This window comes from Glossina fuscipes, unplaced genomic scaffold (assembly GCF_014805625.2).
Source record: "Glossina fuscipes isolate IAEA_lab_2018 unplaced genomic scaffold, Yale_Gfus_2 26, whole genome shotgun sequence".
NCBI lineage: Eukaryota > Metazoa > Arthropoda > Insecta > Diptera > Glossinidae > Glossina > Glossina fuscipes.
The window spans coordinates 7179658-7320369 of NW_023998421.1; the positions used below are offsets into that span (position 1 = coordinate 7179658).

The 140712-nt window shown below is 34.6% G+C and overlaps 18 protein-coding genes across 35 annotated transcripts in view; 9 read left to right on the plus strand and 9 right to left on the minus strand.

Moving 5' to 3' along the window:
* The first annotated feature begins 7232 nt into the window (after window positions 1-7232).
* LOC119635484 (peroxisomal biogenesis factor 19) lies at window positions 7233-8870 on the plus strand. Its single transcript, XM_038030301.1, has 4 exons — window positions 7233-7449; window positions 7592-7712; window positions 7787-8084; window positions 8147-8870. Exons 1-4 carry the CDS (start codon window positions 7398-7400, stop codon window positions 8546-8548), a joined length of 873 nt encoding a protein of 290 aa, XP_037886229.1. The 5' UTR covers window positions 7233-7397; the 3' UTR covers window positions 8549-8870.
* Window positions 8871-9714: 844 nt separating this feature from the next.
* Window positions 9715-11007, minus strand: LOC119635483 (probable ribosome production factor 1). Its single transcript, XM_038030299.1, has one exon. It carries the CDS (start codon window positions 10927-10929, stop codon window positions 9772-9774), a length of 1158 nt encoding a protein of 385 aa, XP_037886227.1. The 5' UTR covers window positions 10930-11007; the 3' UTR covers window positions 9715-9771.
* A 3641-nt stretch (window positions 11008-14648) lies between these two features.
* On the minus strand, window positions 14649-23816 carry LOC119635271 (multiple epidermal growth factor-like domains protein 8). The gene is made up of 6 exons (XM_038029985.1): window positions 23450-23816; window positions 23144-23377; window positions 22900-23082; window positions 22263-22840; window positions 15972-22207; window positions 14649-15906 (listed from the first exon to the last, which is right to left on the minus strand). The coding sequence occupies exons 1-6, from the start codon at window positions 23744-23746 to the stop codon at window positions 14804-14806; spliced, it is 8631 nt and encodes a 2876-aa protein (XP_037885913.1). The 5' UTR covers window positions 23747-23816; the 3' UTR covers window positions 14649-14803.
* A 1198-nt stretch (window positions 23817-25014) lies between these two features.
* Window positions 25015-26629, plus strand: LOC119635367 (phosphoglycerate kinase-like). The gene is made up of 2 exons (XM_038030162.1): window positions 25015-25243; window positions 25307-26629. Exons 1-2 carry the CDS (start codon window positions 25182-25184, stop codon window positions 26484-26486), a joined length of 1242 nt encoding a protein of 413 aa, XP_037886090.1. The 5' UTR covers window positions 25015-25181; the 3' UTR covers window positions 26487-26629.
* Window positions 26630-26636: 7 nt separating this feature from the next.
* On the minus strand, window positions 26637-28248 carry LOC119635366 (pre-mRNA-splicing factor CWC25 homolog). Its single transcript, XM_038030161.1, has 3 exons — window positions 28144-28248; window positions 27867-28083; window positions 26637-27806 (listed from the first exon to the last, which is right to left on the minus strand). Exons 1-3 carry the CDS (start codon window positions 28159-28161, stop codon window positions 26650-26652), a joined length of 1392 nt encoding a protein of 463 aa, XP_037886089.1. The 5' UTR covers window positions 28162-28248; the 3' UTR covers window positions 26637-26649.
* An 835-nt stretch (window positions 28249-29083) lies between these two features.
* On the plus strand, window positions 29084-30761 carry LOC119635454 (phosphoglycerate kinase-like). Its single transcript, XM_038030266.1, has 5 exons — window positions 29084-29120; window positions 29293-29377; window positions 29434-29542; window positions 29632-30467; window positions 30521-30761. The coding sequence occupies exons 1-5, from the start codon at window positions 29084-29086 to the stop codon at window positions 30759-30761; spliced, it is 1308 nt and encodes a 435-aa protein (XP_037886194.1).
* Window positions 30762-30927: 166 nt separating this feature from the next.
* LOC119635291 (aspartate aminotransferase, mitochondrial) lies at window positions 30928-38996 on the plus strand. Its single transcript, XM_038030035.1, has 4 exons — window positions 30928-31154; window positions 35817-35973; window positions 37799-38149; window positions 38220-38996. The coding sequence occupies exons 1-4, from the start codon at window positions 31069-31071 to the stop codon at window positions 38913-38915; spliced, it is 1290 nt and encodes a 429-aa protein (XP_037885963.1). The 5' UTR covers window positions 30928-31068; the 3' UTR covers window positions 38916-38996.
* A 43-nt stretch (window positions 38997-39039) lies between these two features.
* LOC119635290 (uncharacterized protein KIAA2013 homolog) lies at window positions 39040-41359 on the minus strand. Its single transcript, XM_038030034.1, has 5 exons — window positions 41070-41359; window positions 40720-41011; window positions 39566-40660; window positions 39379-39503; window positions 39040-39321 (listed from the first exon to the last, which is right to left on the minus strand). The coding sequence occupies exons 1-5, from the start codon at window positions 41230-41232 to the stop codon at window positions 39134-39136; spliced, it is 1863 nt and encodes a 620-aa protein (XP_037885962.1). The 5' UTR covers window positions 41233-41359; the 3' UTR covers window positions 39040-39133.
* A 2896-nt stretch (window positions 41360-44255) lies between these two features.
* On the minus strand, window positions 44256-105300 carry LOC119635536 (rap1 GTPase-activating protein 1). 4 transcript variants are annotated; one of them, XM_038030374.1, is made up of 5 exons: window positions 105216-105300; window positions 64250-64382; window positions 45818-47512; window positions 44722-45225; window positions 44256-44653 (listed from the first exon to the last, which is right to left on the minus strand). In XM_038030374.1, the coding sequence occupies exons 2-5, from the start codon at window positions 64364-64366 to the stop codon at window positions 44498-44500; spliced, it is 2472 nt and encodes an 823-aa protein (XP_037886302.1). In that variant the 5' UTR covers window positions 64367-64382; window positions 105216-105300; the 3' UTR covers window positions 44256-44497. The 4 variants fall into 4 exon arrangements, with proteins under 4 accessions (XP_037886302.1, XP_037886299.1, XP_037886300.1 ...); XM_038030371.1 differs by lacking the exon at window positions 105216-105300 and adding an exon at window positions 78041-78342; XM_038030372.1 differs by lacking the exon at window positions 105216-105300 and adding an exon at window positions 68975-69235.
* Window positions 90013-103108, plus strand: LOC119635537. Of its 7 annotated transcripts, none has more exons than XM_038030375.1 (6): window positions 90013-90245; window positions 96243-97458; window positions 97532-97892; window positions 97952-98554; window positions 102387-102640; window positions 102743-103108. In XM_038030375.1, the coding sequence occupies exons 2-6, from the start codon at window positions 96586-96588 to the stop codon at window positions 102983-102985; spliced, it is 2334 nt and encodes a 777-aa protein (XP_037886303.1). In that variant the 5' UTR covers window positions 90013-90245; window positions 96243-96585; the 3' UTR covers window positions 102986-103108. The 7 variants fall into 7 exon arrangements, with proteins under 7 accessions (XP_037886303.1, XP_037886307.1, XP_037886305.1 ...); XM_038030379.1 differs by having other exon boundaries at window positions 96374-97458; XM_038030377.1 differs by having other exon boundaries at window positions 90013-90212.
* Window positions 105301-106723: 1423 nt separating the features above from the next.
* LOC119635540 lies at window positions 106724-110611 on the minus strand. Its single transcript, XM_038030384.1, has 2 exons — window positions 110358-110611; window positions 106724-107757 (listed from the first exon to the last, which is right to left on the minus strand). Exon 2 carries the CDS (start codon window positions 107716-107718, stop codon window positions 107548-107550), a length of 171 nt encoding a protein of 56 aa, XP_037886312.1. The 5' UTR covers window positions 107719-107757; window positions 110358-110611; the 3' UTR covers window positions 106724-107547.
* A 121-nt stretch (window positions 110612-110732) lies between these two features.
* Window positions 110733-111650, plus strand: LOC119635539 (cytochrome c-like). The gene is made up of 2 exons (XM_038030382.1): window positions 110733-110807; window positions 111237-111650. Exon 2 carries the CDS (start codon window positions 111250-111252, stop codon window positions 111559-111561), a length of 312 nt encoding a protein of 103 aa, XP_037886310.1. The 5' UTR covers window positions 110733-110807; window positions 111237-111249; the 3' UTR covers window positions 111562-111650.
* Window positions 111651-115559: 3909 nt separating this feature from the next.
* On the plus strand, window positions 115560-117520 carry LOC119635488 (cytochrome c). 4 transcript variants are annotated; one of them, XM_038030305.1, is made up of 2 exons: window positions 115560-115666; window positions 116918-117426. In XM_038030305.1, exon 2 carries the CDS (start codon window positions 116946-116948, stop codon window positions 117270-117272), a length of 327 nt encoding a protein of 108 aa, XP_037886233.1. In that variant the 5' UTR covers window positions 115560-115666; window positions 116918-116945; the 3' UTR covers window positions 117273-117426. The 4 variants fall into 4 exon arrangements, with proteins under 4 accessions (XP_037886233.1, XP_037886236.1, XP_037886237.1 ...); XM_038030308.1 differs by lacking the exon at window positions 115560-115666 and adding an exon at window positions 115762-115849 and having other exon boundaries at window positions 116918-117520; XM_038030309.1 differs by lacking the exon at window positions 115560-115666 and adding an exon at window positions 116545-116567 and having other exon boundaries at window positions 116918-117520.
* Window positions 117521-119748: 2228 nt separating this feature from the next.
* LOC119635382 (V-type proton ATPase subunit H) lies at window positions 119749-124428 on the minus strand. 3 transcript variants are annotated; one of them, XM_038030181.1, is made up of 8 exons: window positions 124225-124428; window positions 123673-124151; window positions 121562-121789; window positions 120993-121127; window positions 120785-120910; window positions 120284-120720; window positions 120113-120226; window positions 119749-119941 (listed from the first exon to the last, which is right to left on the minus strand). In XM_038030181.1, exons 1-8 carry the CDS (start codon window positions 124268-124270, stop codon window positions 119863-119865), a joined length of 1644 nt encoding a protein of 547 aa, XP_037886109.1. In that variant the 5' UTR covers window positions 124271-124428; the 3' UTR covers window positions 119749-119862. The 3 variants fall into 3 exon arrangements, with proteins under 3 accessions (XP_037886109.1, XP_037886111.1, XP_037886110.1); XM_038030182.1 differs by lacking the exon at window positions 119749-119941 and adding an exon at window positions 119950-120043; XM_038030183.1 differs by lacking the exon at window positions 121562-121789 and having other exon boundaries at window positions 124225-124423.
* A 424-nt stretch (window positions 124429-124852) lies between these two features.
* On the plus strand, window positions 124853-126104 carry LOC119635311 (tRNA-splicing endonuclease subunit Sen2). Of its 3 annotated transcripts, none has more exons than XM_038030080.1 (3): window positions 124853-125069; window positions 125131-125640; window positions 125691-126104. In XM_038030080.1, exons 2-3 carry the CDS (start codon window positions 125178-125180, stop codon window positions 125963-125965), a joined length of 738 nt encoding a protein of 245 aa, XP_037886008.1. In that variant the 5' UTR covers window positions 124853-125069; window positions 125131-125177; the 3' UTR covers window positions 125966-126104. The 3 variants fall into 3 exon arrangements, with proteins under 3 accessions (XP_037886008.1, XP_037886009.1, XP_037886010.1); XM_038030081.1 differs by having other exon boundaries at window positions 125154-125640; XM_038030082.1 differs by lacking the exon at window positions 124853-125069 and having other exon boundaries at window positions 125549-125640; window positions 125701-126104.
* On the minus strand, window positions 125986-126688 carry LOC119635312 (COX assembly mitochondrial protein homolog). Its single transcript, XM_038030084.1, has 2 exons — window positions 126374-126688; window positions 125986-126315 (listed from the first exon to the last, which is right to left on the minus strand). The coding sequence occupies exons 1-2, from the start codon at window positions 126450-126452 to the stop codon at window positions 126011-126013; spliced, it is 384 nt and encodes a 127-aa protein (XP_037886012.1). The 5' UTR covers window positions 126453-126688; the 3' UTR covers window positions 125986-126010.
* A 3147-nt stretch (window positions 126689-129835) lies between these two features.
* Window positions 129836-132689, plus strand: LOC119635359 (neuronal acetylcholine receptor subunit alpha-2). The gene is made up of 4 exons (XM_038030153.1): window positions 129836-130011; window positions 130207-130412; window positions 130467-131094; window positions 132217-132689. Exons 1-4 carry the CDS (start codon window positions 129927-129929, stop codon window positions 132627-132629), a joined length of 1332 nt encoding a protein of 443 aa, XP_037886081.1. The 5' UTR covers window positions 129836-129926; the 3' UTR covers window positions 132630-132689.
* A 261-nt stretch (window positions 132690-132950) lies between these two features.
* LOC119635529 (DNA-binding protein D-ETS-6) overlaps window positions 132951-140712 on the minus strand; it is a 13271-nt gene continuing 5509 nt past the window's right edge. For both annotated transcript variants that reach the window (XM_038030358.1, XM_038030359.1), the window contains exons 3-4: window positions 136640-136877; window positions 132951-135129 (exon numbers count right to left, since the gene is read on the minus strand). In XM_038030358.1, the coding sequence (XP_037886286.1) occupies window positions 134655-135129; window positions 136640-136877 (713 nt within the window). In that variant the 3' untranslated portion in view covers window positions 132951-134654. The remainder of the gene's footprint in view (window positions 135130-136639; window positions 136878-140712) is intronic.

Consider the following 140712-nt stretch of genomic DNA (forward strand, 5'->3'; position numbering starts at 1 on the left):
ATAATGTTTCAACTAAAATTGGTCTAAGCAACTTTTTTGTTTTTTTTTTAAATGTTGAACAGAAATTTTTGCACTTAAATATGATAGTGGTGCGCTGTTGTTTTACAGCACCTTCGTCATTACATCGTTAAAAGATATATGTATGTGTATACATAATATTTGCATGCATGTATATTATACGTGACTATATGTAATATACGTATATGAATAATCTGAGAATTTAGAGCTCATTTGCGTGTCATTTGGGCATAAAATGCAAACACTTTGATGCATTACATATCCGACTGCCTTGCATACATATATAAAACGATCAATATAAAGTTTGCGTTGTCGTCGCCATCATCGTCCACAATTCAATCATTATAAAAACTTGAGCAGGCTTTGTACGCTAAAGAGTTTCGAAAAGTATTTTTTGCCTCATTTAGAAAACTGATATGTCGCGGTTTTATTCAAAAATGAAAATGAAAATGCACAACCGGCAAAAAAAGAGAAGAAAAGAAAATTTTGCGACAATTTTTCCTGGAAAACTCTTAAATGGTTTAATTGTAATTAGTTAGGCTTTTAAATATAAAACAAAAACGTAAGCAAACGTTCTTATCAAGACAAAAATAGAAATAAATAAATATGTCTGTGGCAGTGGCAGTCTTATAGTAGTGCAAAACTAAATAATATCGAGCCTAGCAACAGGCTGTTAATGTTTGTGAATATATATGTTAAATTTTTACATCGCTACAAGCAAGAAAACACTCATACAAGAAAATAATATTTGGGCGCTTAATACTCATCATCGATACTACGTAGAATTTGTGTGATGTCTGAAGCATACCTGTGTTTAGATAAAAGAATGAAATTTTAATATTCCATAATCTTGAGTAGTCATGGCCATCTTTTTTTTTGTACGGGTCCTATATACGATATAAACGCTTATTTTCATCATTACGTCTGCTGTGGTTCATAGGTAACAAACAAAAACCGAAATTTTTTTTTATTTTCGGAAACAAAGGCAGCCCCACGTTACGTTGTACTATGGCCAAGTCCTTTGATCGATTTGGCTCAATCTAATTACCGCTCTTTGTGGAAAAACTTCCAATCTTTGTACCGAATTTCAAGCTGATTACCAACTTTTTGCAACCAGTAGAACAGACATTACGCAGACAGGCAGACGGAAATGCTTAAATCGGCTTAGAATTTGAGGTGATGATCAGAAATATATGTATATACTTTTTGAGGTTCTGAGGCTTACTTTGGTGACGGGTATGAAAAGCGCAAAAGTTTCTAAATATTTCTATCATTAATTTCCGAAAAGGTGGAAATGGCTCTTCCAGCTTAATTAGTTTAAGCAAACGCCTCACATGAAATTTGATAGACCGACAGTACCAAGGACCAACACTATTCAAAATGTTTTGGATCGAGTCACTTTTCCTACCACTTCCCGTATAAAATCTTATTGTGAGAAGTCCTCATATGGATAACTTTAGATGGGTGTAAGATATTTAACGTTGGTATGTGGCCCACTACAGTATGTTTACTTGTTATAACTTTAAAAAACTGAACCTACTTTTAGTGCATAGAATTTTTCTTTTTATTAACCCGTAAATTCTTATATAAAAATCTTTAAATAGTAATTATATCAAAAACTTTCAATAAAATGCATATGACATTTTAACGTTCGAGACACCACCTATAGTTCTAACACTCTTTCCTGCGACAATGCATATCTTTAAAGTTATATTGTAGACGCAAGAGTCTGAAAATATGTTAAAAAAGTAACGGTGCAGTGCGCATCTATTTTGGTTTTATTAACCAAAAAATTACACGATAATGATTTTATTTGTGGACAATAATTGCGCGCACGTCCCGCTTATGTACTCGCTTTAATACCTAGACTTTACTACTAGCGAGTGAAACAAAAGAGTACCAATAAACCTTTAATATGAACATCAGCCCAATTCGCTGTCCATCTATAATAGTTATGAAGGCAGCATAAATCCTTTGTAGTTGTAAATTTTCCATGCAAATGATTAATTTTTATAAATTTTTCGCGTGTTCTTGCCTTTTCCAGGTAAGAACGCGATTCTCTTCTAAGTGATAGCAACCCCGCGGTTATACCTCGTAAATATTTTGCGAACAAAACAAGCAAAGGTAAATGTTTGAAAAATTTATGAAAAGCAATTCGTAGAATTTTGTATAGTTTTTCAGCGTCTTTTAAAGGAAAGAAATTTACTTCATGAAGCTCTCAGCGGGATAGGTGAATAAAGATTGCTCAGACTTTTAAAGGTCATAATGGAAAATGACAAGAAATCAACACTAATGTCTTACTTATGAGTTTACATTTAAAAAATTACCATTGCACATTTTTCTTAAGCTCTTTGACTGATTTATATAAGATATTTAAGGATAAGACATGCAAAGGCTAATCAAGAGCTTGCGTTCGTTTTTTCCATTTTATATGATGAAAGTCAAAAGTGGAATAAGTAGTAAAGCATTTTTAATGAAATTTATCTAAGTATATATATATTTATATAATTTTTAATTTTTGAAAATGATCACTAAAGAACAATAGTGATCCAGGATCCACCATTAAATACTCTACATCAAGCTGCAGGTATTTATATAACGACTTTCAAAAATGAGACGTGGTATGGGAAGTGATCGAAAAAATGGACCGAAGCGAATCAGTTTCAGTAACGTTTGTTCTTGGGCAAAAACGCGTCGGTGGATCAAATTTCAACAAAATATTTCAGAAATTGCGATTTGTAAGTTGAACCCAAGAAAACAAGACGGACAGGCAAGCTTAAACGGTATAATCGAAAGTGGGACTATGTCAAGTCCTTCAGAGTGTTGTATGCCCTTAAATATCCCAAAAATTACAACTTGCACAACCTAAATGGTATAATAGAAAGTAGATCTATTTCCACATAAACTCAATATACCCTCGTAACATAGGCTTGATTTAAATATTTCCTCAAATTCGATGAATAGATGCCCGCATAAGAAATCACACCTTGAATTTGAATTTAAGGCGTAGATAGAAATCCTTTTTTGAAAAACCATAAGATTTAAACGTTTTCAAATATTTAAAAATATTCAAGTTAAACTTTGCTAATGTAAAATGATTACAACTATTACACAGGCTAATCGCATTAGCCACTGACTCTTTATTGATCAACATTTGTAAACGAGCGAAGGCTCTAAGTAGAAATTTATACCTGTTTATCTGCTTTTGTGACAGGTTTAAATCCTTATTCAAAGAAAGTCTCAATACAAAAAAAAAAGGTTTATTTTCTAACAAAAAGAAAACACGGAATAAACAAACACATGCTTACAACCATAAAACCTATATTTAGTTGGAATAAGCAATTGCTCCCGTATTGAATGAAGTCAAGAATTATAGAGTTAACGAAATCAAGAGACGAAAATTTTTATGATACCATATTACCTTCGGACAAATCAAAGAATATTATTAACGACTTGACGAAGACTTTCGCCTGCAGAGTCTGCACCCGGAGCATAAGAAGAAAAGACTCAAAAGCTGCCTTTAAAATGGACCAAATTGTATAAGGAGTAGCTCATGTTGCAATGGACACTAATTTGCAGCGAGAATGACAGCAGCACATGCTAGATATGAAAGTCCAACCGTATATTCATATTCAATACCTCTTCCCCAATCTAGCAAGTATGACGTTAATGTTATTTAACATGTGTAATTAAAAATGTTTGTTGTTGTGTCTATGAGCGATTGCGCATACCTACAGTTTTCATCCATTTATAGTAATTAGGAAATCTGGAGATATGTTTTCGGTGCTGGCAAGCAATATACCGCCAAAAAAAAGATTAAAAATAGCGCAGGGCAGTTCTTCAAAACCATGGAATCGCCTTGTCAAGTGGAATACAAAACAGAGATATGCCCACTCACGCTTTCATCACAAGTTAATCTGCTTTGAAAGCCACACCTTTGGGATTTAAAAGGGGCGGCGGAATAAAATAGGACGCAGTCCGAACATTATATTGGATCGTGATCGAGTCTTTTATATCCATCGTCGTCATCCTAAAAAAGACAAAAAAAAGTAAAAGTACTTAATTTTCATGCTCTTCAATGCGAAGTGGACGCGACTGATTGTTACCATTTTCAAAATAAAAGTTTTTGTCGTACAGGCGGGTGGGCATTGCAGGCGTGCTATTGGAAAAGCCACTTTTAAATTCTTTTGCAAATTTGTATGCGATATCTTCATTTCGGGTAAGGGGTCAAAACATAATACACAGTTGCGCAGACAGACAGATGAGCAGACGAACATGCTTACGCGCATTCCAAATTTGAAGCTAACCGAGAATTTGTATACTTTATGAGGTTTTTAAAGCTTGTTTCTGCGCCATATAAAAGCATTGAAAAAAAATTAAATTTTAATACACTTTAACATTGGGCAGGCGTGGTCAATTCGTTCCATTTTTCTATAGGTGCTAGAGCATAGCCCATAGAATATGCGTTCAAATTTTTATAAATTTATTTGCTATAGTTTGAGTAATGAGCAAAAAAACAAATTTGTATTCCTTTTGGAAAACGCAAGTATTCTCCTGATGGGGGGCCTAATGTCCTTCGACCATGTTGGCCCATTTTCAATACCAATCTACGTGCGCGATCTTGCAATGGTTCTGCCAAATTTGAAGCAGGTTCATTTTTGCGGTGAGGAGAATGTTTACAACAGACATTATGCAGACGGATAGACGGACAGATGGACAGACACGCAGACGCACAGACAAGCATGCTTGAATCGATTTAGAATTTGACGCTAATAAAGAATATATACTTTTCGGGGCCTCTGAAGCTTGATAAAATGAATATACCCCTCATTCTTCAGTGATGGATATAATAATAATTTGAGCATTTGCGCAAAAATGCTGTTAGTATATTTTGGAAGTACTTGTAAATTTATTATAGGAAAGACTTGAATCATCTATCAGGCAACAAACTTAATAACTTAAATCTAACCATATGAAATTCGTTCCATATAGAAAGTGCAGTGTGGTTAGGTGGTTAGCTGCTGAGAGCATAGTGAATATGTCAAGGCCGTAAATGGACGATTACCGATACAATTATCACTCAACTTACTATAAAACATACTCTAAAATGTGCCTTTGCCAATGTTTACAAATGATAGATTTCCACGAAAATTGATAAAAACTGAAATGAAGCAAAAGTAAGATAGAAAATTAAAAATATGTAGGCGTTAAGCAAGGACAAGTAGCTTGCTGGGAGGACGCTTTAGTGGAAACGCAACCAAAACGACCACATAAGATCAACAATATTAAAGCGTAGAAAAGGGAGATAATTGCAAAAGATGGTCAGATCATGTACGGTCGATGCAAGGTAAAGTCCTGTAGAGATGTACGGCACTGCAGAGCGAAATCTATAAAGACATTTTAACCACTCTGACCACATTAACATTATTCACCAAGACCCCTCTCTGGTTTGTAACCTTTTGTTGATGAAAAATAACGAAATTTGTTATGACATGGCTGATCAAATTGTGCTTTTTTACGTCTATCTATTATTGCGGATGAGTAAACGTTAACTCACCCCCTATGGCACACTAGAAGATGTTGTAGAAGATGTTCTTTTTTAAACTGCGATGTATAAATTGTTGAATGAAAGACTCTGTATATCAGTGTAGCATATAGACACATTTGCTTTGATAGCTTACTTGTAATAACTAACGTAACTAACTATAAGAAATAACGAGATACCACAAAAGAAAGAACCAGTCTTCAAATAGTAGATTGACGCAAATTTCCCCAATTTATGCATTCTCGAGCTGAGCATAAAGATATGCTCATTTTGATACACAGTTTTAGACATACGTCAAATTGGTTCACACATACACGCACCCGGAGAGCAATTTCTAGATTCATCCTTGTCGGCTCTTTGACTTTTATGTGATTATTTTAGTGTTGACAAAACTTAACGAAAATTAAAGAATTATGATTATCGTGGTAATAACTTTTCCACAATAACTCTGACTCTGCTTTCGTTTAATTCTTTCAACAATCTATAAATAATAAGTCGGATCATCAAAGATACATTGGAAGAAAAGTTAAAAAGAAAATTTCAGAAGGAAATCTACAATACCTTCATCAGCGCTACTCTTTTATTAACCCTCAACTAACTCCGCCTTTATATCCAACAAATGTTAAGAAAATCAAGGTGCATACATTTTTCAGAATTCGCCTTGGTCATACAATTGCAACTCACCAATGGATCCTGAAAAAGTCCTCCTCCCCAATCTACAGTTGTGAACAAATTCTTACTATAAAGCACATTCTCTGTGACTGCCTTAACTTTTCCTTGGCTAGAAGTATTGCATTTCGAACGATTAACCCTTTGGACATTCTAAAATCAGCTTCAGAACAGAATATCAATTCAGTATATTACTTTATTAAAACTACTAGGCTCAATATCTAATGTACATTTTTATAAATTACAGCCGATAGTCTGTGTTGCCAGTGCTCAATGTCTTTTTTTACTTTATTTCATTAGTCTAAAATTATAATAATAATAACATTTAAATTTCTAAAGAAACACTGACTTACCTGTAAAATATTCAAAATTGTTATTAACGCAAGAGCCGCATGCTTACCTCTTTTTAGAAAATTCGGCCAGTGCTGCTTAATTCCCAATTTTTTTATTAAACAACCCTGTTCAAAAAACAGTAATTGTTGTGTAGCATTTTGTGTGTAGTTGGTGTTTTAAAGCTGGTGTCGCGTGTTGCAAAATATTGGTTTGAGCTTGTTGTTGCAAATTCTAATTTTTATTCACATTGGTCCTCCACGTGCTTTTGTTAACAGTAAATCAAATTTTACGCTCAGAATGCTCTCAGCATTTTTTGTCTCTCAATTTTGTGGGTGGTTGTTGTTGTACATTTGTTACCTTATATATTTTGTTAATGTAAAAGTAGTACCAAATGTATTTTGTTCCTACAAAAGTAGTACCATACGTGTTTTATTGGCGTAAAAGTAGTTCCGTGTGTTTCCGAATTTTTCAGAATGGCTGCTACTTCGTTTATTTAGTTTGTTTATCATAATTTTAAAAAAGCTGTTAATATCGAAAATATTATAAATTCGATTTTCTAACATAATTTAAATTATGTCATATTTATGTGATTCAACTGAGCTTGAATGTAAGCTAATGAAAGGACTTACTTTCATAATTTGTCTCACTCGCATTTTTAATCAACCCGGTAAATCATCTGTTGTTCATCTGCTGCACCGCAGAAAAAGCAGAAGAAGATATTAATTTCTAACAATTCATTGTAGTTATAAAAATATTCTTGTTATTTTTTTTATCAGTTATTAACTCAATAAGGTATCGAAAAAACTCGCGATCAAAAGAATATATTTACGCAATGTCTGAGCAGGAAAATCAAGACGAAAAAGAATTAAATCAATTGCTTGATGGTAAATAGTACTAAAAATAAATGACAAAGTTCAATGATCATCAAATTACACTACCCAGAGCGAGAGAGTGTTAAAAGGCCTAAACGAAATAAATCATTTCTTATGTAATATAATAAATTTTTATAACGATTTCCCTGAACAGATGCATTACAAGATTTTGGACGAAACGACAACAGATCCGGAGCTAATCAAACAAATAAAAATGCAGAGGAAACTCCTACAGCAGGTAAAACGGGAGCCGAAATTTCTGAGGATTTCTTTCTGTAAGTGTTATTTGCATCTCTGTAAATGAAAACAAGAGTTAACAGTAATTGCGTCATTGTTGAAATCTATTAAGAGAACAGGCGAAATTATTATCAGAACGCATGAGTACGTTGTTTGGTGGGCCGGAAACACCAAGCCCTGACAACGCGCAACAGAATCCAGAACAAATACTAGCGGGCTTCAAAAAAATGGCAGAAGCGGCTGCAATGACATTACAAGGCGAAAATAGTGCCAGCGACGAAGAAGTGGCTAAATATTCAGACAGTATAGCTCAGGCGCTTAAGGGTTTACAAGAAGGTTCCGAAAGTTTAGCTGCCCCCGTTTCTGAAAATGATGTGGCCAGCATGTTTAACGGATTAAATTTGGATAATGTAAATTGCTCTTTCAGAAATACGGGGAGTTTAGCATTTATAAAATTAACAATTATCTCTAGGTAGTTTCAGAGGATGGCAATATGTTTCTGCCATTTATGGAAGGCATGATGCAAAGTCTGTTATCAGCGGAAATTTTATTGCCTAGCATAAAAGAACTTTTAGAAAAGTATCCTAAATACTTAACAGATAATTCTGAAAAGCTAACTGTTGAAGAGAAAGAGCGTTATGGGAAGCAATTGGAGCTATACAAATTGATTGCTAGCCATTTAGAAAATGAAAATGCTAATGATACGCCCAAAGAAAAACGTGAGAAATTCAAAATAGTACTCGAGGATATGCGCAAACTGCAGGAATATGGACAACCACCTGCAGAAATTTTAGCAGAAACCGCGGGAGATTTACCCATGTTGGATCCAACAGGAGGAGCAGCGGGAGGAAATCCACAATGTCCAATGATGTAGCCTATTTGAACTTACTTTATATAAAAGTATACGCAATTTTAACTTGGTTTCTGTAATTAATATTAGCTACTAAGTGGTCCAATGGTTTAAAAATTTGTGTACTTTCAATGTTGCATCTTTGTTGACTAAATATAGAGACTTGTGAGCTTACTATTTATTAGCCTTGACTATGTCCGTTAAGAAAGCCACGAACAATTCCCGCTTGTGTGTATTCAATTATCTAAAACACAATTTCTGGTTTTAGCAAAACATAATGTTATACTAGATTAACGTTTTATAATTTCGTAACAATTGATAATAAACGTGTAACTTGGATCATAAACACAATAGTGTGCAATTTTTGCGTCTGGACATTCCTATCTAGTTCTTATAGAATTCGTGTAACAAAACTTTTGAAAATTGTGTTGAGAGGGATTAGAGTTTTTTTTTCTTCTCAAGCCCTCTCAGCTCAGCAATCTATGTTTTCCACAAAAGCTTTAATTTGAAGACATAAAACGCATATCTACATGTTAACTTATACGTCTTAGGTCAAAATACAAATCGCATTACATATGCAAACAAAAAATTGAATAAATGCAAATTCATTACTTGCAAAGCCGATGAATCTAATGCGACCTAACTCTACATAAATAAATGATGGAATGAGAAATGAAGAAGCAATAACTTTTTAAGATTTTTGATAGAGAACTAATATGTTATGAAGTGCATCCGCCAGACACACCGGGTAAGCAACGACCACTCTCGACTCGCAACCCACAATGGTTGTGGGTTGAAGGCTCAAGTGCGGAGGAGTTTTAAATAAAGCCGATAGCCTTTGGAGGCCTAGCGCTTTAAGAATTTAGTCTTCGAATTTATTCTCTGGATAAACTAATAATATTAATAAGATGAAGAGGAAGAACTAACTCCTGTGGGGGTAGGACATGCCTTTTCCATTCATGTCACATTTTCTTTAAATGTGAAGAAACTTTCTTAACCCTTCCCTGCACATTAAAAGCAAATCTTGATCAACGGAGCTCCTGCGATCGTCATACACACTTATACTAATAGTGAAAATGAAGATTACCATAAAAATTGAGGAAAATCTAACCTCATGATACTAATCATACTGTAAAAAATTGGAGTTATTTCACTCGTCCTAAAAAAACTGTAACTGCGATATTATCCAAAACACAATATGGCTTCAGTAAACATAACTTTAATAAAAGGCTATTTATGCGTTGGTGTTACAAGTGGAAACGGCGTCTTGAAGCCTCCATAGAGTGACGCTTATTGGTGATAATCCATACATAGTCACCAGTTTTGCTGTCAAATGTACCTTCCTGAAGCGAGCGCAATTTTAATGTAAAACGTGGGCCGAGTTCTCTTAGTTTGGCGCGTTTACCGTCTTTGCTAAATTCATATCGATGATGGCGAAAGAAAATATAATCCCGCTGATTATGGAAAGTCGCAACTCGCCTTCCCTTAAACTCGGGATCATGATGAAAAAGAGCACCCAACATACGACCTATTGTAAGGCCTAAGCGTGTCGTAAAATTGTTAAGTATTACTTCGGGCCTATGCTTAGTAATTTCCTTGTGATCCCTTTTAATATCCGTAGTTAATTTCACATTGGATAATTTGAAATGAGCAGTTGGGCCGTTAGGTAGATGAATGACTAGAAGACCGTTAGGTTTTCGTCTGTCTTCATTGATAATCACAACATCCGTATACTCTTCCCGAATAGCTGATTTACACATTTTCTTAACGGACGATCGATTACGTATTTTAACTAAAGCATTAGGAAAAATGCGGCCCAATTCCAAGCCAAATTTACGAGTCTTTGTGACGGGATTATCGGCAAATGTTATTAAAACTTTGGGTTCATAAATGCGTTCAAAGTATGCACTAAATTCATCGCATTCCAATTCCTGACGCAATTCTTCATTTTCGGAATCATTTAAATTTGTTACGATGGTTTGATCTGCTTCACGTAAACTTTCTATGGTATGACCCGGATTGGCGGGAATGCCAGCTTTACGCCTAGCACGACGTTCTTGCATTTTCTTTTTATGTTTCTCTTTCTTCATTTTTCGAAATAAGGCCATACGCTTTTCCTTGTTGCGTATTAAGTTTAAGGGATTCAAGACTGGCATACGAACCTCTTCCATGGTATCGTCTGCATCCGGATCGCCATTAGAAGAAGAGGTGTGACCATTTTTCGTTGCCTTCCGCAAAGCTCTACTCATGCAAGGCTGCGGTTCGTCCTCGTCCTCAGAACTACTGCATACTTCGGTGTTAACATCACCTTCAGTAATCTTCTTATTACTTTCTTCTTCCTCTCCGTCACTTAAACTAGAATCGCTACTGAACGATTCTGTGGAACATTTTTGTTTACTTTTCATTTCTGTTTAAATAAATGTTCACAATGTATATACAACAATTCTCCAGAATATCACACGTGTTAGTCAGTGTTGTCAATAGTTCTGTTTATTATTATTTTAAGCAGAGTTGCTATACGTCAAGTGTTAGGATAATATAGAGAAGATAAACAATAGGTTGGTGCATAATAATCAGGTGTTTCCTTGACGTGTTATAATTTAATAAAAATTTATAGTATTTTATAAATTTATGAATGAAAATATTCTTCTACTCTTAGGTTTTGAAAATGCATGCCGATGATCACACTCATATTCATAATATTAAGCTGTGTTGTGAGGGCACAATCAGGGGAAAATCAGGAAGAGGTCGACCATCGGATTTCAACAACGAGGCACTATTGGCAGCCTTGGAAAGGAGCGAAAGCTTGGCAACTCGCATGCTGAACGATAACTTCAATGTGGACCATTCAAGCATCGTTCGCCGTTTCATAGCGCTCAAAAAGTAGATGATGACTACGCCCCGGGTTAATCATTTGAAAATTTTACTGTTGAATTTTTATGTTTGCTTTTTGACTAGAAATAGTATTCAAGAACGTCAGATAATTATGCACCAGCCTATTAGGATCACATCAATTTTTTGGCTCATGCAATGTATTTCTGCTATGTTCTCTTAAGAGCTAAAGCTATATACCTATAAAATCTGGTCTTAATTATCGAGGTTTCGAATTTCCCTTCATCTGTTCTCTGTATTGTCTTCTTGTTTTTCTGTGTTTTTCTCTCTCTTTCTCTCTCTTGATTTTCTCCTCTTCTTTCTATAGACGTATACATTGTTGAATAGACGAAAGTGAAATAAAATATTCCATTGAAAGGTATAATTAATCAAAATATTTGATATTTTTCAATTTTAATAAAAAAATCTCTCCTTTTCAACTATATTCTTTATAATGATTAAACATTTATTTGTTTTAATTCAATAATTATTAATTGTACGTACATATACGATTATTTCTTTTTATAAGTATTCTAAGAACATATTAAAAAAAAAAGTAATAATAATTTTTATAAACAAAAATAAAAAAAAAGGAAAATGAAAACAAAGTAAAAATAACAATACACAACCGTTGACTTACAAATATTTATACAATTAAGTTTAATACGCAAAAAAAAAAAAATATTATAAATACAAAATACAGAAAACAATTCTTATATATTTAAAAATAATCGTAACTTTATAAAACTTTCCAAGTAAAAATAAATTATTATTTTTTAATCAATTGAAGTGAAGGATATGTTAATTCTTAATAAAATACAATTTCCGTAGCTTGAAAAAAAAAAAAACATTTAACAAACAGACTTATAAAAAGTTATTTTGAGCAAACTTATTATTATATAATCAGTTCTTAAAAACTATATACATTCTTAAAAAATTTAATTGTGTGTTATACTTTTTTAACATTTTTTTTTTTAATTTTTATTTTTCTTTTTTTTTTTCTTTTTTTTTTATTAACTTTATAAAATATTATTGTGTACAATTCATCTGCAAAGGTTTTATTTATTGTAATTGTTTTCCATCTATGCTTTTGACTAATTTTTTTTATTTTTTTTTATAAAAATTGTTAATTTAATCGAAAAGTTTTTATACCCTACAACACTTGTGGTACAGGGTATATATGTACATATATGTAACACGCAGAAGCGCTTCAGACTAATCGTTTGTTATATCAATTCTTTGGACCCATTTTCTGAATAGATCTAAGCTTGTCTGTCGGTGAATTTTTGTGTTCACGCTGCAGGTAGTGATTTTTGAGACATTGTGATGGACGAATGCTATTGCAAATCGTTTGGATCGGTCCACTTTTTCAACCATCCCCTCATATAATACCCTATTTTGAGAAGTCGTTACGTGGAAAAAATTGCAATTTCCAAAATATTTTTGACGAAAGCGACTAAGTAATAGTATTTTGACATTCTAAATTGGTATGAAAACTTTGAAACGGTTCCGGCAATTTTTTGAACCTCATCTCTTATAACGAAGACTGAACTTCATATGACAACAATGTAGAATTTTCAATGCTTTATGTTGAAAGTCAGATCGTAATAGTAATTTCATATAAAAAAAATAATTGTACCAAATTTTGACTATCGCAGCCGATTTTTTAGATTGCACCCTTTATAAGGAGTTTCAGGAAAATTCGCCATTTATATTAAATTAACCTATAGAAGCAATTTGATATAAAAATTAACTTTACAAAATTTGGACCACTTTTGTATCCTACCCTATATAAGAACTTTCGCGAAAACTTTTGTTTATTAGGGCAGAAGAATCTAAGTTTTATTATGTTATGATGAAAATTCATCCATAACAGTAATGTGAATTAACTGTTCCGAATTTTGAACATTTCCTTCAAGTTTTGAACCTCTTGGCAACAACCATTGTTCGGGAAAGTAAGACTTTATCTTCAAAGGGGTGTAATTTTTAATGTACAGTTCGAAAAAAGTGGTGTAGGGTATTTAATAGTCGGCCTAGCCCGACTATGTTTTCACTTGTTTATTTTAGAATTGACGCGTTTTGCTCAAACATGAACTTTACACACTTTACTAACTTTAAACTTATTAACAGTTCTCAAGGAAAATGATTAAAAATTTTTTAATCGGTTGAAGCCGATCTTTTCATATTCTATGCCTTTTTCAGGGGATTATCCCGATTGGTCGAAGTCATGGCGATTATTTGACAAAAATTTACAATTTAGCCAAACTGCATTCCTTGAATGATAGCTCATATAATAATAAAAAGTAAGAATTTTCGTCAATTTTGTAACTTAGTTTTCCTGCAATCGCTCAATCGCTTTCTCATAGGACCTTCCTACCAGTGTTTCCGATACACGTCATTCTTCCATGCCAACCGGCTTTGTTATAAAATTTAATTCATTTATGTATCAAGCTGTAATGTCAAAGAAATTAAGACAAATGTACATAATCATAAAAAACATTGTTGTCTTCCTTTTGTAACTAACCACACATCCTATATATGTAACATGGTAATGGTAAGAAAAAAAGTAAAGAGAGAAATATATGGAGTAGACGCCTCCATCCCTGCTATGTATTATGCCGATCGGGCACTTACTGTAACTGTGACCAAACACCAATCGTAATTAAAGTATGATAGTACAGTGACTTTACACTCCTACTAACTACTTGGTTCGAAATAATCTTGAAAGTGAAGCGCCTCTTACACACTTTGCAATGCGCTTATGCAATAGCATAGCGTTCAGAACAGAACGATACATATTGGACACATGTACGATATACAGACTTAAGGAGATTCGTGGCTCTTATATTTATTTTAAAGTTTGGCGTCTGAGCCAAATTTCTTTAGCGAAAAACGCGATTATTCGGCGATATGGGTTAGGGAATTGTTAACTTTGTTCGGTAGACTGCGTGGGTATAACAAAGGATCTAATGATGAAAGCGATGAAGCTTATTTTTTTGCTTTATAGGCAAAATTTTTTTTAATATTTGGATTTCAAAGGCATAGAGTTATATAATTGCACATTTCCTAATTACTTACGAGTAGTCATCAAGTAGTGATCGTTGACTTTACGCAATTCAATGATGAATACTGTTCACGCAAACTTCTTGTCTGTATAAATGACTAAATGTGTGTATACATCTATGTTTAATAAATTGTAAATAACTATAAAATAATAAGAATTAATAGAATAAATAAAAGTATTGTAAGAGCACGATGTATATACAAAATGTGTCACTTACTAGAAAATAATTTACTAAATTCGCTAAATGTCGTTTTTTGTTATTGTTCTAAAATAGAGCGTCACGGCTTTTGAGTTGTTTATAATGCATTGAATCGATTAAATGAGGAATTAGGCAGGCAATGGATTCATGCTATACCACCGCCTAACCCAATTGAGGGCACAGAGCTGCCACGATGGGATCGCATAAAATTTCGATTACTTACCGGATACGAACGTGGATAAGTGATCAGTGTTGAGCCTAGAGTCATGCTAAGAGGCGCCTTGTAGCGTCCCGGTAAGCTAATAAATACTGTACCTACTGCCGCTAGATTGTCAAACGTTGGCTCTATGGCTATTAGCATCAATTCAGCCAATTGGCTATGTGCAGGGGCGTTGTAGTGACGGGAACGCGCTCCAGTAGCGCTACGAACAACGCGATTGGACGTGGAAGTTGTTGGATTAGGACTATCTATGTCAAAAGAATTAGGAGCTAAGAAAACATGAGCAAAAGGACGTTTAGCTAAATGCAAAAGTTCAACAACATGCTGCCGTCTGGCTCTTCTTATGTCAGCGGCTTGCTTCACTTTCCAAACTACAACGCATACCGCCAGAAAGAGGAAAAAACAAGAGAAAAATACGGAAAAGAATACAAACAAATCAATGTGTAACTGGTCTTGACGAAATACAACTGAACCATAACTCGGCTCTGGTCCCGAACTAGCTCTCAAAGCTATAAAAAATCGCGTTGCGCTTAAATTATGAGCATGTTGCGGCAGTGTTAATACCAAGCGATTTTTTAAGCCAAACAACCGTAGTAGTGTATTACATTGATTTAGTGTGACATGCGTACTCAAATCTTTAGCGTGTTGGTCCTTTACGTAAAAACTATGGCCACCGTGGCTTTTACAATCCTGTATATGGGGCACATAATAACTGCTGCGTTTGTCGCTCATAATTAATTTTGAAAAACTTGTACTGTTGTCATGCTTGGGAAGAGCAACGTTTAGAGAATGACTACGTTTTGAAGTTGGCCCCCAATTGTAACGATTATCGAGATAAATTTCATGATAGCCAGTTGTTTCGTTGGTTTCTACTATAAAGGAATCATCCTGTGGCGACATGTACACATCCAGCTCACCTTGAGTGACATCGATAATCACTCGAATATCCACATTCATAAAACGCGGTTGTATTACAAAAAAGACGGTCTGCCCGGGCTTAAGAGCAGCAGGTTTTGCTTTGCATTCCTCTGAAAATAAAAAAGATAAGTAAAAAAGGACTTTTGGCTTGTTTTAAATGCTGCGAAGTACTAACCGATTGGTTTGGCATCAAAGCACATGCGTGATTCCACTGTAATTTGCTTATAACATTGATGGCCATCGATCGGATTGCCTGCATATGAATCCCGACATTTAGAACATTGGACGCTCCAGCAAAGGTGAGCCGAATTTTTACCACCACCCGCCGTACAAGTGGCGTCGCTTTCCGTATTATTACCACAATTGCACTTTTCTCCTGTTACCGGATCACATACGTTACCATGCCCATGGCACTGACAAGATCTGCACTCCTTGCGGTGATCTTCGCTGCCACGAAAATAGCCCACAATGCAGGTATCACATCGTTGGCCTGCTGTATTATTGCCACATCTTAAACACGTCGCGTTCGCCAAGGGACCTTCCGGTAGAGTCACGTTAAGTTCCGCTCGAGTCATGTTGAAGAAAGCCGGATCGGAGTCATTAGCTATGCAGGCATCTGTGTGTCCGTTACAGTACACATGACATGGTATACATTCTCGCCCTTCACGAGGATCACCCACATATAAAGGTTGACACTTTTCACATTGAGCACCCATTGTATTGTTGTGACATTGGACACATTCATCTAACAGATCAGGTCCTTTGCAATTAGAGTGGCCGTTGCAAAGGCATTGAATACTGCAATTTTCACCCACATAACCGAAATCACATTCACAAATATTCGGTCGTAAACAATTACCGCGGACACATCCTTGAGTACAAACCGGCATGCAAGTGCCATTATCATCACGATAACCTTCACCACATACACAACGATAGCCAGTGGGAGCATCAATGCAGCGCTCGGAAGTGGGATCGCAGTTATGGTGGCCATTGGTGCATTCATTTTCAGCAGGACATTTCACATAATTCCAAGACACTATATCAGTTGGATTAAGTCGAGAGTCGTTACGACGAGAAGTGTATATTAAATCGCACGTTGATGCTGAAGGATATTCCTGCTTATTTTCCGGAGAGCCTTCTGTGCAAATTCCATCGCCATTGTAACCATCGCGAGCACACCAACCGCAATGCGCATGTTCTAGGCAAGTAGAGCACTGAGAGTAAACGTAGCACGGTTCAGGACATTGGTCAGTTTCGTTCGCTTCTAAAACCAAACCGCAAACACCACCGGCACAGAATAAAGGCTGTGTTTGTGGCGATAGACAAGTATTTAACATAATAGACCATTTGCAGTCCCTAGGCTGATCCGCGTCATCATTGTTAAGACAAGAAGTACAATTAGTATAAGTGTAGCAAGAAGCCGGACACTGACCTATTATACGATATTGATTTTGTTCGACTAATTCCTTTGTTATGCATTCTATGGTGCCCAATTCATTTTGAGCCCATTCACAATTGTCGTTAAGAATACATGTTTCGCAGTGCAAGGTGTGACACTGCGGTTGGGGGCAAAGGTTTAAAAGTCCAACGCTTACTTCTTTACTACACCATGTGTTGCGCCTTTCACAATCCACTCCAGCTGGAACGCATCTTCCCTTTATACCACACTCATCACACCATTGACATATCGGCGTTGTTTCAACATGTGTAGGCCAGGAGGCTAAACAAGAGCTGCATGTGGTGAAACTGGAACAATTACGTCTTGCCATCCAAGCATCATCGCAAGCTGCTCCATTGTTGTATGTCAAGGTACCGTTTCCATTATCGCACACCCCACTGTTACCTTGAGAGAAACAATGCGAAGTGATACTGTAAGGACCAGGTACATTGCAAAAGCTACAACCCATGTAATGGCGACACAAATATTTCCCCGAACTCCATAGCTGACAAATATCTAAAGGTAATACTATCTTCGTCACTTGACTAGCGCTGGCGCTACCATCCCATCCACCGATCACATAAATGGCGTTGTTCTCATGATCAATTGATATGTCTTCAGCATAAGTGGATGACTGCAATTTACCAACTATATTGACATCTTCGGTTAAGCGTATCCACTGATTACAATTGTAAACGTAGGCTATTAAAACATCACTGGCATTGTAAGGGTGCGTTCGTCCCCCATAAATCACCATATAATGTTCGGTAGTAGCAGCTGAATGGAAATACCGAGCTCTTGGCAATAGCGACTCTGGTCGATTTAGATCTTGGAAAGGTGGTAATTCAGTCCACGTCATTTTTTGTAAATGCAACGCGTATAATTTATTTTGTGGCTCGATGGAATAGCCACCAAATACATACATAATATGCTTTTCGCTGTGGTAGACGGAACTGTGACCATACAACACGGGCATGCGTACACCCAAAGCGAGCAATTGCTCCCAGCGAAAGGTTTCCAAATTAAATTCCCACAATTCCAGTTGACGCGATCTATTCCTTGTAAGACCACCTATTAATAAAAGAGCTTCTCTCGTATAAGTTAGAGTATGGCCGACCAAAGCCGGCGGTCTCACGCGATGTCCGTGCAAATCGATTTCAGACCAGCGCTGATTTTGTATAGAAAATTGCCAGAAATCTTCTAATATTTGGGGGTTAGGAGAAGAGCTTCCAGTTGTAATACCCCCATAAATAAATATCGTTTGCTTTTTCAAATATATTTCAGCTGCATGGAAGTAACGTCCTAACGGCATTTTCTCTTCAGGTGTAGATTCAACAGTTACTTGCATCCAAGTGCCGTTTTTTGTGTCGAATTGACGAAAGTCGTTTAGTGGCCCATGGGAGGGCGAGTAACCGCCAAACATCCAAACAGATCCCCTCCTATCTGCGCAAACTGTGTGACCGAAACGAGGTATGGTTTTTCGCAAATGTTCAAACGATTCTGATAATAGCAAGGTGTTGAATAGTTCGGTTACAGTCAATTGATTTGGCTTAACCAACGTACCGCAATCCATACCGCCATACCCGAAATTGCATATACAGCGCCCGTAGTCGGTGTCACAATAGCCTTGCATTCGTTTGGCGTTGCAGTTCCGCGGGCATACTTCCACCTCACACCGCGGCCCCACATAACCAGCTGGGCAAATGCATCTGTGTTGCTCATCGCAGATGTGCGGATGCAGACAGGTGCGTGCTACGCAATTCTTTACAGTGTAAATTGCATTGAAACCGAAATGCTTAAACAAACCACCTCCTTGCTTATAATAAACAGTAACATGACTTGATCGGGCTTCTATTATATGTGAAGAGGTGTAGGGATTACAAACCACCGAAATTAGTTGGTTTTGATGCGTGGCACCTGTCAAATCTGGCAAGCTATCGTAGATATACACTGCATTGTCGTCACAATCCATGGCCAGGGTGGACCATTCAAATTCCACTTGCAGAAGGGATTTTTCAGCTTCTAAAGTTTTTGGAAATAAAATCCATAAACACTCGCGAACCTCCAAGCTGGTACCCCAGGGTGATTTGTAAGACTGATAGGAACCTATACCGCTGCGGCCGATATTCTGTAAGACACCTCGAGATTCACATTGATAATAACATTGACCGCCGTCCCTCGGATCACCGTAGTAACCTATGGCACACTGATCACATTTAATACCAACTGTATTATCTTTGCAGAAGCATTCTCCGTTACCAACATTGCAAATCCCTAAATCTTGATTGCCGTGACCGTTACACTCACATGGACTACAACCAGCAGCCGAGGTCGCATTGCCATAACTGCCTTGACGGCAACGTTCGCAACGTTCTCCCTCAGTCCAAGCTTGACAAGAATCACATTTACCTACGCGCTCTGTACACGTGGAGTGATTGTGACAACCACAATTTATTGAGCAATCGGCCCCTGTCCATCCCAATTCGCACTTGCATGTATAATCTGGCGCACCCGAACAATAACCGTTAACACAAAATTCGAAGCAAGTGCGCATACAAGTTAATCGACCGTCTCCCACGAAACCTCGACGACAATGGCAATTATATGAGCCGTGGGTGTTCGTGCATTTAGCCTCTTTATGACAATCATGCAAACCTAATCCACATTCATCTACGTCTGGACATTGCGCATAAGCCCATTCAGCATCATGAATGGAAGAACTGTTTAAAGCCAAAGAGCAATTACCGAAAGGGTGACTGAAATCACCTTGCATGCAGATACCTTCAATAGGATTGTCTCGATCAAAGCACCAGCCGCAACTTAGCGTGCGTAAACAAGTAGAACAATTATGATACTGAGTGCACGATTTGCATTGCTGCTTAGGTGTAACTGGCGTATGATGCACTGGCGATAGAGAGCCTATTATAGAGTTACGATTTCCATGTCCAATTGCGCTTGAGTCGTCAGTCAATTGGGGAGTTACCGACTGATCTAACCATTCCCGGCACATGCCAAACTGATATTCACTCGTATAAACCGCAAAACTAAAACAGGCAGCACGAGCTTCGCACCAAACACATCTACCTCTTTCGTTTAAGCAATCGTGACAGTTTCTACGCAGTCTACATTGAACTGGGCATTTGCTCAAAGAAGTCACGCTGTTTTCAGATTTTCCCAAACGGGCGCAACGAGCCTCCTCAGCCCACCATTCGCACAAGCCTGATTTGATACATTCTTCACAAGATACATAATTAGAGCAGTTTGCACAATGACCAGGTTGATTAATTAGGTATTCCCATAAAAAATGTGAACTATTTTTGCCCACTTGGGGCGTGCTACATGCCTCAGTTTCGTTTACTGTTTTTAGCATACATTGCGATTTTAAAGAGCACCACCCGCAAGCATTGTCTGTCAAACATTGCAAACAATTTCTGTAACCTGCACAATTTTCACCAGAATAGTACGGTTCCAAATATTCAAAAGTGAACGCATTCAAATTGCCGTGATAGATATGCTGCAGTTCCATTTTAGTTTTCTGGTAGGTATTATAGATTGCATTAAGCCCGATACGTCTGCGAGCTTGGAAGTCTATTAAAAATGGCAGTTCTGTGCTTGGTATCTCAACGTTGCTACAGTAAGATTGATTGGACGTTTGTTTTACCAATTCTTTAAGTGAAATAAGGTCTTTACCTAGTCCTGCTTTCAGTATGGCAGACGAATAACTGGTGCATACCTGAATTTCGGTAGGTTCTTCCTCCCATTGCTTTTGCGGCCTAACGAAACCAAGCAAACGCGCTAACATCTCGCCTTCCAGTTTTTGCTCATATTGAGTTGTTGGTGTGGGCGAGGCAAAATCGACCATGGTAGCGTTAACAATAGCCACATAATCGGGCATTGTCAGATTAATTGGATAATGATATTTGACGTAGGTTAAGCCCGGACGCCGATCATTCTGAGTGCATTGAGATGGTTGACGAATTTCTGTACCCTGCTCTCCCCACCATCCAGGACTATGAGAAGGCGTATCTTCACCACATATACCGTAATTATCATCTCGATGGTGACATTTGGCATTCTGTACACACCACGTACACTCGTTTAAACCTAGTTTACTAGCCACAGAAAAATAAACTTCTGATCCCTCTTGGCGTTTATTCCATTGTGTTCCATGGACCAAGCAAGAATGACAATCGCCTAGAGATGGACAAATTCCAGGACATCTGGTCGTTTGCAAGTTGCTTGTACAATTTGCTCCTATTGTTCGCCCATAGCAACTACTATCAGCCGAACACCAACCGCATTCTGGATTTGATAGACACGCCGTATGTGATGTATGTAGGCGGCAAGACATTTCGGGATTGTAGCCGTTCGAGCTTTGCATTCGCAAAACTTGCGGCAATTCGTAAGCAAATAAATCAGCATTGATATTGCCGTGATATCCCCCTACAATCAACAAAGTATTATTGCGCCTTAAAGCTGCAGCCTGGGCAAACACTCCTTGTTTTTTCGGATACAAACTGTCTTCAGCGGAGACCACCTGATTGATCCAGATGTGACAGCTCAAGTGATACCAGTACATTTGGTTATCATAACAAATCTCGTCCTTATTGTGACGATGTGTATATCCGCCAAAAACAATCATGTAATTACCACTAATGGTAGCCGTATGGAAAGCTCTCTCACGGGGTATGTTGGTATCGCGTAGAGCCGTTCGCGGATAGAGAATTTCTGTCCAATGTAATTTATCTAATTGAAAAGCAAAAATCCGATCGGACAATTTCGAAAAACGGGCCAGACTTGTCATTATACCACCAAACACTATTAATGAGTTGGTGGCCTTATAATATACCGTTGTATGAGCAGCTAAACGGACATCCAATTTTTTTCCTCCACGCGGATGTATCAATTCCCAATCAGCTTCGTCTTCACCAATTTCAACATAAGATACCGGCCAGCTTATGCGATAAATGCTGGATAATGGAACTGTTGTAAGTTTCTCCAATATTGTCTAAATAAAAAACTTACTTTGATGAAAATTCCCCCGTTTCCAAGCTGCCACCGAAGAGATATAAGTAGTCATTGGCTAATGTGATAGTATGCCTAGCCATAGGCGGAGGTCTTGATTTGGACTGCGTAGCCAATTGTTTCCATTTTCCACCGCTTTCGCTATTATTATAGAACCATAAGTCGTTGAAAAAGCTGCCATTAGCTTGCTTGCCGCCAAATATAACAAAACCTCCTGGCACCCGTGCTGCTGCGTGGCCGTAGCGACCATGTGGCTTGTAATCAGTCACCTCTCCCAAAATATCTTCCAAATATTCCGACAATTCTTCATCAGTTGAATTAATACTAACCGCGGTTAATAGTTGAGAACTGCGTGTTTGACGCTGATGTAAATTCGATTCCGCCAGCGTGTAAAGGATATTACGAAATATTGAAATATCACTTTTTAGACCCCATAGTTTAGCCTCATCTTCGTTTTTATGTTGTAATACAGCTTTAAGCAAAGAATGATCAATTTTTTGCTGATGGTAATAATGTCTACGATTTTGCAAAGCTATGCCCCATTGATCTTCCCATTGACTAGTAGCAAAACGATAAATCTAAAAAAAGATCAAAAATTTTGCAACAAGGGGACGTAATATCTTAATCATGAACTTACCTGTAAAGTGCTTATGACATTGTTAAGATCATAACCACCGAATACATAAAGAGCGTCTTCTTCATCTATATAAATAGCAGTATGAGCGGCACGTGGAGTCATGCCTTCAGCATCTGTCGCTAACCATCGCCAATTTCCACCAGGAGGTTGTTCATGCAAATCGCACAACCTACCACTGTAACCCTAAATTAAGGAAATAAGAGATCACATTGAGAGAAAACACAAACAACAAACGTTCTTCCACCTTTTCGCAATGGCATACTCCTTTAATACATTTCCCCTGACCCTGTAATTCCCCGCATTTATTAGGGCAGGCTTCATCTTCACAATCCGGTCCAACCCATTCTCCGTGGCAAACACACTGATGGCCAACACATTTACCATGATTGTGGCAGTTATTTAAGCAATTTGATATATAATAAGATGCTCGAAAACCGTCTAAAACATAATTTGTGTCGCTATACATGAATATAATCATCTAAAATAAATAAGCAAAAATTATATGAATTCTTTTTAGTTATTCCCTACCAGTTATTGAAAATTTACTTACACTCCCGCTACGTGCCACCAGACGCTGCGGTTGCGTACGACCGCTGAAACTCCCCAGCAGAGTAGAGTTGAACGAATCACCATCATACACATAAATATAGTCGTAAGAACATTCCGTACCCATGCTATGAAATGTTAGCGTTATAAACTGACTGTTATTGCGAGCTTTTATCAGCCATTCGCAGTGCGAGTCTTGAGTATAATTAAAGCCAGCAGGACCATCGCTTATTTCACCATATTCAGCCGTAAAGACTTTACGACTACGATCACAGGGAGAAGAGGAGGAGTGATAATGCATTTGCTGTGTATTGGTTAGTGAAGAAACGCGATCGGCTAATACCAATGGCAACTCTCCAACAATATGCAGGAGAGCTAACAATGCGCCAAATATCACAATTGAACGCATTGATGTTTTATTTATCTTAGTTCATTTACAATCACTTAATTCAATTTTATCGATATATAGTAAATATTTATCCAACGCATTTTTCATTGATTTCGTTAGCCGTTATTTTTTACTATCAATTATTCATAACACACAATTTCAGACTTCCACAATCCCATTTATGATTGTATTTATTTGCATTTTTCCGTGAGTTTTATAATTATTTGCAATAATTACTGAAGGAAACTGCATTTACTTATTTTCAGATACGTGAGATACGTGAAAATTTCTATCCATCCACTATCAGATGTTTTCTCATTTTGTTGATACGTTTTCGTCTATTGTGAATGAAATACTCTTGCTCATAAGCTGAAACTTGATAGCACTTTTTATCAGTTGTGCCAATTTTCAATGTAAACAAAATTCAGAAATTCAAATTTTTATACAGCAACAGGTGTCTAACAGTAAAGTGAAATATTATGTGAAATCTTTTAAATATACCTGAAATTCTTTCATACGATTATCTTTATTTGGATTTGAAGTTATGCAAAATGGAATATTAAAAATTATTACTTTGCCTTATATTCAATTATTTTTAAGTAAACGTCTGATACCCACATAATTGAAGAAAAATCGAAAGCTTTTATAGAATAGAATTAAGAACTTTTAAGAATTCTGAATTTTTGCTAACCCGATTTGGTTTCAATAATCATAGTACTCATTGCCCACTGTCCTAAAACATAAGACTTCTGCAAAAAATGTGCTAATAAACACTGTGTATCAAAAAACTTTCTCAAAATGGAAATTGAAAAATTTCAGTTTTATAAAATATAAGATCTTAACATCTCAATAAATGTTGACGTTAACAATTAAGGGAGAACTGTAATGAATATAAAGCATTGAAAATTTATTTTGATGAATTTTTCATTGATATGCCTATTTCCACTTATATTATTTTCCAATCGATCTTGATGATTTCTGTTTTTTTTTTCAGATGAAATTCGTAGTTTAAATTCACTTACTGCGTCTGAGTTCGATTTTACCCGTTAATAATGATTCAACGGCAAAGTTTATGCAATTTTAAGTTTATATGCCTTTATAATGAGAATGTAATTGCATAAAACGAGGCCCCCCTGTACACGGTTTGGCAAATTCTTAAAATGACCTTCATTTGACATTACATTGTGTTATAATAGAGTTCGCTTCAGTTTAGGAATTTGTGTCCTGCAAATAATCATCACATTCGCACGCATCTGGACATATAAGCCACATTTCTCATTGGCTCAGTCCATTCGAAATCAACATCTGGGAAAAGAAAAATAAAGGAAACAAAATTGCTTTAATTAAAATGGCGTTAAATAAATTAAGTATTGAAAGCTTGGATTTAGCTGGAAAAAGGGTATTGATGAGGTAAGAAACATTGTATAAACGTTTAGTTTCTTTCTTCTAACGTAACCTACTCTTTTTTTCTAGAGTCGACTTTAATGTCCCAATTAAAGATGGTAAAGTTGTGAGTAATCAACGTATTTTAGCCGCTTTAGACAGCGTGAAGTATGCTTTTTCGAAAAACGCCAAATCTGTTGTTTTAATGTCTCACTTGGGCCGCCCTGACGGTAATAAAAATCCTAAATATACATTAGCACCTGTGGCTGAAGAACTGAAAACTTTACTGGGAAAAGAAGTGGTTTTCTTGAACGACTGCGTTGGCTCAGAGGTAGAGGAGAAGTGTAAGGATCCAGTAGAAGGCAGTGTTATATTATTGGAAAATCTTCGCTTCCATGTGGAAGAAGAAGGCAAGGGTGTCGATAATAGTGGCGCGAAGGTTAAGGCTGATCCTGAGAAGGTAAGGGCTTTCCGTGAAAGCTTGTCCAAGTTAGGCGATGTTTACATAAACGACGCCTTTGGCACAGCCCACCGCGCTCATAGTTCCATGTTGGGCGAGGGTTTCGAAAAGCGTGCCGCAGGACTTCTGTTAAACAAGGAACTTAAGTACTTTTCACAAGCTTTGGATAGTCCACCCAAACCCTTTGTCGCAATTTTGGGCGGCGCCAAAGTTGCGGATAAAATTCAATTAATTGGTAATCTGTTGGACAAGGTAAATGAAATGATTATCGGCGGAGGCATGGCTTTTACCTTCCTAAAAGTATTAAGAAATATGAAAATCGGGTCTTCGTTATTCGATGAAGAAGGTTCAAAGATTGTTCAAGATTTGGCGGACAAAGCTCAAAAAAACAATGTTCAGCTCCATTTACCAGTGGATTTTGTATGCGGTGATAAATTTGCCGAAGATGCAGTTGTAAGTACAGTTGAAGATGGTATCCCTGATGGTTGCATGGGCTTGGATATAGGTCCTAAGACTAGAGCGGCTTTTGCTGCACCGATTGCTGCGGCTAAAATTATTGTCTGGAATGGCCCTCCTGGCGTATTTGAATTTGATAACTTTGCCCATGGCACTAAGAGTCTCCTGGATGCTGTCGTAGAAGCTACCAAACGAGGATGCATTACTATTATTGGCGGTGGCGATACAGCTTCTTGCTGCGCGAAGTGGAATACCGAAGCGCTGGTGTCTCACGTTTCAACAGGAGGAGGCGCCTCGCTAGAACTCTTGGAAGGAAAAACACTGCCTGGTGTAGCTGCTTTAAGCGACATATAACGATTACTTTAACTAATACTTTAAACACAGTCTAAAATCAAAAGGCGTGAGGCTGATGATGATATGGTTTTTTTTCTTTTTTCTTTTGTATACAATAAATCATAGAAAAATTATGATAGTTGTGCACTATTTTAATGCAATAATATTTCTAAACTATCAAAATCTATTTTCTGGCAAAATTTTTGTCCATAGCAGCTTGTGTTCTTTGTATATTATTTAAATTAGATTTTATGCGAGACTCCACTGAGGGATTATTCTGCATGGCTTTCTTTAATTGCTTGCTGAGAAATTCTTTATCAAAGTCTCGAGTTTGATGATTCCGTTCTTCGCGCTCGTAAGCTTCACGGTGTTTTTGAACTTTTTCGGAGCGTTCTTCCTCACGCCATGTAGCGTTTGACATCATTTCTTTTAATTTCGCTTCTCTTTCTTTTTCGCTTAATTTGGACTTTCGGTTATGCGAATTGATCCTTTGTGAAGGTTTTTCTTTCGATCTAGAACGGCTGCGCGTGGACCGTCTATTGGAACGCGATCTAGAATTGCGTTTTTCAGGTCGTTCTTTAATGCGATCGTTTCTTTGAGAGCTATATTTTTTAGAATCGTGGTCTCCACGTGTTGATTTAGATGAGCTGATTTTTCGGTTATTGTCGTTTCTATCACATGTAGATCGATTTCTGATTATTTCTCTTGATTCTGATCTTCGTTTTCTTGATGACGGACGACGCGATTCGCTTTCACGGGTATCACGTTTATGTTTCTTCTTTTTCATATGCAACTTTGATTTTTCTGCGGCTCTGTCTAACTCTTTCGAAATTGTTTCAAATTTGGAATCTAAAAGTTTCGCTAGGTCATTATCTTTTCCAAGCAAACCATTTCTTAATTTCTTTGCCAATTTATTATCCAAATCTGAATCGCTATCAACGTCTGCATGTTTGCTTCTTTTGCGCTTCGCCTTTTTTGATTTCTTACTTTTTTTGGAAACCTTTTGCAAATTGTTGTCGCCTTTTAACATTTTATGCAGTTCTTTAAGCTTTACCGGATTTTCTAATATCTTACGTCTGGACTCCAATTCACGCTGCTTGATTAGCATTAAAGGATCTTCCATAACTTTACGCTGCAAATCTACCTGTTCCGTTGATTCCAGATTTTTGTATGATCTTATCGAGAAAGGTACGACGTCGTGTTCGACGTGATTCAATGGCTGCTTTAATCCAACCATGTTCTGCGTCTGTTGCAGCTTTTCTTCAGCTAGCAACGTTTCAAATGATTTGTCTACCGCTCGGCCCAAAAGATATTCCTCCCTATTAATTAACTCATTATTATCTAAAAATAGAAAGGACAGCCTTTAGAAAAAATCCACATCAGTTACTCAAATAAATTTACTTTTATACATCCACTCCAACTTTTTATCTGAATCGTTAACCGTCGATAGCAAGCCATTTTCTCGACTTAAACGCGTTAATTCTTCTCGATTTCTCTCTTTTTGAATCTCCTTACGCAAATCATCGACTTTTTTCTCCTCTTCACATTTTGCTTGCTCGGCTTTCCATACCTTTTCCTGGTTCTTCAATGTGTGTGGATGCCATGATTTCTTTTGATTCTGAGCAATGAAGTATAAAATTGAAACCAAAAAATTAGAAGGCATATGCTATTAACTTACCAAGTCGCCGCCACCCATTGAGTTTGAATTGAATTTTCCCCCACAAATTTTTAAACAGTTTAAAGAATATTTTTATCAAATATTTTGCTTCTTGTTCTTCTTTCATCCGTTTACTGCCTTCATCAATTGATAACTTGCATGTTCTTCTTCTTTTTATTCAAATGAATATTCATTCAGCGAGTCGACAAAAAATGAATCGCCGCGTTATAAGTAAGAACAAAACTTGCGTATTAAATAGAAAATTAACGGAAATATAAATCCTTCATGCAAAAATGTCGTAAACGAGACATTTGTTGATTGCACACTGAGATGGAACCCCTTCATAACAATTTTTATAAAAGTAACCGGGCAAATGGGATAGTAAAAAGTTTTAAACCTTACTAAACTATACGCCCATTGCGACTCTGTGAACCAAATACTGCTATAGGACTCATAATTTGTGCCTGTTCAGGCCAGCGAACATTTTAATCATTTATTGGCTTTTTCAAATGTAGCCCTAAGCTCTAGTTCTCTGCATCTTTGTTACGCTGCCGTTATATGTTATGAATCATTTTGAAAATATTCATCTAATTTTGAAAATAATCTAAGTATACATGAAAATGCTGAGCAAACAACATTGTGAACTACAGGGACATCTTGACAGCAAGTGATGAAAACAATTGAAAATGACTTAAATTGATCCCAAACTGAATTGCCTTTACATTTGAAAAAAGGTCGTGGCAAAACGCCAAAGATCCTAGGCACAGTTTATTATATGTCCGAGGTCCAGCACTTTGAGCGGTGATCAAATTTTCCCGATATGATGGTCGTACAGATCGCTCATTTGTCGACTTTATTAAGGCTTCGCGTTTTCTATTACAATGTAGCGAGTCGCCTGTGGTCCGACTTGCCGAAGACCTAAAAAGAAGAAGAAGATATAGATCGCACATTGTATCACTAAATGGTTATTGCCAATATTACTGCCGATAATAACGGCAGTATTTCGAAATTGATTACGATTTTTTGACACAAATAATTTACCAGAAAACACATTTAAGCAAAAGTCGAGCTGAATTGTAACAACAATGAAAATTTTACAAAAACCATATAATTCAAAACTGTTTTTAAAATTTGTTCGTGTTAATCAACCGGCCTTCGCTTTGGCAACAGATTGCAAGAAAGATGGAAGAAATACAGTATTTAATAAATTAAGCATAGACAAAATGGATCTAAAAGATAAACGCGTTTTAATGAGGTGACCATTGCAATTTTTGCGATATAAATAAAACTTATTTTGAATTTCGATGGCAGAGTAGATTTCAACGTGCCTGTGAAAGATGGCAAAATCGGTAGTAATGAAAGAATTGTCGCTTCTATGGAAAGTATAAAATACGCTTTGGATAAGCAAGCGAAATCTGTGGTAAGTGATCGACATCATCAATAAAGTTCGGCACTCAGCTGCATGTAACCAATTATAATTGTCTAGCTAAAAATGTACTTTCTTAAAAGGTTCTTATGTCCCACTTGGGTAGACCAGACGGTAAAAAAGGTGAAAAATTCACTTTAAAACCTGTTGCTGAAGAACTGAAGAAATTATTAGAGAGGGATGTTACATTTTTACCCGATTGCGTAGGACCAGAAGTAGAGAGTAAATGCAAGGATCCTGCCAAAGGAAGCGTTATTTTACTGGAAAATTTAAGATTTCATATAGAAGAAGAAGGAAAAGGTAAAGATGATAAGGGTAACAAAATCATAGCTGACAAAGGAAAAGTTAAGGAATTTCGGAAAAATTTGGCTAAGTTAGGTGACGTATATGTTAATGATGCATTTGGTACAGCCCATCGAGCCCATAGTTCTATGATGGGTGAAGGCTTTGAAAAGCGTGCATCTGGCTTTCTTATGGCGAAAGAATTAAAATATTTCTCTAAAGCTTTACATAACCCACCAAAACCTTTCCTGACTATACTTGGCGGAGCTAAAATATCCGATAAAATACCCATGATCATGCATATGTTAGATAAAGTAAATGACATGATTATTGCAGGCGGTATGGCATTCACGTTCCTTAAAGTGTTAACCCAGATGGAAATTGCAGACTCTTTGTTCGACGAAAAAGGCTCTAAAATAGTGAACGATATTTGCAAAAAAGCTGTTGAAAAAAATATTGAAATTTATTTACCAGTCGATTTTGTATGCGGTACGAAAAAAGCTGAGGATGCCGAGGCTTGCATTGCTACCGTTGAATCAGGTATACCCAAGGGACATATGGGATTAGATATTGGTCCAAAGACGCAGCATTTGTTTCAAAAAAACATATGCGCAGCTAAATTGATTATGTGGAATGGGTAAGTCGGAGAATCACAACAGTGAAACTGTATATTATTAAATATCGCTTTAGACCTCCTGGCGTTTTTGAAATTGACCTTTTTGCTAAAGGGTCAGAAGCTGTAATGGATGCTATAGTGTCTGCAACCAAAAGTGGAGCGACTTCGATTATTTGTGGCGGCGATACAGCTTCATGCTGCAAAAAGTTTAAAACGACCGATAAGGTGTCACATGTCTCCACAGGGGGTGGGGCTTCTTTAGAATTACTAAAGGGTAAAACTTTACCGGGTGTTCAAGCACTAAGTGATGCCTAGAGTTTACGATTTCAAGTAATACGAAAATTAAATTTGAAAAGTTAATATAACGCATCAATTTTTTCGCCAACCATTCACAATAATATTTGTTTTTACTCTGCATGTTATTATAGCAGTTAAATGCGTTTTTATACAGAAGAAGAAGAAGAAGAAGAAAGTCATTGCTTAGTAGTCCACTAAATCAATTCTCTTTAGTATTGCTTTGGCCATTCAGTCGGCATTGAATTTTTAAAACTACTAAATATTTAAAACAAGAAAAGATAATACAAGCGCATTGAAACAGTCATAATACATATTCACGTTAAATATGGCTAATATTTGTGTGAAGACATTATTACCAGGAAATCGTTTTTTGGGAGCAACAAATAGCACGGTATATGGTAAACGTGGAAAGTAAGCGAAGCTATTCTATCTTTATCTGCAATAAAATTATCAAAAAACCACATGGCAGTTAATCACATTAAATTAAATAAATGATAAGCACTTTGTGTTACAAACATATACGCTTATACAGGCATATAAACAAATCGATTCATGAAAATCTTTTAATGAGATTTATGAATTACGAACTCGTTAACGCAAAACCAAGTATAGCTACCTGTTAGCAAGGTTCTGTAAAGCCAATCATTGTTTTTACTATTAGTAGCGCTAACATTAGTTAGGCTGCTTTGTGATAATTTTGTAAAATTTTTATTGCTTTCAAGTGTGTTGAAAGTAAATTCTCTCTCTTTTGAATAAAATACGAAGCATATTGAACAGTAAAAAGGGTTGTGCACCTCGTTAACAAATACATGGAAACTGAACTAAAATCTTATGCTTGCATTAGCTACACTTGACATGCTTTAATATTAGTCTTAATTATAAAGTATTTTTATCCGCACTACAGAAGAATTAGTGCATGCCAGATTTATCCCTCCGTTGAAAATTATGGTCATACATTCTTTGTCAATGTAAGACTGTTGATCTACGTCTTTCTATTTGATAAAGAAGAGCTGAAAGTAGAGAGGAAACTGAAATTTAGCATTTATATGGCATAAATCTATTCTTAGTTGACGCCACAGAAATGGCAAGATATATTTTTTTTTCGAAAAAAGCCGACGACAATTTATTTAAATCACCTATGACCATAATCCAGAACTGTTTGTTAATGAACAAAATTAGGCATCGAAAGGGAAAGAAAAATATTATGAATTTAATAATGAAGAAAGCAAAGCATATAGTATTTTACATATATTAAATTTGTATGGACAATTGCACCGATCGATTCAGAAGATAATTCTAAGCTTGTTTGTCCGTCTGATCTCTGGCCAATTTTGATGAAATTTGGTACCCTGACGTGTTGTGGCCCAAAGACGAACACCTTTGAAAATGATACGAAGTGCATCGTTTTTTTAGCCACATCCTACACCTTATTTTGCTAATTTGTTATACTAAAAAACATTGTAGTTTTTAGAATTTCGACACTAAAATCGCGTACTAATAGTATTCCGGCGTTTTAATTGTTCGGATCGGATGGAGCAAAATTTTAAACGCCTTGTCATATAATCTTTCCTACAAGAACGGATACTCGATATAATGAAAAGGCCTTATTCTCAATAGTTCTTGATGTCTCTCTATAATCATAATTTGATATAAAAATGAACCATACCGAATTCAGACAATCTAATTTTTTGGTCTCAAGCTTTTTAATGAAAAGATCAAGATCAAATTTTTAATATTTTGTGATGAAAGTTTTTCCTTAGTAAATGAACCAAAGAAAATTTGGATCTATTGTTTACACCGCGCTGTATATAGGCGACAAAGCCTAATTTGTGGTTTGTTATAACGGAAGCAACTGGAAAATAATAAAAGTTTAGACAAGCAATAGAACTTTCATGAAAATGAGGCGTTTACATAAGAGTAACGTATAAAATTTCGTGTATTACTAATTAGGCGAAGTGGCGTAGGGCATCTAATGGTCCCCCTTGTCCGACTTGGTTTTGTATGTATTTCTGCTATCTACGATGTACTGACATCGAGGCGTAGACTAGAGGGTTAGTCTCTAAATAGCGTTAAATCTACTTTAGAAAAGCCATAAAGAAGAATCGTAACGGTATTTTACACCGATAGCAAATATAGGTAAACCGATTGCCGACATATTCTACCATAGGGGATGTGTCGAATGTTTGAGTTGCACAGAAATTTGTATTAAGATCGTTATCAGCACAAATGAAGGAAGTGAATCAGTCAGTGTTAAAAAAATAACGAATTCACAGCTTTGATAGAAAGATCAAATGTGACATTAGGAAAAAACTGATACTTTCTTCTAATAGAGAGCACGAAACTTTTTCTGGTTACTGTCTTGAATTGATTGACACAAACGGACTAGTCATGTCAATTTTACCTCTCTCTCTCTCTCTCTCTCTCTCTCTCTCTCTCTCTCCGTTTATCGAAACCAAAAATTATGAGCTTAAGAATTTGACTACAAATTTTTCCCTCCAAGATCAGTCTTCTGATTCCCTTGCATTACTATATTCAACCCAATGTTCTCACTACCTAATGATGTTTATTAAATTTCGTCTGAAAAGTGCGTTTTTCCATTCGGCTTTATCTCTTCAATCGAGACAAGACGATGCCTTAGGAGAGGTTTTGCAACTTTCGCCAATAGGGAGCAATCAGGCGGAGATAATTAGTGTTTGCCAATGTACTAAAAATTGGCCATAAAAAAGAGAAAGATTTTTACAACAAAGTTGACGAAAAAATTTTGAAATTTATTTATCTATAGGCTTCGTATTTGGCACTAAATAAAGGCGAAGACGAGAGTTGCCTCACGAACAATATCGTGTTTTATACAATACCTTTTGAACAGTATTGTACCTATATATGCGCGATTGTTCATTACTAGAAAGAGCAAAAACATCATCGTTCGACTCGACCCAGCACAGGAGATGTGGGTTTACTAAAGGGGTGCTACATTCAGATTCCATATTTCTCGCGGGAGTCCACGATCGAATTTCTCTTCCCCGATTCAAAAAAATGTCTATTCATTCAATAAATAAATAACCTTTTTTACAATACAGTTCCATAAAGCAAATTACGCAACTATAGTATAAAACATCGCATATATAAAACATAAATTGAATCTTTATACTTGATAGCTCCGTTAAGTATTTGTATGAAGTTAAGCCAGATTCATTTCTAATTATTGAGAAATTCTTGTCCCCTTTTAATTTGAATTCTATCTAAAAATGTCAAAACTTTCTTTCTCCTTTCGAAAAGTACGACAATGGAATATTTATATACATTTATCAACAAAAATCAGCGAATCTTCAATTGCTCATTTAATGAAGAACAGAAGAAGAAGAAGACAATGAAAAAATAAATAGAAACACTATAGTGGGACATGATTCACTATTAAATACCCTACACGCCGTCGTTCAATACATAGTCGCTATTCATATAATGGCATTTTAAAATAAGAGTATATGGGGAGTGGTCGAAAAAATTGTCGAATTTAATCACTTTCGTCGTTCGTTCTCCCAAATTTCATCAAAATTTCTTAAAAGTTCTCATTAGTAGCTTGAACCCAACAAAAGAAGACAGACAGACGGACAGACAATCTTAGATCGATGCAAAAACAGATTCTGAACGGATATAATAAAAAGTGGATCTATCTCAGCTCCGTCCAAGTATTGCATATATCCGCACAAACTTAATATCACAAGCGGTGTAGGGTATGAAAAGAGATCGATTTCCCTCGCTTGCCCTACCGATGTATTGTTTTTGTTATGAAAAATATTTTGCAAGAAAAAAACATTGAAAATATTTACAAAGAAGTCAATATTTAGAAAGTAGAAAACAAAAAAATATTTTCTTTAAATAATTGTAAAAGTGCCTTCTCTTATTTATTTATTTGTTTTTTTTTTTTATGAATCTTTGTCAATATGTTGTTACAAAATTTGAAAAAACAAATTGTTTTATTAACAACAAACTTAACGCTTATCTTTCATAATTGTTCATTCGGCTTATTTTTATTGTTGTTAATTATTAAAAAAATATCAACTGGAAAAATCTAGTTAAGTATTATTGAAATGTAATGTTCGTACCCTACATCGCTTGTCGTACAGGATACATAAGGTTAGTGCGGAGATATGTAAAACGGATAAGGTTTTGAAATAGACCCAACCTTTCTGATAATCTGGTTTGATCCAAGCCTGTCTGTCCGTCTGTCCATCCGATGTCCGTCCACGTAAAATTTGTGTTCAAGCTACAGATCGCAATTTTTGACATATTTTGATGAAACTTGATACACTGATGTGCTTTGGCCCAAGGAGAAACGATATTGAACTTGTTTCGAATCAGTCCCTTTTTTCGATCACTCCCCATTTAACGCCCTATTCTGAAGAGTCTTTATATGAAAAAATTTCGAATTTTCAAAATTTCTCGGCAAAAGTGATTAAGTAGTAGTATTTCGGCATTTTAAATTAGTATAAAAACTTTGCACCGGCTTGGGCAATTTTTGAACCCCCCTAATTTTTAATGCCTTTTGATGAAAATAATATTGTAATGGTAATTTAACATAAAAAACTTAACAGTACCAAATCTGACCCATCCCGGCCTATGTTATTGATCCTACTCTGATAAGGATTTTCACGAAAATTGATCCCTTGTAGAGTAGAAAAGTTTACGTTTTAATATTCGGTGATGAAAATTGTTACATAGTAGTATTTACAAACTAAAAGGGATAAAATTTGGACCATCTACTCCTATTTTTGGGTCCTGTCCTATGTAAGGGTTAAACTTGTACTTCATTTAGATTGCATGTTGAGTCGCTGCTCCATAAACACGCCCTTGAGAAACCTGCGTTTATATATATAATAGATATAATTTTTGTGTTCTATAATAAAAATAAAAATTGTGTTAGATAATGTGATGTAGGGTATTTAATGCTCGGCTTTGCTCGACTATAATATTCTTACTTGTTTTTTGTAGTATTTTAAATTTAATGTATTCTAATATTTAATCTTAGTGAAGATTTTAATAATTTTTTTCCATCCATTATCTTGCAATTGGCAGAGCATGGTTTAATTCCGTAAAGATGGGTCCACCCGATGCCATTCTGGGTGTTACCGAAGCTTACAAACGTGATCCAAACCCTAACCGTATTAATTTAGGTGTCGGAGCCTATAGAGATGACAATGGTAGTCCATGGGTTTTACCCAGTGTGCGTTTGGTATGCATCAGTTTTATGAAATTTTTATGATTGATTGATTGATACTTTACACCATCAAAGGCATTACTTATGTTCAAAATTAGGAATCAGTAACTTCAGGTTTCATTATTTCAGTTCCGATTTTCGATATTTTTGAAGATCGTCTGAAATTTGATTTACGAATTTTTCTTTTGTGCGTTAAGGTGAATTCGAACAAATAATATTTTGAAGCGTTTTCTTTTAAGTCTTCTATTTTGAAAAATCTCTTTTTTGAAAGAACTATATAAACTAACTGATTTTATTTCTAATGGTTATACCATACACCATTTGTGGTGCAGGGTATATTAAGTTAGTGCGGACATATATAACACGCAGAAGAGCTTGAGCTAGACCCACCGTTTATATTCCACGTGCAGAATCATTTTCTGAATCGACGTAAGCCTGTCTATCCGTCTATCCGCCTGATGTAAAGTTGTGTTCAAGCTGCAGATCCCAATTTTTGAGATATGAAGTTTGGTACACTGACGTGCTTTGCTCTAAGTACGAACGCTATTGAAAATGGTTCGGGTCGGTCCACTTTTTCGACAACTTCCCATATAATAACCTATGCTGATATTTCGCTATATGAAAAGAAAAATGTAATTTTCAAAATTTCCCGACAATAGTGGCTAAGTAATAGCATTTCGGCATTCTAACTTGGTTGGAAAACTTTGAACCAGTTGGCGCAATTTTTTGAACTCGCTCTCATTTAACCGATCCTATGAAAACTGAATCGTTACATGGAGAAAAAAGTTTAATTTTTAATATTTAATGCGACTGTTGACGTGCATGGAAATACTTTTTCCTCATCAATCGAAATACAGTACAAGAAACTGTTCAAACAGTATTTCTCAGTAAGAAGTCAATTTCTTTCAAATCTTCATTTAAAAAGTAATTGCTGTAATTTCGCTAATACATTTACGTCATTCCTTTAAGGTTTTAATATAGATCTTTCTGTTAAACCCCTTTCTTACTTTTTCGGAGCTTTGAGAGCTCCTTCAGGGAAACCATGTTACAATCTTAGTACTTAAACTACGTGAATAAAGTTAAGTAAATAAGATTCGCGACCACCAAGTTAGTGTTCATGCGGGAAATCTGAAGTACAGTAAAGCTTTCTGCTGCTTTCTTGTGTCATAGTTATAGTGAGCGCTCAGACGGCAAAGGCATAACACTTACCGAGACACACTCACTAGGTTGCGGCTACTAATTTCTCCCTGTGCTACCCGAACAGGCGATGTCCAAAGAAATCTAACGCAGTTCGCACTCATTGTGTAGATTAAGTAAATTCAGACATTTTAAAAATACCCAATAAATAGGTGAGCGTATTTCAATGAATTATGAATAATGAATGGTAAGACGTCTGGGCTATAGTCTTACATGCTGTTGTTGGAATTGTGGCACAATAATCTCAAAAGTAGAACTGCGTAAAGTAAATTCGGTCTATTCCGAAGAGAGAAATTAGAAAACTAAATATTTGATACAGTTAGTGTGAGATTCGTTTCTCTAGAATGTGGACTTGATGGCTCGTTTGAAATGTAATATTAATCTCATATTGCTCCTTCGAATATATTTTTATGTGACACATTTCCCTGAATTTAAATATTTAAAAACACTTAAATGTTAATTGTATAAAAATTTATTAAAACTTGCCAATTTTTTTATGGTGGATAGGGAGGGGATTCATTAGAAAAGGTTATGGTCTTGTAGGTCACGTTATTAGTGTAAAGTATCAAATGATCATCTCTTCCTGATTTCTTTCCTTTCTCCGATTTTACTATTTTCATTCGCTTTTGCTATTGCTTTCAAGGCTGAAGAACGGGTAGTCTCCAAGAAATTGAATAAAGAATATGCAACCATTCTTGGTATTCCTGAATTCTATAATAAAGCAATTGAATTGGCTTTGGGGAAAAATTCTCAGGTATTGCAAGAAAAGCGTAACGCCACGGCTCAAGGTATTAGTGGTACGGGCAGTTTGCGTATTGGTTCAGCGTTTTTCAACAAATTTTGGGATGGAAATCGGGAAGTTTATGTACCCAATCCCACTTGGGGCAATCACATACCACTTTTCGAACACGCTGGCTTAACAATAAAAAAATATCGTTATTATGATCCCAGAACTTGTGGTCTCGATTTCAAAGGTTGTTTGGACGATATTAAAGTAAGATATAAATAAAATTTTAAATTTTTTTTTGAATTTATTTTTTACAAATCAATTTTTTTATTATTAGCAAATTCCAGAAAAATCGATAATAATCTTGCATGCTTGTGCTCACAATCCGACTGGCGTAGATCCTAATAAAGAGCAATGGTGTGAATTGTCCAAATTAATAAAAGAGAGAAATTTGTATCCATTTTTTGATATGGCCTATCAAGGATTCGCTTCTGGTGATATGGACCACGATGCTCAGGCTATCCGCATTTTTGAATCTGAAGGTCATACATACTGTTTAAGTCAAAGTTTCGCTAAAAACATGGGTCTATATGGAGAACGTGCTGGAGCTTTCACAGTAGCTTGTGCTGATAAGGATGAGGCCGATCGCGTAACATCGCAGCTTAAAATTCTTATACGTGCCTTATACTCAAATCCGCCCATTCATGGTGCTCGCATCGCTGGAGAAATTCTTAATGATCCCGAATTGTATGGCATTTGGTTGAAAGATGTGAAGCTTATGGCTGACCGGATCATAGGAGTGCGCAGTCAACTAAAGGAGAATTTAATAAAGAACGGCTCTACTCGCTCCTGGGAACACATTACAAATCAAATTGGTATGTTTTGTTACACTGGTATGAAGGCGGATCAAGTAGAGCGTCTTTCCAAAGAGTTTAGCATATATTTAACCAAAGATGGACGCATTTCAATGGCCGGTGTTACAAGTAAAAATGTGGAGTATCTAGCCAAAGCCATGCATGAAGTTACTAAATAAGCTTAGTTTAATAAAACTGGAACATTTAGAGTAATTTTAGCTAAAAGCGGTTAGGAAATAAAATATATTTACATAAACTAATTTTTTTACATTTATTATTTATACATAAATAAAAATTTTAGCAGAATTCGAAAGATAAGCCCATAAAAGCATATTTTAAATAAACGTAAGAAATACCTTTACAATTTTATGATTTATTGAAGGCATGAAACTTAAAATCATGGTTTGTTGTAGCGATATCTTAATTTATCGGTTGGTTCGCAATACTCCTTAATTATTAATTTACACAAGAATATATGGAATACTATAATTATTGCACACACCGACACCCAGAACAAAGTAGGCAAACCTCCCAACTGATGACCGTGTTTATGTAGCGCGATAACATGCTGTTCGTGGGCTGGAGCTGAAATACATTTTTGAATGAATAAAATATAAAAATTTATATGCTGCAGAGACAAACCTTCTCCCACCTCTTTTACATGCAGTGCTTTATGTAATTCAATAATATGTTGCTTGTCTTCCGTTATGTATAGTATAGCAGTCAATGGTTCAGTTAATTTTACGGGAAATTGACGACGACTTTGTCTGAAAATTAAAAAGAAATAATGAAAGAGAATATGATAAAATGTACAAGTTTATAAACTAACGTTAATAGCACTGGCTCATCCATGCAACCACCGTCGCAAGCAAAATAACTACGATCTGATCGATCTAAAGCTACATTTATAACAGCTTTGTTATCGTCAGTCACATTGATTGTGACATTAACATGTGTGTGATTGCCATAATTTAAGCGACGAAAATGAAAATCTCGATGCAAGTACTTCGGGTGTATATTGCATTCCAAATGTTGGTTGCTAAACCGAAAACTCCCGAAACTCAGAACCATAGCTTGTATAACGCCTGAAGAGCCGGCTCTTATCAAATTGTGGCAACCTTGCTTCTCCAACGTTAACATCCATGATGACACCAAGTTATTAAGTTCGGCCAGAGAGTCCATAGATAGCCACAGATTATCCGCTTGTAAGGTATGATAAGAATCATAACAACCCTCAGCATAGGTTAACGCTTTGTCTATATCCTGCTTGGACGGTGCCGCGACCGTAACGTATTCTTCAAATTCATAACTACGAGTTTGAGAGAGCACGGCATACATTGTAGCATTAATGCGATCGCCATTCAAAGTGTTTTCTGCTTTGGAGGTACTTATAGTGAATCCTGTAGCCCACAAATCAGACCACACGTTAATATGAGATTGTCGTAGCTTTTGTACTGCCGCACTAAATGAAACTTCTTTAGATTGCATCAGCTTTGCTATAGCTGTTATCGCTCTTTGCTCAGTTTCTTCCACGACAGCGCCAATTTGTTGTTTATCTTTGTTTATTGGTTTTGAGTAGTGCACGGCTATGGGTACATCTAACTTAACACTACCGCGCTTTTTCAATTGTATTGTTCGAGAAATTTTAGGTTTAATAACTGTCAGAACAATTACGTTCGATGTTTCTTCAGGCTTAGGTGCAATTGTACCAGTTTTGATTTCAAATTCATTAAAATTATTGTAATTTCCTATAGTTAAAGATCGCGATGATACACTTGCAAAATTAATACGAGGTAAAATCAATTCCACTTCTTCTATGTTATTACGAGTATTAGTGAACCTTAGCTCCTGCATAAGTATACTAGGCAATGTACGATGAGCGTAATAAGAATACGAAACGAAAATATTGGCGAAGCACTGAAAACTTTAAAAGAAAGCAAGTATTAACGAAATATGACATCAGAGATATTAGTATTCACTCACCGCCAAACAATGCCGGTAAGATATTCTACAACGGTTGCCTCCCGGCCTGTTTCTGTAGTTTGCAAAACTGATATTATTGGGAAAAATTGTGTAGGCAACTGCATGGCACGCCCGTACTTGATGTTCACGGAAGCGTCATGTACAATTTCTAAGCCTATATAACCATTTCCTATGTATGGTAGAATATTGCGTTCACCGGTTAAAACCGGCACATGTCGTATGTTGGCATCAAATTCAAAGTTTTGCAAAAAAAATGGAGTTAAACGATCATCCATGCATTGCATTAACGGATCTGATGTATAAATAATATGTTCCTTATTGAGAGTACTGGGACTAAAGATTTTGCATACCTTTCTTCTCCGTTGTTTTCATGAAAAGATACCGAAACACTGGCGGCAATAGATAGAAGAAAACACAAGTGCCTAACAGTAAAGCAAACAGCCTTCTGTAGGACACAAATAATTTGCGTATTACTTCTACAGTGTCGAATTTATTTTTTGCAAAACGTAACATATTACTAATGACCACTTTCTTGCTTTATTTAGTTTATACCGCTATTTTAAATGCCTTATCATAACTTCATCGTTCCGCACTTTTAGAAAATCAAAACATTTTTCATTCACGGATATTAGTTAAACACATGTTTCTGCGACGTTTACCGTGACTCGTTTTACAAAACATGTGTTAGCTAATGAACACAGATGATCAGCTGATTCACCTGATATAGTACAAAGTTTTCAGGGCTCGAATTTTTAAATTTATTTTTCGCGTTTATTAAGCATTTGAATATTTTTTGCGATCTATGCTTTTATTACAAACTCGTTTCTCGACTATCGTGCATACGGCCACTTTTGTTAGATGATCAAACTTCGTTTTACATATTTGTTTATTACGTGAAAAATGTTCCTTTCCAATTTCGGGATGGCATCAAACTAAGAAAAACTTTAGTTTGCACATACGAGAATTAAATAAGCACAAAGGTAGCTAGGCTGAGGCACTAAACAATTTTTTATCTCTTGCAGTTAGTGGAACAAGAATCCGTATCCAAAAATTCAGTGGTTCGTTTTTTTGTGGCTTGAAATATTAGTTTATAGGCAGTCGCTTTCTTGAAGTGTGCTTCAGTTCGACTTTCTTGCGTCTTCCCTATCGAAACTGGTTTGAAATTCAACATATGATAACAGCTACAGTGTTGTATATTCGCTTTTGTCAGAAATGTGCTCTACCCATAGAGAGAGAGACTTCTATGTAGTCCTCAATCTTTAAATGTAATGCTTCGTTGCATGATAAATGCGGCCAATGTTTCTACAATGTTATTTATACTCCCTTCCTATAGGCTATTACCAGTTGAAAAGGTCTTTTTACTAACTCAATAGATAATAACACATCATTAATTAAGTTTGAAGACGTAAGTGCTATGTTATCTAAAGACAACAAAACAAAATTCATAAAAACACAGAAAGATATCAAACAGTTGGAAACTTGTTTGCGAGATTGCGGGCAAAACATTTTAGTCTTGAAAAGGGTGAAATTCCCTAATCCAGGAAGTGATCTTTAACATGTTCTGGGAACACTTACCGTTTGCTGCGTGTTCTTCAAACCTGACATATTCAGATTAGCATTGGTTCAGATCGATGTAGTGGTATTTAGCATATCAACAGCTTTCAAATGCTGAAGGTGTGCGAAAATGTGTCGCTAACGAGTCACGAGTTTCCACCGTACAGGCATTCATAAGCGACCCGAAGTGAGGCAAAAGGCGACAAATAATGATGATGACCATTGCGATTATTAAGTTTAAATAAATGGGCAGAGTTCATTAGTACACTTAATATATTCTTACAATCATAGATTTCCAGATTTCCAGTTTGACTTCTTCCTATGACTTTATGATAAACCCATTAAGGAATATTTTTCGCGTTATTTTTGATTTCTCACTACTTAAATTGCATAATAGATCTTGTATCTGTCGATATTCAACTAACACGGAGAAGAACGTTATTTAAACATGCGTTGCCCGCACATAGACTCACCAAAGATGATCCATAAAAGTATATTGTTTCAATTAGTTCGCACTTTAGATATTTCTGTACGTTGCGCTTCTGCGCAACAGTCATAGCGACAGATTGCCGAGTAAATGATAAGACCTTCCCAATGTTGGAAACTTTTTAAAGATATCTAGAGAACTTAACGTCAGTGAAATATTTGACCTTATCAAAGCAACTAGACAAACCGCCCAGTCTACTTAAAAAAAAAAAAAAAACATAGTTGATAGTCTTGCTTGCTAGCGCTTATTCTACTCTTTAATCGTGGAATTTATTTCTTTAATCTAAATAATTTATAATAATAATAATAATAATGGTATTAATGTATTGAAAATGTATTTATTGAAAGAATAAAAAGTAAGCAACTGGCGGTTATCAGTACAATTTTCGGTCGAAGCTATCTTTTCTCTTGTTAAATAAAAAATTAGATAAACATCCGGGATTTGATAAACTTTCGTAGCTCTTTCTCAAGCAATTTCGATTTTACAGTGAAAAACTGCAGAGGTCGATTTTCGCAATTTACAAAATTTAGAAAATTTTAACAATGTTTAATAACAAATGTTATTTTAATCTTTTAAAACTAAAGAATTGTTCTTTTGATTCTCTCTTACTCCCTCTCTTTCTTATATATCATCATGTGTTTATATAGAAGACTGCATATTTAAGTAAAAAAAAAAAGGAAATAGAAAATTTATTTCAAACATTTTTATATAAATATATTATTGTATTTCTACTAAGTACTTGTAAGTATAAAATATATGTAAAAAATGGAAAATAAATGTTAAATACAAACACAACTTATGTACACTTCTAAATAAATGAATACATATTTTTTTATATATTTTAATATACACACGTGTGCATGTGTACATTATGTATATGAAAAAGGTAATGATTTCTGATATTGTGTATTATCAATGCTCAATGATCAATGATCAATGATCATCGAAAACATTAAACAAATTTACGAGTATTCTCTATGTTTACATTCGGATAAAATGCTTAAATCGCTTTTCTGCAGATTAATGTAAGAGTTGTGATGTGTAGATAGTTTGCAAATAAAACAAAAATTAGCATAAAAGCGAAATTTAAACAGTTTGTAGTTGGTTATGTTGCCCCACATTGTCTCGTAGGCGATAACTTTCTCCTTTTCGTTTAAGAAAACATTCACGTTTACTTTCGAAAAGAAGATGTTCATTTCTTAAAGTTCTGTGAATGTGCTTATTATGATTTCGTTGTTTGTTAAACTATGTTGAATATAGAATATCTTACTCTAAAGCTACTGGGAAGTTGGTTTTTATTATTATTATTATTATTATTATTTATTAATAATACCGCGAATTCATATATAATTAACCCATTACTTTCTATGTCATTGCTATTCATTCATTCTTTGTGGTTTTTTCTTCTTCTTCTTCTTCTTCTGTTTTTTTTTGATTCTATAATAAATTCCAAAAAATTTTCTATATTATTTAGTTTTAAATATTAAAAAAAAATCTTAATAATATATTTGGTGTAAATATTTGTGTTACGTTTATGTGTGTGTATGTGTGTAAAAGAAAAAAATGCTTCTCCGGGGTAGCAAAACTCAGTTAATTGCTATTACAGTTTAGTGTGATTATTTTTCATACGATCGTTTGTGTTACTGATTTTCATCTCGACAGTGTTATACACGGCACAAATGGTTTTTAAGATTTGCTTGGCAAATATTAGCAAAATAACGGCAGGGTGAAGCTCAATTAAATGGGTGAGATAGAGAGGGGTGCGGCAGTTAAATCCGGCAAATATTCTTTGAGAAGATCTCTTAAACGTAAAATTTCCTTTCCGGCTGCGGCCAAATCTCCTTGCAGCGAAAGTTCCCGTTCCCGTAAACGTTTAATGTCACGTTGACAGGTCTGCGAAAGAAAAGGTGGCCTTTAAGTTAAATATTTAAAAATATATATTGATTGTGTTCGTTACTGACCACATTTTGCCTTAATAAGTCTAGCTTATCGCACTTTAATCGGGTGACTTCCTGACGTAAGTTTTCAATTATTACCACTGTCTCGTTGCTGGGCGACGAACACATTGCTTGCGAGCCGTCCATACACATTGAGCAAGCTTTAATTGTAGCTTCAGCAGATGACATTGATTCTAGACCGGTATCACTATCAATATAAGTAGCACCGCTATCCAGATGAGCTATTATGGGATCCAAATCTATACTATTCAGGCTTGAATCGTCACTAGCCTCTGACATTCCTGCGGCCACACCCTGAGTCGATGACGACATAGCCCCGTTGCCTGAACTATTTCCATTTTGCAGATCTTTACATTGAGTTCCTTGGGAACTGCTATGGCTGCTACTGTTAACTGTATTGTTGCTGGTCAAAGGTTCGCGTGATGTAATATCTGGCGATGATGAAGTGGAATCATTTGATGATGTCTTCGATTTCGAAGAAGACTTTGAAACATTGCGACTGCAAGTCTATACGAAAATAAGAGGTTAATTAAAACTGATGGAAATTTTGTAGGATCAACAATTACTACAATAAATGGATTGAGATAAATCGGCCCAAATTCTTTAGTCGTCTAAGATATTTTCTGCAGGGTGTTAAAACGGTGCAAATTTGAAAGTTATGCTGTGTACACTTTCGGACAGGACTTTTACATGAATAAATATTTATAGCGGTTTTCGATCAATATATGTTATGTATATTTAAAGCATAGGCTGGCGACGAATTGTCATTACTGATGCTGTTCTGAGCGTATGACGCTTATTTGCGAACTTGATTGTAGTAGTCTACCAAGAAAATAAACTGGCAGTATTCCGTTTGAATTTTTTGCACCAACGCCACACATACGGACAGACGGACGTATATGGCTAAGTTCATCCAAATGTTAGATTGATTAAGAAAACTTATTCTTTATGAGTAGCATATATAAATGAAGAAACTCCGTCTCCATTCTCTCTCACTCTCTCTCCCTCTTCTGGGTAGTAGGTGAATGAACAAACTTGGAACACTTTCTCTTTTTTATATATATAAAAATAGTTAGAAAATTTGAACAGAGAAACTTACATTCGTATTAGGCGTCTCGCATAGGCTATTATCTTTCTTCGAAAACGTCGTTGCAGAGCTCACTTTTGTCGATACATTAAATTTCTCGACAGTACTTAAATTACTAGTGTCCACACTTTGGGAGCGAACGCGAGAAATTAAAGCCTTTTTTACCGTGTCTATAAAGCGCGTTCCGGCATTAGTGCTGTCCGACTTGGGAGTTTCGGGTGTAGGACTGGCAGGCGTATGTCCCGAGAGATCGGCCCCTAAGAATTCTCGTGTCTTTTCTTTCAATTCATCCACAAGATTTTGCAGCAAAGAAGTTCGAGTACGCTGCTCTAGCTTTGCAAATTTGTCCGCTTTATAGCAAGCATTCTCTGCGTTTATAAGCTTAGTGAGTATAAATTCCTTAAACTCTTGGCCTTTACGGAAAACAGCCGGATTAGGCAGAGTGGGCCCAAAGAATGGCACATCATCTCTAGCAGTTACGCTCACTTTGTAGCGTGTATTCGACGTGTTCGGTTCTAGCGGTTGAATTGCTATGAACGCATGTAAGAAATGGCTAGCGATCATGTCTGGCGAAAAAGGCGTATTCGATTCTTGAAATACGATCGCGACAATATCGTTGCCAATGTGCCGTTTACGTTGCAATTGTTGAGGATCCCCTTCAGTGTACGGCAGCAGAGTGGAAACATGGAACATAATCTCGCGTTCTTTGAATACTTCATAAATCGCCATATCACCGGTATGGCCATTCTGTATGTCTAAGCCACCACGATAACCCTTGTGATCCTTAAGTTTAATACGTCGACCCAACACGTCGAGAAACTCTTCAAAGGCTGGAGAGGAATTATTATTGCTAAATAGTTCTTCTTCGGTCGTCTGACCGAATCTTTGGTAAAGCACGCCAAATTTAAAATTGGAAACAAGCACATGTTCGTCGTAAACTCCGATCAGTGATGAGGCTCTTGGACAAACTACAGGCATGAAATGGTCTACGTTGATTTGATCATTTAACAAGCGTACGATTTTAGTGGGATTAGGACAGGCACCCAAACACGAGAAGGGAATAAGTTCATGCATTGTGCCTGTCTTTATGCGCAATAAAATACGTATGTGCTCCTGATTCGCTACATTTTCTGTCTTAATAGAGATCAGTACAGGACCCAATTGCTCATCGTGGCCTACCAAATTGGAGTGCTCTCGTGCAGCATAAAATCGTCGATAACATTTCGCTGTGTCGTCGGTTTCGAATTTAGCCATCCACGTTGTTTGCGGAAGCATAGGATTACCGCGAGCGTCGTAAGTGCATTCATGCTCAGTCCCATCGACCCAATAACCACCGTTACTCGGCAAAACGATCATGGGGAAAGGTGAATTTTTCGCCAAAACTTCTTCCAACAAACGTTGCGACGGAGGTATTGTGGACACATTTGATGAGTGCGATGATACTGATGTTTGCGACTGATAATGATGGCCATTCGAAAGCAGTTGTCCTCCCGATATAATACCACTTAATTGAGGAGAAGCGGGTGTACTGTTCGATGTTGTCGACATTGAATGCCTCAGCGTATTTCGGCAGTCTGAGTGCTGTAAACTATTATGATGGGTTGTTGTATGCGACGAAAGTGTTGCATTGTTAACGGCATCGTGCGACAAGTGCGGATGATGATGATTCGAAACCCATTCGCCGCCATTTGAATTACGTTGATGATGCTTTAAAGAAAGGAAAAAAGAAAAAGTTTTCATTTATTTTTTTTTCTAATTATAAAAAAGTATGTGCGCGCATATCGCACGTCGCGATGTCCATTAGAAAGAATGAATTGTATGTTTTCAGTTTAAATTTAGGATAGTTTTTCATATGTTAAATAATTTCTTTGCAATTTAACTCTATTATATAGTACATTGCTCTAATTATATACATATATATATACATATATATATATATATAGCAAGACAAAATACATCGTTAACTTCCTTCCTTTCTGTATGTATTTCATGCGAACATGAGAACTTCTTTTCTTCTTTTTTTTTTTTTTTTTTTCTTCACTGTAAGACAAAAACGGTTTTAACTATAATTAACTTTACCCTTCAACCAAAGAGAATGATTATATCTAAAAAAGAATAAATCATATGCCTGCGTTTGTGTTTGTGTGTTTATGTGTGTGTTTGTGCACATACATACAATCACAAACTGTCGTTTATGAATTACAACATACATCGACTATCTTAAAAATCATTTCCATTGTTAAAGTTTACAATTACGTGACGTCTATAAGTTCTTGTTGTTCATTTGCTATTTGAGCTTCTTGTGTTGTCATTTTATAACTTGAACGAACCACCTCTTTACGCTTGGCTAACTAGGGAGATCGCCCGAACAAGCAAAAGACACCAAAAATATTATTGCGATGAATGTATGACGTGTCTGGCGGATCACGGCCATGACTGCTTTTGATTTTATATCAACATATTACACTAACAATTGCGAGCTAGTTTCCTAATATCACTCACTTGCCCATCGTTAAACGTAATATCATTATATGTACCTATCTACCTGTGTAACTTGCAGCACTTGCTTGCTTAGCATAGTATGTTTGTGGATTTAAATAAAATTTATTCTTTTGTTATTCTAATATACATAAGTACACAACACAACGAGATACGTGTACGTGAGAGTGTAAAGTGATGAGAAGATTTAGTTTACATAAATTGAGTTTTTCCTTTTTGCTTTGCAACTCTACGAACTGTGACGACAAGTTTTATGAAATCCCGTCCCGTCGGCTACTCGGCATTTAGACAAGTCATATGACTATAGGATGCTATATGCTTGGTGCTTGCTTTACTTCTTCGAGTCTTCGAAACTCTTAATTCTTGATTGCGAATAGGAGAATCAAAAATTCCACGCAAAGTATCGGATAACATAAGGGCTCGGTCCCCGTCAGCGTGCATAATTTCTGCTTACCAAGACTGAATAGCTTGATTAAAACAATCATTTTCATTTATTTCTTTCTATTTTATAGATTATCGTTTATTTGCTTTTAATTATTCACTAGCAGCCATAAAAGCAATAATTCTTGAATTTGATGGCTATTGGTTAGCCGCAGACAGGTCACCAATAAATTTGAAATATCCTAAACGTTAACTTTGCGTAATTTGAACGTGAGTAAAAGCTAGGGATTCCTCCATCACTCATAGCTCAGGCGAAATTGGTTTTCTTAAAAGTTAATTATTTTATTCAAACTTAAATGATTAAATGACGCTATCGATAAAAATACAATACGATTGCTCACTACGTGCAAGTTGTATAAATATTAATACAACAACAAAGCGATAGAAGCGATGATTATTAATTTGTGGTCTCTTAGATTTCTACTTAGCTATTGTAAAAACTGCGACCTAGTTACCTCAGCCATTGCTTGAAATATAAAATATATGAGTAACGATCGATGCAAACCGCAAATTTAGTAGGTCTACCGCTCGCTTAGCATTCAATTAGTCAAGCGAAAATTTTGGGGCGTTTTTCTCAACATGTCGCTTCAGCGTTGCGTAACTTTCGTAACGCTAATTTTATCACATCACACTATACTGAATGTAAAAGTTGACAGTCCTCCGATAATTGAAGGCAACAAGCGATTGTGTTTTAAAGATGAGCCGAAATTTTGAAAAAAATTCACTTTGCCAGTTTGCGAAAATATTGATTGCGTTTATGGCGGCAATGCTTTATGAAAATCGATAGAAACACCAATCGATACTTCAATCTTAAAGAACGAAGGCGAAGAGATGCTCAACAGTCGTTGATGAATTCGTCGGGGAATTTCTTCATAAAATTGAGGAAGACCGGGACATGTCTTCATATGAAATTATTGGGGAACAAAATATTGACTAAAACACCGGTCTGCAACATTTGTCCGAACAATTCTGGATACAAGAAGCAACTCAATTTTTTAGTAGAATATTGAAATACGTAATGAACCAGATTCGTTGTCTGCGAGTCGCGCCTGATACGAAAAGGATTCAAGTAATTTTTTAAGGTGATTAAAATCGGCTATGACAAGCTGATTGCATACGAATATAGGATGCGAAAAAATCCTGTTCCCAGAAGGACGACAATGCTCAAATGGCGCCAACGCCCAATTTAAGGCCAGGCAAAACAATGGTTTGATGGGATTCGAATGGAATCGTACAACGAATTGTGCGAATATAAACATATGTATGCGCTTGGCGTTAATCATTACGCAAGTCTAGCTTCTTCGGCAGAAAACTATTTGGCCGCATACCATATAACTGCTGTTCCACAAACTGAATAAGTTAAGTAGATATTGCACGGTACTATCATTCTACAAATGTAAATGGATTACGTTAGAAATCTCTGGCTTGCCGACTAAATTCATCGGACCTCTAGTCAATTGACAATTATCTTGTTAAACATCTCGACTACTTCGTAGAAAGGAAAAACTTTAATAATCAAAAGATAAAAGCTTTGTAAATACATCCAAAAAGGATTTTTTGATTTCAGGATCTTTGAATTCTATATTAATGTATTTTAACATGTACATGATGTAAATCCAGATATCGCTACAAGTCGAGTACAACTTCTTTATGAGACTCCTATATAACCAAATCGCACTATCCAAAGCGTATTCTTCCACAGCTCGAATCTATGTATTGTGGCAACTTGGATTCGCATCTCTATTCAATTTAAATATTCTCCTATTGTTTTCTTTCTCTCTCTCTCTCGCTCCGTCTCTCTATCTCTCTCTTCTTCGTCTTCTTCTTCTTCTTCCTTTTCTATTCAGCAAACCAACAACCGAAAATTCGCTGAGATGTGCAAAAAAAAAAAAAGGCCCAATGTGAGCATAGAGTTCTTTGTTTGAGCCTTAGTAAGATTAGAGTTACTTTTGGTATATAAATATTCTTATTTATTTATTTTATTATTTCTTTGTATTTCGTAATTAAAACTATATTTGATTAATGTGTTTTTAATTTTGCGTGTGTTATACGTCCGCCACGTTATCTTTTCCAACAAAATGTTCTTGGTTTGATGTAAAAAAAAAACGAAAAAAAAGAAAAACTAAACAATTCATAGGTAGTATATAGGCATAGGAGGTCAGATTCGACAATGGTGTCCATCAAACAAACAGCAATAGATAAGGAATAGGTGTTAATCTATTCATTAGCATTATTTCGATTACGGAATTCTCTTTCTCCTTAATTCTGATATCGTTTCTTTGTTCTCAATTGTCCAATTATTTGATGAATTAATTGAATTTTCTTAATAAAATGCATTCTCGAGGCCAATGACCCGTTACGCATCTGCAAGGAGAAATTTCTTGACTAGTATGATTTTCAATATAAACATAAAATCGAAGAATCGCAATTACAAGTTATGAAAACGGTAACCATTAAATTCTATCAATAAAAAGAAAATAAATGTTACGTCACGAAGAAAAATATAATCGAACGGTAACTGCTTTGTGCGTGAATATTATTATAATAAGATGCATAGGCTGGCAGGCGGGCAGGCAGGCAGGCAGGCAGGCATGCATTGACACAAATACTCTCTGCACTCTGCGGAGAACAAGTTTATTGTTGCGATGAGCGGAGCTTAAGATATGCGGCAATACTTTCAAAAGTTACATTAGCATTTATTTTAATATAAACTTGATTAGTTATGACCATTGCCGTTTCAATTTTTAACAAATCAATTTGATTTAAAAATTTTTTGATAACTTACTTTGCATGTAATTAATGATAAATGATAAAATTACCAAAAAACCTTCATCTATACAAATGTTATGAGTCATTGCATTTCATAACTCTAGCTTTTTGAAGGAAAAAAAAAAAAAAAGACATTCCACCAATAAGACAAAAACAGAAATTACATATACTTAATACACGAATATGGTTTGCTAGTTGCATTACATATACATATACATGCATGCACTTTCTGTCAGTCATGATAATTTTACTTTCAAACTTTTCATACCAAAGTTGTTCGCATAAGCAAGAGCATACACAATTCGGCATATATAAAAAGCTGCGATTTCATATACAAACTACAAACAACAATACAGTGTCATTTATTTGCACTGCATGGCCAGTTAAAGCTATTATCGACACGATTCGTTTCATCAATTTTTTAACTGCTAATCACTTTTCGCATCTGTCTGGACGTCTTGAGAAATTCATTTCAAAGCAGCTGTTTCCTTGATTTCTTATTCGGTTTCAAAATTGTAATACACTTTTTTTCTTTTCTTTTTTTATGCTTTACTGCAAGTTATAGTTGACCGAAAAGCAGGTAATTATTCGCATTGAATTTCAAAAGGTTACGATAAATATGATTTTTATTCCATATGTTATATCGACATCCGCTATAGCTTATAAATTATTCAAAGTAATATTTATGAATTCTCATTACACCCTACGTCGCGACATATTAGAAAGAGTTGCGGGGGACGCGGGGAGAAGATGAGTATTTTTTGCAAGACTACTGGATTAGATGTAATATTGATCGATTCGGGATCACTTTCTGAACCGATCCAAGCTTGTCTGTCTGTCTGCTCATGTATTTTTATGTTCAACTTACAAGTCGTAATTTTAGAGGTATTTCAATGAAATTTGTCACGCCAACCGGTTCGGATTGCATCACTTTTTCGACTACTTCTCATACAATACTTTTTACTTATTAGGAAATGTCATTATGCGAATGTTTGCATTAAGCGAGGTGGTGTAGAGTATCGAATGGCGGATCGTGTCCCATTTTTACTTGTCTTTACTTGTTCTGGTCCCCTCTCCTTGTATCTGCTAAAGGAATGCTCGTCTGCGTATCACATCAAATTTTGAGCGTTAATTAGGACAGCAGGTCACAAGGTGGGGTGCCTTACGAAATATTGAGAATTTTACGCTGATCGTTCATTTATTCGATGGGCAAGAGAGTTATTTAGTTGAATTTTTTGTACAAATCTCGGTGCACTGTAGTCTAAAGGAACAAAGACTGAATTTTCTTTGGTGATAGTAATGTCGGGCACTACGAATGATTGCCGTCAAGACGAACTGTTAATAATATATGCTTTGCGCACATTATGGGTTGTTTGCGTGATATTACTTGCTTTCAATTTTTTTGCTTTCTTGCTTCTTGCTTCACAGTAACGCATCTTCTCACAATGCATTGCTTCCTCGAGACTTCTCCGGCATATATACAAGTCACATTGTTCCGCAGCCGCCCTATTCGCCTGATTTACATTTTGCCTGAGTTCCGGCCATTCTCGGATATTCATAAACCTATTTCGACTTGATTGTAAGGATAAAGTCCAATCGAAATTTTCACTCTTTAGATGAAGGCAACAAACAAGCGCATTTTATTAACTACACAAGATGATGATGTAAAGTTTGGCACACATATCGGTTCCAATCCTGAATCTAAGAGGAAACATACAAAAAAAAAAAGAAAAAAAACAAGAAAATTATATTCGGTTGTGACCGAATCTTTTATGCCCATCAACTTTATCATAAAAAAACGAAAAAGGTACGGTTTCCTACTCCATAACATTGGATGAGCATTCCATTTGTGTAAAATACATGTGAAAACGCATATGCCTCCCTTGTAGTTTATGCATAATAACCCAAAGATCCACAAAGTAGAGGCATTTTCAGCTTCTGTTGCATGGTAGGCGTGTCACATTTTTTTTTTCCTTTTTTTTTTTTTGTAAGCGAAGTATTATCGTATTGCATCACCTTGGGTCGTGCGACATCGCACGATGCAAATTTTAGCATAACTACGTCTCTATTCGCACATGCATTGATATGAGGATATAAACAATGAGGTAACAACAAACCGAACGAGTCGTCCAACAACGGGCGATGCAATGCCGCTTTCGTCATAACCACAGCCTAAGTTGACCAAATATTTCACGATTTTCTGGAGCATACCTATTACAGTAACTGAGAAATATTTCGGGCGCTATAAACAAAACAGCAAAAGAGGAAAAGAGAAACGCAGTAGGGTTTAAAGCGAATATTTAATACGTTAATGACCTATACTAACAAAATTTGTTGTTTTTTAAATAAACTATGATAATTATTACTACACATATACATGATATGTGTATGTAATATTTGATTGCGTCGTGGCCCTACAATTCATTAAGAGTCATCTGAGCTCGTAATATTTGCTTTACAACAAATATAGCCAAGAACTTTGACATCTTACTCCGTCAAGAAAATTAACTTTAAGTATAAACAATGGAAATTAATTCCGAGTCGATATATGTCAAAAACACCGACATCTGCACTAAATACAAACTGCTCTGTATTTCCGAATGTATTAGGATAAAAAAAAAAAAAAAAATTCAAAATGACAAAGCGATAACACACATTTATAAATTTCGAGAATAGGTGAGAGCAGTTGATGGAAAATGTTATAAACGTTAAAGGTGCAAATCATACAAGATCGTAGCATGAGCAAAACGCTATGTACGAGTATGCATGAAATAACTAAAATGTAAAACAGTGAGACATGAAGAAATAAAAAAGAAAAAGAAAAAAAAAAAAAAAAAAAAACTAAGACAAGAGGAAATTGTTGTTAACGAAAATATGTGTGTGTTTCTCTTACGTCTGTGCATGCAACACTTTTTACAAAACATTGACTGTCATGAAAAATTTCAAAAGAAAATAAAGCGAAATTGTCGAAAAAGAGAAACAACGAAAATGTGGATTTAAATTTTTTTTTTTTTTTTTTTTTTTTGCTTTCATCAATATTAACACAGCAGTTGGTTTTTTTTTTCAAACCGGAAGTTCTTCTTAAACTCGCAGCGAAGAAAAAGACAAAAACCGCAAGCAGGTGCATATGTTATAAGTCACTCGCAATATGTATTAAGAAGGGTAAATTTATTAAATATATTTGTTTGGGTTTTTTTTTTTTGCTAGGATTTAAGTAGAGTCGAAGTAATACGCGAAAGGCACATGAAGCGAGAAATAAAAGCTAATGCAAAATAATTTAACATTAGGAACAATAATTCTTTATTGTCTCTTTTATCACCGATGGCGTTAATGAGCATTCAGCCTCCAAGTAGGGTTATTAGACTTGTAAGATGAAATAACAAATACTTATGAAAATGCAAGACGAAAAACAAAAGAGAAAGTTTTTGCTTTTTGTTGATCGAAGCCATGCTGATATTTAGCAGATTGATACAGATATTCACGTACATATAAATGTGAATTAACAGCTGAAAGCTTTACTTGATCATACTGTGTAGGTTGATCGTTACGATATTTTTCATTTATGCTATGTATATTTTAACATTTTCCATGTAAAAGCAGACACTTTTTGATTACACGCACATATACATATACACATTTATATATATATATATATATATATATATATATGCACATGTGTAACACATATCTACATATATACACGTATTGTATTATCTATGGAATTGTTCCCACGCGTTTTGAGTACGGAAACACCCTAAAACCTGATAGCGCTCTTGGTGTCTATGAAGAAAATATGTCGCTATAAAATAATGTCAATTAATGGGTTCATTAAGACGAAACTCGCTTTGGATGCTCTTTTTTGCAAGTGAGATACAGTTTTATTACTGCAGTAAGAAAACTCGATCAAATCTTACTTGAGTCTACTACTACTACTACGCTACTACTAGTGAGTGAAAAAAATCAAAGTTTCTTTTGATTTGGCGTGAATCTTATATATCCGTTTGTAGGATTTAAAACATTTTCTTAGATAAATTTAAGTTATTACGTGAAGTAATAAACAAACGATTAAGTAATTTAAGTTTCACTGATGACATCTGCTAAGGTAATGTTGCGATTCAGGAGCTATGAGGGCTTGAAAGTTTTCGATCTATCTTTTAGACTGTCTTCACTTCTATCTTCGTTATCGTCAAAGATCATATATGCACGCTATAAAGGGCTTGAATAGATTAAACTTTTCTTACAACTAACTTCAGACAATGATTATAAGTAACGGAATGCTTCTGCAATTCATCCTACTAAATATTTTAATTATATTGCGGATTTTTTCATAATTATCGTGTTAGTAAATCAATTGAACCAAGCACGCTGGCAGGTTTTGACAAACAGTTCAAGCGCCGTTTCCGAAATATCTTTACGAGGTCGAAAGTTACAGAAGATGATATGAAAACATTGTCGTCGTCGTCGTCGTTTTTGGAAAATTGTCTCCGTTTTTTTTCAATTGTAGGCAGATCGCAATCTCAGTTGATCAAGCAATGCCTTGTGTGAAACTTCAACTTCTTATCCTCATTTCTGCGACTTTGGCAATTTTACAAAAAAAAAAAAAAATGATCAAAATTATGGCTTTTGATATGCAAAATGTCTCACCGAACTGTCTCAAGTATTTGTTTATTTATTCTTTTTTTCAATTCAATTACTGTATTCTACATCGGCCAAATTAGGCTACGAATTAACAATTGAACAGACAATAAACAATGCAACATGCTATCGCCACAAAACTTAAACCAAAGTAATTACATCTATATTTTTGAACGCATGTTTCTATAAAATGCAACTAAACAATACGCAAACACCATCCTGGCTCTTTATTCCGAGTTTCGAGACTTTATTAATGCAACGCTTGCCGATACACGACTCACACACTTATTAACTATTATCGTCAAGGTATAACATTGGCCATGTATGAGCTGATTTTATAATAACTATATAGAACCAGATGTATTGATCAGGTTGCGGACCTTGTTTAAATTGTTGCTAAGGAACCTAAGCGCCGTAAATAATTCATAATTGCTTTTACTGATAATTTCTTCAGAAGTCAAAAAAGCTATAGAAGCTATAATTTCATTCATCAATTTTACCAAGAATGAGATATCGAGCATAAATCGACGTTTCTTCAGAGAGGGTAATGATATGAGTAATAGTCTATCTTCATTTAGTGGGAGGGTTACGAGGAGGCCCCATTGGCAAATCCCTTAAAGCGGGAATGGTTTTTGCACCGATTATGTAAGTTAAACCGGGCTTTTCTATCAAAAGGCACACCTAAATCATAAGTCACTTCTGTATCCTCCAATTTATGTGAATTAATAAAGTATTGTGTTCGATATACTGCCCGTCTTGAAAAGGTGATTTTCTTATATTTACCCAGGTTCAATATTAAACCACTCACCAAACATCAAGTAAGAAAATCATTAAAATCGACTTGAAACATAGCTCTATGTGAACAGTCTTGTATAGATTCACGACATCTGCATGCATTCAAGATTCCTTGTTCTTCAGAGAAGTCTCGATCTGTATATGATACATACTAAGGCATAGCAGAGACATGCCTTCTTGAGTTTACAAAATTAGGAAAAAATTTAGTATTGGAGGAGTGTTGTGAGCATTTCACCCTTAGAAGATAACATTTATAGCACAAGCTGTTAAGATAATTAAAAGCCGATGGTGCATCATGGCATATATAGAATGTATTCGCAAAAATCATGGTTTTTCCCAAAAATCGTAAATGTCTCATAATGAATGAATCACAAAAAAAAAAAAAAAAAAATTATTTTCATTATTAATTTAGCCAGAAAAATAAAGTTTAAGAATAAAGTTGTATAGCACTAACACTATGGAAGGCTATCGTCTTTATCGAAAACTCTACCGCACTTACTATGTAAATCTACGACCATTAAGTTCTTAGTCGAGACTTTTTGCCTATCCGATCACTGAGGCCGAATTTAATACAAGGGATTACTGCTTGCTGTATGTCAAAAACTTACTTTCTTAATTATATGTAATGATAATAATAGTCCGCGCGACGCCTTCTCGCAAATAGTTGTTGTGCTTGCGAAAATGTTCTCTTAGTCTGAATAGGGAATTTGCAATATTCGAAGCGAACTAAGTCTTCCAACAAGTCAAGAATCAGCGAAAGGAAAGGTGAGTTATGGCTACGTTAATTAAGAATCTTTTAATTGGAAACGATGTTGTGGATTCATCCTTGATAAATGGCATCAAATCGTACGCTACCATATGGTCATTAATATCTAACCATCAACAATATCAATTTATTCAAAGATTATTGCAACACTCTTCAACCTTTTCCTCTTGCAACGCTGACATTTTGTTTTTGCTTATGCGAGTAAAACATTTACAAAGAATATATTGAACAGATGAAGTTAAATATTAACTTAATATAATAGTTTCGAATTGTGTTTAACATGACTTTTTCGTTTATCTTATTGTTATCTGACTCGGACTTTGTTTAACTTTTAACAAGCCAATCAAAACATTTATCATTCATTCGCCTTGAGATGTATTGTGGACATTTACCGCAGCATACAAGTGTATAATGAAAACGATTTATTGTCGATTGTGAGCGTGCCAGTTAAATTTAATAGACATTGCTTTCTCCTTTCACACCGATATCATCTCTTATAGATTATCGGATCACTCAAATACTTTCTACGAGTTTATAAAATTGTATTAGAACTTTTTGTTTTTGTTTACTAAGCATATCTAGAAAGAACGAATTTTGTAAACGAACTGATACCGTTTCCATGTTTAGATTATTTTAGTTTCGTCTAGACAAACAGTTATTTCACTTAAGAAAATTATTTAGAATTCCGTAAGTGTAACCAAGAAAATCTAACAAGACAGACTGATCCCTAATGATTCGTGTTTGGGGTATAGAGGACTTAGCCAGGTACATTGGCGCCACCTGTTACCTTAGCAGTTTTAATCTCGTATAGACGAACACTTATATCAACTAACAAAATTATTTAGAATTTAGTAAGTTGCCGCCCATTCTACTGGTTATTGTGTATTAGAAATTAAGTTAAGGATTTTCGCACGTTTGCACGGCCAGGCCTAACGTACACATCACTGGTCTGGTCTCCAAGCTATGAATATAGTATTGATGTAAAAAACAAAAAAATAAATTTTTATATTTCCCTTACGACGACTAAGGGAAATCATGGGCGAAAGGCAATCATAGGTAGGCTAGTGTTCAGAACGGCCCAGTTCTTATGATCTGCCCGCCCAGTAAGTAGTTTCCTACAAGAGCAAAGCAGGTGTATTTTTTCTCGATTAAACCCTCTCATATCTCCCGAACTAGCTAGCTCAGGAATGACACGTGCCTCCTTTTATAGAACATCCGATGGTCTTCAAGTGCTACTTAAGAGTATCCCAAAAAATAACAGTCAGTAGTTCGATAGTTAGACAGACAAGCAGGATTATCGCAGACATCATTAGACGAAAGGGGCGACAAATGCCTCTTGTACTTTGCCTGCAAACGTTAACGGTCGGAAATTGATTAATCCTCCAACTCTTTATAAGCGGAGACATGCGTTCGGAGTCGTCTTTATGATTAAATCGTTTAATGCTCCAACCTGTTCACAGAATTCACAGAATTAATTTTAATATTCCATAGCGCGTGTCAGCGCACGATGTCTCCTTGCGAAAATCGATCACATCAATTTGTATGGAATTTTCAGGAATACTCGATATATTTGGTCGAGTCATATGTAACTTCCGTTTTTTATCGGACATTTGTTTTCTTTTCATTGAATAACAAGATTATATTAATTTAAGAGTTGATTGTAAGATGTTCAACCTCTTGTTGATTGGCGTGGATTTTGCTCCAATATTGCCTTTAAATTGTTGTTGTCAAAGTCGAAAAGACGTGCCGTTTTTTAAGGTCATATCTCCAGAACAGGATTTTACAAACCAATTTCTAACCAATCAGTTATCAGTCGTTCATCATATACACTGCATATTATTTCAGCTGTCGCCGTAGCGCTATTGCCATGTTTAAATTCCCAAAGTTTTGCAGATCGAATGTGCACTTTTTGACTCTCCATTTCAGGGGTTAAGAAAAACATTTTAATGTAACAAGCAGAAGACTAACTGAATTCTTATCAATGTCGTGAAAACAAAATCTCGCTTATGTCGGTAATTTATAGTGGGTAAATACGAACAATAGATTTTATCTAGTTGTATCGGAAGTTACTTATGACTCGACCTAATAATTTACTTCAAGTTTACTGTTGTCATTATCGTTAATGAAATATATATAATTAATTTATATTTACGCTACGCAGTAAGTAATTTTAGGCCTCTCTATATACCTTAAACGACTGTATTATGTTAGCCGAATGAATAAATAAATAAAAAAGTAAATTAATTAAATGGCTATGCCAATACATTCAATAGTGGATGTGATGAGGACTTAAGCACTGAACAAAATGAATACATTGGCATCGTGCATCATGCACTTAAATGTCAAAATACAATTTGTTTTTTTGAACATATAACTTGCATTGCATTGCTGGAGTAAAACCATATAAAAGAAGATGTTTTGCATGACGCATTGTGTTCAACGCTTTATGTTTTTGTGCGCTTGGCATTTTCTATCCTCTCGAAGAGCTTATATCAATTTTTTTAAAAACCACTTACTACAGACATGACGACTTACCTCTCCACGGTTACTATGATTGTTATTTTGATTATTAGCAGTATTATTGTTGTGATGGTTTCCTACAGATACTCGCGATCCGGGCAGATCGCGCCACCTAAGTACCCCCATAACAGCTTGACGCACCCAACGACGTTCAGCCCCTTCGGTATAATATGCCACTTTGGTTAAAAGACACTTTGTGTAATTTAAGCAAGGCGCCCTTGATGTCTGTTACTTAACGCTTCCTTTTAAAGAAGTCGGAATATCAGATTTTCTTTAACACTTGCATAGACATCAGTGCACAGTGGGCGTACGTAGCAAATCCGGTATTAATTTTTCATATATATTTTATTTATATATATATATATATATATATGTATGCATACACGCATATGTAGACTTTGGTTGCGATGGCAATAATAACGATGGTAAAGACAATTACATCTGTATACGTATTCTTAAATAAATACGTATAAATCCTTGATTTGTACAAGTACACACGCGCACCTAACTAGTAGTAGTTTTGGCAGTTTAATTTCTTTCTTTTTTATTTCATTTTTTATTTGTATATTTTACTTGACGTTTTACTTGGGAGCGTATTTTTTGAATTCGTTATATTTTTTAGACTTGTTTGGCAAGTTTTCTACAGCTTTGTGTTTTGTCGATCGATGTCGCTCTGAATGGTGGTTTGTTATTTACTTTTTTTCGTTACACACTATCTATTTATTCGAGAACGCTAAAGCAATTGTGGAGAAGTAATTGCAGTTTAAGCTTCTTTGTTTATTTTGTATTCATATTCCTCGGCGTATAAGTATGTCTGTAATATGAAGCTTTGACATAAGCTTTAGATATATGTTTGAACAAATATATATATATGCATATGGATATCTTTTGTGAGTATTACTATTTGACTTGAAAATTTTATTATTAATTTCTAACTTTCAAAGCGCTTCTCTTGCCATATATAAGTCGTAAAAAACACATTTAATGGATTTTGTGAAAAAAACCCTTTGTTTTTAAAAATTGCTTGTGACGATTGTTTTTTATGTAAATGGATTAAGTATAGAAAAAACCATTCTCTTTACACACACTTATACTTTTTGTACACCTTTTGCAATATAACAACAACCACATAGATGGTTTTGTCATCGTTATAGTCATCATTTGCTTTGCAATGTAATGTAAAAAAAAGTTTTATTTATAAATTTCTTTTTCTTTTTTTTTTACTAACAAGCCAAAAAAAAAGAAACAACAACTGATCCAATACACATATACTTGTATTTATATATAGCTATTAATGCTCAAAGCAATGCTGGAAGTATGAAAATAAATTTTCTTTTTTCACTTCTTTTTATTTATTATCCACACGACACAAAACACGAAAATCGAACTAACTTTTGAAAGAGAAAAAATTGACTGAAAAAAACCTAGAAAATGTTTAGGTTTATATATTCACGTAAGCAATGGTTAAAAAGTGGTGATTCTCTCCCTATTTTCTTCTCTCCTTTTCAAACACGAGAGTAAAACAAAATTTTACAATAACAATGCCAGCAATACTCTAATGGGTGCCAAGCAAATCAAACACTAGAGCTAACTTTAACTTCGTTATGCTACGACTTTGCAGACTGTGCAGACAGTTTCACTACCGCAGAGATGTAAAAATTGTACTTTTTTAAAGCATTTTAGAATTAATAGGATTACTAGTGTACTGTTTAACACTTTTTACAAGCATGTGTTAATAAAAAGACGCAAAATAATGGGCAGTGTATCTCTCTTCCCTTTTTAATAAGATTAGAGTTGCATTTTCTTCTTATGTTCATACTTTTACCACAAAATTTAAATAAAGTTGGAATATTTGGCCTTTTCGAAATTTTAAGACTAGGGATGCATTTCTTCATATGTTCATACTTTTACCACAAAATTTTATTAAAGCCTTCTTCAATTTTTTTTTCAAAACTACTAAGGAAGCGAAATGGCTTTAAAGAGAGAGTTTCCGGCTAATGTGTTACCAGATGGCGAAATGAATTGTTTGTTTAGAACAGTGTTGCCGCTTCACATGCTTTTTTAAGCATTATAAATTATAGTGAAAACCAATTTAAAAATGACATTTTCGTAAAAAATGACTATGTAGGGAAACGTTCTTTCGAGAAATAGATAGTAATAATATTTCTTTTTTCTTTTCCTAAAAATGGTTATGAACACAAAAGTTTTAAGGAAAACCAAAGTTTTTTAATCTCGAAATGTTAAAATCTTTCATAAATTGAACTAGGTCTGCATGCGCACGCATATGTGTGCACATTATATTATTTGTGCATATTCACATAGGTACATGTAAGTAAGCGTACATATATATTTGCGTTATTTGATTGCAAGGTATTTCCCATTAATATGTTATGATAAACCAATACTCGTTGCTTAAAATTATATGTTTGCACAATTTTTCAGCACATCATGGATCACTTTACGTGGTGGATATCGTATCTACCTACACAACCTTGCTAGTGTAGAGTTTCTATCCAATTTAGCTCATATTAGCACTTAATGCGGGAATTTTAATATAAAAACATTTCAAGCTATTTAAGATGGGTTCCTAACTCGAAGAATTTAGAAAAATCGTTTTTTTTTAATTACAGTGGACATTTATCTTAAGTTAACAACGGTGAAAAGGAAAAATCTTGCAGAAAAGCAGAGAGGTGAGCTAAGCAATGCCCAATTTGTTTATAGGTCTTTTAATGCTTTTACACAAACATTGTCTATTTTGGTGTGCATTTCAAGGTTTTTAATCAAATTGATTGTAACCAACAGTTCGTATAGCCGATTTTTTTAAAATATAATACTGTACAAAAAGTCCTTCGACAGTTTAATAGGAAAAATGTATTTAAGTGTTATGTTTTATTTATTTAAGATTTATTAAGTTTGTGGGGATGTATACAATACCCACAAGAAATTGAGATTGACCCACCTTTTATTATACCAATCGATTCAGAATCACTTCCTGAATACTTTCTAAGCTCGTCTATCCTTCCGTCCGTTAAATTTGTTTAAAGTACAGGTCGCAGTTTTGAGGAATATTGATGAAATTTTATACACCTCCACAGTCCGCCATTATACACGCTACATCACTTCGTTAAATACAGCTATTCGTATATCGTATATGTATATATATATACACTTTTCAAAATAGTGTGTGGTCTGATAACGGTAGATTCGCAAAAACAAATAATAGCACTATAGGGTATAGGAAAACCTACAAATGCTTACAAGTATTCTTTTAACGACTTTCCAAAATGAGGCATTATATGGGAAGTGGTTGGAAAAATTTTCCGATCCAAACCATTTTCAAATGCGTTCACCTTTGAGTCAAAATACGTTTGCGGACAAACTTTTATGGAAATGTCTCATATAGGTTGAATACAAAACGGACAGATGAACGGACAAACATAGTATAATGAAAGATATAAAAAAGGTAAAAATCTTCCGGTGTTGTATACACCCGCACAAACTTATCGCGCCCTTGTACGCCCTTGGGATATAAGTATTTAAGAAGCTTTCACTTCCCCACACACTGCTCTTCGCTTAAGAATCCACGCCAGACCTCACCTGCATAATACTTTCAATAAAATGTTTTGCATAATTCTTTTTGTCAATGTTCAGAATGTAACTATAATTTAAATGTTTACTTTTTTAAAGGCTGACTTTACATTCTTGCAAACAAACAAACATTAGTTTGCAACTTTTCACGATCTTTAACAAATGTGATCACGCCATAACAAAAAGATAATTATTTAAAATTGTTATATATATAATGCTATTCAGAACTTTTCCACAAATAGCTCGGAACATTTTTAAAACTTTCACAAAATAAATTAATCTGAATATTACTCGGGTCAATGTATTGTAAATCTTTTATGAATTGCTGCGTTATGGAAATTTTGCTAACTAAACTAAAAATACTGGCCATAAAACTCGTTGAATGCTTTAAATAGGGAAATTTACAAAGTTGATCCAAAGTAAATACATACCTGTGCAAAGTAAGCCGGTAGCTCGCATCTTTGGTCTTCCAAACGAGAACATTGTACTTTTTCCAGCAGTTCGAAGAGATCTTGAGTATTACCGCGTACCTTATCAGGGCTACCCATGAAAGAATGTTGACGTCTAGAAGTACGGTATAAAAAAGAAAGGAATGTTTAAAAGTTACTCTTATCGTAGGGGTGCAACGGTTTAAAATTCAAATTTCATGTCTATTTTAAATTTATTATAAATAAGTTGCGAGTATGAATCTGAAAAAGCCGCATATGCCTGCGGTATTAAGAGAAACTGTATTATTATTAATATAGGTATATGTGTAAACTTCCTTTCCTTCCTGAAGACAATAACAAGAAATATTTACTGAAAGCTTCCTTTGTGTCTTGCGGTTATAACTTCCTTTTCGCAAGCTCTTATCCTTACCGTCAGTCTTATAGTTTTGTGCGCATTCATCTGCGTGAATATGTGAACACTAGAGATTATGTTTTTGTATTTACCCTAAATTCTCAGTCTTTGTCTGTTGCCTTTATGTATTTATGTGTGTATTTTATGTTGCCAGTAAAGAAAGCAGGTCTATTAACTCTACAATTCCGATTGGGTCGAAACGGCAAAAAGAGCTGCACTCTCTAGACGCAATTGAAATCATTTCTTCATAGTTGAAAATGCAATCCAAGCCTATGAATTAAGTTGAAAAAAAAAAAAAACAAAAAAGCGATGAGTCATAAACAAGCGCCCAAGCAAACGCGTGAGCAAAGAAAAAGTAATTTCGGTTCGGTTTAAGTGGAAATATTCCACCCTATAAAAACAAGAAGGTATCAAAAAATTCGCTTTAAACTAAGTATATTTGTTTTTATTTGTTTCGGTATTAAGTATACTCCAACTGACGAAGAGTCATTAAGGAAGCCTGACAACCAACATCAAAATATGCACTTTCCGCATTTTATGAAGAATTACAAAATAAAAAGAGGGTTGTATGTGGCGATGATGGCGATGTCAAAATACAGTGAAGCCGTGTTTAGCGTTTAGCGTTTAGTGTTTCCCCCCTGGGATATGTTCTGCCTAATTTCGACTGAAATAATGCAAAGTAAAAGTTTTTGAACATTTTATGATGATTACAAAATTATGAATACTGACCTATTTCTGACGTAAGCACATGTAATATATTCTTTTACATTTTCATGTTTATTGGATGTGATAGTTAAGCGCACATATGAGTGTAGGTGTTAGCCTTAATGTGCATTGAGGTTTCATTGTAATGGAACTTTGTTCAGTTGGCAACAAACCAAGACTACATATGCGTGGCTGTTGCGAGTGATTCAAGATATGCGAGAAAAATACAGGAGGAGGAAAAGAGGAGACAAAGAAAAAAAAAACTCCTATCACATATATTACGCGTATACGTTTGCTTGATACAATAATTAGAAGAGGCAAAAGTGTTTGATGTACATAAGAGAAGAGGAGAAGTATAACAAAACAGTGCTTATTCATGTCGAAATTGTAGAGAATATTTTTCATATATAGGAAAATGAAATGTAATGATCTTTTCAAAGAAGAAACTTCTGGCATTATCCAGAAGAACATAACATTGAGGTTCTATACGACTTTATATATAATCATAACAATGGTCAGTAGTTTGTTATCATTTTCCAATTCGCTCTACCAAATGAAGTACCATATTTTTTGGACTATAAGTCGCACCTCAAATTTATAAGATGATTTTTGGAAAAATGTATTTTATGTTATTTTCAGATCAAAACTTTTATTTATTGTTAAAATAACTCGTACTAGGAATAATCAATTCATCTTCACTCTCGGTACTATCGCTTTCAGCTGAACTGCTGCTGTCACTCCTTTCAAAAACTGCGTCATCTTCAGTGCCATCTATAGCAATTTTTATTTGACTTTATATTTTACTCTTCTTTCATAGCTTCCCATGAATTTTTTCCCCAGGTACAAACTTATAAAATTGTTGGTCATTTTATAAGTCCTGTTGCGGTAACTTCGCGTCCTTGGTGGACTAAAATGTCTTTCTGTTGCACTGATTCCATGTCTCAAGTTTTGTTTTTTTTAGTTTTAGAATAAAGATTTTACAGATTTATAAAAGTAAAAAAAAACAAGATATAAAAGTTAAAAAAATCGTACAAAAGCGCCTACGACAGTCGAAGCCTATTACTAGCTATCGACGATAATGGACGAAGAGTGTAAGTAAATCGGTGATTACCCCGCTTGTCTTGAGATAACTTGTGTCATATCTACCCTTAGTGGCGTACCATATTTTCGGACTAAAAAACGTACCTCAAATTTTAGAGATGATTTGTTGAAAAATATGTTAATGTTACCTTCAGACCGTGAAAGACGCACCCAAAGTTTGAGTTAATTTTTCCATGTAAAATGGTGTGCCTTATAGTCCGGAAAATACGGTAATTAATTGGATGGTTGATTTTCTGCTTTTTCAGGTATTTTGCAACTAAACACTTAAATATCTACCGTTTTTAAAAATGGCACAATAGTACCCGTCGAAGATTACATTATTTACTTCAAATGTCTTTTTGAATGAATATTTTGAATATTTTTATATAATCATCTTTAACTTATCCTTATTATGGAGTTAGAGTTAGTATATAAAACAATTGTTCATTTGGCACAAAATGGAAAGAATCCGTACAAGTGTCAATGGATTCCATTGTACATAGTAAAGCCCAAAAGGATATAAACTTTTGCAAGTATTATTAACTTGTTAGAGCCAAGCGCTGGGCAAACCAAAGTCAAAATTTTAATCCAAGTGAAATTTTTAATATGTGTACAAAGGCGTTTACTTAAGTTTCTCCTTTCCATTGCTATCGAATATATGGGAAAACAAGAAATAAGATATATTCGACTTAGGAGGAGCTTTTTAATACCTAAGATTAGCTTGTGTACGCCACTTGACTGTAATAAACAAGAAATCATTCATTCGGCGCGTCTAACTATTGTGTCTGACATATATCGCGTATATTTCAAGTCATACTTTCCTTCGAACTATTTCGGTAATAAGAACCGAATATTCATGGGCAGTTCGTTAAGCTTCTATACAAGTAGATCACGAAAATATTTTATTGATATTTGAGTTTGTTACCAAGATTTTATTAAGAAAAAATTCGACTCAACACTTCAAACTTACACTTCAAATTTCGAAGGCGAGATTTCGGAAAATTATCGGTATTTCATTAACTGTAAACGGAACCAGGGACAAGTTCTACTGATTTTCATTCTTAATCTGACAAAAGGGACAAGAGGCTTCCTGTTCTAAACAATGTCGATGTCCTAATTGCCATGAAATGGTAGACCGATAGGATTAAATCGATTCCGCATTTAACACCAATGAAGAATAAAGGGGAGTGGGAGGGGTGGGAGTAGATTCGTATTTAACTAGCGCAGATATTTACCAAGTAGGTTGACACAGCTCTCTTTCAGGCTTTGAACTGGCATTAAGATGTGCTTGGATTTGAAAATTTTATTGGGCCAAACTATAAAACTTCAGATACTTTTTCAAAAACTACCTAAGTACATAAGAAAATAATTTTCAATAATATAAGAAGAACAAATAGTACGTTTCTTTGGGATAATCTTTTCGATGCATACTTCAACATCGTTACATAATTAGCCATCGCTAGCAGTCTTTTTGAAGTACTAAATATCGCAAATTATTCTTATAGAGCAACTTTTTGAAAACAGGAAGTTATATGGGGAGTGATCCAGGATTGATCGAATTTATTTTCAATAGCGCCCATCTTTGGGTTCAAACATGTGATTCGACTTGCGACTTGCAGGTCGAACAAGAGAATAGATCATGCAGACATCAGACAGACATCAGACAGACATCTAAAATCAATTTCGCAAATAATTTTGAATTTTTATAATAAAATGTGTGTCTACCTCATCTTATTCTGGCTGTTGCATATAAGCACAAAACGTGATATAGCTCTACTGATAGTAGCGCAGGGCGGCGCAAGTCGTTTGATACTTAAATTTTCATTCGCTGTCAAGTCAAGTGCAGTCATTCTCTAATCTTAGAATGCTTATTGCCTATTGCTTCGTAAACTTTCAAGGCTTCTCCTAATCCTTTCATAATAATGTATAAATGTTTTTTCGTTTTCTGCTCAGTTTTCAACTTCAATTTTTTGCTTATTCTTACTCTTTTGAAACCATTTAGCTCATTTCTTATGTCCTCGGAAGAGGCTAAGATATCGCCTCTTCAGCTTATGTCTCAGAATCCAAGCCAAAGACATTCTGAGAATTGGAGAAAGCACACTAACAATGCATTAATCACCACTTAAGCTGGGCGGACGCTACTTTCATATCTCTTGCGGGGGCTTTCGTACAAAAAATATATACCTTTAAAGATACAAACATCTGAGTATCTTTTTCCCTTAACGACCAAAAGATTCCATTATATGTCTTCGGCATCATCTGTTCTCATGTGCACTGCCATAGATATATTGTGATTACGAAGTCGTTTTTCATAACATACACGAAATGTGAGATAAAAGAAATTATTTGAAGCGTTCTACATATTGCGTACATCAATGTTAGAGGAACATATGACTTCCTTTAGTTTTGCTTTTTTTTCTGGACGGAGCAGTAAAAAAAACGCCACAGCATATGGTCAATATCAATAAATATTCAATTTACGTTGATGGAAAATTGGATTTTTGTTTTTTCTTTGTTTCATTTTTACCTACCCAGCTGGCGATGAGCCTTGACTTAGCGATTTTGGGCTGCCGTTTGTCGTTGGCTTGCGTAATGCTTTCGGTGACTGATATAAAGGTGAAGAGGCGATGCGATTGTCATCTCCCTTGGCCGAATGACTCATGATTGTCCCAGATTCAAAAGTTGTGTCTTTACTTTCAATCTGTTCTAACATTTGAAGTTTTATCATTTTTGTAAATATTTCTTATTAATTAATGACTATAACAAATTTTTTGGCTTTGTAATAATATTTGGTGTATTTTTTATTTAAACTTTTTTTTTTTTCTGTATTTAATTATACTTTTCTGGTAAATAGAGAAAAAAAAAAAAATAAATTCGTTTAATTCAGTTCACTTCATGGTGTTTATTATTCCTTTTGTGGTTTAGTTTCTTTTCACAAACACATCATTATTAATTATTCAGATATATATGTTCGTATGTGTACATATTCCATTTCGCTAAGGGGAAGTCGTTATTTGTGTAATGTATGCTTCATTCATGTTGCGAAATTTTTATTATAACATGTGTTTTTTTTTTTTTTTGTTTTTACTTGTTTTCATTATTAAATTGTTGAAGCATAAAAAGACGTTTGTAAACAAGTTTATTTTTATAACATTATACGTAGACTATATGGCTCCCAATCAGAACAAGTAGTTATAAGTAATAAAAATGTTGAATTAGGACAAGCATACACAAAGTCTTTACACAATTCCAAAGAGCCATGCGTTATTAAAGGTGTCAAAGAAATGCTAAGGCGTTGCGTTATTATTCCAAGTATTATAAAAATTGAACTAAGAAAGACGACTACAACCGTCTGCTAAAACTAGACATAGTTTCGTTAAGCAAAACTGGTAGGTACGTAATTATAAACTCATTATTGCTAACTAACTAACTAGTAAATGCATCGATCAACTTGTCCCGGGACTAAATAAGAAAAAATATTTTTTTTTTTGCAAAAGTTCACTTCAGCATCATTTCATTATCTATTTTAGAAGTGAAACAATCAGCACAAAACTTTTTTATCATTTTGTCGGCTTTTTAAAGCAGAATTTCTCAGGACTTTTAAAATACACTTCAGCTCCCGCTTTGATCTCATTATTTGCTCCAAAATTCTTCATTCTTCTTAGAAGGTAACAGTTGCCAGGAAGTTTATCGGGAGAAAACAGTGGTTGATGGAATTCAAATTTAAATCCATGCAATTTTCCCATTCTGACCATTGACTTGCGACACGGTCACACGGTCTCTCCTTGTGAGAAAATACGATAGCTTTACAATGTAAATACAATATCTCTTGATGTCTTTGTGATGTCAGCTACCTTCCGTAACTTTTTCTAATTTTTTTTTTTTATTTATGATTTCTGACATAATCATCTCGTTTGGGCATCCAGTACGTTTCCGTACGAATCAGTAAGGCACCCCCAAATTGTTGCTTTTTAAGGAGAAATGTTGCCAGATAATTTTTCAAACCAACGTGAGTTTGAACAAAAATCCGATATTTCGAGAGTAGCTTGACTTAAGCTACGATAATTCGTAAACAAGTGGCTGGTATTTCCTAAAAATAATATTACACTTTTTCTTAAAGATGACATCTTCATGCCAATTCCGGGATTTATTGACCGATGCGTCATTATAGGCTGTAATGCAAAACATCTCTACAATGTCTAGACTAAAATCAAAGCTAATTATCCAGATATAGTTCAATGATAGCATGCTACAAAAACCAGTAAGCCGAAGCATGTCAAAGATGAAGAAAATTTCCAATTCCTTATGCTTGCAAACGCGGACAACAAATCACTCAATGTTGATCAAGGCGATTTTATATGCATTGAAAAACTTTAGCAGTTCACTTTTGTCTCTTTCTTTCGAAGGTCATACATCGTTTTCTTATACTTTAATCGATATTAATCTGTATTTTATTATAAAATTTTTCTTACTAGCGATAGATTTTTGCTGGCTTTTACTCAATGTCTGTGCACTCTAACTACTATACTATGATGGAAAGTTTTTTTGTTTTTTTTTTGCCTTACCATTCGTCAATTTAGGTTCGTATCACTTGAGTATGAGAATGATTTTCGTAACGATACCAATAAAAGTTAGTTAAGTAATGAATGCGCTCTAATTCTGTTTTCCGGTCTAGCAACAAGACCAGTCGTTCACGTTTTATCAATAATAGTAATAAATAATATCATAATGCGTTGGGATTTTAAATGAATTAGAACGATTTCATTTGGTATACCAACCAAAGGTAATCAACTACATCTGTACGCGCGTATGTGTATAGAAGCAATTGCACTCAAATGCAAACTTTAAAGCAAATAAAATAAATTTATTTTAACTATATACGAGAATGCGTTACTGTCATCTCTATGGTAACTATATATATTAAATTTAATCCATCTATTGAATGTTAGATTCCATTAATAAATAAATCACTATCTAGAACAACAAGTAAAAAAATTATATTTGCCTGGGACCGTAACATTTGGATGCGCCAGGAAAATGGAAAAAACTTAAATACGAAAATCCGATACTCTATTATAGTGGATGGATGCGACCGCTTTCCTATATTTCTGTAGGATACACGTGGAAATTTTTATCCTATGTCTATTCCAGCCCATGAGTAATAAGTAAAAAACCAGTCAGGTGTAAATTATTTCAATTCATTTAATTTAATTTAGTTATGATGAAGTCCATAAATTGATTTAAATGATATCTGTATACACTATCATGTGGATGCATAGAAATATATAACGGAGAGCACATAAAATATTCTATTCAAAATATAAAATAAATTCAAAATCTAACTGAGCTTTAAAGCATAAACTGTCTGGAAATTTTGCTTCGAAAACGATCTAAATCTTGAAGTTTTACGTACATCATCCAAAAATTGGAGGTGGAGTAGGGGGGTCGATTATTTGCAACACGCCAATATACGGATTAAAGGCTCCACTAAGTATATATACACATCTTGGATCAACATAAAATTCCGAGTTGATTGAGTTGTCAGTCCGTCTATTTGTCTGTTTTGTAAATCGATATACAAGAATGAAACATGAAATATATATTCTTGTTCTACATCGTCCACAACCACATCATTGTGGGACAAAAATTATAATTTACAATTGATAGCATACGTTGCTCATAAACTTGCTGCTAAAATTTCAAAGAAAAATACGTCTGATTCGACAAAAGCGACGCCTACAATCAATGACGACGAGCAAACAAGGGAGCGAAAGTATAGCAACGCGCAAAACAGAGCGTCATAGATTGCATGGCAGATTTATTTATTTGATGCCTTCTAAATGCGACATCCTCATTTTTCAGCTAACTCTAACTAACACTACTGAAACTATATGTTTGAAAGGACTTAAATCTTGCTCAGTGTAAGTAAGGCAGTTTTAGAACATTTTATTAAACTCGTCAGTTGCTGCATCTTAAACGACGATATTGGTTTAATGATGCAGTCACCTATTTAGAAGAATGGAAAAAATTTACGATTTTATGTTATAATATCAGCGACCTTGCCTTATTCGTGAAAGTCATAAAAAGGTAGGAGAGGTTTGTATTTGAAAATTCGATCTGTAGACATCGCGAATAACGATTTATTGTACTGTCTGTAATGTCTTCAAAACAAGCAGCAGAGATTCTACAATGTGTTTGTATGGGCATGAGTTCATTTAGCTAAACTCTTCAGTGTGCCCAAAAATGTAAAGTTGAAGCTCGACATGTACACACTTGACGTCAATAACTTTACGTCAATTTTGACAATACATCTTAAGCCCAAACACGCACGTAACTATAACTGGAAAACAAGTAAAAACTATAAATAATGAGCCAGTGTGCCAATCGTTGAATACCTTACATCACATCGCTCACATATAAGCATATATATGTACATATATATGTACTTAAATACAATATATATTTAAGCATTCGGGATCCTCTGACATATATGCATTTACAATATCGTGAGAACCAATTTCAAGTTGATCGCGCCTATGTATTAATATCACAATATTGCGCACAACTTATACTAAGAATTTAGGAAAAATATCTAAAAAAAATATAATTTGGCGGATTTTTGGACTTCACTTGGAGAGAATGTTAAAAATAAACATTTAATCCATTTGACAAAATTTTGAAATTGTAATCGATATCGCACACAGTCTCTCACAGAGAGTCCCTGCTTCTTAAGGCGATAAAGGATACGCAAACATAGGTTTGAAAATTTGCATACTCTCTTGATGTATATATATATATATTACAACACATATGCATGTGAACGTAAAAATTCTTACGAAGTTTTCGCAAGATGCAAGATTTTGGCTCTGCGCTCCAGTGAAATTCATATGTATATAGCACGATGTCTTATTAAAGTCCTCTAGGAAGTAAAAAGAAAGCAATACCGCATAAATGAATGACAACTTTTGTAAATTGACATTTAAGGGAATAAAACACACCCATTTAATACGAAAAAATTGAGTCTCTACCAACTGTAAAATCTTAAAGTAAATTGAAATAGCTTACGTTCTTATGAGATGCGGGTGTAGCAACGAAGCTACTTGCAAAAAAACAAGAAGAAGAGATATGTCATCGAAATATCTGATTTTTTGCGACCACATTTACCTTTTTTACTCGACAGAGGGACGGACAAACAGATCTGATTCAACTTCAATCCCTATCAAGAATATGTTACAAACAAAATGAAGAAATTATAATAACTTTAATCTTCTTTTATGCTTGGCGGCTTTATCATCCGCTTTGTATTAGTTAAAGGAGCTACTGCGAAAACGAACGCAAATATGGATATTTATGTTTTAATGCTTTACAAATTATAGAAATTATAATGCGGAAATTTAGCATTTGATGTATATGCTTGCACTTCACTTTCGTTTTTCTTTTTCTTTTGCAAGCTGATCATCTGGTGATTTAGGAAATTACCGTTACATTACGTTTTTATGTGCTTTTCAATTCCTTTTAAGACATCGCGAAGTAGTCCCTATTGCCGCGATTCCGGCAGAAGAAAAGTCTTTCTTCTTTTTAATAAGGAATATGTGTCGAGTTTGGGATAATTTTTAGTAAAATGTACTGAAATCTCGTTCAAGTCCAAAAATGCTAATTGAAAAAGGAAATAGTAAACTAGAGTCGATTTCACAACATCGAACAAACTGAAGCTCTTTCACTTGAAACTATACATTACGACTGTAGATGTTGTTTGTCAACGCAATCTGTAACCTGCAGGTCGAAGTTCGCAGTTCGCGTACATTGTAGGACAATGCAAGTGCATTAATCATCTCGCCATTTAGTGAGTACGAAGTCCGCGCTGAATTTTAGAAACACAAGTAATGCTTTTTTTCAGTCCTTTTAACCTTCACTTAGAACACGGCACATAATGTGTTTATCTTTCTTTGATACTAAAAATTAAAAACTTTTGGTTAGCAACACGATGAAAGCGAGTTTGAGAAAATACTGTTATTAATATTTATGTATGCTTTACAACGATTGTAAGGTGAGGTGATGAGACTTATGTTGTTATTTTTGTTGTTGCTGCTGTGAATGAAATTAAGTTGATTAGCAGTTCGAGCACACACACATAAAATATTCATTTTAATTGCATTCGTTCACGAATTTTATCTGAGGTCAGTAAAACTTAAATGGTCAACGGTTCTTCCTCTCTATGCATATATTTTCTTATTTTCTTTTTTGTTCATAACAAAAGTTTGCAATGTATTTACAATTATCACATGATGTTCATTATAAACCTGATGGCAATATTTTCCTTTTTTTTTTTTAAATTTCACTTTTAATTCACTATTATTGTCATTGAAATCAAAGTTTATTAATTAAAATTTTGTTTGCGTTTACAAATTGAAAAAATTTCACAATAAAAAAAAATTTTCTTTTGTTAATAACTAAAATGTATTAAATTAAATGTTTGTAATTGAATAAAAAATGAAATAAATCTATGCGCCAAAATTCCACCTACTTCGATTTTCAAAAAACAACAAAATGCAACTGCAAAGGCAAGCAAAGCAAAGCAAACGCAAAGCCAATAGCAGAAGCAAAAGAAAGAGCGTACTTAAGTGGTTTTAAAAAATTCAAAAAAAAAAAAAAAGGAAAAAGAAAACAAAAGCCGACAACAAGCTTCCATTCGTTTGGAAAAACAGTACTTCGGTTGCTAAAACGCGCGCACACGTACGAATATATTTTTCCATGCTCCCAATTATACCCATTGAATAATATGCGAACAACCGGCGTCTGGTCTGGAGTTGAGGGCAAAAATATATATAAATAATAGAGAAAAATAAACAAGAGAAAAATAAAACAACACAAAACAAAATCTGTGCAGATGTGTGTACATATACGACAATGTACACTTATATGGAAGTGCATTCGTTGTCAACGGACCAACTGTATAATTATATGTGCTTGCAAAGCATGCTACAAAACAAATCACTAACTAGCTTTAGTCGAATATCCGGCACCCAATGAACTCCCATTGTCCGATATATATATATATATATATATATATGGACATACAAAATATGTAATAGAAATTGTATTGAATTCCTATAAAGTAGTGGGTTCCTAATGTAAACCTCCTAAGATTTAAGTGAAGTTTTCAGCTTCTTGTAAATGTCCATCAATCAGTCGGTTTATATGCGTTATAACTCTCACCTTAAGCCGTTATATACTTTCTTTTCGTAGGGCTCGGTGTGAAAACAAAAGAGAGTGTTATGTTCAGTTAAGTGGTGAATATAATAGAAATTGGAGCATGAGAATGTATTAAATTCAGCTTACAGCAAATTAAAAGGATGAAAAATTTGTCACAGTACAATACCATACAGATTGAATTTTAGTTAAATAAAAAATTTAAAAAGTTTTCGATATTGTTTACATATATAAAAACAAAAATATTCTTAAAATATTCTTTATCCGCCTGAGTAGCCGAAGGCGAGGAATCTCTCAATGATCGTGGGTTCGAATCTCAAGTGCGGTAGAGTTTTTAATAAAAGCCGATAGCCTTAGATGCTAGTGCCTTTAAGAGTTTAGTCTTAGAATTTATTTCTCTGGCGAATTTAAAATAATAATAATAATAATTCTTAAAATGTAAGAAACAAAGTTAATTGAAACAACAAAAAAAAAGCTTTGTAGACAGATTATTGTGGAAAAATTTTGAATTTTATGTTATTCGCTAATTCTTGTGATTTGTAATTTGATTATTATATATATATAAATATATTTATACGAGCTGGATGTAAGACGTCAGGTGTATTACTAGATATATTTTGGAGTGGAAGGCGTATCTTGCATACTAAATTTATTGCTTAAATAAAATAAATAATCCACGCAATCATGAAGTACAACTAAAAATATCGCCCAAACAGGTGTAATTATATGGCTATCTATCCAAATTGTCAAAGAGCGGGAATCTTTGAAGAGAAAAATCGAATGATATTGAAAACAAGACTGGGTGCGATGGGTTTTTTGGGTTGAAAATCATATAAGCAATGCGCTTCAGATTCTCGGAATAGAAGGAGAGGACAATGGCAGAGACATTCTAAAATATTTTTATAAAAATCGTTTTTAAAATAGTAAACAAAACTTTGAACTAATTCTTTACTCCAAAATTTATTGAAAAATAATTATTAAATAATTGTGAAAAGTATTCAAAATTTGTTTAAATAATTCGAAGAAAAATGTGTTTATAAAAACGAACTGTGGTTGGATTGCTTTACAAAAATTTTCGTTTCTTACAAGGACTATAGGCCTAAAAGAAGGGTATCCAAGATACGATTTCAGCCGAATACTACTCTCTTATATGTTATTAGATAACAACACACAACTAAGTAGTGGTGGATAATTTTAATAGAGTGCGAGCCGAGCGCGAATATGCATTCTCTCAATTTTCCCTTTTTTTTTTTTTGCTTTTTCCTCTCTTTTAAAATCTTTTGATAAGAACTTTTTCTGTTATTTTGCGATACTTTCGCGAGCGTATTCAACTATATGTATATGTAAAAAAATGTAGTATGTAGTATGTACACAGACACATGTGTGAGCGTATGCGAATACAAACATAACTGTTAATTTGTTTTCAGTTTTGATAAGAATTCAAGTGAGAATGAACTAAAAGGGTAAACAAAGTGAACAATAACACTAAGAGTTTTCCAATTTTGACAATTTCTGAACCCCCTTTATGATATTAGATTTTGATACTTGTTGTTAATAAATTAACTTGAATGAAAAAAAAAAGAAATTCTTAATCTATTTTGAAATCTTTATACAATTCTATCGTTATTTACCAGGGGCGGGCAACACTTATTACTATTAACAAATTAACATGGATGGGAAACGAGTCTTTTTTCTACGAACTATTTGAAAAAAGATTATCAATCCATTTTGAAATCTTTATTCAAGGAATATATATAATTACATTGCTATCCGACTAAGTTGCCGAAGGCAACTCAATTATCGTGGGTTCTCTCTCCTCAAATCCGGTAGAGTTTTTAATGAAGCTGTTAGTGCTTTAAGAATTTTGTTCTAGAATTTAATTCTCTGGCTAAAGTAATAATAATAATAATAACAATTATATATTATTATAGAGGGGAACGACTTTTTTTCATTAACAACTAATTTTAATTTTCATAACGCGACGGGGGCCAGGATTGCTCTCTTGCGAGCAAATCGCATTATTTAAAATTTTAGTCGTGCCGCACCGCACTCGATGGCTTCGCGGGCTTGATTTGGCCCGACGGTCGAAGGTTGCCCCGTTGTGTGCTCTATAGCAAGCAAAGGTGCAGGTTATCCTGCACAAAGCTTCAATATATAATAATGCCTTGTGGCGTATAAATTGAATAAAATTTAATTAGATGACCTTTTTCCTTTTAAATAAAATAAAAAAGTTTACTACAAAACACTAAGGAACTTCTTTTCATAATTGTCATTATCGTGGAACATTTAAAGTTTTGTGTAAAAGTTCTTTAGGGCCGCTTGCCGCTTGCCGCTTTACTCAAAATGAAAATTTCGTTTTGATTGCTTTTACTTTATGCATTCATTACCTTAAGCGATCCAGTTTCGTTTCATCACAGCTCTCTAAACGTTGATATATGATATTCGTCGAGGCTTTCCGATATTCAATGAAACTTGCACTTTTCTTCAGGCTCGGAATTTTGGACGTATTACGCCAATATTTGAGCATGCGATAAAGTTTACCACTTTTTGTTGTAATATTAACATCATTTTCAAAATTTGTGCTCGATAGGGTACTATAAGATGACATTTTGATTCATCACAAATAATACTCGATTAAAGTGCTTACGAATTGAAACTATTTCATACACTGGCAATGTAATTTAATATTCAACAATAAAATATGTAAATGTTTTTATTATTATTATTTTTTTTTTTTTATTTTTTTATATTTTTTATTTTTCTTAATGCGAACACATGTGCATGCATATGTGAAACTGATTAAGAAACATTGCAATTCGTTGCCTGCTCACTTCCACGATAAATCGAACATAAGCCCAACAAAGTATCACTTATACGTTTAAAAAAAACTATAAAAAAAGTTAAAGAGAAGAAAAAACACACAAAAGAAATGGATTATGGAAAAAAAAAATTATAATTGCCTTACGCAACGAATTTTGTACACCTATCATGCCCATCAAGAGAATATGTAAAAATTTGGAAAATATTATAAATCAATTGCAGGCGTGTTCGTGACTGTGAAAGGGCACTTTTTTGCAAAGAGATTCATATTTGAACACATCGAGGGAAGCGAAAGCCTTTATCATCTTTATTTTTTGTACCTTCTGACACTTTTCAACTTAAATGCCACTTATGTTGTTACTATTATTCTTGTGTGGGCAATCCGTAGTGCGTTTCAAAATATCTGCTGTACACAAGATGTGCATTATATTTGATAGGGACCTTAGAGGTTACTGTGACATAAGTCGAAGACCGTGTTGACTTTAAAAAAGCAGCCTTAAAGCGCCATGTTAGCAAAATGTTTGGATTTGTTTCTCTTCTAAAAGCTCAAAATTTTGATAACTCATAACCTATCCTAGCTTAGATTACAAAAATTGCTCAATAGAACTTTTAATGCGCACTACAATTGCAGCACAAAAGTATCTGTTACTCGGAAACTACCTCTTACCCCACTAATTGTTTTACTTATTATTAATTTTTTATAAGCATTTGTAATAACTATATGCAGATTTACAAAATTGAATTTATGTTTACAACGATTGATTGCAAGCATTCTTTGAAATTGTAATACGCAGACTTAATGATACTGTAATTACTACCCATTATGGTTGCATATCTGCTCGGTTCTCCCGAGACGATCAGTCTTCGGTAGACTTTATGGCGTCATACATGTGTTGCTACATATAAATACATAAGCACTGAACTTAATTACTGATAAACACAGAAAACAAGCGCTTGATTACTATATTAATGCTAAGAGAGCAGATTTTGCTTAATTATGGGCGTTTCAAAAACATTTAAAACTATTTTAATATTAATTATTATATTCATTTATACAAATATCTTTTGCTGTTTGGCTATTTGCTGAGCTGTTGCCTGCAACTCTTTTTAGAAAGATAAGAGAACGATTGTATTCGGTACTTGAATTAATTTAGATTAATTAGATTAATTAAATAGACGGTTTTAAAATGACACTGAATTGTACCCTGCCGGGAACGTTTGAAGATCCAACATGACGTCTTCTTTTTTAATGCACATACTAACAATAAATTTAAACTCCTTAGATCTAATGCAATTGAAATTATTAGGAAACTATGAGTATATTGGGTGCTTGCATGTATTTTGATCCTTTTTTCACTTAAAATAGGCATCCATTGAAAAAAGATCTGCTTCTACTATTTTTTCTCATCTTTCTGGCAACATGGCGATATCGCGTCGAAAGAATGATATTGATTCAACAGCAGTCCTATTATCGATCCATTTTCGTACTTCTTTAAGATTTCGAAATTGTATGCCAACCCACAATCAATGCATCAATCTGAACAAGTGGTAGTTAGAAGACGCTGTGTTTGGTGAGTACACTGGCAGAACTTCCCATTCGAGCTGGAACTGTGTATTCTTGGCAACATTTGCAACGTGCGACCGAGCGTTGCCATGCAAGAGGGTAACTTTGCGTCTGTTATCCGCTATCACTGGTCTTTTTTGCAACAACTAAACCTTGTTGATTCGATCATATGCACCGAAAAACTTTGTGGCCTTGTGCTAGCGCTTCAGTGTCGATGCCGACGTGAGAGAGGGTCACCCCTCTCCTGCCCCCAGCCGAACTAAATTTTTCTTATCAACTTATGACGTCTAAATACTATTACAGAGCTAGTTATGTCGACACATTTTGAAAATTGCTGTTTTCTTTCCATATAACGACTTTTTAAAGTACGACGTTCTAAGGGAAGTGCTCGAGAACGTGGGTGGATTCAAATCATTTTCAATGGCGTTCGTTCTTGGGTCAAAGCAAGCCAGTGTATCAAATTTCACGCGGACAGACGGATAGACAAGTTTAAATCGATTCAGAAAGTGAATCTGAATCGATCGGTATAATAAGCCATCCCCACAAACTTATATTACTTTGTATATATCGCAAAAATTGTGAAGCGTAGCTTGAACACAAATTTACATGGACAGACATGAGACGGACAGACAAGCTTATAATAAAAGGATTGTCGAGCTTAAACCCTTCTTACATCCTTTCGCAAAAGCTTAATACAGCCTGCACCACAATGGTTGTAGAGTATAAAACTTATTTCTATTTTTATTGTTTTTATTATGCTGACCTACTTTGGCCAAAAAAGTAAATTCCAAAAGTAAGATGAACACTAGTGGCTAAGTGGTGGTATTGGATCGATTTTTTTTTCAAATGTTGCCAAAATGATTAGTGTAACCGCTTTAATAAAGACAAATATTTTATTGACATTAGGTTTTCAGGTGCTTTTAAGAAAGAAACATTTTCAAGCACAATGCAACCATATACAATAAACATCCTCATAATAGTGTAGCAATAGAACTAACACACCTTTCATTGACGAACACATTAAGATCTCGTCTAAGTATTATATAAGCAATTAGTATGTTCAATACACTCCTGCATAGTTTACACTACTGCTCACCTATTTTAAATAAAAGAATTCAAAATATGTATTCGTAATGTTACAATCTTAGCTCGTGAGAGGATCATCAATCAAATTCATGCACATGTACTATACGTGAATAAGCGGCAAACATTACCTATAGAATGATTAATGCAAACTTTTATAACCCATTGGTTTTTTAGCGCTTTTTTGCATTGCAAAACCACTCTGATTTTCATTCATTTGTAAGTGTGTAAATGTGTAAATAGGTGTGCCTAACGTAAAATATTAAAAGCTTTTTATTATTGCAAAAAAAGAGCATAAAACGCTTTATTCTGAAAACAGAATGAAAACTACTCAAACGCAAAACGAACTGCCAATCGTGATTAAAACACCTCGCATCTGCTCATTATTCAATACAGTCAGTTAAGACAGTTCGGATACAGATTATTTTCAATTAAGTGCAATCCCATGCTTTGCTATGCTTTTGCTTCATATTTGCAAGAATTTTGGAAGAGCAAAAGAGGCTGATCAATCTGCTAACAACTTTCGCCATTGAAGGACGGAAATAAAGAGAAATGCATTAGCGACCGCCTTCTATCTCTTATCATTTTGATTTTACTCAATTCCGGGTCTATTGTCGGCTACGTCACGCGTCAGAAAATGCATTACAATGATACGTATCACGCACTGAATGAATTTGAGTGACCTCTCTGCTCCGCTTTACTTGATTCTAGCTTTTTACTTTGCAGTCTTATGCAATAAACTGATCTATGGATCAGCACAGAAATGGATCAATTTTCTTTTTAATTAATTTCCCGGATTATCATCTCAAAAATTTGCTTACAAAAGTTGAGCTTATTTCAAGCTATTTCGTATTGAAACCAGGATGTCAAGTTGCAAAAGCAGCAGATTCAGCCCTCATCCATCCCATCTAATATATGGACACACTTATGTTATTATCTATGAAGTGCTGCCGCGTTGTTTAAAGATGCGTTAGATAATATCGTCCAGGAAGTATATCGTCTACTTTTACATTAATGCTCTAAGCTTTGCCTTGAAATGTTCATGCGTACATAATAACTACTGGATCTATCAGCTATATAGACGGCGCTTGTTGTTTAAAAAAGTTATCGTGCTTGAAAGTGTTCATCTTTACAAACCTTAACTTGTGTATTTGAATATACTATGTTGGTTAGCATTTCTTGAACAATCAATCAATAGCGGACGCTCTTAGTACATATGGAATGATTGGTCATGCTTACGCAAACAATCTCATATCTGAGCTAGATTCTACTCTGTGAGGGAATGCAGAAATAGTGGATAAAATCCATAAAATGGTATTGTATGACAGTCGATTCCAAGCTCGAGCAAAAAGGCATGGTTGCCTTCAAAAGTGACAAGAATATGCCTGAGATGGGAGCCATGTTTAATCACGAAATATTAAAAGCAGTCCCTTCAAGATGTGTCAAACGAGTGTTCGCCGATATTTCACAGTCAAGAACTTCAATGTTTATTTTGATTCGTAACATTCGTTGCATCATTCATTCAGTATAAGCTTTAAGAAATAAGATCAAGACAGCAGAGAGGCATAAGCAGAGGTCGACTTAGAGTGGGACCACGAATATATTTGCTTTCTATGGTTCCTGATGGGTAATTCTAGGTGTTTCTAGCGAAAGGACAAATGCAGTATTGTCCTATCCTTCAGCGACAGATATATGGAGCAAACAGAAGTAGAAGATTTTCTACAAATGACAAGCTCTTGATTGGTAAATTCAGCTTGCCGGAGGCATTTGGGCGCACGACTGCAATATATGTTGCATATTTCCATTTCTAGTTTTGGAAACCTTGTGAAGTGCTTACGTTAATGTGAATTTTCTCACAACCCGTTTCGACAGGAAGCTAAGTTGTACAATAGAAAAATTGTTGAATTTATTGTAATGATTAAGAAATATGTTTAAACAGCAGAAATTGAAGTTTCGAAGCGCATCTACGTAACGGCGAAATAAGGAAACGAAAATGCAAATACCCTTACGAAGACAATATTTAGAAAAACCTTATGTAAGAAGTAATTGTAAGAATTTACTCAGAATTTTGCAATAAATACGGATTTGCAAGAGCCCCGACCCAAGATGAGTTTAGTTTTCTTAGTCGCTTTATGTGAAAGCAATCAATCAATCTTATTTCGAACTTAATACTGGAAAAGAATACTTATTTCGAAGTTAAGTTTGTGTTAGAAAATATATTCTTACTTATGTAATATCCTATCTGGACTTTGATGTTATTGTGACAATACGGAATTCGAATAAATTTTTAATATTAACAAAGAGAGAAGACAACAACCCACTCTCTAAAAGTTGTTACCTACATTAATGCACCCCACATATGCAAACACTTTTTTTTTTTTTTTTTTTAAAGAGTATGAGCACATACACCTACACCCACCAGTTTACAGAAATGCTACCATTCCAGCGCACATTACCATAAATATCTTTAAATATACATAACCGTTTAAACAAATATTCGTATGCATATAGATATGTATATATATGTATATGCATGGATTACCTATAAACATATAAACTTATGGACGGGCAAAGCGATTACAACGAATATATGGGGTCGGTCGGGTGGTATGCTATTGATGTAAAATGTAAAACCAAACAAGTTTGACCACAATTGGAACAAAATATCAACAAACAAACCGAAGAAAAAAAAAAAAAAAACACGAAAATACTAATAGTAATAATACTGCATCTGCACATAATAACAACAACAATAATATTCATATTCAATTCATGTGTAAAAGTATCAGTGAATGTTGTTTACAGTATTCTACGCGTTAGCGTTGCCAATGTAATGATTATTTTCCCATTCGATTTTGCTTTCAGTTGAAACAATTTTCATTAATTTTTTTTTCTCCTTTTGTGACAAAATTTATTAAAATTGGGAAACGAAAAGGAAAGGTTTAAAAATAATAGCAAAACAATGTAAAATGTAAAATGACATTTAAACGCCATCATCTTTAGCTTACCATACACTTATCTAATGGAAAAGTATTTGAAAAATACTCATACTCAGGCAGAAATCCAATTGCAAATTAATTGAATCTTCCGAAACTGCTGTAAAAGGTCAGTTCATCGACCTTTCCGTTCAAAAACCCAAAAGGGGTCGTCAAAATTCGTTGCGATGCTTGGAAGTTTCAAAAGGTCGTTACGTTGATTTATTTTATCCAGTTTCTCGGCTTAAAAAATCTCTATTGCAAAAAAAAAAAACTTATCTCTAGACTTTGTTCATATAAAAAAATTATTTTAAAAATTATAATTTCCCAGAGATTTTCATAGCATTTCCAATTTCCAAATCTTGTTTTCAGTTATGCCCAGGACAATGCATACTTCTAATCAATTTATACATCTCCTGATGTTTCCAACTCCGCCCATTTGCTCTTTTCTGGCATTTTGATAAACTCAAAAATTGAGGAATCGGTGGCAGTCTTATCGTGAGAGTATTCTGCTCTCATATATTCTTTCAGAGTTTCTTTCCAAGCTTCACACTGCTTTCGTTTCATTCAAATTCTTCACTAAAATTCTTATTCGCCCATGTTCCGAAAGTGATAAGCCGTCAACGAGTTAGTAAAGGTAATATTGACCTTGAATATCAAAGTGTTAAGAAGGCATCAGTATATCAACTATACGCTGTTGTGAGGATCTATGTATTTCTTGGAGTGAATTGCGAAGTGCTTTCAGGAATTAAAGCCCCGGTCACAATAAAGCCTATTTTCGCTTCATTGACGATACTAACAAGCGCTTTGCAGGCAAAGTCCGAAATTTTAAATAATTTATTTAGTAGTACTTAGGTAAACCTTGGTATAAATACTAATAACATTCCTGAGTTAAATATTTTATGTGAGATTGGATTGATCTCATATTTATACATTTCTTTATTTATTTATTGGGAAAATTCATCTACAAAAAATATCATCAGCCGCATCAAGATAAAGATCATAAAGGAATTAAATAGAAATAAAGGGGAAATTAAAAAAAAAAACTTTATTATTATTATTATTATTTTAATTTTAGACTAATGAATTGAATTCTTAGACTAAAAAAAGAGACATTGAGCACTAGCAACACAGGCCATCGGCTCAACTTTATTATTATTTAGTAAATAAAAATGAAAGATGATATTTTATTACAAATTTATTTTTATAAAGAAAAAAAAAGACATAAAAAAGCAAATGCGCGAGCATTTAGAATACGAACTGCTCTTCGACAAAGATGTGCAGCAAGAGACGTTAGAGTCGAGTGTTCGGTCTACAAAACGTTGCTAGACCGTCGTCAGCACACAGAATTTGGTTGATCAACGTTTGGCAAATGAACCAATAAACATCTCTAATATGACAGTTCGACCAATAGCCCCCCAATAGAGCTATCATATGGATGTTATTTCTAACAAAAAAAACTCATCAAAAACAACGCCTGTCAGAATTTAATGCCATCTTTTGTCACGGGTTGCGGGAATTTTCAAAGAAGCGTTATTGTTTCCTAAATAGTCCTGGTAATTATTGATGGATATAGTAGTTAAATGAATTCGGTATAGTTTAACGGCATCGTTCACGTTTTCACATATGACTAGTAAGGAGCTTACAAAGAAGGAAAAGTTCATAGTTAAAACGATGATGAAGTTCATTCCATATAACGTCAAAGCAGAGAGGAATCTTTGGTGAGAGTTTATTTGATTGAATAGGACCAATATGACATTGACAAGAGGGCAAATAAACAAGAGTTGAGTAAAAATTTCATGAATGGGGGCGAAGTTGTTTACACAGGACTGCTTCCTTCAACTCGGAAAGAAGAAAACTCCTTTCCAACTGCGATGTCAACTTTGATAGAGTTTATGCCCATAGGCCAAAACCATTTATGTTTTACAAAGTCTCTCTTGCTTGCTGGTTATTATAAATTGACTTACAATCTTGGCATTCTTTTATCCTTTGCCAGCAATGTCTATAACAACAAAGGTACAGTTGGGCATTTTTTGTTAAATCAGGAAAACACAATACAATGCTTATAAGTGCGAGATATACTTAAGATTGTAAAGCGTTGTCCTATTGACTTGAATGTAGAATAAGAACTCTTCCTTTGAAAATGTATGCATATGACATGTAACATAATTCACACTTCTCCTGTTACTCTCTCCAATAATAATGGAGTTGAAGAAAGAATTGAGCTTGAGCACTACTAGAGAAATTAGAATCTTCAAAATAACAATGAAGGAGGAAAAAAAAAAAATGAAAACGAAAGCCATTGCAATTGCGTCTATGAACTCTAAGAGCGAGTTTTTGTGTAAAAAAGTAAGCACTGAAACGATATTCGCAGTTGGATCAAATGAATTCTTACTCACAATTAGAGATGCTTAAAGTAAGCATATTGAGACCATAATGACGTGGCATCTCTTTAAGGGCACTTAAGCAATGCTCTTTAGCTTCACATTTAGTTCCCTTTGCCTCAAAGTTTTAAAAATCTATTAAATCCCGCATGACTCGGGGTAAAGAACCACTTTCTCAATCGATTATTTAAGTTTGTCTGTCCATCTTTCCATCTCATTTTCTTGTGTTCGACCTACAGGTTGTAATTTTTGAAGTGTTTTGATGAAATTTGATACACTGACCTGTACCGTGTTCGGATCGTTGATGAACGCTGTTAAAACTGATTCGGATGGGACCACTTTTTCGACCATTTCCCATGTAAGATCCCATTTTAAAAAGTCATTATATGAATAACTGTAGGGTGATGTAGGGTATTTAATAAAACAATTTCTTATAATTTGTCCATGTAGTCCGTTAAGCGCAGTAGAAGACCTTCACTTATTTTTACGAAAGCAGCTTCTAAGAGAAAGTAGGTAAAGTAAATGTCACGGGTGTTTGAATCTCCCCGAAAAAGATGTTGAGAGGCGAGGAGCTGTCAATCTCCTGCTTCCGATAATCCGCATTATAGCAAAGCGAGATTCCTTCAAGTTGTCTTGAGCAATGAAATTGGAAATGCTGTATCAATTCGAATTGGGCCAAATCAGGAGAAATTTGCTTTGGAACGACGAAACAAAAATAAATGTGATTGGGAACGATGCAAGAAGATGTGTACTTCGGTCAAAAGGGAAAGAATTTGACATTATATCTACAAAAAAACCTGTGAAACACGCCGAAGGAAAATCTAAAGGGACAGGGCTATTTTTCTTGGGAGTGTACCCGCCCAATACATCTCAGAGAAAGCACTATGGTTAGAGTGGTATGTAAAAACTTGTTCGGAACTGCAATGCTGCCGTATGCCGCAGAAAATATGCCACTGCTATGGAAATTCCGAAACATTCATTCAGTTTGATGAAAACGCAGTTCCTGCATTATATCTTGAACGCCATTGAATGACCAAGTCAGTCTCCCGGCCGGAATGTTTTTGAACACAGGACTGCAATAAATTGATAATAAATCATGGACCTACTCAAAATAGTAAAATATAAAAAGCAAGTACATCATAAAATAGCGAATATTGCATTCTGTTTCCATGCACAGGTGTACCTTTCAGGAGAACGGGTCCAAGCAATTAACTTGAACTTGTTGTCAAAGATCTTCATATTCTTCGACTAATTCCGTTATAAAATATTGAAAATTAGTCTCTTTTGCCTTCAAGAAAATTCACTTACATAATGTATGTTTGGATGATTTTCATAATAAAATGTTAAAAACTATATCATTCCTTTATATAAAGGCTTCCTTTGCATGAGAACCATTAGGCAGGTTGTCATCGAGGACATAGAACCACGTCTGTCAAATTACTATTATTTATCAATTTTTACCAAGAAATGGGTACGACATCTGACCGATTCGGTAAGTTATTCGCTTGCCAAGTTTGTCTATATACTTGTTGATAATTTTACTGTTTCTCTACTTGTGCGGCATCTCGTCTCGTCACGCTGAAGTCAAAGCTCGCTTACATTCCAATTAGGCAAAAGGAAGTACTTGTATTTCTTAGTTATTTATTTGTGAATACGGAATTCAGTGAAGGATCAGCTAAGTTCTGCAATTCATACAATTGATGGCTTAGCCTAGTTACAATTAAAGTGAAAAAGATCTTAACACTACGACAATTTATATGTACCTATAAGAAATACATAGCGTGAACAACATTACTCATAAAACACACCCACAACTTAACATGAATCAGCACGTTGGTAGACGCAGCTCGTTAATAGAATTTAAATTTTAGTTTAAGTGCAACGTCGGCAGTTGACGAGCATTACGAAGAGTACTCTTAATGGAGACAACAAGGTTAGATAACGAAATTCGATCATAAACCTGGTTTAAAATATTACAGAAGACCCTAAGTTCATAATTTAATCTTCATTGGCTAAGTTTTATAAAAGGAAAATTCATTGTCACGCGGATAAAAACATTAAAATTGACCTCACCTCTAACAAAATCGGCAAGTCGATGATGCCATTAAACAACTTTATCATGAACTTAAGCTATAAGAAGCGACCTGCTTTCATAAGAAGAAAAAGGGACACGTAGATTCCAACCAAAATTTCTTAGAACAAAAAGCAGAAACAGCTTCTGCCCAGTTTCTATGGAATTCACATGGCGACGATACCCACACGACACGTTTTACAATTCCCTCTACAGTCTCTTAGCATATGTCCTCCATGCGTGGCCCATGGCACAGTGGGGACCAGAAAGAAGTGATCATAGAGAAAGAGATCGAGACTTATGGCCCGCAACCTAATGAATGTAATATGAATCGTACTAAGAATTTCTATCATGGCCTTTTAAGTGATTATGCGGCTAAAAAAAAGAGGTCCTCTTAGCGGAATGCAATTTGAACCAATTTGTTTCACGCCGATAGAAATTTCAATTCTTCCCATCGCCCAAGTGTCAGGGCTGCTAAGACAAAGAAGACATCTAGGTTCTTATCTCTTAACCTCATAGATCGAGCTTCAAATGATATACGATATACCTGTGAACATGCAAACTAATACTATGAATATAAAAGACTCGCTTTCAAGCGAATAAAATTTTCTTACTTGGTTTGCATAGTTTATTAAAAACTTATGCAATATTTGCATGTAATTAACAGTGACATTTAAAATATATTGATGCAAGCAGTAAGTCAGACGTTGCAATCGTAGATCATGAAATATGAAATCTAAGTGCAAGCGTGTATTACTTGTGTAGTTGACAACATAAGCATCACTTCACACTAGCTGACCAAAATCAATCGATCATAATAGCATATACAACAACTATTTCCAACCTGTGCATACATGCACTTATAACTTATGTAAATATTTTTCGCGAAATATTAATCATATTACCCGGGGCACTCTTGTGCCTACATGCGCATGCATATAATAAGATTTATTAAAAACTAAAAGAATAAATTTGTATACAATGAACATATGACTGCAAGTAATGCAGAGAATATCGATTCAAAACGCATCGATTCAAGCGACAATGCGAAATCCAGTAATATACTATAATAAAACAGAGACCTGTCTACCGTAAAAACTCTTTTTTTTTTTTTGCTGAGTCTTTGGTCTCGCTTCTCTAAAATAAGAAAGTCACCAAAAAAATTAAAGCTAAAGAGAACCTACGTTTAATAAACACACATACATATGTGTACGTAAACAGAGAGCTTGTTTGTTTGCTGGTTGACGGGTCTAACTCATACAAACGAAAGCAAAACCGAATAAGAAATCGAAAAAAAAGAAAAAAAAAAAAAAAACGCTAATCTAACTGAGCCATAAGCGTAGTAGTAGTCACATAGTTTGCGATCATATACACATATAAGAGTCTCAGTTAAGCTAAATTGAACTTTAGGTAAGTCAGTCGTTAGTTGCTTTAAACACGTTAAAGGTGTCGTACGTTAGCTTGTAAACAGTAAAAACATACAGTAGAAGACATTATTAACTTACCCTCACTAACGTATAAATTCGCTTTCAAAGAATTATCAAATCCAGTGGTGGTAACGTGTGCGAGACTTTATATGAGTGGATGAATGACTTGACCAAAGGCGCTTAGGCAAACGCAGCAATTACTAAATCAGTTGCAATTCTAGCAGCTTTACTAACGGTACAAGTCACTTTATCAAACGGACGCTATAACGTAAGGAGTAACAAATCAAAACTATCGCACACTTATGTGTCTTAATGTATTTTTAATAAAAAAAATATATATAGCTTATTTTTAATAATCAATAATAATAGTTTAAATTGAAAAAATAAAACAAATTTAAAAAAGTTGCCAAATTTTTAAAAAGAATTATAATCTAACGCAAATCAATGCCAAATCTTTTGCAATAATTTAAAAGGCTCTGCAGAAAATTAACCAAAAAAAAAAAAAAACAAAAAGAATAAATAAAAAAATATATATATGAAAATACAAACTTACTTACCCTCTTAGGTATGTGTTTAGAGTATAGTAGTACTACGAATGATTTAAACAGTAATGCAATCAAATATTGAATTAATTAATTATTACAATCTAACCAATCAAGGCTAAAAATCTAAAATAAATATAAAGAAAAAAAGGAAAAAAAACAAACAAACAAACAAACAAACAAACAAACTAAACAAACGGTATTGTAACTCTTAAAATGAAATAAAAAAGATTAATGTCTCTATAAGCGTATGCATAGGCAAATGCGTGTGCGTTTGGCATATATGGGTTTGTGTGTGCATTTGTGTGTTCTTGCGCGCAAACGTATTTACATAAGAGTTCACTTTAATGTCAACTTTTTTTTTATTTTTTTTTTTTATGCTATTGTATCTCATATTAAGCAAATCAATTACTTTAACATGTGCGTGTATATGCTGTTGTTATCGATGTTGTTGCAGTTGTTGTTGTTCTTGTTGTTCTTGTTGCATGTTTTTCTATTTTTCTTGTAATATTGTGGGTATACTTCTATGCTCGACGAAGTAACGATAATTATCATCCCCGCAAAAAAAAAAAAAAAAAAAAAACCAGTGTCATTTCAACCACAACCTTATATTGAAAGAAAAATTACTCTAACCACCGAAGCTTAATATCTCTCGACTTATATTTTTTTTTTTTTTTTTTTTTTTTTTTTTTTTAAGCCAACAACGTACTATGAAAACGTCTCTTACGCTGCCGTAACTTTGTTGATTTAACTGTCTGTCTGTCTGTGCAAAGCATTTGCGCATGCTGCCTGCAGATAAGAAGAAAAAAAAAATGTAATAATAATAACAAATAAGAAAATCTAGTCTAGTAACATTCCAGGAACGCAAAGTACTACACTTAACCATTTATTGTTGTTGTTTGTGCTGCTCTTGCTGCCGCTGTGACTGCTGCAGCTACTGCTACTGCTGTCGTTGTTGTTATTAAAAGGTGTCTAAAGTGTCCAGTCTGGTCTGTTCTATCTGACGACAATTTTAACTGGTTAGCCATCGGGCCTGATGTGTCCATGCATTAAATATGTATGAAATACATGCATATGTATATATATATATATATGTTTATACATAATTAAGCATACGATTGCATAGGAGGTTCTGCGGTTACATATATGCATAAGTGTAAAGGTCAAATGCAGAAATATTTATTCTCTATATGTATGCGTATGTACATATAAGTTAAATAAATATATATATAAAACTATATTTATAACCTTATATGTATAGATTCATTTACATATATATAGACATAAATGTATGCATATATGTGCATGTTCAACATATACTGTATCTCTACATATGCATGTACGTGCATTTTTTCTCATATTGACCAATAAACAAATCTAATGCGATTTAACAATAAACAAAAGTCGAGATTTTATGCTACTTATAGCAAAATTAGTTTTCTTAGATTCAATCGTGCGCTTAATATGTTAACTGTATGATATCATCATCAGTTTTATTTTCAAAACATTCAGAGATGAATAGTTGCATGCATTACAAAAGACTAGATTAACTAAAACACTGTACGCATCGCATCGCATCGCATCGCATCGCATCGCTATTGCATTTCATATAATCACAATGCCATGGTTTCCCAACGATTCATGTTATATCTAACCACTAAAAGTTATATGGACGTTGCCGCAAATAGTTGCCGCAAATGTTTGCCGCTGAAATGCATGTTGCTACCAACAAAATTACCGCAAACGCAACACTCATTGTTAATTTTCAAACGTATCAGCAGCACCTCGATTAAAATTATGGTTTTTATAGTTTTGCTTAAGCAATTTTATCGTTATGTTTATCGGCATAGCACACTCAAGTTCTCTATACGTGTTCTTTGTTTCCTTTTCTTCGCCTCTACTTGTAATTGTTTTTGATTAATGCCGGGCTTATCTGGCTACCGAGAAAGAAGGTCTATCTGTGCATGCAAACCGACAATCCTTATATGTCAACTCCTATAAAAGATGAACAAGCACACATTGCAATAATTCAATATGCGTTCTATTCATAATTTTGCGATTTTAACGCTTGACGAATGACGGAGCAAAAGACCACGACGCGCCTGCGCCATGATCTTACCATGACTAAAATTTTACTACCATGAATACGGGAAGGCTGATGGGAGGAAGCAAAGACCACCAAATATGGACGGCAGACGAACATCGACGAGAGAACAAAAGAATTAATGAAAGACCGAATAAGCAATAATGAGGCAAGTAGTTCACTTTCAGTTGATATTTTTACGGTTATTAGCGAGCAAAAGACGAAGTTGACTATATCGCTCCACAATTCTAGGAAAAGACGGACGGACCGCCAGATATCACTATAGTTCAATATGCTTTCTCATATATTGACAATGTCAGCAGCAAACGAATCAAGAAGCAAAAGACTAACGAACGCTTAGACCAAGGGAAAGCGAAAGCCAAAGCGGCAAAGAATAGACATTAGAATGTGGACGAAAAACGAATATCCACGAAGAAAGGAATGAAAAGCATACTGAACGAATAAACAAGAATCGAACTAGTGGCCCATATTTCGAAATTCAATTGAAATTTTTGCAATCGACCGAAAGAGGGGCATGATTATATCGTTTCATAATTTTACTGACTTTGATTACCAAATTCTCTTTTTACATTTTTCTTTTTTTCGTTCAAAATTCCAATCTTAAGTAAAACAGAAGAGAGAGAATTGTGATCATATTGAAGCAATTATGAAATGAGCATTAACTGGATTTAACAAAATGTTTGAGAACCGATGTCCCAAATAAATATTTAGTAACGAAGATGCAATGTTTGCAAACAAGCTCTCATCGCATATACATATAAATCAATAGATGTCACAATACAACTGAACCATTTGACTTTTAAAATTAATCGAAGAATTGGACACTTGTTTGCAAGCAAATATGGTGAATTCGTTGCAAAAGACGACGAAAGTGAATGGTGAACGGTCTACAATTGCTTATCTGTCTGGCAATTAAAGAAATCGTAGCTTTCGACAAAAGGCATGAGGAAGGATGGCAGAAGATCATTTTTATTCTTCAGAAAATCTTAAGAAATTGATTGAATGCTAGCCTTGCTCTTGTTTGGAAAGAAGTTTTTCACTTTCAAAATATTTTAAAAAATTTTCCTGACCGTATTCTTCCCTTTGGAAGAATATGTAGAAAAATCCTCAACCCTGATAGGTCAATTCTAGTGTCAGCACAAAAAAATTAAAGACGATACGTCTCATGAATTCATTCTATTTAGACAAAGCATAGTTAAGCCGATTCATAACAAGGACGCTATAAAGCATATACAAGAAGAAAAGCAAAGAGCTGAAAAAAAAACTCCGGTAACTTATAATTGTACGTCATAAAAGCGGTCTAAAGCGTGGCATTATTATGCGGTAGAATAGTTTAAGAGTTTGCGTAAAATTAGTAAAAAAAAATAATGAAAGAAAATTTAAAGAACTCTAAAGATTAACAAAATCGGCTGTGTCTGTGAATTACGCTCTACCTAGGTTAGTGAAAATCATCCCATAAAAATTATCTATGAATCAATTAAGATCATCCGATCCCATCCACTCCGATTCGTACCATTAAGAACAAGGTTGGTTCTTGGACCGAAATACTTCGTTGTATCAAATTTCATGAAAATATTTTAGAAATCGCGTCTTGTAGATTGTATCCAGGAGGCAGACAGACAGAGAAGCTGAGATCGCTTCAATCGGTGAATCTAACTCATATCCTTCTTTCTTCTTCTTCTTATATCCGCACTAACTTGATATACTCTTGCACCACAAGTTATGTAGGATCTAAAAATCACCGCTTGTATTACCAGTGCGTAGTCAGTATTGTACGGGTACACGGTAGAGCAATCTAAAAAAGGAATTTTTGACAATTTTTTTTTTTTTTTTTTTGGATGGAAGAAAACGCAATGGAACAACAATATTTGAAAAAAGATTTCCCCTTTGTTAACAGACAAGTAAGAGAAGTTATATTCGGCTGGAGACGAATCTCGCATACCCACCAACATTAAAATGTTTGATCCCGTATTTCATTTCTCTCATTTATTGTTTTAAAAAAATGAATGGAAACACGTGAAACGCTTCGCAGATGGACAGACATGGCTAAGTCAATTCACAATTTCACGCTGATCAAGAATATATTTACTTTATAGTCCATGAAGCCTCCATTTGGGCGTTTGGACGGGGTGAACAGTGGTGGCTGTAAAATTATCCTAAGTATTTTTCTAGAAAATGTTTCTCGTTTTTCGAAAAGACAAATAATTATAACGTGTGGTAAGGGTAATTGAATTAACTAGTGAAATTCTTAAGATCATCGGTGTTTTACTGAATGGATCAGGGCAACGCAAGAGCTATATTTTTTGTTAGAACCAGTCTGAACAAGACTGACTGTCTAATGTTTGAACTCGTTTGAAAGAACTTATTCGGTTCTTTAGCGATCAAAGACGCAAAAAGATCGATTTTATGAAATAGTTTTTTTGGTACTTCTTGATAAACCTGACTACCCATGACACTTAAACCGAAGGCTGCACAGCGTACAACAAGTAACAAAATTGCATACGGCTTTAGTCGAATCTTTTTTATCCATCACCCTTATGCTAAAATAGAAAATGCAAATATTTATTTTATTTATTGTTATTTTCACTTTGTGTTGCACTGTGGGCGTGTCGCATGACCGATATGGGCAGTTTCCAACACCAACGTGTACCAACTTTTTCTAAATTTGATGTCAATATCAATAGGTTTGCGACCAGAAGAATATTTACCGCGGAGACGCTGACGGACGGACATGCTTAATTCAAGAATATTGCTACTTTAAGCCTCCTTCGAGATATTTCAAACGTGTTGATCAAATTAATAAACCAAAATGTTTCGGTTGTTGTGTGTGAAAAAACCGATCTGCTTGAGGAAGGAAAGGAAAGAAAATACTCTTACAATCGTCAAATTGCAAAAATTGCTGCAATATTTTCAATATTCATCGAACCTAGGTGGCTCTCATCTGAAGTTTTTCTTGCACAACAATGAATCAATCAAGAGCAGTGCAGAAGTACTTTGATGCGTTTGGGGAAATGAGATAAAAATTTGAAAAATCTTTAAGAAGTTTTGTCGAATTTAAGTGAAACGGAATTGAAGAATGAATTCATTTGTTCATTAATGAAGACAACTTTGTCTTATATCAGTTGCCTAATTTTACAAAGTGATTGGTTTAATAATTTCCCAAAAATTGTGCTTACAGACGCATGATTATATAAAATTTTGTTAAAAATCTTTATCGATGATAGCATAATAATTTGTAAGCGTTAGATGAAGAATAGAGTTAATCTAACAATTTCTTTTGTTATTATTTTAATAGTCTAAGATAACGAGGGCTATTAATTTTTGTCCGATCTTGTAAAGAGTCGACATAATACGAGCATGAGCATGAACATCTTTCAATGGACACGCAATCGCACAAACTTGTTAATGTTGTTGCACAGACTGGCACGCATAGATATACAAAATATTATTCTCAGTAGATGTATATTAAAAACCATCGAAACGATGGAACATCTCGCTCTGCTTTAGCGCTTTTAGACGAAGCAATTACTCAGCGTTGGCGTCGTAATTCTCTTCCAAAAGCCTAATTGCGAAGTGTTTTTTTTTTTGTTTTTTTTATTTTTCCTTCTTCTTTTTGCAGCGCTTGGGAATTTGACATTAACAAAGATCACAGATTGCATCTTAAAGCACAATAACAACAACGGCAACAGTAACAAGTACAAAATTGTTTTTGTTTCTTTTTTTTTTTCAACAATTACTAAATACGAAAAGCAACAATAATAGGCAGTGAGTGCAGTAACTGTACCCTTTAGATGACTCTTATAAATCGCTGACATTTCCTCAACGTAAACAACTCTTTACTTCGCGAAACGATTTATGTAACATTTCCAAAAAAAAAAAAAAGCATACATTTGAAGAAACGTCCAGATATGCATGTAACTGAATGTAATTTAAAGGATAATGCTTAATAGTGTAACGAAAGCATGAGTTCAGAGCAAATTGATTTAAGCGGCTGCCCCCCACCACCAATAAAAGGCTTAAGGCGGCAACCCACGAAATATCCACACGGTTTATGCGTGAATATACAAAGTCTTAGCAGTGATGACGAGCGCTCAGTTAATTACTCAAGAGCTTCAACGTTGCGCCAAACTCCTAATAACGATAACAATCAACCTTCAGGCAAATATCAACTCAATGGAAATGCAAACGATTCTGACAATCTGACGCATTTGCAGGTGCAGCCTTACAAATACCCGCTAACCGATAATTACAGTAAAACCTCCCATGCGCAAAGCGATATAAGTAAATCATCATTACTCATCCTTGATTATGCAAAAGACTATTGCAAATGGAAATGTCTTCGTTGGCCATTAATCTTTTTCGCTAGCGTTTTAATTTTCTTTGGACTGATTACCTATTGTATATGGTTGCATGACGTTAGCGTAGCTAGAGAGCGTTATTTACAGTTTCGTCAACACTTTGTTGACACCGCAAGAAGTGATAATTTAAGCATAACAACAAGCACAGAGGCCACAGATAGCTTAACAAATCCCACTACAGAAAATAGAAATCATGGTGTTCGGGAATCAACGATTTTAAGAGCGATAGGTACAAGAGCGCGTAATAGTCCCAGAGAACAAAAATTAACAACAGTAGACTATAGTCATACGAAAGGTGCAGGAGACTGGGTGAAACATCAACCGGGCGATGAGGAAACCTTTGTAGAGAGTACAACCTTAATTTCAGAAGAAGCCGCCTTAGCACCTGTCAATGTTATTAGATTTACTTCTGGCCATCAAAACAGTTTCGGTGTACCGATTGAAGATGACGAACGCATCTTAAGATTGTTAAATGGGGTAATTAATTAATGAGAGAAACGCGTTTACATTCGGAACTGTTTTTAAGCAAAGTATTTCACTTTCTTCACAGCTATTCTCTTCAAACGAACCTTCTACTATTCCTACGAGAGCTGCAATGGTGAAAGTATCACCCACTATACCACCGTTAAAACGCGACAAATCGACTGATCCTACCATACCATTAACTAAATCCTACATACAAGACAATCGTTGTTATTCGACTTCATTGGAAATGTGCCAAGGAGTGCTCGACTATGATTTGACCTACAATACTTCGTATCAGCTAACTGAAAGCGAATTGCAGGACTATCAAAGCTTAGTGCAATCGAATTGTTCCGTTCGTGCAGTTGAATTTATTTGTGCAGTTTTACAACCCGAATGCCGACCCTCACATATCGGTGTACTGCCACCTTGTCGGAGAATTTGCAAAGGTTGCTCTTTAGTCTTCAAACAAAAATTTTACCCCAAACTAATTACATTTTGATTGCAGCCGTTTTGGAAGCTTGTTCCGAAATTATTGCCAATTCGGACACCTTGACTGCTACCTTTGATTGCAGTCTTTATCCTGATTCAAATGACTTTCTTCGCTGTGAAGATTCTACCAGACGTAGGGGTTACTGTTATGCGAACGAATTCGAATGCTACGATCGTTCGTGTATACCGCTGCAATGGCAATGTGATAATATAAAAGATTGTGCCGCTGGAGAGGATGAAAGTGAATGCTTGATATGCGACCAGCCAGACGAATTTCGCTGTCGATCGAATGAGAAATGCATACCGGGTTCGGCACGGTGTAATTTAAGTTACGATTGTTTTGACGGTTCCGATGAAGACGATTGCAGTGGCTACGATGCGAACAATTCCCAAGGCCTAGAATTTGATGAAGCGGATCTAAACTCTTTTCCACGTGTCTTTTCTTACGCTAGTTTCTTGTCACCCAATCAAACCAACAATAATTTCACATATTTCACAGCACACATGGACGATGAATCAGGTATAAAAATAAAAGCGGATGCAATTACGAATAGCAGTAGCGGCGTAGCACAGACCGAAGTCACCAATAGCGTACCAGGCGAAAATTTGAGAGGATTCGGTAAGTTATAAGATTTGCTTTTCTAACAATAAAAGCAAATCAGAAAATTAGATTCAATTGCAACCGAATCTTTTATACCCATCACGGCTAGGGAACTAAATTTCCTTACTTTATTGTATTGGGTGGCCGAGGTCGATTTTTTCTATTTTCAGAATAAAAATGGAAGTTTGTGCGGTATACGTGTTGCAGTTTGTGAGTGGGAAGCAAACAATACGGAAAGCAAAGGTGTTCACAATTTTTGTTGCATACGCGTGTTGGCGTTACAAGTGTGTGTTCAAATTTAAGGCGATTTTGAAGCTTGCTTCTGTGCGTTTTAAAGGTATTGGACAAAAAATTATATTTGATACGCTCTAATATTGGGTACGCGTGTCATGTCTGTGGCACACATTCACCCGTTCGAAAAGAATCGCCTGCATCGCCTACCAAGCTGCAAAAGGGTTTGTAAGTAGTCCAAACACGGCAAAGAATACGCCTACAACGCCCGTTTGCCTATGCACGAAAAATTAAGGAGTCCTTTGCCTTCCGTGTCTTTTGCTCATTACTCACAAACTAAAGCGGATACGCTTTATAAATTTTCAAAAAATTATTCTACAAAAATAGAAAATAACAGCCACACCCACAAAATATTGTAAAATATGTAAAAATTTATATTTTTCTTTTTCTCAGTCTTCTATTGGATAACGGTGATGGGTATTAAAAGATTCGGTAACAATCGAATATAATTTTTTTTAATTTTCTTACTTGTTTTCAAACAATTTAATATATATTACACAATATAAGTTTTATACCGATCTGTTAATTGATTTCACAAAATCTATTATTATTATTACTATTATTATATATTGAGCACTAGCATCTAAGGCTATCGGCTTTTATTAAAAACTCTACCGCACTTGAGATTTGAACCCACGACCATTGAGTTGCTAATTGAGACTCTTGCTTACTCGGCCACTCAGGCGGATTGGAAAATCCAATATCGGTATCGATACTATGTACGAGGGTTCAAGTGTCAGTTTTCTATCTTAGTTATTGGAACCCGATAAGGTGTACAAATATGGCAGATTCAGAACTGATTGCTGATCAAGAACATAATCAAAAACTATGTACCCATTTCAGCGCATTAGAATCGAAACAATTCATCTTTCACTAACGAACAGCTTAAGAAATTACTAAGGTCAGGGAACTTTTGTTTGGCTTGGACTGTATATTTTCCATCCAACATCGAATTATATCAAAGGAAGGAATGCCTATATGCTATATATATGCTTGATTTCGAGTGCAAAATAGAGCAAAACTTTGTGTTCTCTTTTTTCAATACGACCAATCATTCAGTGCCTGAGGTCCCCTGTACTTGCAACATGTTGATGGCCCAAAAGAAGGGAGGAAAGAAAACAGGACAATAAGATAAGTGTTTTGCCTTCATGGACTGAAGGTACACTGCAGCTATGAAAGTAAAGTCTACCGCACGTAGATTTCAACCCACTAAGTTAGTAGTCGTGATTCTTACCTACTCGGGTGCTCTTACGGATTACTATACTTCACGACATTTGCGAATTTGTGGTATATGAGATCATGTTTTCCATTGACAGCAGTTAGTTATATAAACTATAAAATCTTATTTACGTACATATTATATTTTGTGCTCATTTCAAAGTTTGCCTGACGAGAGTAAGAAAGGGAAGATTTAAAATGATCGGGCATGGCTAAACCTTTACTTTAGTCCCAGCCAGTCGGTAAAGGCATAAGCTTTTCCAATTGAGCCCACTATCACGAGGCTGCGACCACCACATCTCTATTCGTTTCTCTTTCCTCATCTTTCTTCCCGATTTCTCTTCGGTCGTCACCGCATTAGACAAATAGGGGACATACCTTCTTGTGCTTGATTATGCTTAAAAAAAGAAAGAAAAAAAGCGAATGCATTGCACAAGAATAATATTCACATTAGGTATAGAGTCTCGACATTTGTATGCGTTACAGGCATTTGAAAAATCCAATATGCGGATATAAATATATGGATATAAAAACGAGAATTGATTTAGACATCGTGCCAGTAATTGACATAAAAAAATTCCTTCCTTCTCGTTACGTTATGACATTACGATAAGGTGTTTTAGAGATATATCTTTTCATCACTTTATATATTTTTTAATGTTTTGTATACACATTTAATTGCTTTTTTTTTGAAAGTTGTTTTTGGAATGAAAAACACATATATACACACATTCGGGTAATTAAAATGCACATAAACGCAAAATTAGACAGAAAACTCTTCAACAGAATATAAAACTATTTTCTATATGTGATACAAGTGTGAACCGTTGATGAAGACGTAATGCCCTCCCTACACTTAACATTTGATTAATACAAATAGTACCGCACTCTTAGATAACATAGCAACAGCAAATGAAAAGACTGATGTGATAATTTTGTTTGACTATCTCCTAACTATGCAACCGGGTTAATTGCGCTCTACGACTTTCCCCAGATTTTACTGATAAACCAGATTCTTCATTTATATTCAGATAACGGCGATTAAAATCAGCTGTGCAGTATTTAACGCAATTAACAAGAAATTAGTTGCACCCAGTTCGTTAGGCTCTCTGACACTTAGCAGTTTGTGCGATTTGAGCTTCAAAACCACATCGCGAACATTCCTCGAGTCTCTGAACGTACTGGACATCATCATTAATGTCTACGTAACCGCTCTCTAAATGGAATAAATTATTCTTTGTACACTAGTAAAATGTAGGGTATCTTAAGTTGAGGCGGATGTATAGAACGCTTAGAACGCGACATAAGACAGAATTCCATTTTTAATTCCGATCGATCCAGAATCATTTTCCGGTCAAGTTCAAGTTTCACAACATAAGTCTTTCTCAACCAATTCGAAAATTATTGTTCAATGAAAAGTTATGTGTTCAAAAAAGGCGGTTATTATTAGTGGACAGTCATTAAAATAAAACTGAGCAATTTTCAGAAATAAGTAAAATTTTTTTTTGTTTCATCATATCTATATTTAAAACACTGCCGCCTTACTTCGTCCAGATATTCGGATGTAAAGTGGATTGAGTTTTGTTCAATCCAGTCTGTTGACTGTTTTAGAAACTCTAGAAATGAAAAAAAATATGAACCAGACCATGTTTCAAAATATTCTTGGCCCACCTATAATTGCTAAAAAAATTTAAGGCCTCAATAAAAAATGAAAAGTCTTAAAAATAACGATATAGTTGGTTAAGAAATAGACAAAAACATGAAAAAAGTGGAAGATTTCGTGCCAGAAACGGTGCCTTTAGATTTATTTAAGATGTGGGGGATTCAACCCACCGTAACGGTTTTATGCCCTACATCACTTATATCACAAAGTATACAAGGCATATTAAGTTTCTGCGAACTAGCACCCAGAACGACTTGGGATAGATACATTTCTTATTCGATCGAACTTGTCTGCCCATCTCAGCTTCAACGTGCAGTTCTAAGCTTTTGAGATATTTTGATAAAATTTAATACACTGACGTGTTTTGGCTCAAGAGCGAACGATATTGAAAATTCTTCGGATCAGATCACTTTTTCGAACACCTACGATGTAACGCCTCACTTGGAGATTTTGTTATATGAATGCCTGCAAGGTGATGTAGAGTCTTAAATGGTCTGCTGTGGCTCACCATAGTGTTTTTACTTGTTTTAATCAAAGTTTGAAAGTTATTTTCCCCTTAAACGGCGTTAAATTGCTAGCCGACGTTATTTGAAAAAAAAAATAAAAAAACGAAAAGAAAAGCATAAAATAAATTTTTAAAAGACTTTTTTGCTATTCATCTCATATAATTTTTTTTAGTAAATTTTCGTGATAGCAAAGAAATTATGATGACAAGCGATACGGAAAATAAATTTAAATATTCTTCAACAAATACGAGTCGTTCGTCTAGTAAATATTCTGCAATCACAACACCTTTAAAGCCATTAAATACACGAACACTTGCGGCTATTAGCACCACCGAAACTACGAAAGCGCCAAGTACTTCATGCGGTTTACATCATTTGCGTTGTGTAAGCGGACAATGCATAACTGTCGATCAGTTATGCGATAAGGTAATAAATAAACAAAAAATGAACAACCGTTTTAAAGCAATACACTATTTGTGTATTTATGACATGCTTTTAAATATCTTCTCTTCTCCTTTGCGTTTACAGAAAAAGGATTGTCCAGATGGTTTCGATGAGCTTATGTGTATCTATAAAGATAATGCAGAAGTAACAACAACAAAAAAGTATAACAATTTTATGTTAGCCACAAGTATTGCAACTTCAACCTCAAGCTCGAATTTAGCAAAAAACAACAACAACACCAGCAATAATAATAATAATAATAATACCTTGCGCAACGATAAACGTACGATACGAACTACTACGATTAAGCGCAAACTAAAAACTTGACCAAATTGTGATCGATATGAAAGAAAATTCACCAGTGATTAAAAATCAATCATTTGATAAAAATGTACATACATATATACATATATAAATATATTCATTAGCATGTGTGCATATTCTATTCTAACTTATTCAACTATACACATTTATTGTATCGCGAATATATTTACCACATATACCTACCTATACATATATGCATACGTTTATCTCTTCCCAATTTTCAATAATATAACACACGTTTTTAATATATATAGAAAAATTGATGATGTGTTTCTTAATTAAAAAAAAAAAAAAAATACAAAAATACAAAAATAAACAACAGTTGTTCTCACTCAAAGTGAATGCAAAACACTTTCCCAATTCCATATATGAAAACTATTCAGCGAAAAAGTTTGCATATATTGTACAATGTTCTAAACTCTCTTATCAAAGAGACGTTCGTGTTAACTAGCACTTAAAAAGGTATTTACAAAACATCAACAAATAGGTTCATAGCCTCACTAATAAAACAACAACTGTTATGCAAAATTTGATAATAATCGCAACACAACCTTGTTTGACAGTAATACCATCGCTTCCCTACCATTTCTATGCACTTCTTATGGAAGGTAATACCCTTCAGTTTCGTCGATCACCTCTTTCTTCATTGGGGTCACATCTCTTGCCGGCGCTCATTTTTTTTGGAGATTCAATATCGATTCAATTGACATCGAGTGGAAAAATCCTTTTTAGTTTGCCTAAGCAGCCCCCAAACATCGCTCTGAATTATCAGCACGTTGCTATTTTCGTTCAAAAGTGAGCAAACACGATACCCATATCGAAGATAGATTTCTCGTAGACAAATGTTTGTGCATTCTGAGATCATTAAGGAGCAACTTTACTTTTTGGTGATTCAAAACGATTTGGTCACTTACTCTATGTCTTTTCGAACATTCGCCAAATCCGGCTGCCAAGACCTTCACTTCACTTTATTTAGAGTTAATCATCCACAAATTTATTTTCTTGACAGACAAGAATCACCAGAGCATCTTTCAAGCCAACGCTGACCGTGATCTCTACTTTTACCCATTAAAAAGCGACGCTTTGCCAAGACAAGAAATTCAAAGTGTTTCGGTTATTTTAAAAGTTACACAAGTAGCATCACTAAAGCAATCGCAACTTTTAAGCTAATTGTGAGACTGCCATGAAGTTCGTTTAAAAGTGGATACTATCTAAAGATCATATGCATCCCTCAATAGTGGCGATATCTATATGCCTTGCTACGAACTTATTGACTGATGTGGTATTACCTGTGTTTACCTAATTTGTCGTACAGTGATTGTGCGTTTTGCAGCTGTTGCAGCAACAACACCTTTTAGAAGTACAGCATCTACGATGTAGGTATGGCCTAACTGCTACCACATACCGGCCCATTTCACTAAAGTGAAAATCGGCAGCAATCGTCTTACGCTCCAATTTCCCAATAACTAATTCGTTGATTTCCATAGAATTTATATACTATTAAAACTACTCTATCCATATTCGCACCATGAATGTTTACTAATTAAATATTCTCCTTATGCTATCCCTAACGAGATAAATAGAGAGAAACCAATCGATCTGCTGACAAGTCTATAGTCATAGTATCATGAAAACTTGCGAATAAAAGAAGTGAAGAGCATGATAAGCATCTGTTATCACAATTTCTACTCAGTGTACTCGAAAATAGCTCTTACCACAAACATTTCCGTGTATCATGTACGTCAAATGACTTTCAATGCGTTTTTGTGCCAGCTCGGTATTCGATAACGAAAGCAATAGGTGATGTGTATGTGGCGATTATATTATGTCACCAACCTGGAACTTCAGTGAATAAAGCAGCTCTCTTGAATGCCTCTCTTCAGGATAGTCATCCATCCATGTGGAGCGTTAAGCGACACAATACTCACTCCATTTGTCATCCGGGACAGTAGAAGTAAACTTAAAATGCCACGCCAAACTAATGGTGACATCTCCCCGAAGTATATAGTAATTTCAGTTACTAACGACAACTTGGGAAGTAAGTGTTTTGAAGCGTACATGCAAAATCCGTAATTGAGTCCTAAATTGTTCAGACATTAATAAAAACTAAGCTTAGATAGAAGCGAATTGATTAATGTAGGCCTTCTACTTCAAGTTCACGCACTATTATCACAGTGAAGGATGCTTCTGCCTATAATCTGTTTATAATAATAATAATGGTTAAAAATCTTGCCTTAGATCTCGTAAAAGGTGATAATAGGTGTACGGGAATATTCCATTCGTTCCGGTCACAACGAGTTTGAACAAGTATATGCGTATTCATTTGACGCACATACTGTGAGGACCCAAAGTCATCCCTCGTTTTGGCCTCACGGGTTCTGCGTCTCTGGCGGAGAGAGATAGGGAGTGTTAGCTTAAGTTAGAGAGTAAGTTAGCATAGGAATAGGATAGCTATAGAATAAGAATAGAATAAGAATAGGATAGCCTTAGAATAAGAATAGAATAGGAATAGGATAGACATAGAAGAAGAATAGAATAAGAATAGGGTTAGGGATAAAATAAGAATAGAGTAAGGCTAGGGTAGAGTAGAATAAGTGAGTCGTAATTTAAGCCTAGACGCTCGGTGAAGAGAGTTTTTTTTAGTCATCGTTGAGTTTAGTTGGAAATCGGATAAGAAGAGCGAAATATAAAACCGAGCAATAAAGGTCCCTGTAACAAATAAATGTCTTTGTGCTTTCCTGGGCCGCTGAGCTACCCCAGCCACAGATTATGGGCCGAAAAGGCCTCACAATACATACACGCTGATCCAGCAAATGAACTCCAACGGAGGTGATTCATGTTAGTATTAAGTGAGACACAATTGTGCACCCATGGCCACTAATGAGATTCGCTTACGCCAGCGTATTTTGTATGAATTCAAAGAAAAAATCAAAATTTGGATGACATTGCTAAATCGCTTTTTTGACCACGTCGGAGTTTGCGAAAAAACTTGATTCAGGGCAGTACAACATTTCGTAAGCGATTCGAAACTAGAATTCTAAAAACGGACAGAACTTCCCCGTCGGCCTAATAGTTTAGGCGTTTCGTTCATAAAATCCTAAAAATCTGTTAAAGCTCGCGCAGCAAAAGATATATTCCGGGAAGAATCAACAATGACTAAGATGAAAGATATCAATCTGAAGCTTTACCGCGGTCGAATCATCCATCAGAAATGAAAAACACTGCGTTTTTTCGATAAGGTTGTGATGAAATTTGTCCTTAGACTTCTTACATGCTTTACGCAGAGTTTTGCTTTGTCATTACTTAACTTAAGATCCGGAGAACATCTTCCTTACATTTAGAGATGTAATTAAAAAAAAAAAATCTTCTATAGATCAGATCTTTTTTTTTGTTTTTATTATTGAATTTCATAAATTTTAACAACAATTGTTATATATGAATATATTAGTATTTATGTAGTATTTATATGTTTTATTTTGTTTTTTTCATTCTCATCTTTCTTTATGATATTTACTTGTACATTTGAGCACATAATGACTTTTAAAATAACTTAGCAACTAAATTTTTTAAGCATTTCGATTATTTTATTAAAGTTTTAATAACCAGCTGATTAGCTAACAATACCCTTTATTGTCCTTCTGTTCGGATTTGATGGTTTTCTTTTTTCTTTTTTTTTTTTTTTTGCTTTTTTGGAATAAACATTTCTATACATTTTAGAGGGTATCCAAGATACACATTTTGTTTTTTTTTTTTTTTACCAACATTCTTTAAACCTAATTCAATATATTTAAATAAATGTTTTTCTAATACAAGTCCCAAGAGGATTCAACTAAGCAACTAATCTATTTTTTTTTTGTGATATAATGAACAACATTGACTAAGATCGCTATTATCGAAGACATAATGCTTTGTAATCTCGGCAAGAATCTAATCAATGCGGAAATTTAAGAGTGAGTAAAAATTAAGCCTAGTGTATATGCATTATGTCATTCGCAAGTGAATCACACTATAAATTGATAAGTAAATACGATTATTGAAAGCACATTTGGTTTAGGTTAGAGAACTATTATCTATTGCTTTATGATGCGGAGTCATCCGGTAATTTTTATCATTTGTATCAGTAAGTTAAATAAAACGGGAAATCATTAGTAGTTAAATAAAATTGGGAAATGGTAGCATAAGAATCTGAATCGCCCCCCTCCCGACTCTCTCTCTCTCTCACTCACTCTCCCTCGCTGGTTCTCAACATCCTCCATGCTCCTCACGCAGAGCTGACATTACTTTGTATTGATATTTTCATTTTAGTCCTAAGTGGAAGCGACTGGAAAACATTTCAGAAAACTTTGGAGGGAAATATCAAGATTTTGAAAACATTGTTACTGAAATAATGCTAAACTGAGCAACGGAGAAGTTTTAAGTGGTCGTTAAACTGATAGTGGGTGATTTCGCTAAGGTATGGTATTCTTTATTTTAAATAGATCAACTTTTCCGGTTCTATTAATGTGACTTCAAAATAGTTTCTTTCTTTTTAGAAAACCGAAAAGAAAAACGAAGAAAAGCAAAATTTATTCTGCACGGCATAGCAAACTTGCGAAGCGAAATAAACGCATCCAACTAAATAATTTCGATTCTACGAAGTTATCGTCAATAGTCGATGTCGTCATGCTAACACGCGACAATGAGGAATCTGAAGATTTAATGGCTTCTTTTACTGGTTTAAATGCTGGTGAACCCATAGTTTCTTTTTCCTCTCTTTTTATTACCCGGAATAACCTCTGAAAATAAACAATAGATTTAAGGCAAAAAGTTATATAATATTAAAAAAATGAAAGTCTTGTAAAAGAAACTTATCTCCCCTATTCGCGATAATTTCGCTTAATGGGCACCCAATAAAAGGTTTGATAATATCACTTATGGTACAAGGGCATATTAAGTTTGTGCGAATGTGTGCAAAACCGAGAAACACTTGAGAGAGACACTTCTTTTACGATACCGAGCGATTCAGAACTACGTTCTAAATTGATTTCAAGTTATCCGTCCGTCCGTCCGTCCGTCCGTCCGTCCGTCCGTCTTATTTTCTTGTGTTCAATCTAAAGGCTGCACTTTTGAAATATTTTGATGAAATATGATGCATTGGCGCGCTTTGACGAACGCGATCGAAAATGGTTCCGACCGAGTCACTGCCCATATAACGCCTCATTTTGAACATTCGTCACATGAATACGTATTTGTTCTTGACTGATATGATTCATTATTAATGAAATAAATGATCATAACATAATAAAGCAAAAATAAGCAAAAAAGGATCTAAAGAAGTTGTAATTACGGTAAAAGTTGACCGTTTAAGAAAAAATGAAAAGCTTAAGATTGGAATGGAAATGAAATCAAGTCAATTTGAATTTCTCGGCAATGAGCGTCAACTATAGAATGAGAAGAGTATAAAGCAATTGTCGACTAATAAAATCAAGAAGATATAATGGGGCATCTAATGATACTAATTGAATTTTTCGAAAATTTTGTTCTTTCATATAAAGAGAGAAGTTCAACGTTTTGGCATTCAGCTCTTTTTTTACATGCACAAATACCTTCTTTCTTTTGAATCCTAATCTTGGCAATGTCTTACCGAAAGTTTGATATCAGGAATTATATAAACAAAACAATTCTATAACAGACTTCATAACATCAGAAAAGCTAACACAGGCTGTTAATAAAAGAATAAATTCGTCGTTTGAATCAAATTTGACAGCTCTGCTAGACATATCTGACATATCTACTGACGATAGCATCTTTCATCCAGTCCGTAATAAACGTGTACGCTTGTTATCAAGTAACGATGTTGAGACATTTTGTTATTATTAACAATCTTATTGAGATCTCAACCGCAATCGTAGGACAATATTCACAACAGACATTACACAGACCGACAGACACGTAGACGGACAGGCGAACAATCTTCGGTAATGGCTACAAAAATAATAATATTCTATTAGAAGAATAGATCGTGGCCCTGCTCACTCTCGTCCACTTTAAATCAAACAGATCGAATACCTGTCAAAATTTTTGTGAACTTGGCAGCATTTCAAATATAAACTAAGATCATATTAGTTTATTTCTTGTCTATATATTTTGTAAATAAATTTACAAAGCAAGTATTTAAACGCTGCCGGAGAACTTACATCATAGGTTCGCCTATACCATACACGACAACGGAGTTGTTAGCCGCGATTCTTTGTCTGCTCGGCTACTCATGCGGACCACATTAATTTATTTTTTATAAACATGCTTGTTATACATATGGGTTTCGGTAACGGATGATTAAATTTGAGAGCAAGCCTGGTATTCTAGACGACATTTCGCAATCGTAATAGCAGTTTGAAAAGGCCGTTCCCTTTCCCAAAAAACTATATATCCTACCAAGAGAGAACATGTGAACATAGTTGCATTTATATAAGACGTATATGTTCCAACTTCAGTAAACTTTTCCTTTACTTTACTTTGCATTCGCACTTTTTCTCTTTAGAGATTTTAAAATGTTCGGCGATTTTGTCTTGACAACTAAAGTGAATCAAATCCTTTTAAGGGTTCTTGCTAAGGGATGCGTGTTCTCCTGACAAGGGAACTCCAATATTTTTGCAAGTTACGAATAGAACAGCAAAATAGGTATACTTTTGTATGAGGACGTAAAGCTGAAAGATTTTATTTGGACGAAAAGTTGCAATTGTTTTGCTAGAAATTGTTTGATTAGCTATAATTTTTTCGCGGGAAACTTGTTTGTGTTCTCAGTTTCAATGTCAATTAGAATCATGTACAAGTTTTTCTTTCTCTTGTTTTTTTTTTTTTTTTTTTTTTGCACAATTCATATTAAATTGCCTATGAACATTATTACAGCGGCAAACTACAAATCATAAAGCAATGACAATGACTGATTACGCAATATAACTAATCATGCAGCTCTTTTTTTTTTTTTTTTGAAAAATGAAATGAAAAAGTAACATTGCCACTACAAATAAAAAAAAAAAAATGTGTACAAAATAATGAAATGATATTAATTTGTATAAATATGTTCGAACTTGTCACATAAGTGCTCATAATGTTCATTACAAATTGATTCGATTTACATAATGGTTCTAACGGAGTTTGTGAAACAGCGAACATATATAAACACACACAAGCAACTGTTTGTATATTCCCCAAAAACATGTCCTTTGTCTTCTTGTGTTTATTACGTAAAGGATTGATCTCATACTTATTGGTTTGGTTTACGAAAAAGCTATGCTCCCACATAAGTTGTGTATGTATGTTTAAGTGCACAATTTCAAGGTCATTCGAAAATTTGAGCCAATCTATCATAAGATGTTTTCTAAATTTAACTTACCTGTTTTTAAATGCGTACAGTGCTAATTTACTTCTTTTTTTTTTTTTTCTTTTTGTATATTTGTACGATTACTTTTCAAAATAATAACATAGTTCACTGGGAATTTCTAAGCATTTCTTTTTCCGTTCTTTTCGTTATGGAAAGCGTTTGTTAACTCAAAATAGTTGGCAGAGATACACGGTTAGATATTTACTTATTTCATCAAAAGAAAAAAAAAATTTCGTGCAAAATCAACCGAATAGCGCTTATCCGCACCAGAACACGTCAGCTGATTGAATGAACTTTCAGTTTTTCAAATCTTCATAAATTATTGCGAAGCACAGAAGCTGCAACAAAAAGAACAACAAGAGCGCAATTGTTAAAAAGAGGAAAAGACAGCAGAACTACGCGAAAACGGTGTAAACTAATAATTGCCTTCAATTTGAAACGGTACACGTGGAAAGGCAAATGGTAGGTAGACGCTTGGAAAACTTTCAGCAAACTGAATTAACACGGGGCCTGCTCTTCGAACACCAACAACGGTGTTCATGCCTCGAAATTGTTGCAGCAACATTTACATAAGTGTTAACAATTCTCTGCATTTCAATCGCTGGTCCTGGAAAAGCTTTAAATTTCGTAATAGTGGCAAGACTTCCTGTTGAGTCTTGAATGGGCTACTTGTTATTTCTTTAATTGCACATACAATCAAACAGATATTCTTTAAGCACGTGCGTACGTGTACAGGCAAAAGTAGGTCACGAAATTTCCTTAAAAGGCCAGCATGTGCGTGTTATAATGTTGCATAATTTTAACCTTGCCCCAACAGTTAACAATGCCAACAGAGAAAAAAAAAATTGAAAATTTTCTTATGCTAACCTAACTTTTGATATTCTTCGACAGATAATCTTAGAAAATGCCCGGTGATGCTGATAATGGTAAAAAAATTTTCATGCAGAAATGTTCTGTGTGTCATACAGCCGAACCGGGTGGCAAACACAAGGTTGGTCCCAATTTGAGTGGTCTCATTGGACGTAAAAGTGGCACTGCTCCGGGTTACAATTATTCTGATGCGAATAAAAGCAAAGGTGTCGTTTGGACCGAAGATGCACTTTTTGAATATTTAGAAAATCCCAAAAAGTATATACCTGGCACTAAAATGGTGTTTGCCGGATTAAAAAAAGAAAGTGAACGCCACGACATAATAGCTTATCTAAGTTCTAAATAAAATCTTTCAAAAAATTTTCAATAAAAAAACAGCGGGGTTTTATTGAACATAAAACGATTCGTTGGGACAAATTTTTTAATGCTACGGAGAGAGCTTTTACAATTTTTCCCAAATTGAACTTGAGGCTTTTTTCATTCTTTCTTTGATTTCTCAATCCTCTCATACCAAAAATTATAGTGATGCCAGCTTACCTTTTTCTTTTGCGCTGAACACAATTGCGCTATGAAGCAGAGCAGAAATTTTTGTCAAAAATTTCTTTCAGAATAAAATTTAAAATTATATTTTTCTATAAGGAATAAAACCCGTTAAGACAGCAATCGTATATGTTACACTTTTATGGTGATCCGAAAACGCAAGAAAACTGGCAAACAGTTAAGTATAGAAAATTCAGCTTTCGTCGTTTTTCCCAAACCGCTGAATACAAAAGCGAAAATTAACTTTCAGCCACGTGATTACACCGCTGGGTGGGTGCTATACCAAATAGTTAATAGTTAAGTTAAGACAGCCCGTTTCATTTGCGATGTAATTTATATTTTTATTAAATTGTTTTGGCCAGCATCACGACTTTTATATAGTGACCTTAAGCTTCTTATCGTCCTTTTTCATGTATTGATTTTCTATGTTTATTAAGCTCGGCATATATATGTCGTACGAACCGCACGTTTTGGCTTGTATTTATTTACTTTGTTTTATAAAATAAGCGGGGATTCCCACAATGCTTACCATCTTAAAATTTTTAACCCGAAAAACGAAATAACGTATGATTCGCTGGCTGAACACAATGAAGCTTCGCTTATATTACAGTAAATTAAAGACGCAAGCAGTTGACACAATAAAAGCCTCGTTTGCCTTCCTTGCCATATCATATTGTAAGAAAAAATAAACAAGTCTTTATATGGGGACTAACACAATGAAGCGTCGCTAATATTCTCATGCCTGGAGGAAACATGCATTATATGTTCTTATATTATATATATATAAATATTGATATCTATTAACATTTATAAACTAAATTTATCTGCCATTTTAAAAAAAATTTTTAATCTAAATACTTCCTTCAGCCCTGAAAATATAAGGCCACTATATGTACACAAGTAGCAAATGGCTTCGTGGCAAGCCGTAAAAAGTTACAGTCGGAACATTAAAAAACATAAGATTTTTGAACTTGATTAATGAAAGCAGGGATTTTAAAAAACGATTTTAAGAAAAAAGCATGCGCTGGTTGACTTCATTGGTGGTGCAAAAGCTTCGGTTAAATGAAACGATACAAAGAGAAGACTGTAGGTTTGGGAAATAACTTTTAGATTGATTAATAAGTCGGCCCCTTGGCCCTTTTCTCATTTTTGAAAAAATATAAATTGAAATTCCGTGCAACATAATAAAAAAACAAAAAAAAAAGTTAATATAATGTAATATGGAATATAAAATTATGTACCTTTACTTCTTGTTTTATTTGTTTATATACGTACGCAACCTCCAATTTCCTCATAAGTTCGTAAAAAGTTGAACATCTATTCGGGAGGCGCGGCTTCGTTGTGTTTTTACATTTCATTTCATAAGTTCAACTTTTATTCCCACCAAGAGGAAGGAAGTTCCATTGTGCAGACAGCCTTAAGCCTGCACAATATATGAGCAGCAAGAAGAAGACCTGTAAAATATGTTTATGAGCAGCAAGAAGAAGACGTGTAAAATATATTTATAAGCAGATCATTGTTTTTAAGGCCCGATACAATGAGGCTCGAGTTATTTCACGAAAATTCGACAAATTTTTAAGAATGGTTCCAAAAAGTTTTGATTTGTTTTAAACTTATTGGAAATGTGCACCACAAACGATTAGTCTATTTAAGCTAAAGCTTTCCTTTGTACTTCTACTTGCGTACTCACTTGTGTGAGTATTTTTATTAAACGGATACTTTGAAATTCTAACGTATGGATTGTTACTTCTTACATATTCATTCATTTATTCATTCATTTCGTTTATAAATTCTCGCTTTAACTGCCCGCAAAATCACTTATGAAACACGCATACAAACTGAACAAAATAATCGAGGGTTTTAATAATATACATAACCCTGCTCACCGAGCAAATGGCAAACACGTAATTCTTGTTTGCTCCAGAAAATCTACAACTATATTTTCATACACATTACCCGAGGATGAACTGTGAACACCTTTGTTGCCCTTGTTTTTCGCTTGCACCCACTCAACATTATAGAGTATGAAAATGTAGCTCTTTTCCCTTTTTTTAAGCTCGTGGTAATGGATATAAAAGATTCGATCACGACCAATTATAATTTTCTTACTTGTCATTAATGAAAACGTAAGTGATTGGTTTTTGCAATATTCGTTGCACAGGTGGGCTTTCTATACTATTATGGAGGGCTTGCGATGCAAATTACGCTTCCACAGACGTAAACATGGTAGTTCTGAAAGTGATGGGCAGCCAATTGGATATTCCGTGAACAAAGACTTTCTCAGGCTTAAATAATCAAATGTATATTTGTTTAGTCTTTCTCTTCTCTGCTCCAAAACGTTTACTTTTAATTATTACTTAAATATATTGAATTCCAGAAAATGTAATCGTCAGGTTTTAGAAAACCTAGTTAAATTTTATGAGATCATCAAAGGAAAATTCTTATTTGCTTTTGTTAATTGCTCCATACTTTGAAAATTATCCTTTAAAATAATACAATGCAAAAAAAATTTGAAAAAATCTAAACAAATCGCAGTCAGTTCTTGTTCTTTAATTTGTCTAAAATAAAAATTTCTTATCAGACTGAGTTATCGCCCAAATCCTTTGACAATATCTGTTCTCGAAGAATTCTATGAGATAAGAAAGTCGAAAAGACATCATACACTGGATGCTTCTTTTTTAGATATTTATTTTTCTTTTTTCCTTAAATAATTTTAATGAACCTTCTAAGCTTGCTTAATCTTTTCTTATTTATTTAAAAATTTGTAGTGTTACATTGCTCGCATTGGGAGAGAACAATCTCTATTAGTTTTCCCACCTTTTTAAAATATTTATTTGTTGTCTTCTTGGATAGATTATAAATTAAGTATGTAATAATAAAAAAAAAAACAAAAGGAAAGAACTGGTTGATGCTATGAAAAAAAACATAACGAACGAAGTAACCTCACACCGTTATGCAGATGAATAAATTTTCTCTTTTAGCGTTCTCTATCATTCTTGTTAGCATGGCATGGATCCATCCATTTCTGAAATTGAATGAGATCATATAAAAGTATAATTTCAACTATATCTAATATTTATGGTAAGATACATAATCAGTACTTTTATCTTGGATACATCAAGATATTTGTGAAAGCACAATTAGCTTACAGTTTTTAATATGATCTTCAATTATAAAATACATCGACTTGAAGGAAGTGACGTCATATAAACATACAAATTAAATGACTTGGCTTTAATTTGGGCGAGTTGTCATTGCTCTACCGGATTCGATGTATCTTTTATTAACAAACGGAGATTGACCTTGCTGTGCTTGTAAGAGAAGTGACTCAAAACAGAGTTAATAATTGCGATAAAGTAGTTTGACCTAGCTTCTCTTCCGTAAACAATCCGTAATCGTCGGCTTAGATTTGTATTTTGTGAGTAAGAGTAAATCAAATTTTCTAACGGCAAGTGAGAACAAATTCTCATATTTATCTTGATTTCTATAACATAAGTCAAATTCCCCTCTCGTGCATCTGCACACATCTGAAGACATGCGCTTTGTTATTTTAAAACGCTTTTTCGCATTTTCCCTACGCACAACATTCTCAATCAGAAAGCATGAACCTAGAAGACTCCTGTCATCCTTCTTGCTGAAAATGCCATCCTAAAAACTTAACACTGGTCTTCCTTCTCGTTTTAATTGCGACAATGTATTAACAAAACAAAATATATAGAGCGCTTTAAATTTTATATTCGATTGACAACACTAATATTTACCAATGCGTGCGCAGTATTCTTATTATATGCCTCTCTCTCTCTCTTTTTTAATATATTTTAATGTACACTTTAAGCTTTTTAACGTTAGTTAGTTGCTTAACATTCAGTTGCTTTATAGTTGCGAATCCAATTCAATCCATTGTGTTCAATGTAAGTAACGTGGGGTTGCTAATAAAAAATTACATTGCAATCAAAATTTTCCAAAAAGAATAAAATAAATTAAATCGATATGGAAATGTGTATCGTGAATAATTAGCTCTTCTGTGAGGAAAGTTAGTGAAATATGTGCAGAAAAAGAAACGCTGGCAAAGGAAAATTTAAAACATTACCCAAGTGAGATTATATAATAACAAGGAATAGTTCATATTTTGAGGTTTTCCATTTGCGTCCGTGAAAAACTAATCGATGTTGTGCAAATAAGTGGTAGTTAATTTTTTCGATTACGTAAAAGAAGTAGTTACAACAGTTATTAAGTGATAAATAGAATCAACAAGAAGTTAATCGGAAAATGTTTCGTATGTACACATATTCCTCGTGTAATTGTGATGATGCAATAGGGCATTTATTTCTTTCACCAATATGTGTAATTTTCGCTCGCTCTTGATAATGTACTACATTTAATTACCTTGCCTCTTCAATTTTTCCATTATTGGTACCAAGTTCAAGAAGCACGTGCTTGTTAAACAACTTTTTGATTGAAGTGAATTTAGTGACTTATGTTTAAAATAGAGATTTAATGAGTGTTCGCGACACCGCACTAGACGCGGACTCATTATATAAGTTGATGTTATTTAGCTTTTCATTCAGTGCTTGTTTACTGAACCATATTTTCTATACAATTTCTACTTCTTTTTTTTCGTATATTGGCTAATATCCAATGCTGCCGATCACGCAAAAGAAAAAAAAATTTTTTCTTAGACATGCATTTCACAAAAACACTTTTACTACATATTAATGCAAGGTTATTCTTGCTCTCATATTTTTTAGTTTTTCGCATATACGTAGGTGGTTAGTCAAAGCTAACAGAGAAAGAGAGTAAAGCAAACATTCTGTAAGTGCATCGACATTTGCGTTAATATTATTTAACATATGAATAGAAGAATTGTTACTCTTTTCCACTCACACATATTTGATGCGCGATTTCAAGTTCGCTACATGGCTATATGTATGTATATAGTGAAATACTTTTTGATTTACAAATGTTCTTATCCACGATAACCTCTAACGTGCAAACTCATTCACACTATAAGTTACCTAATAAATTTGTTACGCAGCTCCATACTGAGTTAGCGTCATTTCTCATCTGCATATGTAAAGAAATTTGAATATTACTTAATTAGTTTTTTAAAACATTTGTCTTGACGATTTACTTATATAAAAGTCATTCAATGTTATTTCCAGATATCTTAGACGAATACTATAAATAAATATGGGTGTACCAGCAGGTGATGTTGAAAAAGGCAAAAAACTCTTTGTCCAGCGTTGTGCTCAGTGTCACACTGTAGAAGCTGGCGGCAAACATAAGGTCGGACCCAATTTACACGGCCTTTTTGGTCGTAAAACTGGTCAAGCACCCGGTTTCGCTTACACAGATGCCAATAAAGCTAAAGGTATTACCTGGAATGAAGATACGCTCTTTGAGTACCTAGAAAATCCCAAAAAATATATCCCTGGCACAAAAATGATATTCGCTGGCCTAAAGAAACCAAATGAACGTGGCGATCTTATTGCCTATTTGAAGTCAGCCACTAAGTAAGCGTCTGTGTCACAACAACGACAACAAAAATAGCAAAAATAAATAAAATAATTAGAAAGAAACCTCACTGCAAATACCTATTACCACCACTAGAAACAAAATAATAATATTAATAATCATCATTGCTCTTACTTTTAAGTTCTTTATAAAATATGTAAAAAAAAAAAAAACAATTAAGCCACAAAAGTTATTGCATCACTATAAAAATTGTGGCTATAAGGAGGTTTTCTTAAGCAAGTGCTGAAAACTCTCTTTTCTCTTATTCTGCGTAAATGATAATTGTAATAATTTAAAAAAAGAAGATTTTTCTTCATAGGACAATTTGTATAATTATGTGTAAAGTTAAACAACAATGACTTAATAATAAACGAAAATATTTTAATTTCACGTCGCAAACATGTTGATAAAAAATAAAATAAGAGAATGTAAAAAACAACTCTCTACTCATTATTACCATTAAGAAATTGAGTTACAAGTTCCAACCTCAACCGGACACATCGATTTGTCAAACCTTTGCAATCTTTAGAAAGAATGCATCAACGATGTCATAACTTATTTTTCTAATTAAAATCTCTGCGACAAATATAGATGGTTGAGTGTTTCTTGAGTGTATTTCTTGAAATAAAATATTATCGAAAGCAAGGATAAAAAGACTAGCCTTTTCGTCGCTATCGAACATTAAAGATCGGCCCAAAGCGAGAGACTTTGTGTAGTGCATCGCTTTGAAGAGAATTTCATTTAAATGTCAACGGACAGCACGAAATCTCATTTCCTGAAAGAGAATTTCATTCAAATTCAATGTTAATAGGTGGCGTAAAAGTGTCAATCTTCTGGCCAATACAAATAGTCAGTCGGTCTCTGCTCAACTATTTTTATTAGAAAAAGGGGAATTTTGAATATCAAACCTTAGCTTTAGGAAGTTCTACATTTTCAAAGTCACCGTAATACTGAATAAAGAAAGCTCTGTTATATAGATGTTAAACATACGCACTGTGAACTGAGAAATAACAATTAATGAAAATGATTGGCCTCGAAAGTTAAATTGAACAGTTTTACAGACATTAGATCGAACAAAATATTAAAAATATTGATTTTGCTGATTGTATGATGTAAAAAAATCTCTTCATTAATTTTATAATAGACTTGAGCTTTCCACAAAGTCAAATCTACGTTTGGTTTTATCTTTGAAAGCATAATTGTAGATAATCATTTTCTGAATTTCTTTCAATTTGTCTGTCCATCTGCCTCTATGATGCTTGTGCATGCATATTGGTGTTTAATATATTAGGTGTTTGCAAAAATTTTGTTCAACGAATTCTGCGGATAAAAATTGTAAATAATTGAGAAATACCAGTGTACATAACGGTTGCATTTAACGGTTTTGACCTTCCTTTACCTACGATAACAGTTTTCCATTTAATATTATTGATTTATTCAGCGTACGCCGACGCTAATTACGGATCATTCAAAATTCTTCTTCTTCCAAAGTCATTACTTTTGTCGTTTATTTGAAGAAATCTGCTGTGGAAACCCCCTGATACTGCTCCATCATATCTCAATTGTCGGTTGTGCTTCCAATGGTGTAAAAGTGGCGACACGAATTGACTGAAAATACCATTTTTGACGACTTGTTGGAAGAGCTGTCCGGGATACGCTGTTGCAGCTCGAATAAAGAAGATCTGCCACATCCAGCGTGATGCCTCCTGATTACAACTTTTTCATACCTATGCAACATGGCTTGGCTGGCACGCGCGAAGAAGTGCGAAAATGGGTCGGTGGGTGGATCTCTGCCATACCAATATAAGTACTTTCGAGTTGATATGCGTTAAAATTTTTATACATTTACTTGCTATAGTTTATAAGCAATCAGGAAAAAACCAATTTTTTATTCCTATTGCAAAACAAAGGTGTTCTCAGTTTACGTGGTGCTGTGGGTTTGTCCTTGACCGATTTATCTCATTTTCAATACCAATCTTCGTGCAAGAGCTTTTAATATTCCTGCGAAATTTGAAATCGACGTCTTTTGTTTTGCGACCAGCAAAATGTTTACAACATACATTAAGCAGACGGACAAACGAACATGCTTAAATCGGTTTAGTATATGATTCTGATCAAGAATATATATACTTGTGAAGCCTCTGATGGTTCCTTCTGGGCCGCATCTTTCGGTGATGGGAGAAGACAATATCGAAATGTTAGAAAATCCTAGGACTTTCCATTTGCAGTTCGAGCTGTATCAACAATTTAGTTATGAACATTTAAAATATGTGCGTAATGATCAACGCGAAGGTTTAATACTGATTGTATCGAATTTTGCTAACAACAATATATTCTTTGACTTTTATAGAAACCTTCGTGCTACTACTTTACTATTCACTCGCACTTGTGACGCTTTATTATTGCAAAGAAAATTTCTAAACTTAACCTAAAAGTGAAGAAGTATGAAAAAAGAACCGCAATAAGCGCATTAATCAAATTAGGCTTAGAATATTTATTGTGAATTAAGCAAGATTAACAGTGATACATATACATATACAAATATGCTGAGCATATAACTATAATAATAATACCGGATTATATTATTCTAAAATTAGGCTTTGCCAGTGATAGGAGCCGAAGTTTGTTTTTGATTCTCATTCTCTTTTTCCAGCTGTTTACCGAGATATTCCCTAAAGAAAAACGTTAGAAAATAAAAAAATATGTTTTCGAATATTGACATAATAGCTTGAAATCTTGATTGAGCGGAACGGAATGAGGGATGGATGACAATTCTGACAAAACAGATAAATGAGTGATGAGAATAAATAATGATTTTCGTATTCATTGCATAAGCAACTCACCAGTTGTGAACCATTAATTTTTGTACGGCCAATAAAGCTTCATAACGCACATTTGGATCCTCGTGACCTAGGAGTTGCATAACAATTTGCTTACCTCCTAATTGTTCCAGAACACTAATATAAGCGCTAAGATAATTATTTTTTCAAATTAAATTTAATATAGGAACCTACTGTTTGCCTCTAGGATAATGGCGTACGTATTCACCGATATCAAAACAAGCTACTGACAAAATAATAGGATCTTTCGATGTCTCCAACAAATGCACCAAAATACGCAACAACTCGTAGTTTTTCTCATTCAAACGCTGAGCATTTTCACGCCAGAATTTCGCAGACTTATGCACTGGCGACCATTCTAAACGTGCGCTACGCAATTCGGTAGCATATTCATCGAACGAACTGAGATCCTGTACGGAATTTTGAAGCCTCTGAGTAAGATATTCGACATCGGCGGAAATATCTTCATCATCGAAACGACGTTGCTCTAAAATCGACAACTGCTTAAGGACCTTACATTGCACCATGGCAATGCAGTGTTCTTTGGCTACTTGAGGATCGGTAGGTTTCTCGATCAAATTACGAAAAACGGCTAAAATAATGCGAGTGACCTGTTAATTAATTAGAAAAGCTATCAATTACGTCACTTTATAATGTACTAATGATATTTTGCACCTTTTCTTTTGCGCAATCGTTGAGAATGTCAGCCAAAATTGGTATGACGCTAAACTTGTTCATCTTTGTGGCCAGCAAAGGATTGAAGGTTAAAACCCATAGGCAAAAGACCAATTGATATTGCACCTTTAATAGAAGATCAAGGTTATGCATTTGAAAAGTATGATTTTTTGTGGAAAGAGGGAAAGTACGCTTTGCGAGAACTTACCTGAAAATTAACGCGAGAAGATAAGATCCTGACCAATGTACTTATGCCGTCTACGCTGACGAAAGCGAAACGATAATCATCCACACGTAACATCATTTGCAAGCAACGCGCCACCGACTGAATATATTCGTTGGCCTACATTCAAATGTACGACAATATTTTTTCGATAACTTGTTCTGTACAAAACGCGGATAATGCGTTAATAATTGTTAACAGCGTTATATGTGACTATAGCCTGCTGAATTCCAAATTTATGCTACTTTTTTCTTTTTTTTTTGCACACTTATGTTACCCAAACAATAGACATGAATAGAAAATAGAAACCGACACCGACAGTGAAGAAGAAGAAGAGGAAAGAACATTTATTATCTAAATTGCTTCTTCACGACATGAACAGGTTAGTAGAGGCTATGTTAATCAAAGTAAGGATTGAAAGGATGAAACATTTTAATTTCCAAACAAAATCCTATCCTAAGCTTCTAAACATTTGCATAGTTTGGGTAAAATTTTGCACTGTTCTATATCGATGAATAAAATCTGAAATGAAAATCTATTGTTTTTAGCACTACCGGTATTATGGTTTTGTTTTCGGCATTAGCGATATGCTGTTCCACATTGAATTCACGATAGGTTTCGTGCTGCTGATGGGCTTGATCATGATGCGATCCATGGAGATTGTAACCATGGCCGTGACCGTGACCGTGACCGTGACCGTGATGATGGCCGTGTGTATGCATCACAACGACAGTTTGTACACGTTTTGCCAAATCTGCCATGTCCTTTAAATATGCCTTGCACTGCACGCACGCACATATATGATATATGAATACATATACATTTACGTTTACATGTGTATGTCAAGTTGTAATTATACGAACAAGTTGCATTTGTTGACATATGGCATTTTGTGCGGAGAAGAAAGGAGGTAAGAAACATTTATTACAAATATTAATGCTTATTATCATATACTAAACGCTAATACACAAACGGAATCCATTTAAGTGATGATCAATCACGTTAATAACAAAGAGGTCGCCGTAGTTGTATGAGAAACGTTTGCATCACAGGTTAGAGTTAAAAGAACACATTTCGAAGCAGTTCAACAAAGTGTTGCATTAGTTTTCAACATATAAAGTGCTGTTAATTTCTGTCATACAATACACATACACACACATGTCGATTTAAATTTACATACATACAAACAATTATAATTGTTAGTGATATTCAGTTAGTAAATTATAAAAATAATGAGATAAGAGGTCTGTTCCTTATGTCGATATGGCACACATCTGGTTTAACAGAATTAAATTTATAGATACATATAAATACCGTTCATATTGAACTTTACTAACCGCTTTCTTTCTCAACCGCTATTGGACCTTTTTGCACCTTGCATCTTAACATTTTAAAGTTCGATGGATAATTTTGTTATTACAAACCCATACAAAAATACTTGGTTGAGAAACTCATTAACTAAGCTGCCAATATCGACTTATGGAACAACACCAAATGCGACACTATGAACGCCAACAATTAAAATGAATGAAATATTTTTAATATATAATGTATATATAAAACGATTTTAGTATAATTTTGCAGTTCTTATATATAAAGTTATATGTTATCCTGTAACTTGAAGTTTCTTGTTTTAAAAAAGATAATGACGTATAAAATAGCTCGTAAAGTAATAATTTATCGCATGCCACCTTATAAATATAAAAGGAAAGAAGAATAGGGCGTCTCACCTTTTAACTAGTGAAGTACTCAATAAATTAAAATAACTATGATACATTTTTCAGCGTTTATTGAAAAGCGATGCTTACATCTCTACATCACTCTATCTCTGAATTGTACAATGATAAATTACGCGTGTTGTGTGGGAACCTTGAAATGCTTGTAATGGGATAGCAATTATAAACTAAACCAAGAGTAAGTAGTCGGACACAGCATTGAGTTGTCATATCAACGTTATCATCTTATACTGTAACCATCTTACTAACATTGGATCAAGGAAAAGGTTGTATACTATGATCACCAGTCATTAATAAAAGCGATTAAAGTTAAGCGACAGTTTCGAACAATATGAATGGACACAAAAGAAAACTCAATATTAGGGCAAATTAAAGCGAATTACTGCCCGACTACAACTTCATATTTCACTTCTTTTAAAATATAAGCAAATTGTTTTTGAATTTTGCTGAAAAACGACGACAAACTTTTTTATCGTCTGTTATATTCTATTGGCTTGGAATGAGATAATAAGACGTAGAAGAAAACAAAGATTCTGGTATATTCTCCAACAATAAAAGGATACAAATCATGCAGACACTTAAATATGGTCCCAATTTATATCAAAGCATGGAAGATATCCTAATTTTAGTTAGTTGTTTACTGCTATAACATGCACTTAAAGGGCGGCATGAAATAAATTATCGGTCGAGTAATATGCATATATAAATATATCTATATATGTATTTAGTTATATATTCCAAATTAGCCACAAAATAATCTTCATTTCATAACCTTCGCTAGGATTAACGGAATTTGCAAATAATTATTATCCGAGTTTTCTTATTTGTAGCGCATTAGACGGAAATCAATAAAAGTTTTTCAATAAGCGAATGGCTATGAAAAATTCGACCGAATATTGTGCTTATTAGCAGAATTTTTTTGTACTTACATGGATAGTCAGTTGATCCTTTAAGAATTGTAAATAAAAATTTAAATCGGATTTTGGAATATTTTCGGTTCCCCAACAAGCTAATTTCGCTATAATACGTGAAGACATATGAACTATGAAACCGTCTTGACGATTTAGTAAGTTTAGAAATGGACCCCATATATGTTCCTTGCGTTTATTAGCATAGTCATGGAAGTAAGCTACGTGTACACGATCCTCCTGCAACAGATCGTCGATCATAACTAGTATGTATTGAATAGTAGAATCCTTGGAAACATGAGATAGCAAATTCAGTAAGGTTTTGACGGATTGCGAAGGATTCGCTTGCATGTAACCAGATTTTGATGTATCCAAACTTGTAATGCACTGGAAATCTTCTGGCGATATCATCTGCGATTGCATATACGAAGCCCAATTAATAGGTTTATTACGTATTTCACCTGCTTGTTGTTGTAGCACAGAAGTCGCAGCAATCATATCTGATAGGAATGACATTTGAAAAAGATATACGAGTAATATAAGTTTCGATTTTTCCATCTTAATTCATCTTACCAATATTCTCATTGGGCATTTGAATATAATCTTTGACGTTTGCCATTTTGGATACTATAATTTTATATGATAGGTGAAAAAATTGTTTCAAAACTTATTTGCGTACTACCAAAAATTTATTTCTTTAAACCGTTAGAAGTGAAAAATAATTTTCTCTAGTAAAAGTACAATGGAAGAATTCAGCTGACGGGTCTTGTGACTTTTTCGCTTCGTGACAGCTGTCTGACATATTTATTATGTCGTTCTCGATAATTTTCTCCTATTGTTACTAATCATATGGTTATTATTATTATCACTTACGCAGCAACAAATAAAGAAGCAAGGTAACATGAAAAGTAAAAGTCAATTTTATTCAATAAAAGAAAATTATTTTAGGTTTACAATGTTTCCTCGTTATGGAGGTATAAATTCACAAAATTAATTAATGAGCCCCCCAAAAAAAATTAAAACCCAAAGTGTAGAAAACATCAACATTGTAGTAAGAGTTACACAAAGGTTAGCTAGTACAAATACCTTTGTAAGGTATGCCAGGGTTGTAATTTTTGATTTCGTTCGAACAAAATCAAAATCTAACAAACACGCACACACATACTCATACATACTTAACACAATTTTAAACACACTAAGCGTTGCAGAAAGTGGTATAGTTCTAAGTATATGGCATCAAAACAAATGTTTGTAAAAAAGAAAAATAAATAATTAAAAGACGAAAAAAATTGAATTGCTTGCACTTACTGCCTTCAGCATTTTCTTAGTTACGTTTTTCGTTCATGCAGCCTTCAAATATTTTCAAATTAAACAGGCACATCGGATTTTTATGAAACTTTCGGATTCAGGGAGCCATTGTAAGTCCTTCATCATTTTGTGGAGAACGACTCTACCTTGTTTTTACTATAAAAATTTTAGACTAATATAATGACTAAAAACAGAACTATTTTGGACGCGGAAATAGAATGTTTCTTTCGCCAAACGTCAAAAGCAAGAAAGGAGTAAATGCCAAGTGGCATACGACACCTTTTCCTACAACTGAAAAGGAGCTAATTGGAATTTTTACTGGGGTCTCGGTAGAGGTGTGCGAAAACGCGGACATAATTGAACTTTATACAAATGGAAACTACGGAAAGGGTACGAAATCTCGGAGCACGCCTCAAATAATGCGTAGCGAAAGCGTAGCTCAAAATCTTGAGCGAATCGAAGAAACCTTAGCATTATGTTTAGAAGAAGCGTTCTTTTTAAGTTATTATTTAAAGGTGCTTAGAATCAATAATATCCAAGGTGAAAGATTGGAGTGGTTTGAAATGCTGCAGGAATGCGAAGCAATTAATAGGAAGTTTGTATATAACTTGGCAGCTTACATTTACTTGAAATCCAAATGTTGGGTTGTCAAAAGTGGGTTAAAATTCGGTGCAAATTTTTGTAAGTAGCTGCGAATTCTAAACTAAACACGCCGTTTATTAGCGTTTTAGTAATTTATAGAAAGGGACCTCGCTTTTACCACGCCAGCTTTGCTGTTTTAATATCATGTAACGAAGGATGCGCTCATCTTGTGGCCAAAAACATTAAAGGATTGCAACGTATAGCAGAAACTTCAGACAAAGATATTTTGCTGTTGGACGTCAATAAACCTTCAGATTTCCAGATGGGCAGTTTAGAGGACATTTCCCGTTTGGCAATCAGTGAATCCGTGATAAGACGTTTCAATTACGCGGCGTTTGTGCAAAATAAAGCACAGAAGCAGTAAAAGAAAACAAGTTTTATTAGTTACATTGATTCTTTCTTAAATGTCTTAGACTTTTTCTACTCTATGCTTTTTCGGTATACCTGTACGCCTATATTCCGAGCGTTCTTGTAAATAAATCTGTTTACATTCTTCTTTGAAAGTTTCGTTTTGATACCAAGACGTGAGGCAATCCTTTAAAGCTGAATTTTCTTTGCGACATGTGATTACCATTGATATACCGTTCTCTTTACAGCAAGATTCAAAGGCCTTGACCTCCTTATTACAATGAAATTCTTTAGCCCGATCTCGCATAACTTTCGGTACCATCACTTCCATTTCGACTTTCCGTAATGACAAATCTTCTGGATCACCTGTAACAAGCTTGCTGGCGTCTTAAAAGCCAATTTTACTAGTGATTAATATATTTACCCTTGCCATGTGGGTTCCTTGGGTTAAAAGAACCACCAGCACCTTCCATGTTCATGCTCATCATAACCACATTTGTCATAACAAATAAGAACAATAGTGAAAAGCACAGGGGCTATAAACAGGTATATATTGACGTTAGCGTAAAACGTAAATAAAACACATCTGACTGTGTCAACTAATAGGTGGATCAAGATGTTTATTTACTTAATAAATTTCTTCAATTCTACGTAAATTATAAAAAATGTGTAAGCAAGTTCCTGCTTTATGGATGAATTTAGTAAACAAAAAACATGTGTTAACATAAAAGCAAGAAACGAAGAGGAAAAGAGAAAATTTATGAAAAAAATGAAAAAAATTCATGGAAAGAAAAAAAAAAATTAGTAGATGAAAAAAGTCAATAAATATTTATATCAGTTACTTATTTAGAGATTTTAATTTTTTGCTGCTGAAAAAGAAATCAAGAGCAAGCTTGCAAGCAAATATAAAGAGCTAAACACAATGCACAATGTATATGCCGCGCATCATGCATGCAACTGTCAAAATATAAGATAGTTCTGGATGTTGACATTTAGTTTTCATGCGTTGTATTGGTAAATCAAATAAAGATGTTTGACCTGGACGAGCGGATCAATATGACCGTTTCGAACTTTTGAGCTTTAAAAGAATGGTTATACCGCATGGGAATTTCAAAAATTTTCGGCTGGCCTTTATTTGAAAAAAGACTTTTTTCTAATTAGTCTACTGTTGGGGATCATTTTGAATCGTATGGATCGTTTTTTGACTGCAAGTCGTTTTCATAGCTGCCATCGCTACATTCATTTTGTTAGAATCTTTTCAACATATAGAAGGAGGCTCCATGGACTCTACAGACATGCGGGTTGGTGTAAAGAATGAGAGAAATCACGGCTAGCCAAGCGCATAATGAATGCAGGTCTATTTTTTTGAGCGAAAAGTTGTGGGTTTTTGTTTATTACTCATAAATTATGAAAGATAGGAGCGCTTCCCTTTCATGTCCAAAAAAGGGTATAATTGATCACGTCCACACAGTCGTAGCTGATCAAATTTTTATTCTTCACGTTTTTGCGGTCTTCTACTTATAATCCATAAGGGAAAACAATGGAACGTTGAAAGTTTTTATGCGCATTCTACACATGGAGACACTATTTTTTTCAATTGGAAAGAATTAAACGCGCGCCATTATTATTATAAAATACCAAAATTTACTTGGTTTAGATGTTCATATTTTTTTACCCATTATTCTCTTCCTGCGGCAGGATACAGTTGTTATTGGTAGGATGAAATCAATAGTGGAGAGTACACATGATATATAATGTTCTCACTTCTTATACTTATACCCTACAACATCTGCTTATGCGCGTGTAACTAACATTTAGAAAAACTTTTATGTCCGTCTGTCTGTCCGCGTATGGTCGTTTTCAGCTTGCAGATTGTAATTTGATGATGAAACGTGGAACACTGGCGCGTGTTGTTCCTAGGACGAACGCCATTTGAATTGGATTGGACTGCTTTTTCGAGCACTCCCTGCATAATGCCTTATTCTGAAAAGTCATTTATGAAAAAATATTGCAGCTTTCCAAGTTTCCTGACAAAAATCCTTGCGGGACAATATTTCGGCATTCCAAGTTCATGTGAAAAATGTGGATCCAATGGAACATTTGTTTGAAGTCATTGCCATATAACGGTTCCGAATCTGAATGAAATAACCGAATTCTTTTGTGACTGAACGGGGTATTGCGTGCTATGCATCGCTGAAACCGTACGTCAAACACATTCAGTTTTTTGCAATTTTTTCAAAAATAGCACGACTAGCATGATGCGGTGAAATTTGGTATTGACTAGCCCAAGCTTGGTTTGTCCATTGAAACGAAGTAGATATCAAAGATGCCGCAAGCATAAGCTGTCCACATAAACAAGGATATAAGGTTTCAGGTCGATCAAGTTCGTCAATTTTACCGTTCAGACGAAATTGCGTCTTGTTGTTGAGAAAGATGACAAAGGAACACGATTGACGTTGCATCGTCATCAAACATATCTTACTTTGTTCAACTTATCCTGTTTTGCACCTTAATGAAAGCCTTATATGTTGGGTCAAACTTTTCTACGAAATGCTCAATTGTTTTCCTAAGAACACCATTACATAGATCGCGGATAGTCTCTAGTAAACATGAGAATGCCACAACCGCACTCTATTTTGAGAAAAAATGTTCTTAAGAGCCAAAACTGTAAGGAATATGTTTTCATAATCAAACGGTAGGACTGGCTGGAGCAATTTTTTGATCCCCTTCTTATGTAACTGTTCCTATGGAAACTGAAGCCTTTTATAATAAAAAGGTCGTATTTTCAATATTTCATGGCGAAAATTGACTCATAATGATAAATTGGCAAAGAAATAAAACATAACGAGTTTGGATCACGTAAGTCTACTTTTTGGATGCCACCGCATATGAAAATTCTGATGAAAGGCGAAGTTGTGTTAATGTTCCTATTTGTTTTTATGGTTTATGGTCTCTTTTTTTTGTATATTACCAATAACTCAGGGGATGTCTTCTATAGGTGCGAGCACAATAATTAGAGTTATGTAGCGTTTGGTAAATAATGCGCTTCTTTGAAGAGGCAATATAACAAGTGAATTGTATGTAACATATTTATTACATATACATTAGTTGATGCACACATACATTGCTAAAACAACTAAAAGCACCATAGTCGGCCACGTGTCGCCATTAAGTACAGTACACGACTTCTCAAAATAAAGCCTTCTCTTGCAAGTAGTCGAGAAAGTGCTCCGATCCGAACCATTTTCGATAGCCTTTCCCTTTGCGCCAAAAACAGGCCGATATCTCAAATTTCATCGAAATTTCTCAAAAATATGAAGAAAAGAAAAGAAGGTGAACGAACGGATAGACAAAAGGAAGTGATTCTAACTCAATCGTTACAATCAAAGGTGAGTCTATGAAAAATATTCCTAACTTCGTCAGGCTATTTTATGGTAGAAATGGCCAATCAAATTCCTATTACTAACAAAAACGCACAGCGACCGACGTTAGTTAAATTTTGACCATTTTGCATACATACTTTACCTCGTTCAAGTTTATGATACTTTTAAAAATTTTTATATTCCATATCTCGGTCACCTATACCGCTACTTCAAACTGTAGTTACAAGTATTTTTCAACCTGAACTCTAATATTATTTTAATAATAACTTATCACTCCTTCAAATCCTATTTAATTATGAAAGTTTTTATCGGAACTAACAAAAACACTCAAATGTGGTGATATGGAACCTCTTTGTGAATGAGTATACAATAGAGTTTGTATCAAGCATGTAGAGGCGAAAGTCTGTAGAAAAAAAAAAAAAAAAAAAAAAAATAGTAATAAAAAATATATGAAAACTCAGTACTCGATCAGATTTCGCGGAGTGAACAACGTTCTAGAGGGTAGTTAAAGTGAATATGTTTTAAATTTTTTCACATCAGCAAGAACTTGACATATTTTATGTAAGAAATTCAAATTGTGATAAAAACAAAATAATGTTCATTTCCGGTCCTTGGCTTGTCTCGCGGTTAGCATTTCTCATATACGGGATGATTGCGTTTTCAGCGTCGAGCGTGTATTGTAAGTGAAAAATAAAAATAGAAATCAGTCTATAAAAAAAAAAAACAAAAAAATATTCTTGCACAAAATTTATTATGGCGCCACATACATTCATTCTTCGTAATGTAAAAATTCGTAGAATTAAAAAAAAAAAAATTAACAATAAAATACTGATAATAAATAATTATATTGATTCTGTCGTTGTATTGCGTTAAGGTGACGATGAGAACGACGAGACAAATTCATGGAATATTACGGTGATGGAAAGACTGCGTATGCAACTCTTTACAAATTATGATAAGAATGCTTATCCTTTGATTAGTTCCGGTATCCGGACAAATGTAAGCATGGGACTTTCGATTATCTACACCGACATTGATGAATTTGATGGGAAAGTCATGTTACACGGTTGGTTACATCTTGTAAGTTCCAGAAAATAAATTATTATCGGTATAAAAAATTAATAAACTTTATAGCGTTGGCAAGATGAAGACCGTACTTGGACTCCCGAATTGTTTGATAACATAACTACAATACATATAAGTCCAAATGAAGTATGGAAACCGGAAATCACTTTATTCAATAGTGCCGGTAACGAGGCTGACTATATAGGCGAGACCCAAATTGTATTAACATTCGAGGGCAAATTTATTTGGGTGCCCCCCGTTCTTTATACAGCCTACTGTAATTTAAATCTGAAATTATGGCCTTATGATGTGCAAATTTGCGAATTGAAAATTGGCTCTTGGACTTGGACGCAGATTGATTCATCGTTTGTTCATTTTAAAGATACTCTCGATTATAAAGATATTGTGGAATCTAGCGAATGGGAAATAATTGATGCTAGAATTGCTTATCATATGAGCAATTTTTATAACTACATTGAATACACATTTCAATTGAAACGCCGATCTTCAATGTATACCGCAGTGATTTTTACACCCGCCTCTTGTATCGTTTTGCTAACACTTTCTTCGTTTTGGCTACCAGTGCAGATGGGTGAGAAAATTCTGCTAAACGGCGTTATGATAGTGATAGTGGCAGGATTTCTTATGTATTTCGCGCAACTTTTACCCATATTGGCTGAGAATACACCGCTTGTTGGTAAATATCTGCAAATAGTTTAACTTATCTGACACAGAAAAAGCTGAATGCGTAACTCTTTAGCCCTTAAAAATTCTTCGAAAATAGATACAATTTGGCTTATTGAGTTCATTAAGCTATAATAAATAGCTAACAATATTCTAATCAATTCCATTCAGTTTCACCAATAAATATTTCTTTTATGTAACTTGATCCACACAATACGTCTTCTGATGAAATCATTTGTAAAGCGAAGATAGCAGTGCAGTGTAAATGTTTTTTCTTTTTATACCGTTACACCATAAGGTGATACAAGGTCAGATTAAATTCGAGCAGATGTATACAAAAAACAAAGGGACTTGATCGATTCAAAATCAGATTCTGATTTCTAAGCTTATCTGTCCGTCTGTCTATCTTATTTTCTTGTATTTAGCCCACAGGGCGCAATTTTCGAGATATTTTGATGAAATTTAGTGAACCGACGTGTCTTGGTCCAACGACGAATGCTATTACAAATGGTGCGGACCACGTTTCTAACCAGCTCCCATATAATGCGTTATTTTGAAAAGCCAATAAACTGTAGAATCATGTAAAGCATTTACGCAAATTTTTTAGAAGTAAATAAAAAGACATGTTTAAATTTATAATTTTGTAGAATATTTTCATACAAAATTTTTTTTAAAAACTTTTCAATGGTTGCTTGTCAATCAATAGATCATTTTGTTTTTTTGCCGGAACTCAGTAAGAACGAGATTTCATCTCTTCTTCTTTACTAAGTATAGGAGATGTCCACTATTCTACTACTTCAACATGCATCTCCAGGATTATTTACATATACATATATTATGAAGATAGGTTATATATACACTACACCTGGGCATACACAACTGACGAACAACTTCTTAGGCCATAAGTTATCCAAAGAAAATGTATAGTTTTCTTAAGATTTTTCAAAAAAGATGGGTACCTTGGCGAGAAACTCTCACCGGAGGAAATATTTTTTTAATTTATTAATTAATTTTTCGACATTTTATGATAAAGAGTGGAAGAGAAGAGGCTTTTTCTATATACTGTGAGACAAGTTTGCTTTAAGTAATTTTTTTTTTTTTTTTTTTTTAATTAATGAACTTTTTTTACTTGTAGTACTTTTCTACAGCGCCAGCCTATTGCTATTGAGTTTTTCAACCATAATCGCCGTAATTGTTTTGTATCTCTCCACCACTAGTCACAAACAACGTGTACCGAAATTTATACAAAGTATTTTGCATGGATCCTTAGGACGAATATTATTACTCACCCAGTTTACTGTGGAAGCTGAGCCTCCTTCATTACTAAATAATGGCATCAAAGAAATGGGCGAACACGTTTATGACAGTGTTGATGCAGGGGATGTTATAGCTGATGGCACCACTACAAGTAATACACAGTCGTTTTCGATCACTCACAATCGATCGATACAATTTGAATGGACTTTACTATCAACGGCAATTGATCGCATTTGGTTCTTAATATTTTGCGTTATCTTTATACTTTTGGCAACGATATATGCCGTTTAGCTTAATGTAGTTAAATAATCAAAAAATTCTTAAATGAAAAGCATCGAAGAATTGCATTTTCTTTTAAAGTTCAAGTTTTCAATCATATTTATTTTATAAGAGAAAATTGTTCTTTTAACCTTTTTTTACTACAATACATATTTAATACTTATATATATAAACATACGTTTTAATTGCACTACATACATAATACATATATATATCTACAAATCACTAATCACTAAATATAATAATAGATAAATATTTAACAAAAAAGGGGGGGAAAAAAAACAAGAAAAAAACCCAAGATTTCCGGCACCCGATGCCGATGCGTAGAAGATCTAAGTTTTACCTTAACTATACAAATGGAGTATTGTTCGCCGGGGAAAATTTACTGTCTTTTTGGCCATTCGTTTAGCAAACATAGCTTGTCACCGCCGCAAGTTATATAGTAAAATAAACAGATTGATAGCCATTACGAATATAAAATTTGACCTAAAAATTGTATAACAACAATACTGACTTTTTATCATCATATAAAGTAAGCTACTAGACGATCCCCCGAATCGAGTTGAACTGAACACAAAAAGCTTTTGTAAGGTGACCATGCGAACAAATTGTATGGACCACTCTATTTCTTTTTCGTCGCTCATATTTCTTCTTTAAGCCCCTTTCATACTCTACATCACAAGGCGGTGCCCGGCGGACAGTTGTAACACCCAAAAAAATTTGAGATAGATCAACCGCTTGATTCAGAGCCACTATGTGAATCGATCCAAGCTTATCTGTCCGTCCGTGTTGTTCCCTTGTGTTCGCTGTACAAGTCAAGCAATACTTGAAGTGTTTTATGGAAATGTAGTACGCCAATGTGTTTTGGATAAAGGTTCGGATTTGACCAGTTTTTCGACCACTCCCCATATTTTAATTTTTAGACTTTCGGGATAAAAATCGCTTAGTAGTGGTATGTAGACAGACATTCATGATTGGTGCGAAAACCTTAAATCGAATGGATCTTCATTTTGAATGCCTTGCTATATAACTTATCCTACAGAAACTGAATCTTCATATGATAAAAAGGCCTAATTTTCAATATTTCCAGACGAAAATCTGCTCTTAATAATAATTTATCATAAAAATTAACTTTTTAAGACAATTTGGACAATCTAAGCCTATTTTTTCTACTCGAAGGATCCTAATGAAAGATACAGTTTTTTATATTTCGTGATGAAAATTTGTCCTTGGCAAAATAAGAATAGGGAATTGGGATATTGATGGGGATTCTTGTGGACACAATGAAGTCTGCTAAATTTAGACCACCTTGAGTATCGTCCAATATAAGGGCCCTCATGCATTCATTATACATTTACATTAAAACAATATATAATTTTTAGCGTATTATTAACTAAGCAAAGTGATGTAGGACCGGCCTTGTTCGACTCTAGCATTCTTACTTTTTTATTTTCTTTCAACTTGTGGAAGAGACAGACATATATAAAATGAAGGAAATAAAGTCCGACATTGTAAGTAAAAACGGGGAAAATATTTAAAAAATAGTTCACTTACAAGTAGTAAATAGAGTCTAGAGTTTGGTCTATGCCTTCGGCTCGTCATCTGAATTTCTAAAAACGAATGAGCAAAGGCTCGAATTTATATCACTGACCTATGATAACTTCCTCTTCATCTTTCATATGAAATAATTTGTTTTTCGAAAGCAGTAAACCTTCCCGCCAGACATATAGAAGACTGCAACATAACATATGCGTCTAATCCTGTCTACATAATGCGTAAGCGTTGGAATTTGTTAAAAACAAAAAATTTATTTTCACTTGCTTACAGCATGTTGTTGTAGTCATTAGCAAGCAAGCGTTAAAGTGGCCAATAGTCATTTTAGTCAGTAAGAACAAAGGATTAACTTATATCATTAAGAAGAATAGGAAAAATTAGAATAAAACAACCGGACAGCACTGTGGGTGGTATGTATCCCCAAACGGAATAAGTGTATAATTCATATAATTTGTCCTAAATGCTTTAGATGAAGGAGTGGATTTAAAATGTTGACGTACCACCATACGGCCAATATGAAGTGCGTGTAGCTGCAATAGTAGTAGTTGTTGTTGTCGATGTTGTTGATGGTGTCGATGGCGATACGACCGTTGTTGTTGTAATTTGTTGGCCACTTGTAAAGTGTACTGAGTTGCCGTCCGGGGAAAGGGGCTCAGCAATGTTCGATGACGTCATTGACGCGCTAGATGAAGATAGAAAACTTAGACTAGATGAAGTGGAGGCAAGATCCGTATGCAAATTGCTCGAATGTTGATGTTGTACACTATATGGATGATGTGCATGGGGATGATGTGGATGATGTTGTGGATGACCAATTTTATAGCCCGTAAGCATATTTGTTGTAGGATCACAGCCCTGAGCTTGTGCTTGACAGGCCGCCATAAGGCCATGGAAATCAAATTTATACGCATAGCGCTTACCATGAACCTTAGTCATAATGTTTTTGTCGTAATAGTATCTGTAAAAAGAATGGAAGGAAAAACTTTATATCTATTATAATAGTTTTAAAATAACTTTTAAGATATGTGATGGCGTACAATTAAAAAAAGGGCAGTTTCGTTAATTCACGCAACTACAACACAACTACTTTTCGTGTTATATTAGGTTGAACCGGCAGGCGCTTCAAAAAGGACGAAAATTTGCGCTTACGAGAAATATCGATTCTGCTATCGAGTCAGCAGAAAGAGATTTGAGAACTAACAAGATGCGGAGCGAACATAGTGGTTGAAATGAGACGAAGACTCACAGTCTCCCTAAAGACACTGGCTAATGTGTAGAAAGGCACCATGCAATATATTGGTGAATAAACCGCAGTAAGTGATTTTCCAAAAATTGGGAAAAATTATCTTGAGAGTTTCAACTTGTTCACTATACCGCCGGTTGTGGTACCGTGAAGCTGTCGTTTGTTTTGCTTCCTGCGAAATTATGAAAGGTCGTGAAGAAGTGTACGGACACTCGAAATGAAGTTTACACTGCGCCACTTGTGGTACAAGGTTTATTAGGTTCGTGCGATTGTATATAATATCCAGAAGGACTTGAAACAGATCAATGGTTTATTAAGCTTGTCAGTCTATACATCCCTCGGTTTCTCTGTCCATCTGCCTGCCCTTGTATCCTGTGTTCAACCTAAAATTCGCAATTTTTGATATACTTTGATGTTGATTTGGCCTAAGAACGAAAGTAATTGAAAATGGTTCGAACCGTACCGCTTTTTTCATTACTTTTCATAAAATGCACTATTTTGAAAAGCCTTTATATGAATCATTCAAGTGAAGTAAAGTAGGGTAATTAATGGTGCCCCGTGCCCCGCTATAATGCTGCAAACTACTTTTTTATGAAAATCCGCTCGAAAACCTAATCATTTACAAAGTCTTCTAATTATGGATAAAAGGAATAAATTATTTAACATGTCTTGTCTTCCTTGGTATCATAGCAACTGGTTTTGTAATTGTACTGAGTTTGGTGGGATCGGTGGGCGTTAAACAGTTGCGCAGACCAGCAATACTAACATAATGCGTTAAACTTTAGTTAGACTGCTAGCTGTCCGTCATATCTATATCGGGCATAAGGCCTCGTCTAAAATCCGGTACCTCGTATTGTACGTAATTGTGTTTAATTACTATAATAATTGTACAATTATAATTAATTAATACAGTATAATTATAATTAATTATTACAATTATAATTATAACCAGTTTTCAGGATATATGTGTGAAAATGTTATCAATGCCCAAATATCCTTTTTAAACTTTCTGTCCAAAAGCGAGCATTAATCGTAAAACAAAAGCTTTACATCGCACCAACGCATCGCAACATATTAACAAAGTGTGTATGGCGTTTAATGTTGCATCTGCAGCTATTTACATAAATCAAGCAAGTATTTCTTTATTCACATTTTCTTCTTTTTTTTTTTAAATGCTCTCTGTGCATTTATTGTTTTGCTTTCGCTCTCTCTTTATTTCACTTACCTCAGCGCTCTGCTCAGTTTGTCGTAGTTCATGTTTGGTTTTGCTTTGCGCTCTCCCCATAGTTTTGCGACAAAATCGGGGTCGATTAGTTTAAACTCGCCATTGGTTCCTTCCCATGCTATGTACGTACTTTTCGACGAATCACCAAGCAGTTCAAGCAAAAATTGCCATAACTGTATTTGCCCAGAGCCTTGAGCAACCAATCGATGCGAGGCGGCGTTCAGCAATTGATACGGATCTTAAAGAAAAAAAAAAACAAATGACAAAAGACATACGGGCATAAAATCTATTGCAATAAATATCTCTTACGTATAATAGTTTCAATAGCGATTAATTAGATCGATTTCGAAATATTCTATTATTAATTTGTTATTTATTCAAAAAGCGATACGTTTTTAAGTTCTTTCAAAATTGTTAGTTAATTTGAGACAAACCGAAAAAAAAGCTAAACTTACACTTTACCTTCGCTAAAGTAAAGAAACTTTTTTTTTTTTTTAAAGAACATTTACAAAGCTCTGCAGAGAGAAAAATAATTAAATCCTAAAATATTTAAACAAAGTTGTATGCAAAGCGCTTACAAGCGGAGATATTTGAACAGAAAGATAGATAGACCACCAGATGAACAGGCACACGAAGACGGGACAGAAAAATCATTACACTTTTAGAGGCATTGGCCAGACTGTAGGCAATTTATCCGGGCCTATGGAAGCAGGCTTTGCGAAGCACACAAAAAACCTATGGCCGCCCGAGCAGACGGACGGACGGAGATGTAGGCAGGCAGACTAGCAGAAAATTGGATGGATCAGATGAATGAAAGCGGACAGATAAACAAGTAATTACATTATAGCCGGGCAAGGTCGTGCATTAAATACCCTACACCACATTATCCAGCACAATTCTTATTTTTATGATACAACACAAAAATCATATCTTATTTCTCTATGAAAGCATATATTTCATGTGCATAATAATGGGGAAGCGGGCGTAAAACGTAACCTAATGTCGTACAAGTTTACATAGCCCCTACATAGGGCAGGATACAAAAGTAGGCGTAGATGGTGCAAATTTTGTAGTATTCATTTTTGCATGAAATTACTAATGTGGGTCAATTTTCATCATCACATATTAAAAGTTATACTTTCCTGCTCTACAAAGGATCAATTTTCGTCAAAATTGTTATTAGGGTAGGATTCAAAAAATAAGCCGAGAAGGCGCAGATTTGGTACAGTTAAGTTTGTTATGCTAAATTACTATTATGATCTGATTTTCATCATGAAGCATTAGAAAGTATATGAAAGAGCGTTGAAGAATTGCCCGAGCCGATCTTAAGTTTACCGAGATACTACTACCTAACCACTTTTACCGGGAAATTTTGAAAATTCCAATTTTTTTGGTCGAAAACGTTGACCGATTCGGACCATTTACAATAGCGTCGGTCCTTGAGTCAAAACACGGCTCTGTATCTGTTCTATTTCCATTTCTACTTTTACTGCTATTTCTTTCGCCGATGGCAAATACAGACTTACTTTCCGTGAGAACTTCAAAAATTGGGCTTAAATAGGCCCACCTTTTTTTTGCCGATCGATTCAGAATCGTAATCTGAATTGATCTAAGCCTGTCTGTTTGTGTGTTGTCTGTTCATTTGAATTAATGTTCATGCTGCAGGTCGCAATTCTTGAGATATTTCCATGAAATTTGGTACGGAGACGTGTTTGGATCCAAAGACGAACGCTATTGAAAATGGTTGGAATCGGTCCACTTTTTCGGCGAAAAGGTAACTAAGTATTCGGCATCCTAAACTGGCACGAAAACTCGGGACGGCTGGGACAATTTTTCAACCCCCTCTCATATATGCTTCATGACGAAAATTTTATCACAATCGTAATTTAACATAAAAAAATTAATCGCACCGTATTTGGATTATCTCGTCCCATTATTTGGATGCCACCCTAATAAAGATTTTCACGAAAATTGATCCTTCGTAGAGCAGAATTTAATATATTACCCCTCCTATGACAGGTTGATATATTAGACGTATAAGGAAAACATTTTCAGGTCAATTAAGGAAATTTTCTTAAAAAAGTTTGGTTATTGATCCCAAAGAATTCCAACTAGCACTTGCTGCTCTAATATAAATAAATTTTAAAAAAAAATGTTTCATGGGTCACTCTAGTCATTTTAATGTAGTTCACTCTTGCCATTTGTACGTCGACTATTTGTCGATATTGTATTTCCTACGTCAACTTTCATGTCAACGTAGAGTGCAATTATGTATTATTTGAAATTATTAATAAAAGAGTTAGCGATCGGAGTACAAAGAGTTAAATAATAAAAAAATTTTTAAAATCTTGTGTTTTATTGAAATTTTCTTCCAATTTCTAACGAAAACTAACATTCATTCTTTAAATAGACAAAGGATTGTGATGTCGGAAATTTGATGCTACTTTTATTTAATAACTGAGATTAAAGTTAATAATGTGAGGGAAGATTAACAATCTGCCTGCAAGTTTTTCATTTATATGCCACGTGTGACTTGATTACGGATATTATTCAAAAGTGCACAAAAAGAAAAAACATCTTTGCATCACTTGATGTACATTCAAGTAAGACTTGTTCTAAAGTGCAAATGTTGTTTCCATTTAATAGAACTAACTTACTATTTGCTGCTATTGTTAAATAATTATATCGTAAAGATATGCGGACATATGCAGCATTCCCAATAAACCTAATTTTCCTTATACCAAACGAGCTTGTCTGTCCGACTGAACGTCTTCTTTTCTCTTCCCTATATATTTCTACGAAAGCACTGACATGCTTTGAAACAACGCCCAACGCTGTTGGACGGGGTTCGGCCCACACAATTTTTTCTACCATTTCCTATACAACGCCGTCTTTTGTAAAGTCGAGATATGTGTAACTGTAGGATGGTGTAGGGTATTTAACTATAGATCGCGCCCCACTATATGGTGTTTACTTGTTTTATAATACAATTAACACTTAGACCGTATCCTTGTACTTCAAGCCAACTTCCTTCCATCTATTTATCCTCTCCTTTTATAAAGCTATCATCGAGATGTTCAAAAATTGCAAGATTAACCAAAAGTTTTAAACCTGTCAGCAGCAGTTCGACAGCGGCGGAATGTTCAATCTCGTAACTTAGCTTACGATAGTGTAGGATATAAAAATAGATTTGGTAAATAATTTTTCCTTTTCCTTTCTAGACGCATTTCATTGATCTCTGTTAGCGTTTCATTGTTAGAAGGCTTCTTCCCAATTATCTTTGCGCAATTAAAAATGCTTGTCGCCTTCCATTCTTCGGGTTCTTTTTGTCTGGGGTACCCTCGATTGTTAAAGCAAGATTGTTGCAGTCTAGTATAGCTGGCCATCGGAGCTGAAGGTATAAACAACATTCTAGCACGACTGGATAGACGGAAATGTCCGAAATTTTGATTTGCAGATTCTATTCTGCCGCGAACGCAAGTTAAATGAAGGCCTATGCAAGGCAAGAGTGTATCTATTATCTAAACAAAGCTGATTACGTTATTGTTTCCCGATAGAGGTTAATTAAAATAATCCCGTTCGACTTGCACAGATCAACTTTTGGAATATGACGAAAAGAACAAAGATATGCAGGGCACCTTAAATCATGTAATATTCTCTATGCAGTGGAATAAAACTCATAACTTCCATATGTGTTATGTAATGGTATCAAATTCCGAACACATTCACCATTCAAAGCGTTTTTCTTTTATATAATATTATCTTAGTATAGTTTTTTATATTTTTCCGGAAAGTTTACACGATATGTTTGTGCATAATCGTGAAAGTTTGGAGTATATCAAATACATCGAACTATTTCCAATAGCTAACAAAAGGTAATAGGGTCTTTCTGTTGTCCCCAGACCAAATATCATCTATGATTGAACTTTACCCACAACTCAGACGCAATGACCGGATGATTGAAATAATTCCGCAGTAAAGCGATATCAATACCAATTTGAATTCCGCTTTTATCCGACGCTTTTTGCATTAAAGTATTGATGTTACACGATTATTTAATCCTCCCCAAAAGA

What these genes read in the sequence shown, in the direction of transcription:
- LOC119635484 (XM_038030301.1), top strand. Translation starts at nt 7,398, where the DNA reads ATGTCTGAGCAGGAAAATCAAGACGAAAAAGAATTAAATCAATTGCTT. An exon ending in ATTTCTGAGGATTTCTTTCT is followed by an intron (nt 7,713 to 7,786) that starts GTAAGTGTTATT and finishes AAATCTATTAAG; the next exon opens with AGAACAGGCGAAATTATTAT. An exon ending in ACGGATTAAATTTGGATAAT is followed by an intron (nt 8,085 to 8,146) that starts GTAAATTGCTCT and finishes AATTATCTCTAG; the next exon opens with GTAGTTTCAGAGGATGGCAA.
- LOC119635483 (XM_038030299.1), bottom strand. Translation starts at nt 10,929, where the DNA reads ATGAAAAGTAAACAAAAATGTTCCACAGAATCGTTCAGTAGCGATTCT.
- LOC119635271 (XM_038029985.1), bottom strand. Translation starts at nt 23,746, where the DNA reads ATGCATTATCACTCCTCCTCTTCTCCCTGTGATCGTAGTCGTAAAGTC. An exon ending in GAGTATGCCATTGCGAAAAG is followed by an intron (nt 23,083 to 23,143) that starts GTGGAAGAACGT and finishes TCCTTAATTTAG; the next exon opens with GGTTACAGTGGTAGGTTGTG. An exon ending in ACGGGGGAATTTTCATCAAA is followed by an intron (nt 22,208 to 22,262) that starts GTAAGTTTTTTA and finishes TCCATTATCCAG; the next exon opens with CATTTATCGCATAAGCTGGC.
- LOC119635367 (XM_038030162.1), top strand. Translation starts at nt 25,182, where the DNA reads ATGGCGTTAAATAAATTAAGTATTGAAAGCTTGGATTTAGCTGGAAAA. An exon ending in GGAAAAAGGGTATTGATGAG is followed by an intron (nt 25,244 to 25,306) that starts GTAAGAAACATT and finishes CTTTTTTTCTAG; the next exon opens with AGTCGACTTTAATGTCCCAA.
- LOC119635366 (XM_038030161.1), bottom strand. An exon ending in GTTGGAGTGGATGTATAAAA is followed by an intron (nt 27,807 to 27,866) that starts GTAAATTTATTT and finishes TTCTATTTTTAG; the next exon opens with ATAATAATGAGTTAATTAAT.
- LOC119635454 (XM_038030266.1), top strand. Translation starts at nt 29,084, where the DNA reads ATGGTTATTGCCAATATTACTGCCGATAATAACGGCA. An exon ending in TACTGCCGATAATAACGGCA is followed by an intron (nt 29,121 to 29,292) that starts GTATTTCGAAAT and finishes CTTTGGCAACAG; the next exon opens with ATTGCAAGAAAGATGGAAGA. An exon ending in GATAAACGCGTTTTAATGAG is followed by an intron (nt 29,378 to 29,433) that starts GTGACCATTGCA and finishes TTTCGATGGCAG; the next exon opens with AGTAGATTTCAACGTGCCTG.
- LOC119635291 (XM_038030035.1), top strand. Translation starts at nt 31,069, where the DNA reads ATGGCTAATATTTGTGTGAAGACATTATTACCAGGAAATCGTTTTTTG. An exon ending in GTATATGGTAAACGTGGAAA is followed by an intron (nt 31,155 to 35,816) that starts GTAAGCGAAGCT and finishes TGCAATTGGCAG; the next exon opens with AGCATGGTTTAATTCCGTAA. An exon ending in GTTGTTTGGACGATATTAAA is followed by an intron (nt 38,150 to 38,219) that starts GTAAGATATAAA and finishes TTTTATTATTAG; the next exon opens with CAAATTCCAGAAAAATCGAT.
- LOC119635290 (XM_038030034.1), bottom strand. Translation starts at nt 41,232, where the DNA reads ATGTTACGTTTTGCAAAAAATAAATTCGACACTGTAGAAGTAATACGC. An exon ending in CTTACCGGCATTGTTTGGCG is followed by an intron (nt 40,661 to 40,719) that starts GTGAGTGAATAC and finishes TTTCTTTTAAAG; the next exon opens with TTTTCAGTGCTTCGCCAATA. An exon ending in TGTAAAAGAGGTGGGAGAAG is followed by an intron (nt 39,322 to 39,378) that starts GTTTGTCTCTGC and finishes AATGTATTTCAG; the next exon opens with CTCCAGCCCACGAACAGCAT.
- LOC119635536 (XM_038030371.1), bottom strand. Translation starts at nt 78,261, where the DNA reads ATGTCATCTTATAGTACCCTATCGAGCACAAATTTTGAAAATGATGTT. An exon ending in ACGAAACTGGATCGCTTAAG is followed by an intron (nt 64,383 to 78,040) that starts GTAATGAATGCA and finishes CCGTACTTCTAG; the next exon opens with ACGTCAACATTCTTTCATGG. An exon ending in TACCGGCTTACTTTGCACAG is followed by an intron (nt 47,513 to 64,249) that starts GTATGTATTTAC and finishes CTTTCTTTAAAG; the next exon opens with CATCATCAACGTAATTCAAA.
- LOC119635537 (XM_038030375.1), top strand. Translation starts at nt 96,586, where the DNA reads ATGAGTTCAGAGCAAATTGATTTAAGCGGCTGCCCCCCACCACCAATA. An exon ending in CGAAAATTTGAGAGGATTCG is followed by an intron (nt 98,555 to 102,386) that starts GTAAGTTATAAG and finishes AATTTTTTTTAG; the next exon opens with TAAATTTTCGTGATAGCAAA. An exon ending in TCGATCAGTTATGCGATAAG is followed by an intron (nt 102,641 to 102,742) that starts GTAATAAATAAA and finishes TTGCGTTTACAG; the next exon opens with AAAAAGGATTGTCCAGATGG.
- LOC119635540 (XM_038030384.1), bottom strand. Translation starts at nt 107,718, where the DNA reads ATGGGTTCACCAGCATTTAAACCAGTAAAAGAAGCCATTAAATCTTCA.
- LOC119635539 (XM_038030382.1), top strand. Translation starts at nt 111,250, where the DNA reads ATGCCCGGTGATGCTGATAATGGTAAAAAAATTTTCATGCAGAAATGT.
- LOC119635488 (XM_038030305.1), top strand. Translation starts at nt 116,946, where the DNA reads ATGGGTGTACCAGCAGGTGATGTTGAAAAAGGCAAAAAACTCTTTGTC.
- LOC119635382 (XM_038030181.1), bottom strand. Translation starts at nt 124,270, where the DNA reads ATGGCAAACGTCAAAGATTATATTCAAATGCCCAATGAGAATATTG. An exon ending in AAAACAAAACCATAATACCG is followed by an intron (nt 121,128 to 121,561) that starts GTAGTGCTAAAA and finishes ATTTGAATGTAG; the next exon opens with GCCAACGAATATATTCAGTC. An exon ending in CTTCTCGCGTTAATTTTCAG is followed by an intron (nt 120,911 to 120,992) that starts GTAAGTTCTCGC and finishes CTTCTATTAAAG; the next exon opens with GTGCAATATCAATTGGTCTT.
- LOC119635311 (XM_038030080.1), top strand. Translation starts at nt 125,178, where the DNA reads ATGTTTCTTTCGCCAAACGTCAAAAGCAAGAAAGGAGTAAATGCCAAG. An exon ending in AAAATTCGGTGCAAATTTTT is followed by an intron (nt 125,641 to 125,690) that starts GTAAGTAGCTGC and finishes TTAGCGTTTTAG; the next exon opens with TAATTTATAGAAAGGGACCT.
- LOC119635312 (XM_038030084.1), bottom strand. Translation starts at nt 126,452, where the DNA reads ATGACAAATGTGGTTATGATGAGCATGAACATGGAAGGTGCTGGTGGT. An exon ending in AAGGAACCCACATGGCAAGG is followed by an intron (nt 126,316 to 126,373) that starts GTAAATATATTA and finishes AGCTTGTTACAG; the next exon opens with GTGATCCAGAAGATTTGTCA.
- LOC119635359 (XM_038030153.1), top strand. Translation starts at nt 129,927, where the DNA reads ATGTTCATTTCCGGTCCTTGGCTTGTCTCGCGGTTAGCATTTCTCATA. An exon ending in TACACGGTTGGTTACATCTT is followed by an intron (nt 130,413 to 130,466) that starts GTAAGTTCCAGA and finishes TAAACTTTATAG; the next exon opens with CGTTGGCAAGATGAAGACCG. An exon ending in TGAGAATACACCGCTTGTTG is followed by an intron (nt 131,095 to 132,216) that starts GTAAATATCTGC and finishes TTTTACTTGTAG; the next exon opens with TACTTTTCTACAGCGCCAGC.